Genomic DNA, 133307 nt, shown 5'->3' with positions numbered 1-133307 from the left:
AAGCCGCCGGGGCCAGTGAAACAGCCCTCCCCTGCTTACAGGGTGGGCTCGGGGTCCAGAGAGCTCCCTTTCCCCCATCGGGTGCGGAGACGGCGGCTCTCACCCTCCTTACAGGGTCGCCGCTCTCTCCGGGCAGCCAAAGGAGCACGACGGCAAAAGGCCGACGACAACAGAAGCAAAGACCGAGCCCTGGTTACAGGGAGGTCGCCCAGCGCAAAGCCAGCCGGGGCACCCCAAAGGCGCCCGCGATGCTCTTACGTGACCGCGCCCTGCTGACAGGGAGGTCCCTTTGCCCAGAGCGCCTTTCTCCTGCCCGCTCTTCAGCCCGACGCCGCTCCTCTTCTCGCTCACTCTTGCCTCGCCGTTCCACACCGTGCCTCTTCTTTCTTCTCCGCCAGCCGCTGCCAAGGAAGGAGGACGCAGTTAGGCCCGAGAAGCGCCAACTCCCCCCCACGAAGCAAACAGGGACCCCCGCGCCCCCCGAGGGAGCTCCCCCCAAGGCACCACCCGGCCGCCAGCCGCCCGCCCGCACGCCCGCCCCTCCACCTCCGCAAAACCCCCCTACGTGAGCGAGTCTCACCAAAGCGACGCAGGGCACAGTTCCAGCCGGCGCTGGAGCCGGGCTCGGAGGCGGGCACCCTGGGCAAACGAAGCTGGGCATGCAAAGCAGCGGCCAACGAGGCTCCGCATCCCTGCTTACAGGGGGCTCGAGCCGCTGCCTGGACCGCAAAGCGCCCGGGACTGGCCGGGCCCTGACTTACAGGGCAGCCCTGGTCCCAAAGGCCCACGGAGGCTCCTTCTCTCCGATTCAGGGGCACCCTGACCCGCACCCCGCTAACGGGGCCGGTCACCCCACGCAGGCTGCCAGCTGAGCACAAAGGCTCCCAGACCCGGAACCCTGCTTACAGGCAGGTCGACACCCAGGGAGTCGGGGAGCTCGGCCTTCCCCCGCAGCCACAGGAACGAGACTCGACAGCCAGGCAGCGGAGCTTCACGGCCAAAGGCCGGGGGGGCCGCGGCCCCAGCCCCGAGGACGGGGGGGGCGCACGCCCGGCCCCCACGCATCCTGGCCCCACGCCTATGAAAGGCCGGGGCCAGGAGATACCCGCCTGATTACAGGGGGTCCCCTCCAAGCACCTCCCGCCGAGCGCGGGGGACACGCACGGCCCTGCTTACAGGGGGGGCCCCCCTCGGCTCGGCACTCCCAACAAGCCCCGCGGAGCCCGAGGCTCCCACCTGCGCCCGCGTTACGGGCCGGCCGGCCTGGCTGCAGCACAACACCACGTCTTCAGGAGCCCAGGGAGCGACCTCGACCCCAACCGCTTACGGGGAGGTCACCCCAGCCAAAAGCAGCAGCGCCAAAGGCGGGAACTGCGCCCTCCGGCGCAGCGCTTCCTCAACCTGCGCCCGCTAAAGGGCGAGGGAGGGCTCGTTCCTGCGGGCTGGCTAGAGCAGCCTCCCCAGCCCCGCTTACGGGGAGGTCGGGCTGCTCCTGGGGACAAGAGGGCTCCACGGCTCGTGACACACGCCCCGAGTACAGGGCTGTCACGCTGGCAGCTCGCCAGCAGGACAGGCGGCCACGCAGGCAGAGAGACCCGGGCCCTGACTACAGGCAGGTCGCGTTGCCCGCTCTACCGCTAAGCGGCTTCGCTCCGTCCTTAGAAAGGAGGGGCAAGCCCGGACTCTCCCTCCGCTCGCGGGCTCAGAGGGGACCCCCCTGTTGCTGCACAGAGCTGCCCCCTTTCCCTCCTGGGAAGCCTAAGCTAAGCTGCAGCGCTTTTAAGAGGGGCCTAAAGGACAAGCTCACTCGCTCGCTCGCTCACACCCACAAGGACAAGGACAAGGACACACAAACAAAACTTCCCAGAAGGGCGAGCGAGCCCTGTGCAGCCAATGTCTGGGGCGCCATCCCTACCGCCGAGCAGGAGAGGAGAGCCTCAGACCCGCCCCCCGGGCTGCATGGAGGCCACAGGGGCCTCAACACGCCAAGGGGCTTCACGGGTGGCCAAGGGGCAAAGACTGTGACGCGCCCCGACTCCAGGGGGTCACGCTGGGCAGGCCGCCGGCAGGCAGAAAGCCGCCGGGGCCAGAGGAGGGGGCCGGGGAAACAGCCCTCCCCTGCTTACAGGGTGGGCTCGGGGTCCAGAGAGCTCCCTTTCCCCCATCGGGTGCGGAGACGGCGGCTCTCACCCTCCTTACAGGGTCGCCGCTCTCTCCGGGCAGCCAAAGGAGCACGACGGCAAAAGGCCGACGACAACAGAAGCAAAGACCGAGCCCTGGTTACAGGGAGGTCGCCCAGCGCAAAGCCAGCCGGGGCACCCCAAAGGCGCCCGCGATGCTCTTACGTGACCGCGCCCTGCTGACAGGGAGGTCCCTTTGCCCAGAGCGCCTTTCTCCTGCCCGCTCTTCAGCCCGACGCCGCTCCTCTTCTCGCTCACTCTTGCCTCGCCGTTCCACACCGTGCCTCTTCTTTCTTCTCCGCCAGCCGCTGCCAAGGAAGGAGGACGCAGTTAGGCCCGAGAAGCGCCAACTCCCCCCCACGAAGCAAACAGGGACCCCCGCGCCCCCCGAGGGAGCTCCCCCCAAGGCACCACCCGGCCGCCAGCCGCCCGCCCGCACGCCCGCCCCTCCACCTCCGCAAAACCCCCCTACGTGAGCGAGTCTCACCAAAGCGACGCAGGGCACAGTTCCAGCCGGCGCTGGAGCCGGGCTCGGAGGCGGGCACCCTGGGCAAACGAAGCTGGGCATGCAAAGCAGCGGCCAACGAGGCTCCGCATCCCTGCTTACAGGGGGCTCGAGCCGCTGCCTGGACCGCAAAGCGCCCGGGACTGGCCGGGCCCTGACTTACAGGGCAGCCCTGGTCCCAAAGGCCCACGGAGGCTCCTTCTCTCCGATTCAGGGGCACCCTGACCCGCACCCCGCTAACGGGGCCGGTCACCCCACGCAGGCTGCCAGCTGAGCACAAAGGCTCCCAGACCCGGAACCCTGCTTACAGGCAGGTCGACACCCAGGGAGTCGGGGAGCTCGGCCTTCCCCCGCAGCCACAGGAACGAGACTCGACAGCCAGGCAGCGGAGCTTCACGGCCAAAGGCCGGGGGGGCCGCGGCCCCAGCCCCGAGGACGGGGGGGGCGCACGCCCGGCCCCCACGCATCCTGGCTCCACGCCTATGAAAGGCCGGGGCCAGGAGATACCCGCCTGATTACAGGGGGTCCCCTCCAAGCACCTCCCGCCGAGCGCGGGGGACACGCACGGCCCTGCTTACAGGGGGGCCCCCCTCGGCTCGGCACTCCCAACAAGCCCCGCGGAGCCCGAGGCTCCCACCTGCGCCCGCGTTACGGGCCGGCCGGCCTGGCTGCAGCACAACACCACGTCTTCAGGAGCCCAGGGAGCGACCTCGACCCCAACCGCTTACGGGGAGGTCACCCCAGCCAAAAGCAGCAGCGCCAAAGGCGGGAACTGCGCCCTCCGGCGCAGCGCTTCCTCAACCTGCGCCCGCTAAAGGGCGAGGGAGGGCTCGTTCCTGCGGGCTGGCTAGAGCAGCCTCCCCAGCCCCGCTTACGGGGAGGTCGGGCTGCTCCTGGGGACAAGAGGGCTCCACGGCTCGTGACACACGCCCCGAGTACAGGGCTGTCACGCTGGCAGCTCGCCAGCAGGACAGGCGGCCACGCAGGCAGAGAGACCCGGACCCTGACTACAGGCAGGTCGCGTTGCCCGCTCTACCGCTAAGCGGCTTCGCTCCGTCCTTAGAAAGGAGGGGCAAGCCCGGACTCTCCCTCCGCTCGCGGGCTCAGAGGGGACCCCCCTGTTGCTGCACAGAGCTGCCCCCTTTCCCTCCTGGGAAGCCTAAGCTAAGCTGCAGCGCTTTTAAGAGGGGCCTAAAGGACAAGCTCACTCGCTCGCTCGCTCACACCCACAAGGACAAGGACACACAAACAAAACTTCCCAGAAGGGCGAGCGAGCCCTGTGCAGCCAATGTCTGGGGCGCCATCCCTACCGCCGAGCAGGAGAGGAGAGCCTCAGACCCGCCCCCCGGGCTGCATGGAGGCCACAGGGGCCTCAACACGCCAAGGGGCTTCACGGGTGGCCAAGGGGCAAAGACTGTGACGCGCCCCGACTCCAGGGGGTCACGCTGGGCAGGCCGCCGGCAGGCAGAAAGCCGCCGGGGCCAGAGAAGGGGGCCGGGGAAACAGCCCTCCCCTGCTTACAGGGTGGGCTCGGGGTCCAGAGAGCTCCCTTTCCCCCATCGGGTGCGGAGACGGCGGCTCTCACCCTCCTTACAGGGTCGCCGCTCTCTCCGGGCAGCCAAAGGAGCACGACGGCAAAAGGCCGACGACAACAGAAGCAAAGACCGAGCCCTGGTTACAGGGAGGTCGCCCAGCGCAAAGCCAGCCGGGGCACCCCAAAGGCGCCCGCGATGCTCTTACGTGACTGCGCCCTGCTGACAGGGAGGTCCCTTTGCCCAGAGCGCCTTTCTCCTGCCCGCTCTTCAGCCCGACGCCGCTCCTCTTCTCGCTCACTCTTGCCTCGCCGTTCCACACCGTGCCTCTTCTTTCTTCTCCGCCAGCCGCTGCCAAGGAAGGAGGACGCAGTTAGGCCCGAGAAGCGCCAACTCCCCCCCACGAAGCAAACAGGGACCCCCGCGCCCCCCGAGGGAGCTCCCCCCAAGGCACCACCCGGCCGCCAGCCGCCCGCCCGCACGCCCGCCCCTCCACCTCCGCAAAACCCCCCTACGTGAGCGAGTCTCACCAAAGCGACGCAGGGCACAGTTCCAGCCGGCGCTGGAGCCGGGCTCGGAGGCGGGCACCCTGGGCAAACGAAGCTGGGCATGCAAAGCAGCGGCCAACGAGGCTCCGCATCCCTGCTTACAGGGGGCTCGAGCCGCTGCCTGGACCACAAAGCGCCCGGGACTGGCCGGGCCCTGACTTACAGGGCAGCCCTGGTCCCAAAGGCCCACGGAGGCTCCTTCTCTCCGATTCAGGGGCACCCTGACCCGCACCCCGCTAACGGGGCCGGTCACCCCACGCAGGCTGCCAGCTGAGCACAAAGGCTCCCAGACCCGGAACCCTGCTTACAGGCAGGTCGACACCCAGGGAGTCGGGGAGCTCGGCCTTCCCCCGCAGCCACAGGAACGAGACTCGACAGCCAGGCAGCGGAGCTTCACGGCCAAAGGCCGGGGGGGCCGCGGCCCCAGCCCCGAGGACGGGGGGGGCGCACGCCCGGCCCCCACGCATCCTGGCTCCACGCCTCTGAAAGGCCGGGGCCAGGAGATACCCGCCTGATTACAGGGGGTCCCCTCCAAGCACCTCCCGCCGAGCGCGGGGGACACGCACGGCCCTGCTTACAGGGGGGCCCCCCTCGGCTCGGCACTCCCAACAAGCCCCGCGGAGCCCGAGGCTCCCACCTGCGCCCGCGTTACGGGCCGGCCGGCCTGGCTGCAGCACAACACCACGTCTTCAGGAGCCCAGGGAGCGACCTCGACCCCAACCGCTTACGGGGAGGTCACCCCAGCCAAAAGCAGCAGCGCCAAAGGCGGGAACTGCGCCCTCCGGCGCAGCGCTTCCTCAACCTGCGCCCGCTAAAGGGCGAGGGAGGGCTCGTTCCTGCGGGCTGGCTAGAGCAGCCTCCCCAGCCCCGCTTACGGGGAGGTCGGGCTGCTCCTGGGGACAAGAGGGCTCCACGGCTCGTGACACACGCCCCGAGTACAGGGCTGTCACGCTGGCAGCTCGCCAGCAGGACAGGCGGCCACGCAGGCAGAGAGACCCGGGACCCTGACTACAGGCAGGTCGCGTTGCCCGCTCTACCGCTAAGCGGCTTCGCTCCGTCCTTAGAAAGGAGGGGCAAGCCCGGACTCTCCCTCCGCTCGCGGGCTCAGAGGGGACCCCCCTGTTGCTGCACAGAGCTGCCCCCTTTCCCTCCTGGGAAGCCTAAGCTAAGCTGCAGCGCTTTTAAGAGGGGCCTAAAGGACAAGCTCACTCGCTCGCTCGCTCACACCCACAAGGACAAGGACAAGGACACACAAACAAAACTTCCCAGAAGGGCGAGCGAGCCCTGTGCAGCCAATGTCTGGGGCGCCATCCCTACCGCCGAGCAGGAGAGGAGAGCCTCAGACCCGCCCCCCGGGCTGCATGGAGGCCACAGGGGCCTCAACACGCCAAGGGGCTTCACGGGTGGCCAAGGGGCAAAGACTGTGACGCGCCCCGACTCCAGGGGGTCACGCTGGGCAGGCCGCCGGCAGGCAGAAAGCCGCCGGGGCCAGAGGAGGGGGCCGGGGAAACAGCCCTCCCCTGCTTACAGGGTGGGCTCGGGGTCCAGAGAGCTCCCTTTCCCCCATCGGGTGCGGAGACGGCGGCTCTCACCCTCCTTACAGGGTCGCCGCTCTCTCCGGGCAGCCAAAGGAGCACGACGGCAAAAGGCCGACGACAACAGAAGCAAAGACCGAGCCCTGGTTACAGGGAGGTCGCCCAGCGCAAAGCCAGCCGGGGCACCCCAAAGGCGCCCGCGATGCTCTTACGTGACCGCGCCCTGCTGACAGGGAGGTCCCTTTGCCCAGAGCGCCTTTCTCCTGCCCGCTCTTCAGCCCGACGCCGCTCCTCTTCTCGCTCACTCTTGCCTCGCCGTTCCACACCGTGCCTCTTCTTTCTTCTCCGCCAGCCGCTGCCAAGGAAGGAGGACGCAGCTAGGCCCAAGATCATGAAATGCCAATAATTAGTGTTACAGAGATAGCTGGAGTTGGAACAGTAATCTTGCAGGTAGGCAGCATTATAGCATTATTCTAGTTTAGTCTTTTTTTTTCTTTTTAGATGTGTTTTTTCTTTTTTTTCTTCCCACACTATCTGTGGTTTTTCCATGTTAGTTCTGTACCCTGCCTACTCATTCCTACAGGATGCTTTCTCCCCTGCCCCCACAGCCCCACCTGGAGGGAAAATAAGTCCCTTATACCTCTCCCTCTCCCCCCTAGTCAGCAGGAAGCCTTTTGTCCCTCTTAGTGTTGTTATTGTGGGCCAGGCACTCATATTCGTCTCAGGAGGCTACCTTCTCCTCACCGTATGGAGGTGTAATGCCGTGAGGCGATGAGGCGAAGAACGACCCACCCTCCTCTGCTACTCACCCCTCAGCGTGCGCACGCGCCGCTTGAAATCGGCGCCCGCCGCAGCCCGCTCGCTTGTTAGCCAATGGGGAAGCGGCACGCCCCTGATCACGCTCCCGCCTCGTGCCTATATGTCGCGCGCCCCCTGTCTGGCGGCTGACTGTTAGTGCGGGCGGGTTGGCAGGCACGCCCCCTGTCTCTGTCAGGGCACCTCACCGCCCCTCAGGTCAGCAGCAGCTGCTCTTCCCCTCCTCAGTGCCCACCTCACACCGTTTCGCTTCCGCCTGTGGAAGCAGCCGCTCCGAGTTAGCTGTCCGGGGCTTGCTTGTTAGATTTGGGGTTGGGTTGCTTTTGTTTGCTGAGGTGTTTTCCTTTTTGTTAATCGCTCTTCCCAGTCAAGTGTTTGGAATCGCAGTTGAGATTGTTTCTCTGCTTCAGCTGTGTCTAAGAGAGCAAGTGGACAGCAGCTCTATTTTGCTTGTTTCTTTTTGTAATCTTTCACAGCACCAGATAAAACAGTATGTGAAAGTTTCAGGTTCCCAAATGTTTGTTTCAGTCAATGAAAGCATTACATTGCAGTAGATGTCCTCATAATTAATTGAATTTTTTTAATAATTAATTCCCTGCAGTAATTTATAATGCCTCTGCATGGAAAATCCTTTTTGAACACAGAAACATTACAGGAAAAAAGGGGCAAAAAGACTCAATGTTAGCTAATCTTATGGACTCTGACCTAGCTTGTTCTTAAGACTCAACAGAACGATTTTTATCTTTCAGCAATTTATTCCCAGAGTTTAATCTACATTTTCTGAACACTTGGCAGGGCCCACAGAAGTGCACGAACAGCTCAATCAAGGTAAAAACTACAGCTGAGATTTGACCAGCAGCTGTGTATCTTTAAGTTAGGATGGGGGTAGGTTTTGGTGGGGATTTTTTGTCTGAAAGAAATGTATTAAAACGCACTTAATTTTACAAAAATGTTGTGAAAATGAGATTTTTTTTCACTGTGTTTGTTGTGAGAAATCCAAATAATTTGAAAAGTTTTACAGGAATAATTGGGTGAAAAATGGTGAGTTTCGATAAGAAATAACATTGTGAGGAGAAAGAGACCCAGATCAAAGCATGTGAGTAGTGCAGCCTCACAAATTTTGTGTTATTGCAGCAACCTAATACCTTCTGATGTCCCCTTTTCATTTCCTGCAACTGATTACAATGCGTGGCTTGTGCTGGGGAAGGAGAGGGTCTAAGAGCTTTTTAGAATGTCAGGAAGGATTTTCATAGCTGGTGGTGTTTGGAACAGATACACCCAGACCCCTTCTAAACTAAACACCTACCATGTGGTTTCTGGGAATGCAGGGAGTTAGACAAACTAAGCCTTCAGAAAAAATATCCACATACGTGTTCTGCCAGTGAAGTTCCTTCTTTCTGCATTTTGTTCTGTCAGCTTTTGCCAAAGGTATTGCTCTGACTTTCCTTCTCATCTCTGTCTGGTGTGGGTATGCAGCATCCACAGTGGTCACGTCCACAGAGAGCAGGAGATTTCTAGCTTTGTGTCACCTCCGCAAATCCTGCCTCTCACAGCACCTGTTCAGCCACAGAGGCAGGTCAGGACTGCCTCTGAATGGGCCTTTAGCAGCCTGGCAGTGATGCAGGAAGAGCTCTCAATATTAATGTAAATTACTCTTAATTAGTAGAAGACAGTAAACTTTTGCTATAGGCGACTAAATACCGAGATTGGATGCGACATGAGCTATAAAAACTCAGGGATCCTACCACACACGGTAGAGCCATCTGCTGATAGCATGCCCTGCTCTAAAGGTTTTGATGCCTTGATTATGTAAATAGGGGAGATTATTTCATCCTCAAGACTTCAGCAAGATAATTACCAAACTATAAATCAGTACAACTCAAGCAACTGCAAATGAATTTTGAGCTTTATTGCCATGATTGCAATTGTATCACTGCTATTAACTGAGCAGGATAGAGGACATCAGGCCCCAGAGATACTTCCCTACTGCTTGTGATTTAAGTTAGAATTGTTTGGCATTACTTAGCCTGCTGCGAGGCAGCAAAGAAAGGGCTTTAGTTTTCAGTAATTTGACTCAGCTTCTCTACAAGTATGATTTCCACTTGCCCCGTATTTTGGTTTCTGGCTGATCCAGATGCTCAAAAGGCCTGATACCAAGCATACAGAAGTGAATAGCAGCCTTTCTGCTGGTACCAGTAAACTCAAGATCAAGTGCTAAGCCCCCCGTTTGTTCAAATTACCATAACCAAAGCTGAAGAATTTCAGTCACTCTTGCCTGAACCCGACTTGGTTGTCACCCTCACCTTGCTTTAGTTCTCTAAGGTCCTCAGCATGGCTCTACAGAGCATGTGAGCACATGCTTACTTCACACATAAACATCACCTCACCTTTCTGTAGATCATGCCCCTATGCAAATGCCTGGAAAGCCTCACTCTTCCTCACACTGCCTTTTAAAAGCAGCTCCTTTTCATGACGAGGCACATAACAGAAAGTAAACTCAGATAACATCTTAGGTTTGAGCAGTAGCACAGCCACTACAGGTGCCCAGCAGAGCAGAGAGAAAATCTTGGGGCATGTTTCATCCTAAAGGCCAAAGCACTATAATTTTTGTTTTTTTCAGGCTGCATTTTCTTTGCGACAGCCATGCTGCAAGAAACAAGGGACCGGGGCCTGGAGCTCCCTAAAGCTGTGCTGCAGCAGGAGCCCTTCAGTACACTGTATCACAGGTGCCCATAGTATTTCAACAAATGAGAAGATGTTTCTTCTGAGGTTAATTTATATTGAAACATAATCAATTATAGGGATTTAGGACAGACCTGTGTTGTGGGTGTAGGTGATAAAGGATGAGATCTATTATAAATACATTTATGAAGGAGGAAAATGTCTGATGGTTTGGGAAATTTAGAGATATTGAAAGAAGTATCTGACATCTATATTAACTCAAAGCCCTAAATGGGCTGGGCTTGTTTACATTGCTTCAGTCTTATTACAGGGTGAATTTTACCAGCTGTCTTGCTGAACAGTCATTTAGCCTTAAACTATAGTTAAAACTGTCATGGTTTTAAGCAAATTATATTGCGTAAAGTAATTATTTCCCTAACTGCAAAGAAGATCCCAGGTGGCTTGTGAATCTCATTTCTGAAAAAGAGCTAGCAGAGCGCCCTCTATGTAAAGTACAGGAAAACACAGAGTTAAGGATTCTAGAAGATCTCTGTAATCCAAAAAAGGGCTGAGTATGCTTGATTAGTTAGCTGTGTACATTTGGGTGTGAAGCAGACAGGAAAGGAACAGATTTCTGCTAAACCGGTCCATTAAGTAAACAGGTAGACCATTGATTCCAAAACATCATGGCAAAACTTGTTTCCTTCGCAAGGTGTTCCTGAACCAATAAATTTTAATCCTCCTGATTAATACAAACTTTATACATACTGTGTCTGAGAGGAAATTGCTAAAGAGGCATTCTGGGTAAATAAACTACAGCAATTAGAGGCTAGCCAGGGTAAGGAAGAATTTTATTTCTGTGTGATGTAGTAGCAATATGCAGAGCTCTCAGAGAACCCTTCAAGTACTCTTTGCAGCTGATACTCACTGTGTGCAACAGGAAGCTTCCAGTGTGATTTGCTGAATCTGCTGTGGTGTCTGAAAACCTTAATATACTCAAAGTTTTGATGGGCTTTGTCTTCCAGCCTATTAGAAACAGACTTTGGTCCCCTGTGGATATCTGTCACCAGAGTTTTTACTAATACTGAACAACTGCAGCTTTTCTGCCCCATTGTGAATATGTCTTTTCTAGGGTTCTCAACCTCCTCAGGTCCATAGTTCCTGAACTGCACCCCTATCTTCCACTCCCAGCTAAGCATTTTGCTTCTTTTACATAATAGATGGTGTATGTGCGGCACCAAGATGGGCCCATCTGTTCTCCTTCGTTCTGCTCTTTTCTAATCCACAGTAACATGAAGAATTTGAACCCAGAACTCTGCACAGCACTGCCCTGATTACCCTATACCTGTTACCAGCCAGTTCCACCAACACTTTAATTAAAGCAACAATCACGTTATTTAGAGATGCACGAAGCAATAGCTCCTCAGGACAAATCTACAATTCTTTTTGAGCACAGGCCTGAACCCAGCTTTGGCTTGTGTCTAAACTTCTGGGACACAAACTGTAGGTAAACCCAGTGGTACAGAGAAGGATAAGACTTAATCCTGTGCCTCCCTTTTGGGCTTTCTTGAGCTTGCACTACTCACTGTGCCAGAGCTTTAGTTTGTGCTGCTTGCAGTACCATTACTGCCAGACACAGCCATGGTCAGGCCTGCCTGGCTGACTCTTTGACCATGGGTAGCTACTTTTCTGCAGGTGGCATACCACAGCTGATGGCTGGTAAAGAAGCTTGCTAAGCTCCATGCCACATGGATAAAGATCTCTCAGCTACTCAGGAAAATATGCCTTGTACCATGTATTTACTGGCTATTTTGTTTGGTTCATTGCTGTGTCCTTTATTGATCACTTCTCCTTGCAAATCACTATCTAGCCAGTGACTTTCTTTTGTATATACTCAGATTTACCAACTTCTTCATGACCTGGTACTGGCTGTGTCTCTGTTTTTAATTAGGAAGGAAAAGCTCACTGCAGACGAGTATTTCTTCAGGATGGTCCCCTTGTGAGGCTGAATTTTGGCACTATGTATAGCCTTTCTAGTGGCAATTTAACATTGCCATCAAACATTCATTCTGGTGGCAGAATGGAATTTGCATCACATTTTTGGGCCTCATTTTAAACATGTGCTGCCCAAGAATCCAGCAATTAATTCACCCATCAGCAAGAGCTGATGCACTTGCTGTCAGCAGTGCAAAGCACCAATGAAGCACTGCCTCCCTTTACATTGACTGTATTGCAGTCCACTGAGTAGCCACTACACCAGCCCATAATGATGCTAAAGATATTTTAAGGGCTATTTAGAAATGCCTCTTTTTTCTTTTTTTTTCTTCTTTTTTTTTTTTTTTCACCAGAAACCGAGAGAGGTTATTTAATGCAGATACTTCTGAAATCATGATGTGTTGAAGAGGCACAATGGAGCAAAATTCCCGGTGAGGTCTGGATCAGAAAAAGGGCAGAAGTCAGCTTTGGATTTGGTATATAACTGTGGTATGTGGCAGGATTGTCTTTGATCATATATCAAAGTGTTGTCAGCCTCCTGTGCCTCGGGGAAGAAAACTTGCAGCTGAAGTATCGATTAGTACCAGAGGCTCTACCATAGATCTGTCACAGCCTGCCACGAAAAGTAGGCATGAAAAACCTCGAGAAAACTGAACTCCCCGGGTTCCTAATGCTATCATAGTATACTATAGCTTGGCTTACACAGCCATTATTTTCTTCAATTTTCCTCCAGCACCTTAGCCTTCCACCTTTGTCAGGTGCTGACAACGTGGCCTGACTTGATCATTATGCAGATGGAGATTCCCGGGGGACAAGGGGAGATTGCCCACCTCCCTCTGTGAGCAGACAGAGAAGCAGGAGGCACTCTTTCTGCTCAAAGGCAAACCGTGCCAGTGGCTGGACACTAGATGAGGCTGGCATGGGGCTGTGGTGACTTGGAGAGAAGAATGTTTCTTTAGGCTTGTCACTCTGAAGTGTGCCCACTCCACTCGTGCTCGCAGGCAGCAGCCATACGTGAGCCAGAGACACCCTGTGGCAGTGTCAGTGGGGGGCTGTTGCATCGCTGAGCAATCACCATTAACTTTAATTACATGTCTCCTCCACTGGCTGCCAAGCTTTGGAAAAATAACAAGGTGAAAAAAAAAAGAGAAGGCAGAAAAGAGGCTCTTGCAATCCAGGTGAATTTTTCCAAGCTGATTGCCAACACTCAAGGTTCCCAAGGGCCTTTGTTAGCAGAGAAAAAGCACCAGACAAAGAGACGGAGAGAACAGGAAGACTTTTCTCCTTCTCTTTTTTAAAATAACCTAGTTAGCATTCAAAATTTGGAACATTTATACATGTGCTCTGCAAGTGTCTCCAGCTGCATGGGGGCCACCACAGTTTAATATTTCTCTGCTTCCCTGATGTGAAGCATGTGTGGCACAGCTCTGACAGCACCTGACCAACTCCCTTGACACTGGAATACTGAGGTACTGAATTTTCTTAAGCTTAATCAGCATTCATAAACTGCACCTAGGCAGGTGCTTCTAAATCATCATAGTCTTGTCCTTATCTGCCGTGAAAAATATTGCATTCAGTGAGATGAGTATCCAGCACAAAAGGCACCAACTGGTGGAGAACAATGGCGATGCCATGAAATCTAAGCCCCTTTCAGCAGCACATCTTTTGTAGTTATCCACAAGAAGGAAATTAACTGAGTTTTTAGTTTCCAAAAAGCTACCCTGAGAATTAAGTGTGGGCTCTGAAACCCCAAGAGCGTCAGTATGTATATTTCAATATTTTATTCACTTAAAAATTATTATTGACACTCTGCTTCAACACCGGATTTGCTCTCTAGAGAGCTAAGTCAATGTTTTTTTAACACAGGTACAGCAAATTTTATTTTATTTGAATGTGCACTAATAGCATTTCCCTAGTCGGGCATCCTGTGGGAATTTAACTGACCACTTTAGAGGATAAAAGCAACTGTAAGAAAAAGTAAATGATTAAAACAGAAACAACCAAAGTTGTATAGTGCTTTTCTAGATTCAGAGATATTCTAATAAACCGGAGTTAGGAAAGTCTTCAGAGTACCCTGTGCATTAAAGTGAATGTGTTAGTTTTCTTATTCTCATGCCACAGAAAGTAAATCCATGGCAGAGATATGAATGGCAATGTGTTCACCATACTTGCACTGATACAGTATTTCAAATTTTTCAGAGGCCTCAGCTTAAGACAGCAGGGTCAAATTTGGCCATTTATGGTTGATTGTGTCAGGCTATTCAATAACAGCATGTCGGGCAATTTAAGTCATGTTGTCCAGATCATGTATTTAACAGTAAATTTGTCTGCAAGGAGACAGGCTTTATTCACAGAAACAGGTAGAGAATGCAGATTGGGCTAAAGCTTGGTTGAGCACGTGAGATGCTGATTAATATCTAAACTCCAAGCCCATGGTAATCCAGAAACTTTGTCCTAACTTTAGGCTAAGACAGAGAAAAGGTAAAAACTTGTCCAGTGCCCCATAGTGGCAGAGGCAGGTCAGAGCTCCCTTTTTCCGATCCCCTCTTTAATATTAGAACTTTCTGGTGCATTGCTTTTGGAAAAAATACTTTGAATTCACTATTGACTCCTTATTCACAGAAGAAACTAGCATTCTCCTAGCCCATCTTTGGAAAATATATAAGAAGATGAGAATTCATTTCCTTTCCAGAGAGATATCAATATCCATCTTGGTTTCTGAAGAAATTTCATGCAAAAGACTATTGATTTCTTAAATTTGAAATGAACTGGTTCAGTCATTTCCAGTGTTGCGTGACTAGATTGGATCTCAGCTCAAATGCGCTGAGAACGTAACAGGTATGTAGCAACCACACCACTTTGAAGATCACAGCAATTGGGTGAAACACGACATGCTACACAGCTGCCTAACCCACACAGGCTCCACGCCAACAGACATCAAAGGCGATGCACTATGGGTACCTCTTTCTATTGATTCTCAGGGATCCAAAGATGTCAGTTCTGTCATCTAGAGGGACACAATTCATTGGAATTTGCAGCGATAAAAGAACAAGCCATGCCCATCAGTGAACTGCATTTAATGGGCTGTTAATGTGCTGAGTTGAGTAGGTAAAAAAGTATTACTATTAGTTTGCACCACAGGGAAAAGTGTGTCTTCCAAGTTATGGCTCCTTCATATTCCAGTATGTTCTGTTAGATTACAATAAAAAGGAAACACACAAAGTACTTCAGAAATCAGCAGACAAGACCCTGAGATGATGTCAGGTATAGCCCATCATTTTTATACCTTATTACTAGCTCATTCTATTAAAAGTACAGCATATTTGATAGCAGACTTCCTGTCAGATTATGACTCTGTGTGGCTGGTTTAAACAATATCTACAGCTATGACAAGAGCTTGAATTTCCCAAGGATAGATTTAGTAGCATGCAATTAAAAGCGAGCCTGTAACAAGTAGTGGGTGCTTCCTCTGGCAGGACTAACTAGCTTTCATGCACCAGTGCAAGGCACAGAGCTAGTCATTTCCCAGAAGCTAATTCTGACCCTAATAATTCTATGTGCCTCTTCTGCTGACAAAAGCAAAGACTCCCTCTTCACTGGAAGTGAGTACAAGTAAGAGTCTGGTAATGTTACTTGTTTTGGCAGAATAGATGAAAAAATGCAGAGCATTCAAGTTCACAAGGCTCATTATGACTAATCTGCCTTCCTGAGCTTCAAGTCTTTTATTCAGAAGTCAGATATAGGTCTACCCTGAGAGAGAGCATCTTTTGCAAAAAATGCTAATGTGCTACTCTATATATTTATGATAAAAAAGGTGGCACAACATCCAGCCAAATGACTCTGCAGCAGTATTTTGTGAAGGAAGACTGCACACATGATGAGAAAGAAGTCCTGCCAACTTCCATTCAGATTTGTGCATGGATCACTCTTGACCTTTCTTCAGATAATCTAGCTGCTAGCTGGTGCTGGTAAAGAGATTAAGAAAGAATGGCAGTCTGAACTGTAATTAGGCAGTGCAAGAAGTGGGACTGGCGTTTTGGCCCTTGACTGGGGTTTCAGTTGCTAAATCTGGAGTGTAATGTTGGCCGCAGGGGGCTCTAAGTGCCATAGAGAAAGGAGTTGCTGGGGTTGAACAGCCTGGGCTTGTTATTGCATTTCTCTGACTTTCTTCCTAACTTGCATAGCATTGACCCTCGGAAGAATGGCATTTTTTAGGAGTGTGCGGAACCAGTGTTTTGAACAAGATGTTTAGCAATTCCTATGAGCTAACAAATACTCCACTCCAGCACTGTAACTGGGAGAGTTCTGCACTATTCTGAGTAGTTTTTGTGTGACACACTTTATATGAGATCTGAGCACCATGTGGAAGTGTATGTGATGTATCAAGTAATTCATGTTAGGGAGGTTTGGGGTTTTTTACACATGAGGAGGAACTGTGCACACTGAAGTAGTTTGCTCTGAAAATCTTCCTGATTTTTTTATTAACTGAATGTTGATGCCAGAAAGGCAAAGCCAAAGAGACGAGCTTGACACAGAAGGCAACAAAGTTGTGATAAAGTTGCAGGGAAGCTCATCCTACAGTTCTGGACTGGACCCTAAGAAACCTCTGTCTTGTCCCCAGTGGAGACAGAAACATTTCCTCTTCTGCATTTGTGGCTGACTATTTCTTGCATCAGAGAAATAAAGCTGTCAGTCAAAACCCTGTCTTTTTCTTCAAAGCTTTTCACACCAGCAGCATGTGATAGAACAGTAAAATAATAAGCTGTCTTGTTGTGAGGATCTCAACGACTGATATTTCACTGCCATTTTACTTTTTCAGCAGCATGGTGCAGTGCAGGAGGCATCTTATCTTATTCCTCTTCCAGTGCTGTTCAGATGACTAAGATTTCTGTTAAAGAAGGAAAAAGAGAGAATACATGGTGAGGAAATACTGCAAAACACTCATGATATTTACCACAGGAACTGTAGTCCACTTGTTATATCCCTAAAATCAAAGAGCAGATATGTCCTAGGAATGATTTGTCTACTCCAGATTAACCAGTAACAGCTCTTCAGAACTGTTGACTTGCAGAGAGCTGCTGTTGAACAACTTCTAACCAAAGAGCTAGTCACAGAGCTTCCTCAGTGAACAATCACAAACCAGAAATGCACTGGGGGGGGGGGGGGGGGGTGATAAAGAAAGATTTTGCTTCTCATAAGAAGGTTGTACTTGTGGTTTTGAAGTTTCATTTTATTTTGGCTTCAGGTTCAGGATTGGCGTTTTTTTATATGTCAGTTTTTCTTGTTATTGTGCTTTATTCTCTCCCATGATTCATCTAACTCTAGGGCATTTATTGAAATTCTTGATACAAAATTCAAGGGAAATGAATCTCACTTTAAACTTCATAAGGACAGCTACATAGCCCGATTAAAGTGTCTTGCAGTTTTCATCAGCTGAGGGTGTAGTTCTTCACATTACAGACTAACAGATTAGGTGCATTTCTGGCACGAGTAAGAGATGTGATATGTAAGACCATCTTCCATCAGACTAGCCATTGCTGTAATTTATATTTTTCTGGTGGACAGAATAAAAGTTGTTTTCTTTAGCAGGACTGAAAAGATGCGGTGGCAGCAACACAGAGATATGACTCTTACAACCAGTTAAACACATCTTCACTGTAAATCAAAAGGCCTAGGCAGATGGCAAAGAATCAGTCAGAATCAGAGCTCATCCATTAAATAGCTTACCCAGTTATTAATTACTAAATCACTGTTTTCCTGACTTGGAGTGTAGTTGATTTTCTTATAGATGACTGGATGGAAAGCATGCTTGTGACACAACTGGAAGCCCAAGGAGGCTAGGAGAGGACAAGATTTTTCTTGGCCTCAGAGAAAGCATAAACATCTCAAAGAAGTGTTGTCCATCCATTAAATAAATATATTTATTTGGGGGGCAAGCAAAATGTCATGTGCACTAAAACTCCCATTCTGCTTTCAAGGAGAAATCAGTGTTCTAGATATACCAAAACAATAATGCATGATACTTCCTGTACTGGCACTGAGTAACAGTTTAGCACTTCAGAGGAATACTTCCAGGTTACTGCAATGTTGCAGCAATCCCTGTGACTGTTTCTGGGTTTGGGGCTAAAGGTGTTGGATCTGCTATTCATCTGGCTACCTTGGCACTGCAAAACTCACAGTGGAACATTACTTGGAGAAGAAGGAAACTGTTTCAATAACACTTGGAAAGTTCAAGAGAATTTGGTTTGACTTTAACACTAAAGATGACTCAGAAAGAGAAGTGTATGTGTATTTCACAGCAATTCATGTATGCAATATCCTAAAGGGGTCAGTAGCTCTGCTGTAAAATGTTTAGGGTTCCACAGTCAGAAAAGGTTAAAAGTAGTATTCTAGAGCCACTCCTTTGTAGAAAATCCTCCAGAAACCGAATCTTTTTAAACCTAATCATAGAGATGGGTTTCATTCTATTTTCTCTTTTTCTAGTGTTATCTGGTAACATGAAAAATGCATTCAGTAGAGAGAATCAAGCCATTTCTGGAAAAAAGTAAAGCTTTCTTAGGGAACACCCTTTAAATTATGGACTCCTAATGCTTTGAAAGTTAAGTAGTATTAATGACATTAAACTATAAGAAGATATTAAAATATTGCAACAGCAGCTACACTTTCATCATCCTTTCAGGAAATGGTTTCTCTTGGTATTTGAAGTGCAGAGAGAACTATTTACCATTACAGAGAGTGTTTAAACCAGGAGCACTGTTGAGAATTTTATCCAAGGTGGTTAGCAAAAACAGGGGACCATGCTGGGACTTTTCCACTGGGGAAGAATGCAGGTGAGTGTGAGCGATGTCCCTCTTTGGCATTGACCCATTTCTTTACAAAGAAAGTATACAAGCTGTTTATCGTAGAAATAACAATTACAGTCAGCTTCCTTACTCAGAATTTTCTGCCTGCCTTCCCTATCCTGTCCTGTCCTGTCCTGTCCAGTCCTATCATTCTATCCTATCCTATCCATACTGGAGGGTCATTCCACATTTTCCCTGCCTTCCATGTGAAACCCGACAGAGCTGCACAGACCTGGGCATATGCAGGGGCAGCGAGTAACCTTGCATTCCCAGACCCTGCAGGGCAGTCACCGGCACTCTCCTGGGAGTGCGTGCGGAGGCCGCGGGCTGCCTGCCCCATTTCCACGGGGGGTTGCCCAGCATTGCAGAGTAGCCGACATTCGTGCGCAGGGCAGGGCAGCCGGGCGGGGAAAGGCTCATTTCCACCGGGGGTTTCCTCGGGGTGGCGGCCCCTCCTGCCTCCGGTCTCCGGGGCTGCGGCGGGAGCGGCTGCCTCCGTGCGAGCACCCCCGGGCACCCCGGGGCCGCGCTCCGCCCCACCGCCGCCCGGCTCCCGGCGCCCCGCTCCGGCGCTGTCCGACTCCCGGTGCTGAAGCTACCGTCCGCGTCCGCCGCACACCCGCCGGAGAAGCTCGTCCCGCAGCCCCGGGGCAGAGGAGCCGCCCATCACCCCCGGGGAGCGATTTCTCCCCGGCGTGAGTCGGGGGGATTCGGGGGAGGAAACTTTGCCCCCCCCCCCAGCAGGCGAGGCAGAGAGGGAAGCGCTGCGGGAAATCGCACCCCGCGGCCAGCGAAGGGAGCTGTAGTGGAAACAGGTTGTTGGGATCTCGTCGTGGGAGGAAAGGGCGGCTTTGATTACCAGCTCGCCAAATCTGGGCTCTGGGAAATGGAGACGGAGCTGCTGCTTTTCCACCCAGCGATGTGCTGAAAGAAATGGACAGCGAATTACTGCAGGAGAGCTTTGCTCCGACATCGCCTCTTCCCGGGAAGCTAATACGCTCCCTGAGCTCTTGAAGTTCTAGCAGTTGCTAGCTCAGCTTGGGGTTAAACACAGCAAGTTTCATCTGCATGAGTCGCAGTTTGCAGGGGTCAGGCGGGTGATTTTTTTTCTTTTTGCTCCTCTGCTTGTGCGTGAATAGTGAATACCAAAAAGTCTGCTTGAAAGCCTGGGAGAGCTTGAGAAGAGCCACGGTGGAGAGTTGTGGTATTTTGGATATATTTGACACAAAGTACTGCCACCTCTGCTCTAGAGATTCGTATGGCTTGAAGGTAAGAGATACGTGTTGATGCTTTTCTTGAAGAACTACAAATGTTGCGAATATCCTGGTAAGGGAATGGAGACAGTAGCAGCTGCTGTAATCACCACTGCCTAGCAATGTAAATAAAGACATTAGAAGAAGAAAACATTTCTCATTAGACCAAATGATCCACTAAGCTGTTCTCTTCTGAAACAGCGTAAGTGAAATTGAGTTTTCAAATTTAAAAATGCAGACTGTCTTATTTTTTTCTTCTGAAACACTAACTGCAAATCAATCAACAATTGTTATTAAATGCTAAAGCATTTAGAGTTGCTAAGAAGCTAGGATAATTTTTAGAAGTTTGATGTTTAACATTGCTCTCACATAGACTGAATGGAAACAGAGTGACAGGGAAAACTGTAGGAGGAGAATGTGTAGATAGGATATAATGTAGGTACATTCCATTTCCCCAAAGAATGAGATTGTTCAGTCAAATTGTTTGAGCAAAACCACAATTTTTTCTCTTATGACGCTTATTTTTTTACACACGGCAAAACTTGTGTCCCTTAAAATTTACTTCTCAGCACCAGTCTTGTTCTTGAACAATCTTTCCCAGTGAAGGGCGGGAGATCTGTCACCCTTTCCTGAAGAAACCCTAGAAGGAAATCTTTCAGAAATACTCCTCTGAACGTTGCAAGTAGTTTTTGTGCAAAGTTTACAGCAACTTTTGTGGCATGAAGGAAATCTGAATTGTTCCTGTTTGTATTGCAATATTTTCCCATTGCCCTTCAGTTATAAGTTTCATCTGGCTTTTTGAAACCAGTGAAAACCAGAGATTTAAGGCAGGGAAGCAGACTCTAGAATTGTGTTGGGTCCTATTCAGTGCTGAAGTATTTTTGTTCAAAGTTGTTAACTGTAGGTGGTTTCTACACAGATAACACATCCTCACATGTTAAGTCTCAAGTCTCTCTCAGCCTGACTTTCCCACATGCAGAGCATGGAGCCATAGAGCTGACAGCATGTGGAGCATGAATCACTGTTCTGCAAAGTCAAAAAAGAAAAATAACTTGATATTTCATAAATAACCAGCCACAAGATTATAATATAACTGGTCGAACTGGTTACACATGCAATTCACTGCAAAATAGCGTGGTTTATGTTTCTTACACATTCAGTGTTTCGTGTAATTGTTCTTCTTTAACCACACAATGGTCTTAAGAATTCATAATCCTGTGCTTATGGGTTTTTATTTCTTTTGAAGTAAAAATCCATGAATTGCTTGTAGCAATCTAGAAAAAAGTCTATTGACAATATTGCTAACTCCATCAAAGAAGTGTAAAGAGCACTGTCCCTGTAGTTTCTGTTATTTTTTCCATTTAACTTTTTTTATGTTACATTTTCCATTTAACTTTTTTAATGTTACATTAGAACCTTTATTATTTACTTCCCGTACTTTTGAACAGAGTTTTTATAAAAGTACTTTCCACTGATTTATGTATCATGTGATTATCTTTTGTTTACATAGACAGTGTATGGCATGACAGGCAAATATGATGGAGAGAAAAAGATAGAGAAGGGCAGACTTCAAATCTCCTGATCATTTGAAATGGTAACATCAGGAGGAATAGCTATATGTCAGCAGAATTACAAAGATGTGAGTTTGGGCCCTACCTTTTCCCTTAATATTTCTAAAGACAGCTATAGAGCAGTTACCTGACGTGAGGTAAGCGAATTGCCTTACATGATGTGTCACATATCACAGAATGCCACCCAAACGCATTTCATGCAGTTACACACACATAAATCCATTCTGTAAAATCTGTCATGCTATTACATTTGCATATGACTTCTACAGGCACACATGCATTGAGATTGCATGTGTTTTTAAAAAAGAGCTTCAGCTTGGTGCACTGTAGCATTTATAAAAGCAACAGTGCATGTTTCAGACTTTAGAGAAGCCTGTGAACCCTCAAAAGCCAGGTGAGACTGGGTGAATAGTATAGGTTATATTGTAGCTAACATGGATCATAGCCAGAACCAAACATCTTCCTTTTCCCTTTATGTTTTACTTCTGCGTCACTTTCACACTCTGCATGAAAGGCTAGGTCATGATTTAGATTAGAGAAGTGGTCACATAGCGTCCATCATGCCCATGCTGATACTCCTCCCACAGCCCAATCCCAAATCATCATGAAGCCCACTGAAGTGAGTAGGTTGTATCCACATAAATCTGCAAAGCAGAGGTGATTTATATATGTGCACTCTTCTCATGAGGGAATCACAGCTTGACATCCACTCACTCTGCATGCACTGCTTGTATGCAAGGCAGCAAGCACAAAGATTGCACTTTAATCTTTTCCAGCTTTGCTGAAGTATAAGACACCCGCCTGGGAAAAATACTCAGCTTTTTCTTTAATGGCACTTCATTGTTGGTTCAATGGAGTCTTCCTCATACTCCCTCAGGCTAGCAGACTCAGGCTATTGCTACCTTTAGCAAAGGCTCAAGGCACTGGTCAGTTGATAACATAAGTTACAAACATGCTGGTAAATGCAACCGGAACAGAACAGCAGTACTCTGCAGCTAGGATGAAAGGTCTGAACAGTGGCACAGACCAGTGAGGACCTGTGACTAAGATATGCCCCCTCAATGAAACAGAAAGGCCTAGCACATAAGTACTGTTTCCTGTGTGTTCTTCTTTTAAAATCCATCCTTTGTATTAAATCAGCAAATCTCCACCCTCCTGTCTTTTGTTTACTTAAAATTTGGAATTCAAATTTGAGCTTATAATGCTTAGATTTTGATGAATCTCAAAATGCCACAGAGAATTGCTCTTTCCACGGTACAGCTTACTCTCAGAAAGTATAATTACCTGGTATGCCTCTGTGTTCATCACTGGATTAAAAAAAATTCACAAGCCACTGCCGTATTTTAAAAATCCTTGCTGCTGAATGGGCCATTTTAATCCTACTGGACAGATAAGGGTCTGCAATATGTAACAACCAAATTGCCCTGTGACTGCAAAAACCTTGAGGACCAAGTATGAACTGACTTACCCCTAGACTTTCTGATCCTTGGCACCCAAGGATGATTATATGGAATTATCCCCTGAAGCTACCATTGAAACTGCAGGGAATATCTGGATGGAAACAAAACCCAAGCTTCCTACAGAAGAAAGCAGAATTCCATATTACTTGGAAAACTTGGGACATTGTTATTTCCACTGTGTGAAAGAAGCCGTGGAATGAACTTCTAAGCCCTATGCTCTATTTCTGCAAACCATTTGCTTGCTTGTCTTTAACACCCTTGTCCGAGACATATCCTTTTTCTCACTAGCAATATTCTTTAACAAATATTACATACAAATTCTCTAAAGCAACAAGAAACTTTGAAAAATACTTATCTTCAAATGCACCAGTATTTGTAGCTTTTCAACTATGAGTAAGATGGATTTGGCTCATGAACCTTGCATTACTTTCATAATAACTCTTCTTCAATTTCACCCTCTGTTCACAAATTTCTTCTGAACACTTAGGAAATCTGGAAATGAGTGTTCACTTTCTCACGTGCACATAGCTGATATTTCAATGTCAGGAGATATAAGACAGGGACCATGTTCACATAACATGCAATTTAGCTGTAAAGCTTCTTGCCACAGGATGTCTGGATGCTAAACATTCCTAAATGTTGTTGACTCGTGTTCAAGGGGACACAAGGCAATTTCAATTCCAAGGGAAAGAAGTCCACTGATCATTAATAAATGCATAGAAACCACACGGGCTCAGTAAATACCTGAGATGCAAACAGTAGGATGATGTACTTGCAAAAATATCACATGTACTTGCTCCGTTGTTACACTTTTGCCCAGGCTATAGCTTTTGGCTACCGTTGGAGAAAAGATATTGGGACTTATTTTTTTAAGGCTACAGGAGAAAATACAGTAGGCTAAATGCTAAAACATTTGGAATATAGGGATGAAAGACTTTCAAAGATTATTTGGGTTCTAACTTCACTGTATTTCACAAATAAAAACTTTTAGTAACTGCATTTCCTTTGGCTAACTTTTTAGGAGCATGCGAGACTGATCAATTTGTGCCAGGGTGTTGCTAACTAGATTCTTTGGGAAAGGGGGAGGCAATTGTTTAAGTCCTGTCAAATGCATCATTCCTTGTGCTGTTACAAAACCAACCTATATTCAATCTAAAATGATTGCTAATAAGTATTAACTCCTCTACCAATTGTTCCGCTTCAATCATGTTTTCTCTTGCTGTCCTTCATCTGGATATTTTTAGCTTTATAATTTTTTTTAAGATGTGACTATATGTTCAGTTGCTTCTTCTCTGCACAACCCTCCCAATTATCTCGGTGGGTATTTTTCTCTCAGCCCCCTAGATCGGGTTTATTTCTGGTTTACTCTTCCCTGTTGGTTTCCATGTGGTTATGTGGGAGGCTGCACATTCTTTATCAAAGCAGAGAGCCATGATTAGTCCATTCAGAAAATGTAAATGCAGCCTTATGTGTTATGTAGCACTGGAGAAAAAGAGATAGACTGTAAGGAGCAATAAAAGCAGTCAATAATAGAACACAGTGTTAAGCCCTGTAGGTAGGCCTGGATGATCACAATGACGTCCACACTTCAAATTTCTAATGGAGCTAAATAAACATACTGAACTTGTGTACTGCTGTCTGGGGAAAGCTAATCAGAGTGCAATCCAGTCCTGCTGAAGTAAGTGAAATCCACTGTGATTGTGCAGCCTTTGCAGTTAACATTCGTTTTGATTTGTATCTCCCTTTCTGTATGTGTTCCATTATTTATCCCAAATTTCAGACCCTGTAGCCTCAGCTGTTTCTGTCTGAGATGTCCCAGGAGCTGGAAACACACTTATTAGTTGATAAATACATGTATTTGATTTTGCTCACTGCTTCAGGTTGCCAACTGCTAATGCTGGGGATGTATCAGCAAAATCAACACTATTGAGAATACACTGCACAATTTGCAGCTTTATAGAAAAATGAACGCTTCACCAACATCTCAGTTTTTTTGGAATCATGCTCCCCTGAATGCTGCATCTGAGACAGTATATCAGAAAAGTTAAATCTATTACCTAATATATTACACCTTGCAAATTACTTGTCTAAACGGAATCCTTGCCCCAAACACTATTTAGGTATCATCTCATGCAATTTGGAGTTTTGTGCAATATGTTTTATACTCAAAACAATAGGAGGAACCAATGAGTACTTTGCAGGACAAGGTATCACGACGATTTCGTCATAGTGAGAGCTCAGTTGGCATAGACATCTTTCAAGCAAGATCTGAGGAAACGGGGAAAATTTTACTATCCTTGTTGCAAAAGAAAGTGTGCGTATAAAGCAAATTCAGTGGGAAGAGGCAGCACTCCTTTAAAACATCTTATTCTGACACCCCCCATCACAACATTGGTTCTGGAGACCTGTAAGAACTAGGGATAGCTGAAAACATGGGCAAAACTATTTCCGTTGGAAGTTGAACTAAATTAGTATTTTGCAGAAAGTAATTGCCTTTCTCACACATTTTCTTTTTTTCTCCCCCTGCTCAATACAAATTCAGTAATTTCTTCAGTAACACATTTTGTTTAGCTGCAAAAATTCTGGGTTTGGAGCTTCTGACAGAGGTTAATATTTGTAGACGAGAGTTCATTTCTGTCACTGGTATTTCACCATTCCCTTGTTCCACATCACCAGTAAAGTTCAAATATTTTTTCTAGAGTACAAACATATGCATTTCCTTCGAAAGATATTTTACTAATTAAAGGAGAAATCCATGCAATGACGATGTACAATTATTCATTATGTAGGACGATGTTTGTCTACATATGATGTCTGTTTCTTTGCAATTTCCTTTGTCATCCTTTCCAAGTGTTATTTTTATTTATCTGTACGTTTTTTCCCCTCAGTGTGAAGGAAGAATCAATTAGAAAATTACAGCAGTAAAAGACAATGACAAAAAGGATTATAATAAAGTTAATATCCTTTGCCACTACATTTTGCAAGTCAGTTTACTGTTGAATTTCTGATTCAGAATGCCTCAGAATCATACCCACAAAACACATAAGAGACATTGTTTGTCGAGACAATAAACATACTTTAGAAAAAGAGAGAGAGAGAACATGCAAAGGAAATGTTAAAGCAAAGCAATTACTAAATATCTGCAATTACTTGGACATTTCCACCAGCATTCAGCATCCACCCCAAAGATATGATCCTGAAGACATCCTTAATGTGTCAGGTGTGACAACACCTTGACTGCTTAGAATGTGTCTGAGTTTAAAGTGAGTGAAAAATTAAAGTCATAGGCAAGAACAGTAACCCATGATTACATAGCAAATCACATCACTTACAGACAGGATTTTTTTTTTTTTCCCCCCTGGAGATAACCACAGATTCACAAGGGGACCTGTGTGTGCAGGATGAGCATATAGAAGAGAACATCTCTCCTCTGCACTGTTACAATGGACTTCTTTTAGGCAGACAGGGGCCAGTGCCTGCTGGAGGTTTTTGTTGGCCTTCTATGCTTGTTTCACCTTCAGCAAGTAGGACGTGTGTGTTCAGGTCACGCACATTTTGCTTTTAGTCTTCTGCACCCCCTTAGTGATATTGCTTATGAATTAAACAGCCACTGAAGACAGCATTGGATTTAGTTCTGCCTTACCTTTCACAATAACTTGTACCTAGCACTCCATAATTAAAAACATTAGTGGCTCCCTGTAACATTTCATCTGAAAGAGTATCTGCTCTCTGCCAAACAGGGTGAAAATATTCATGACTTTCTGGAGCTCTGTTAATGACTTTGTGGATTAAAGGAATATGGAAATAATGCAGCATTCATAACTAGAACAGGTCCAGATTACTGGATCTATGAATAGGATTCATTATGGATGTTGTATGCACTTAAAGGCCTCAGATAAAATGAAGTATTCGCTGTATTAGGTGCTAGATGTGCACACTGCAGGAAATGGTTCCTGCCACCCCAAGCTTGTACTTCTTTACAACTTTCACAGCTGAAGGCTTTTTTTCGCTATCCCTGATAACTGAGCCCGGATAAATTCTATTGGGGGAGCTGCCAGTGCAAACAGCACTCACAGATACTCTGCTCACCGCTTCCACTTGTAACCTCCGTCAGTAAATCTGGAGGGTTATCGAGCTGCAGGCCAAGGGTGCTGGGGCTGGATGCTGGGGCTGATCAGCTCTGCAGGCAAGCCAACCCACCGCCTGTGTTGTGGGCTGCTTCCTGCTTGCACAGAGGGAAGCCGGAGCCTTTCCAGGGGGCCTGGGTATTCCTGTGGTAGAAACAGCAACAGTAACACGTTTTCATTTCTTGTCCTTTCCTGTTGCTCTTTTGTGGCTTTAGCTTACAAACTTTTCAGGGCAAAATGGCTCCGTTTTGTATACTAAAACCTTCTGTATACTAATACCTTGCAGCAGGCTGAGAGTTTTGCTGTCAGTGTGGAAGTCGACAGATAAAACTTAGGAGAGCCCAGTGATGCCAGGGCTAAGACAGAGCTAGAGAAACACAGGCAAAAGTCCTGGTTGTCAGCTGGCCTCACCAAAGTGGCTCCACTCCACTGAAAACCATGACACACGAGCAGCGTTTCACTCGTTCCTTGCCTTGAGATTTGCAGCACCCTCCCAGAGCCCCTTCTGTGTTTAAAACTGAATGTAGTGTTCATGCAGCAAAGGCCGTGGCAGAGTTTACACAGGCTACTAGTCCAAACATAACCAGCTAGTGTGCGCTGGCCTCTTCTCATAGGAGGTAGCTAGCATAGTAAAAAGTCCTGTAACCTACTCCCATTTACAACAGTTCTCTCCTCTGACCAAGCAGATTTTTCTGCAATTTTGAAATGGAAATGACACAAATCATTCCAAAAATTGACCATCTTTTGAGCACTGGAGCTTTGAATAACCTTTTCCCCTGGCTAGGGATTTGTCAGTGATGCTAGCAATAAGTCACAGGGGGAAAATACATGTCTTTTCAAGGTTTCTACCAGCTGTTGGATTAACAGGTCCTGCTCCCCCACTGAAGAATCAGCCCAAAGCCATCAACTGAGCAAGGGGTGCTCTAGCAACAGGCTGGAGACCGGGGAGACCAATCTAATCTTAGGCTGTGATCTGCACAGAATGCTAATGAGCCTGCCTGAATTTTAATAAAGGCCTATGGGAGAAGTTCGGTTTAGTGCCTCCTGCCTAGTAAAAGCAGGCAGGACAGACAAAATCTCAAACCACTTTTCTAAGATCTTAGCTCAGGAGGCGGCAAAATAGCCATGCATTCACCTGGGAAAACAAGTTGTACCACACATGATGGAAGCAAAATGCCCGCTTTCCTGTGGGTTGAATCACCCGTACAGATTGTCTGAGGTCTTTGAAGAGACACAACAAGATGGCTGTCTTCTCCTTCCACTGCTGAATTTCACAAAACACTGGAGAACTTAACGTGTAGAGTAAGACTCCTCTGCTCTTAGATACCAGCCAAACAGTTCAAAGGCTGGGCAGAGAAAAACACACACACACACCCTGCAATGCATAGACAACAACCTCTCCCCCCACTCTGCAGTGTAACCAGATGACCATCTTTCTTTAGGAAACCAGGATAAACCCACTGAAATCACTTAGCTGGTGAAGGGTTCAAAAAGTAGCAACCAGAACCGGATGGCCTATATAGAATGTTGAAGAGCTTCAACAAGTAAAAGCAAGTAAGAATGAACACTCGAATGTGTCAGGATGAAGGCCACTTTCTCTTACGCCCCTCTGTCTCCATGGGAGGCACATCAGGGCACAGCTGTGAAGCAAGCTGAGCATGGGGCCCTCAGAGCGCAGGTGCTGGATTGCTGTAGCAGGAGCACAAGGGAGTGCTTGACTCGCAATCCCAGTGAGGGATTTGATGGTGAGTCAGGCGCAGGCAACATCGACATCATAGAGGGTTATCTGATCACACATGACACTTCTTGTCACATTGCATCTTTCATTAGCTCAGCCAAAAGGCTGGGGGGAAAAGATGCCTGCCTCCTTTCTAGCCTGCTTCCCTGCTGTATGTTCAAAGGGAGTGGCTGTCCTTAGGTGCCCCAGGGAAAAGAGGAGTGTGAGCAAGGAGTCACTGCACTATCATCACAGGAGGACATGCCTGTGAATTTCCCCAGCCTCTGCAATGTGAATGACACCAGAAAATGAGTCCTATCAGGGGTTCCAGTGGCAAGTTGATAACTCTCTCTAAGCTCATGCTCTGTAAAATTTACACTCTGCTTTTTCTTTCTTTCTTTTTTTTTTAAAAATTGGTTCCCTGGCATTCTCAGTTGAGTTTTATTTGAAACGTTGCATGTGGCTCTTTCTCTCTCACACATGTGCTTGACATCCAAATACATATGCTACCTCTGCTACACAAGCTGAAGGACAAATCCATCTGAAATCATGGAAAAACTCCCTTTGGGAAGAAAATCATGCCTAGGAGCAATAAGTCTTCCAAGAACATGAGCTTTAGTATCACAGCAAGTAACAGTGAGAAAGATCTGCTGCATCGTGAATTTCTGCCTCCATGGGTAGACGAACAAAGAGGGGACACAATGCAACAGCATTAGGATGGAAAGACAAACTGAAGAAGAAATGTATATTTCACATATAAAAGGTAACAAACCATTTTGCATGTCTGGAAGACATTCAAGAAGTTAAATCAAGAAATTCAGACAAACACTCGTCACGGAATGGGCAAGTTGCAGAGCAGGAATCACATGACTCTCCAAGTCCTTTCCAGCACTATGGCCATGACAACAGATGCTGATTTACAGAAGCTGATGATCCAGTCCAATTCCTCTATGGCTGAAATCCCACTCTGTGGCAGGAAATGCAAAAGGATAGGTCCAGACCCACTTCTACTCACATTTTGCTTGCAAAGATAACAGAGGTGGGTGTTGGAAGTCAGGATTTAAGCTGAACGGTGGAGCTGATTTGGGTCAGGGATTAAATGATTAAAGATCATTAGGATTTGAAATTTGAGGACCACTGGCTGATCTGTATGGAAGGAATACACAGAGCCTCCTCACCTTCCCTCTGCTGATTGTAGCCTGTATTTGTACTCATTCGCCATGAAGGACAGGACAGTCATTCATCTAATGTTTTCTTGAAGTTTCAAATCCAGGGAAGTGGCACTTAGAGCAAGAAGGAATCACATGGACATTGTGCCGATTGACACATCTTCATCATATCTTCTACAAAGAATCTATTAAAAGGGACTTCATGGCAAATATTAGTCATATATGGTTTGGGGCAAATACCCTCAAAATCTAAGGGGAGGGAAGGGGAGGGGAAAAAAGAGCTCTCCTTTTCTCTGGAATTCACTTCTTTTGGCAAACATTTTTGCAAACAAGCTTAGTGATAGGAGTGGCAATGAAAAGAGCAGATGTTAAATGAATGTTAGATGAAATAAGTGGAAGGTAAATATTTGATCTCCTCAATCTGAATTATTATTTACTTTTAATAAAGTATGGCTGAAGGACTCAGAGCTAACATATCCTTGTGCTAGGTGCTGCATAAACACAGGAAGCCTGACTGGAGGGGAAAAAAAGGTTTATTCAACTATGGAATTAACACAATCTATTTCTGCAATCAAATTAAGTTATACACTTCAAATGCCAAGCACCACAATGTACACTGAACATTAAACGGATAAAACCAAATAATTTTTAAAAAATCCTTAAATATTTGCCACATTTTAACCAGTACTTAAAAGTAAATATTTTGTTCAAATTTCTGCCGCCTCTATACATAAATACTGGGAATGGGGAGTGAAGAAATTAAACCTTTTCAATTCCTCAAAAAGAATACAATTAGTTCTGCTACTGATTAAGGTTTATTGCAGACATTGGTGGATGATCTCAAACACATAACAAATTCTAAAAGAAGATCGATCACCAGTATCATAAGGCTGGGAATTTATTAGATTAGTCAGAGGCTCAGATCTAGTCAGAGAGATTTAGCATTAGGATACATATAAAGGAACTAAGAAAAAAAATGGCTTTTGTACAGAACAGGATGTTAGGTCTATAGTAATGCAATACTTAATAAGAACCAATGTCTTTCTAGTCAGAGGACCTGTCTCTGACAGCAGCCATCTCCATGTGAGAATGCAGGAGTGAAGTGATATGCAATACCTACGCTATTAATTCACAATCTTATCGGTAGCTGTTACAGATTTCATTAGAGCCTGCAGTGCAAGATCCAATTGTTTCCACAATTTGTTTTCAAACAAGTCTACCATAAGACTTTGGAATGGGTCTTTGTTTTAAAGAAATAAATTCTTCACCTTTAACTACTGAAAGTCAAGATCTGTGTAATATTTCTGGTTGGGTGTCCAAAATTGAAAGCACATACAGTCAGAAATGATTTTAAAAAATCCTTGTCTGCCCATCCTTTCCACCAAGCTGAGAACTCTTCAAGTGGGCTGCATTTGGAGTAGCTCCAGATTTGCGACATTCTTAATCTGCCAAATGCTCAGAAAATTAAAGCTTGCCCTGTACCCGCATATTCGTAAAGAGTAATAGGAATCAATGGCTCTACTCCAGCAACCTGCCAGGCAGGAGTCACATCTCTCTTCTGAATTACAGGTGGGCAGAGGGAGTGATGGGGTTTTTCTGGAAGGACATTATTTCTGGAGGAAACTATTTATACCTGCCTCCATTCTGGAAGGAAAATTGGTGATTTGCGAGGTAAATTGCCTTTCTATGTTTGAGATGACTGTGCATTTGCCAAGTCTCCTTTGAGGAGGGCTAGCACTGAGACCACGTGCTGTAATGGCTGCTGTGATGGTTTAAGAGCCCATGCTAGAAGTCTTGGAAACCTGATCTGAATTTTCTAAAAATGTTTGCAAAATGTATTCTGAACTTGGGTAACAAAAATGTTTTGAGTTAGATATTTTCAAAGAAAAGGGCACAATTTAACTAAAATTTCAGAGCTGACAGTTATTTTATATTTTTTCTCTCATTTTTATGTGAGATGTTTTAACAGGTTTGAAATCCTGACAGATCCTAAAAAGCTCTTTTACCAAAAAAATAAACCCAAACCAACCCACTACAACCTTTCCTTGCAAAAGTTAGTAGTTTTGACTGTTTAACATACTGGAATGAGAAAATGTTTACATTGGAAATTCCAAGTAATTTCTGATAAAACCCTATGAGAAGCCTTTAATTAAGGGTGAGATTTGAAAAGGATGTGAAATCAGGAGGCAATCAATTCCCAGTGAAATTCAGTCTTAGAACATCCTTCTTCAAACAGTCCAGACCAATATGTACGCTGGTTTTCAATAGGGAGGGCAGTAACACATTCTGTTCCCTTTGTGCCACTTCTGTCTATACTGTAGCAGTCCTGGTAAACATTTTGCTCCATCAGCACTGTACCCAGGGATAATGGACAAGTGCTCTGGGAAAAAGAAAAACTTCTTCCCTCTCCTCCTCCCTGCAATGCAATTTCAAACTCAGGTGAAAATTGATGGCATCGTAGGGAAAGAGGGAGGATTAATGCACTAATACCACAGATGGAGAACTGAGAAATCAAGTGACTTCTTGAAGTCAAAAGCGTCAGAACAGCTACATTAAAACCAGGAATTAGCCTTGCAGTTCTTGAGTTACAAGGCTATTGCAAGAAGATCATCCTGTCACTCACTCCCACAGGAAGGAAACTCTCTTTGCATTCCAGAGAAAGGAGCTCAGGCTGCTGTGGTTCTCTTCACCCTCTGTCCCTGTGCTGCCGTTAGGGAGGTGGTGATTCACATCACAGAATTGGTGCAGAGTGCTCTGAACGATGCAATTATTGAGAAGTAAAGCGCTGTGAATAGAAAATATTGTGGCATCCGCGAGACCAGTTAACGTCAGTGACTCAAAAGCCTATGTGGCTCGAGTGCATTATATACAAACCCCATGCTAATAGCACTTCTGAGCACTTACAGGAGGAAGTGCTTAGATTAGGTGCTTTACAACACACCTCGGGGGGGTGGGGGGGGAATTATGCACGCTTTCTAGTAGGAAGATCCAATTAGATATTATGCAAGACCAAGTGAAACACAGCAATGTTTCTGAATCAGAAGCGAGCAATAACTGTGGTTAAAATGCCTTGCACTTGTATTTCGAATAACAAAGGATCTGAAGAATGGGGAGCAATATAGAAAGGCAGGAGAGGAGGAGGCTTTCCAAGAGGCTTTTGCAAGGAGATGATGGGAAGAAGTGTTGTATTGGATAGATACAAAGGTTGCACAGCGCTGAAGTTGGAATTCATCCCCACCTGAAAACCCCAGCCTTGTCAGAATCTCTGTGTCTAATTTTTGTACCTCTAGGTACAGATGTAGCTAAGCCTACTGCTTGCGTAATCTGCTTATTACTGGAGACTTACTTACCACTAAGAAAATGCAAGGAGTGTAGAAAGTTAAGTTTGCACAGTACTGCCTTCTGAAGAGATACAGTCACTGCTCAAAACTGCTTCAAATGTAATTACTGCCAGGACCTCATCAGTCATGACTGTCAAATCCCTGCTGTATTTGCATGTACTGTCAGTGTCTGGGAGAGTCAGGTTTATTTAAAGCCACTAGGACTTTGCTTGTTGTGTTCAGTGTATCAGCTGATCCTGGAGTGTCAGATGCCAAGGCAGGTGGCCAGGATTTTTCATCAGCATTAGCAGCGGCAGTGGGTATTATGGTTCTTGGGTCAAGGCAGAATTTACAGTATTTTCCTCATTCCTGACCTTTCCTCCTCCTCAATGTTTGCAGACACTGTCCCCTACGTAGAACTGGATGGGAAGAGGTTCTTACTCAGTGCTAGCTGCTACACACCTTCCTTGCTCTCCAGTGAACCATGACCATAATCTATTCACAGCATAGATTATCAATTCTGGGCTTACATGCAAAACTTACTACTGCAGAAGCTGCTTTCCTCTGCACAGTGCTCCTGAACAGAGAAAAAAACCCAGCTCCTCAAACACACTTTCCCCTTCTCTTTCTCTTCCACCACCTCCCTACTCCAAAAGCATATGTTATTTCCCTTGATTGGAATGTCTCAGTTGCATTCTCAGTGGAGCCCAGTAAACAGCATCAAGAAGCATCTTCAGGACAGAAAGGATGTCAGTTTGACAGCTTTCCTGTGGCCCATTGATTCAAAAATTTCAGAGGAAAACGACAATATTCAGGGAGGCATTGTACTGTGCAAATTTCGCTTAGACATTGATTTGTGTGAAACAGAAATGCCTTTGGAGCAAATCTGTCTCTAAACACCTTTCTCACATAGTCCTAGGCTAGACTTTCAGTAACCTGATGGGTGCATCTGGGAAGCAGCAATTAGAAGGAAATAGGCAATCTGGCAAGAACTGCATGCAAGAAATACCTTGGGAAAGGGAGGTAGAGACTGTTCTGAGGCTGCTGTAGAAACATCTGCCATCGGGATATTGTTCCTGGTGGGTTTTGCAGTTGTTTTCCTGTTAGGTCTACACAGAGTTCAGTCACTGAGGCATTCTGGCAATCAGGAATGCCAAGATGTGCAGCGTGACTGCGTCTGGAGTCCACAGGAAGGCTTGGCCCCTGAAAGCATGCTGAACCAGTGACCTCCCCAGATCACAACAGTGCTGCTAGCTGCCTGCAGCCCCCACCACACACTGCCTGCCCAGGGGAGCTGCGGCTCAGATGCTGCTCAGGCATCGCAGCAGGGAGCAGAGTGTAGCTCCCGCAGCCGCATCCCTCAGCTCCTGCTCCTGCCTTTACCAAGCTGCTCCAGGCTGAACTCCAGACTTCATCTTAAATGTATTATGTCTGGGGCAAAACCTTAGGGAATTTAATACTGTTTTATGAAGAAGCAAAGGCTGACTGTGTGTTTGGGCAGCCAGGCCCAGATTAGCTCTGAAGGCCACAAATCTTTACCAAACAGAAACCAGATGCTGCAATGACATGTATCATACTGTCTGCTAGACACTGACACTAGCTCAGGACAAGGCCTGTGAATATTTTCTGCCTGAGGATGTTTGCAAGCAGACTAAAAGCCAAAAAGAGTGTCACACCTTTGCTATTTCTGAGAGAAAAAAAGACATTTGCACTGAATCGGGGCATCTCTGACCTCACATGGAACTAAGAGCAGAGGGCAGACCCACGATGTTGTTCAAACACAGGCGAGCTGTAAGTATGAGTTTCTGCTGGAGCCTTTTGCCCTCTGCTTCCCAGTGAGCTATCTGGTACACCTATCTCTCTATGACAGAGCAAACTCCGCTTCTCTGCTTAATACACATTTCCATGTTTCAGATCTTGCCAGAAAGACAAACAGTTTTGTTGCTGCCAGTTGTGAACGTTACACATTTGCCAGGGAGATGTCATGCTTGTTTGCCACAAATGTAATTAGACGATCAATCATGTGGAGCCAAGGAGAAATACCAGCATTGCAAACAAACGTATTTTTCAGAGTGCTCTCTGAAAAGAACAGGGAGTTAACTACAAAGGAGAGAAAATGCACTGGCTCTGCATTCACAGCCTCTGTCCCGGCACCCTTTCCCCTGTCATTTCCAGCAGGGAGTAGTAGCCAGACAGCAGTTTTCCTCCAGCTGCTGAAAGACATCCGGGGATGTTGGGATGGGAACTTGTTGAGAGAGGCTATTTTCCTCTGGATGGCAAACTGCTTCCCAGTTAGGCCATGCTTGAACAGGGACACTCGACGAAGTTAATGTAGAGGGGACTGGCACAGACCAGGGTGTACACCTGCTCCAACGGAAGGGGAAAACAGCAGAGAGGCTCTCTGCGATGCAGACATGCTGCTGCACTGCTGGCATCAAACACAAGGCTGCAACCTTGCTGCTCTGTCCTGCCCTTGACCTCTCAGTAAATCCATATCGGGATTAGCTCAGCCATACTAAAAATCTGTGTGGACTCTTTGCAGGAATTAAAGTGGCTTTGCTGCAGTTAATTCACAAAGGAATTTGTTCCATTTCAGGACTCTACCCACACCTGCATCCAAAGTCTCAGCTAAAACTGAGACTCTGTTTTGCCTCTGGAAGTAGCATACAGGGATAGTGTAACTCAACAAGGTCTCACAAGGACATTGCATAGCAAGGTGCCATTTGTACTACCTTTTCTCTGTATTTATCTTCCCTCTGCCTCCATACGAAAATGCAGGTGCCTGCACAGACACAGTAAAAACCACTCTCTGTTCTAGTCAGCTTTTTTAAGTGCTTCTTTCTTCTCTACTGAGAAACTGTCAGCAGAAAAATAAACTGTGCTCCTTAAAGCAGTACTGAAAGACTCACAAGACACTCTAATGGCCACCAAAATGCTTCCAAATGATGCCAGTTCTGTGTCTGGAGAAATGATTATTTTTAGGACTGAAAACTCAAACTCTCAAAAGTTAGGAATTAAAGAGTTGTCCATGTAATTGTAGTGTTGTACCATATGGATACATACTAGACATAGCCTTTAATTGCATGATCACAAATTACACTGTGTTTTAGGTTCTCTATTTCATGCAAAATATTTGGAATTTTTTTTTTTGCTTTCATTTTCCCAAATTAAAACTTTATTTTTAAATAGAAACACCAAACTTTTTCATTTGTACAACATTCAAACATTATATTTTAACCTTCCTCATGCTGATCAGCTGCATGAAAAGACAAAAATTCTTGCTGTAAAAACAGTTCTACGGAAAGAAAAAAAAATCTTGCAGAAGCTGGAAATGGAAGAAAATTTTTGCTTACTTTATCCAAGACCTTCTATATCCTCCCTAATCCCCATCATGTAAATGCCAAATAGATGGACATGAGAGATTAGCTGTATATGGTTCCTCCAACTCTGCCACTGAGTGGCCATGTCCTGTAAAATGAGCAGGGCTAGAATTACTGTGGATATACCTCACCCTTGTCTCCGGCCTTTTCTTCATGAAGCACAATTCTGTTTAGTGAACTGCAGTCAGAGGTCAGAAGGAGCCAGAATAAGAGCAAGGGGCTGATCCTGCACATATCAAATCATTCCACTTCTTTTATACTTTCAAGATAATTTTCCATGTTCCTGCTTTTTTTTTTCATCCTGCATTTTATGCATGTTTCTGCCTTCTCTAGATAGTTTTGCATTTCGAAGGGCAACAGGAGAAAAGAAAAACCTGTTGCTGCATTTAGCATTGATTTTTCCCCTTCACTCTGAGTCACATAAGCTAACATTTAATTAATTTTTGACACTTTGACAGTTTCTAAGACGACATTTGTAGAGCTATCAAGTGCCGCTGATAGCACTGTCAGACAGACACTTTTTGAATTATCAGCTATTAAGGACCCATATGCAACAAATTTCCAAGGATTATTATACAAATTGTTCTCTGAATGAGAAAAGCACACAAAAGCTCAGTGAAACATAAAGAAACCATTGTTCCCAGGTAAATTTGATATTTGCAAATGTTTTGCTATTTTGATCACTTACATGGTTTAATAAATCAAATTCACTTTGTCTCTTATTAAGAAAATTAAATGGCCTGATTTGGGATGTCTGAGAACATGACCAGATTTTCAAATCACCTTTATGGAGGTACAGCTTGAGAAATATGGACTCCTTGATTTTAGGAAGTGCGGAGCAGTGCTTCAAGATCTCTCAAACTAGAAACCCCAAAATCAAAGTAGCCAAAATCTCCAGATGCTTTTAAACAGCTCTTGCCTTTACTCTTTGAGCATGCTCTCTGATGTGTCACTATTTCTTGATGTAGTGACTACTTCAGGCCCAGGTACAGATCTCAATACTTCGCTTTCAAACACACAAGCAAACCTGGCAAGGGGTTGTAATGGTCAACGTGGATTAATGCCATTCCTGAGACGCTCTGCAGCTGTGGGTGGCAGTTTGGGTATGACAACTCTACTTTTGGTGGCCTCACTAAGCTAATTTACCAGTTGAAATAGAAGCTCTGTTTCAACAAATGGGAGCAGTATTTCACCTTGCTCAATGGCACAGCTATGACTTGATGTTAGCATTTGTCTGCCTCTGCTGTATGCCAGAGCTGTGTTGTTACGATCAGACTGCTCCGTTTGCTTGTCCTTGGAGCATCTGGCATTATCGGCTCTGGTGAGCTCACGGAACCTATTAGCTCATAGAGTGAAATTCAGCTCAGTGCTCCTCTCCTCATGGCCTTTGTGGTTCTCTGAAAGACAGACTCAGGTGCATGCCAGTCAGATCTGAGCATGTCCAGTTCTGCCTGTACTACCGGCTCAGTTATGCAGAGGACAAGGATGATTTGCAGACTGAGGTAATACTCATATTTTAGCCCATACTGCTTCAGCAAACCCACATCATGCAGAAATCCCTTCTTTTTCTAAGTGTGTAGACACTCCGGCAGAACCTAGACACGATGTGGAAATACTCAGAAGACGGTGCCAATCATCACAAACACCCGTTGCACAGATCCTACCCTGGGGGATCTTTAGTGAGCCCACCTAAATGAGAGCCAAAAGAACCTCACCACACAGCCAGGAAAAAGTCTTTCCAGTATGCCAGAGCCAGGGGCCAAATATACTGCAAGCTCATTGCAAATGTGGAATTTGTTTTTCGTATGCTGGCACCAGACAAAGACCCCCAACACAGACACCTGCTACCAAGGTCTGCATGATGTAGCTTAACTTTTAGCCAGTTTCTTACAATGTGGACATATGTGCAGTTGGATGCCAACAATCTAGGGATATGCAGAGTCCCGATATCACTGCTTGGCATCACCTGCTGGCCTAAAACCCATATAACCTCATGGACATTCATGCACCTTCGCTAGCCTGCACCATTGAGAAATATGACCTAAGAGATATCAGTTCTACTGTAACGTATCATCAGAGCAGAAACCACAACCTTCCCTTCACACACCACATCCCCAACTTCAGCTTTGTTTATACATCTTCCTCAGCAGAGAGTAGCTTTCACTGCCTGCATTTGCAGCTAATAACTCACAAACCTCTATATCCAGACAGCAACATTTCTTTAGAATATTGTTTCCTCATCTATGTTCAGTCCATTTTCTTTCTTCTTTCTCTTCACCCATAAAAAATGCCTGTAAGCCTGGGAGCTGATCCATAGCCAGTGGAAACCAAAGGAAGGCCTCTTGGTGAGAGCCCCCCTTACTGTGTGCCGAAAATGGCCCAGCTAAGGAAGCAGAACACAGAGGCAGTCCTGGGAGACAGAAAAAGTCCAAAAGACTTGCAGTTGTCTTTGATACGCCTGCGTAAAACAAACACAAAAACCTAAATAGGTTCTAGGGAACTCTGCAGCAAAAAACATGATTTATTTATATTTTACTTTTGAAAGAGTGCACAGCACATGGCCATTGGCCAGGAAAGAAATGATGGTTTGCTGTGATGCCACAGATTTCCAAGGAGACCTGTCTTCCCGGTGCCAGGAGCTGCAGAGGCTGGGCTGTGGGATGGCACCCAGTCGCGCCCCCACCATTTTCCCCTTTGCACTGCAATCTCACTGGGGGAATGGCAGAAAGCAGGCACTGTCCAGCCCTGACTTCAAAACTGCTACTGTCAAGTTTCATTATCATCAAAATTTGGTTCATAGTTTTATTTATTTATTTATTTCCCTGCTGGAGGAAAAACATAAGGAAAAGCAATGGAAAAAAAACCCAACACAAACACACAGCCCAAAGACCCATGAAGCACATGAAAAATAAACAAAGAAGTAGGTAATGGCACATCTGCCCTGAACTGTGCACACCTAGCATGATGCAGTTAGTGGTTAGGAATGTTAGGGGAGCGGACACGGAAATCCCAGGCACTCTGCCCGAATTGGCTGTAACACAGAATAACTAATATCCCTGGCCACAGATATCTGGGGGGTGAACCAGAAATAGAAATTAACTTCTTGAATCCCCACCTAGGTATCTGACCCTCAGTTCAGCCTCCCATCGGGGTCTTCATTGCATTTTCAGTCAGTCAATCATTTGCACACAGGAATTCAGGGTAGGGGGAACAGGCTTCGGAGAATCCCAAGAGTGAGGTAGCACATGCATAATTGTTTTATTTTTATTTTACATGTTGGCATTTGACTGTCTTTTCAACATCTTTGTGTCAGGGTGGAGCTGGAACCTGGCACTTTTACCTCCATGGATCCCCTAAACCTCTCTTGGTACAACAGTGACATCGGTGACAGGAATTGGAGCAAGCCACTCAACGAGTCCAGTGCAGACCAGAAGCCTCAGTATAACTACTATGCCATGCTACTCACCCTCCTCATCTTTGTCATTGTTTTTGGCAATGTGCTGGTGTGTATGGCTGTGTCCAGGGAAAAAGCTCTTCAGACTACCACTAATTACCTGATCGTGAGTTTGGCAGTGGCAGATCTCTTGCTAGCAACTCTGGTCATGCCTTGGGTGGTCTATCTGGAGGTAGGTGACCCAGTTTTCTTTTGCAGTTCTGAATGTTTCTGGTGAATGGGGAGAGAGAGAGAAGGTTTAGCAGCCTGGACATCAGCTATTTCAAGACCTCCTGAATTTCCCAAAACAAAAGTGGTTTTAATTTCTTAAGAGTCGGTCAGATTTTTCCAGGAAATGCACATGACAGCAGATGACAGGCTGACTTGAAAACACACTGTTGTTCCGAGGGCTAAATTACAATCCAATTGTATTGAAAATCTGGCCTTTAAATAGAGGGGTCAAGAGCAAAAGGACCCCAATTTTGTTTTCAAAACTACATGGATGAACTGTTCATTCCCAAGCATAAGAATGAGTCTGCAACAACATCATGGGTTGCGTGCAATAAACTGCATCAAATAGTAATCAGACCCCTATTTCTGAAGGACTAGTAGTAAGAAGAGCAGGCAATTGTAGAAGTAGGATGTCAATCTAGAGCTTTTATGTCACAATGTATGACAGAAACGGAGTCACAAGTGAGCTACTTTTCACATTGCTGCCATTAGCATGTCACTTTGGTTCAAAAGAACTCTATGCTTCTGCACACAGAACCATATTTGAGTGGCACTGTGGTTTGTGAAAGTGAAATACTTCCAAGACTGCCACCTGTTTACTTGATGGCAAATGACTTTTGCAACAGTAAATAGCCTGGAAGAATGAAATGCATCTCCAGAGGAAAGAATAAGAGAAGATACACAGCCCCTCCCCCTTAACACCCTTTGCTGGGATGCTTATGTTCTTCAGTCAGCTGGGAGCTGGCATGCTGGTGGCAATCACAACCAAGAGGGAGTGAACAGTGGTGAGAAAGCATAAGACTGAAACTGTATTGAGCTTACAATTAATTTTTAGGTACTTGTTTATGAGAGAAAATGATAAAACAGAGAGGATAGCAGGGGAAGAAGCCATAATCAATTAGCCCATTAAATATTAATGCAAAGCAAAGCAAACCCGCTGACTTGACATAGGCTGTTGAGAAACCACAATACTAATTATCACTCCAGTTAATTATTGTTTTCACGGCACTTTAAAAATGTAAAGCATCATGCATCTGCTAAAGCTTATTAACATGACCACAGGCTCGTTGTGATTGCAGTCAATGCCTCTGGGACTAGTTACACTCTTCTATGATATTCGTCTTTTGCAACAACCCATTTTAAGCAGAGGCTTATGCTGTGAGAAGCTCTTGCTCTCTTAGGCCCAGCTGTAAGAGTCTCTCAGACACTTCTTATTTTAATGTGGAAAAATAAAGCACAAATGATGTAAGATACTTTACCCTTTCTGGGCTCATGTCTACATGGAGTTGGACAGGAACCTCAGCTTCTTTAATCTACCAGCTAGGACAATCAGGCCTCTACATCTCAGCGATACTTTTTTTTTTTTTTTTTTTTAAATTTACTTTCACACTTTCTGCTCTTATCCACACTCTGCTAAACCTACTGCTAGCTTGAAGCAACAAAAACCCATGACAAATACTTGCAGACAGAGAAGAAGCCATTGGACTGATGTGGGTTAGGCACACTGTCATCCCTCTCTGGGTTTGCAATCTGAAATAAAAAGTGGGCAGAACCCTTTGTTCTGTAAATATCTTCTTCAGGGTTTTTTTGGTTGGTTGGTTGGTTGGTTGGTTGGGGTTTTTTTGGCTTTGCGTCACAAGCTCGGACAAAAATGAATGTCAAAAGGAGATCCTTTAAAAAAAACAGCCTTGATGCAAACAAGGCTCCAAACTTCTGAGGTTTCTCCTACATGAGTGAAAGCGCTAAGAGAAAGATGCTGCAGTTTACAGCATCTCTGATAAACTCGAAAGTATGCGTTCAGGAAAATGATTTTGCAGAGGCTTATATCTGGCTGGAAACCTTTGCCGTTGGGCAAATTCCCATCAAAGTTACTGATGTAACTGTCTCTTAAGTGCTTTTCTAATCACTGAGTATTCATCTGTCACTCAGGCTTCAATGCAGTCATTCTTTCTTCCTTCTTTATGCTGCCTATGCTTATGTATATCAGAGCAGAAATAACTGAAGAATAGATATCTTATTCATTCTATTTTCAAATGCAGTAGGACTCTATTTTTATTAGAGGGAAATATACTTTTTTCATCACATGTCAAATCCAGCAGTCCTAATAATTGCTATTAAACTTAATTGGCAAAGTTCGGTTTCAATAGCAAGATAAGTGAAGAGAAAAAGGCTACTGGTAATTGGAAGTGTTATCATTAGTTCTTTGTCTTTATCACAACATGCAGTGTGTCAAAGACTTTTCACTCTGAATTAAATTCATTTCGTTCACAAAAAAAAAATATGCAAGGAATTTCTACTCTGATTTTTTAAACTAAGAAGTGAAGGAAAGCTCCTACTTCTCTATTGTTGATCTTTGTTAGGTATAATTGCAAAAAAGTGTCTAATAAAAAGCTGTAAGTAAAATTAGAGGTGCTCAGAATATAAAATCAATGTATTTCCTTCCTAATACTTCTTTGCAATGCCTCAGAGACCTGTTTAAGCTTCCACATAATTCACTCTGAGGAGACTGGCATTCCCTTATGTCATTGGAATATGACCCCAATTTTATGTTTGCTGTTTGGGCTGCCCAACTCAATACAGAGTACCAGGATGCAATTAGGAAGGACAAAATCACACCAGCCCTCAAGTGAATAGTCTAAAGAATGGTTTGGATGGAGCAGAGTACTTCCTTTGTGCATGTGCCATCATTTGAGACCTTCAGACTAGACAGGACGAGGTCCTGGAAGGCACTCAATGGCAAACAAGCCTACTTGATACAGCATGTGACTGATTGCGTGTGATCTGATTCCAGCTGGAACTTCTGTAGACAAAATTTTGATCCCTCTTGAACCAGCAGAACTCCAGCTACCAGAAAATGTCTATAACGTTGTGCAAAATTCTCACTTTAGACCCTCTCAATAGCATGTCCTCAGTGAATTCTTTTACTGACCTTATTCTCTCTCTTTGCAGGTGGTTGGTGAGTGGAGGTTTAGTCGGATCCACTGTGATATCTTTGTAACCCTTGATGTTATGATGTGTACTGCCAGTATCCTCAACCTCTGTGCCATCAGCATTGACAGGTGAGGGGCTCCATGGCAGCAAGTCATGTCAAATCCACAGTGGCAAGTCACAGCCGTTTTCATATGGTCTAATTTTACCTGTGACTCAGAGACTTGAAAATGGTGAGAGCTAGTGTTGTTGATGTCTTTTGAAGAGCAATTTAGAGGACCTAAATGAGGTCTGAGCAGGGATTCTGTCAGAAGCAGATGTAGAAACACTGGTCTTGAGAATGTAAGTGGAATTGTCTGTATATGTCCCCATTAGTTCAGTCCTTCTGTTTATATACTTGAACGGTGAAGCAGACATCTGTGGGAAAGCAGTAGCTCAGAGAGAGTGAAAGAAAAATGCTATGGTGAGCTGATCCCAGCCTCATGCCTTCCAAAACGGAATGCAGACATCTTGGAGATTCGTGAAACCTGACTTGCCCTATATTCTCTTGCTGGACCAGGCTTTCAGACACAGCAACTAGGTGTAATTTCCCACAAAGTTTGTCAGCACTGCAGAATAACAATAGAGTGGGTTTGTATCTTTACACCGCAGGTACACAGCAGTAGCGATGCCAATGCTGTATAATACCCGCTACAGCTCGAAGCGCAGGGTCACGGTCATGATTGCTGTGGTCTGGGTGCTTTCATTTGCCATCTCCTGCCCACTCCTTTTTGGCCTCAACAACACAGGTGAGTGTTACGCCACCTCCAGCTTACTACTGGCATCTTCCTGGCTTTACTGGGTCCCCAGATAGTGTTCTCTTACAAGTCGGGAATAAACGTTGGGATCAGGTTTTAGGTGTATTGGGATGTATCCATCCCTGCTTCAGGTGTCCTCTCCTGGTGTCATTCCAGATTATTTCTGTCAGCTGCTTCTGGATCTGTTTCAACTCTTGCTGCTTCAGACCAGTGGATTAGACACATAAGAACTGAAGTTATGTAGAAGTTTACACAACACTCATCAATGTTACATTAACATTTGTCCACTACAAAATCAAAATCCCTCTTATATTAAAAAAAGTGAGAAGGAAAAGTCATGGAACAAATAGCTTCACTGAGACAGGAAAGAAAGAACTGGCTGTTCAGCCATCAGTTTCATAGGAAGACTGGATTGCATACAGCGTGAGATCAGCGGGCTTTTAGTTATAAGGCAAGCAATAGCCAGGGACTTTGGGTTGTATGTGACTCCCTACGAACCAAGGGGAGTTTGCTGTTCTGGTACCACTTCCAGCTGACAGGGTGGTCCCCCCTAGACCCCCTCCCTCTCTGGGTATCTCTGTGCCTTCTGAAAGAGGGAGAGAAGAGGAGGCGGCCAGTACGAGCTCCTAGCAGCAGGGACAATGAGCCAGAAACTTTTTGTCTTCCAGATGAGAATGAGTGCATCATTGCCAATCCTGCCTTTGTCGTGTATTCCTCTATCGTCTCCTTCTACGTTCCCTTCATTGTCACCCTGCTAGTGTATGTGCAGATTTACATAGTGCTCCGGAAGCGCAGGAAGCGCGTCAACACCAAGCGCAGCAGCCACGGCCTGGACTCAGACATGCAAGCCCCGCTGCAGGTAAATAAACCTCTGCCTTGCTCTCAGCTATCTCCGTCCTTTCCCCTTCCTTGTCCACTTCATTCCCCAAAGCACTTTCTCCTTTCCCCAAATGACACTGGCCGGACTAGGTGAAATACTGGATCACAAAGGTGAATGCTGTGTCCTGTGCCATTTTGGAGTCCCAGTTGCACACTCTGGATTACCAGGTCCCTGGCGGGTGCTTCACAGGCCTCCCTGGATCTCAGGGGATGTTTCATCAGCATTAGGAGCTGCATTAGGAGCTGCTTCATTAACCAGACTGCATTTTCTTTGGCTCTGCTGAGTTTGGGTTGGCGTACCCAAGACTACAGGCTATACTATTTTCCGAGTCAGTCCTGCTGTTGTGACAAAGAAGTTCAATGGAAATTGTTTGCGTGGCTGGGGTGCAAACTACATTGCTGGTAATGATACCTTTCCAGTGAAAACAGCCTCTCAAAGCATGAGATACGTATATAAGTGGAGTCCAGCTGAGCGTGTTAAGTGTGAGACCGCTTGTCAAAATGCTAGTCTTGCAGCACGTGCAAAAACAACCAGTAGGAATGTGTAGTCCCAGAGGACTACCTCCAAACTGCATTGCCTCAGAGGCCAGTGCCATGTTAAGCAAAGGAGGCAGCAAGACAGGGGTAGACTGAAACCTAAGCACATCTTTGTGGTTTCCTTCCTTTGGTGAAAAGCACAAAGGATACTTGCCTCCAGTACTGCTGCTTCAGACTAGTTTTCCATCATTCTTAGCACCTTAGTCACACTGATTAATTTCTCCTTCATGCCCTGTGTTTGTATTTCCACCTTCCTCCCTTATCAGCTTCCCTTCCCAATTACTATATGCTTGTGTAACCTCTGAGCTGGTGCTTGCCCCTTAGGACAAATGCACTCATCCAGAAGACGTCAAGCTCTGCACAGTTATTGTGAAGTCCAATGGGAGTTTCCAAGTTCATAAGCGCAAAGTGGTGAGTGTTAAAGAGAAGTAGTAGCTTTTCAGAACATTTAGCTTTCCCATTTTCTCCTCTCAGGACACAAAATAAATATATGTAGGGTGGGAGAAAAATAAGCTAAGAACAAAGGTTACCATTCAATCTCAAAATTTAAATATTTTTCCCATTCCTTAGAGTGAAGCAGGGGGTTTAAGATCATTGAGCTCAAAAAGCCAGACTAAGCTCACCTAAAGATCAGCTATGAAAGCCATGACATTTTAACATTTTGTCTTTGATTTTCTTTCCCTCTCTGGTATTTATTTTACTTCTTGGACAGCATTGCCTTTGTTGGGTTTTGCTTGTTGATTTCACTTTTATTTATTAATACTCTGAAAACCTAAATAAAAATTTGTGGGAAGTGGAGACAATGTCTCTTCCCATTTCTTAGCATCTTTGTGCAATAAAGGAGAGTACTTCGCTGCAGTTCTGTCGCTCCCATCTACCCAAAAGTATTCGTATCTGTAAACACTTTACAGCCCTTTCTCCAAGCATGTACCAAAAATGCAGGGAGAGAGAAGAGGGATTGATTGTTCTTCAACATCATCCAGCTTCACTCTGTAAGGAATGTTTGTTGCTCCTCTCTGTGTATTTATCTGTCTTTATGTTGTGGACATTTGATTTTTGTCCAGGAGGCGGAGAGTCACATAGAAGAGATGGAAATGGAGATGGTGTCCAGTACCAGTCCCCCTGAGAAAACCACCATCAAACCAGTGGCACCATGTAACCATCAGTTGGTTGTGCCAGTTGCTTCAAATCAGGGCACCAACTCAACCCTGCAGGCACCCTTGGACAGCCCTGGGAAAATAGAGAAGAATGGACATGCCAAAGAAACACGCCACACAGCTAAGGTCTTTGAGATCCAGTCTATGCCTAATGGCAAGACAAGGACCTCTCTCAAGACTGTGAGCAGGAGGAAACTGTCACAACAGAAGGAAAAGAAAGCCACTCAGATGCTAGCTATTGTACTCGGTGAGAATGCGTATTGGCTTCCTCTTGTGTTTCTGCAGAAAACTGATAGCTACCCAGGATTAGGGTAGCCAGTCTGAATGTCCAGTGCAGACTGTTTGTACAGGCCTCCACAGAAACAATTTCACTTGGTACATTAGAGGATATGTAGGCAAGAGGCTGCCAATAGGAAGGCTACCTCCTTCCTAGCTAGGAACTGTTCACAGTGCGGTACAAAAAAAGGCTCTGAAAGTTGTCCATCTAGGGGGTGCCAAAAGGCAGCTGGGTGCAGGAGCAAGAGAGCTCATGGTCTCTCTAGAACACAAAAGGCAGCATAGCTCAGCAAGAAACTGGCACCTCCAAAGGCCAGATTTTTTGATGTAACTGGTCTAATTACATCAGCTAAGTTGTTCTTTAATACCTGGATACTCTGAATGTAGACTATGAGACTTAACCAACAGAAGGCTTATTCCTCAGGGAAATATTTTTCCTTTATACCCAAACGAATCTTACTGTTCTAATAGTCCCAAAATTTGTCCAGCTTCCAGCAATCAAAATCTGTCTTTTTCCTTTTTCCCCAGGTGTTTTCATCATCTGCTGGCTCCCATTCTTCATCACTCACATCCTGAACATGCACTGCAATTGCAATATCCCCCCAGCAATGTACAGCGCCTTTACATGGCTTGGATATGTCAACAGTGCTGTCAACCCAATTATTTACACCACCTTCAACATTGAATTTCGCAAGGCTTTCATGAAGATTCTCCACTGTTAAAAGTAAAAACAGCAACTACATTTTTAAGAATGAGAAAAAAGAAACCAATGCCATTCACGCACACAAATGGGCAGCCATGGATAGGTCTCGAGCTCTTGTATTGGGCATGAGGCCTACAGTGTTACAACAATGCCATGCCCATGTACCTCTTGGTGGGGATGTAACCAGGCCCTCCATGTGGGAGGTTCTCTCATCCCTTGAGGTGACCTTTGGACTCTGGGACACCAGTCCCAAGGGCACTTTTCAGAGCTACCCTCACACTGTGTTTAAAGCAGAAGCAAAAATCAAGACACACTCACTTGATTCTTGCCTGTGGCCATCTAACCTTGAGTGCATTAAACACAGCCAGTCGCAGAGCCATGTGAAGGTAGCGATAGGTCACTGCCGCTACTGGCTTGCGTGTTACGTCATTGATACAATTCTCACCAAAGACAAGACCATCTTTTCCGCTTTGCAATAGGAGCCAGACAGAGCTTGCGGAAACTCCATGCAATAGCTTTGCCTTCACCTTGAGCTGACTTATCCAGTATTAAACTGCTGAAGCCTTGAGAGAAAAAAAACTTTAAGAGGTCCCCAAGTGGGCTAAGAAGGTTCTGCCGCCTACAGATCCAATTCCTGCCACAATGTGGGCCTGCAAGCAATTGGCAGAAGGAAGAAAAGGAGCGTAAGTCTCATGTGGGACCACTACATCAGTGTAAATATGAATAAATAGGATGAATTGAACAGAAGCCCAAGCCAAAAAATAGATGGAGAGAAACTAAAGAAGTGATACCTTGTATTGCATGGTACACATTCAGATCAAACAGTACACCGACTATCACCTATCATCAGCCAGCCCAGCAGCAATTTCTACCCACCAGCATTTCATCTCCAGTTTCTTACAAGAAGTTACAAAACTAGACGAGGAGTGTTAGTGTGGTGAATGTAGAAACATGAAGACAGTGTGCCAGTTGAGGCATCTGCAGCCATGTCCATCTCAGATGTGAACTTGGACAAGTCAGCTAGGTTAGGCCCAGTTCTTCTCACCTAACTTCAGGGTGCCATGAAGCCAAGGACCACCTCAGATATGATTTGCCTATGTCTCTCAATAGAAAGAGTGCAGAATAACATCGTGCCTAATTTAAATTAACAGTAAATGAGATAAAACTGTGTGTTTTGGAAAAAATCAGAATAAAAGCCTAAGAAAGTCCCTAGTTGGACCTGCTCCCATGTCCAAGTTGGACTCTGGAAAGGTCTGGATGTTTCCAGCATCCCTCACCCTCTGATTATCTATCTTTCATGGATGAAGACAATGGAAAACCCGTAACAGCATAATTTCACCATGCTGTGGCATTGCCAGATTCACACTCACTTACTAATTGTACACAGTTCACAATATATTTTGTAATATCTCTGTAAATAAGATATAGTAAGATGAATAAAATGACATGGAAATAGGTCTGGCTAGAAATTAATGTAGGATTTGGATAACTAGATTATTACAATAGCCATATGCAGAGGCAGGCTCCCAAGTAGCAGTTACCTGCTGTTTCCTAAAAATGTTAAAACACAATCTGGTGAGCAATATAATCCCTTTTCTCTTTATGCATTTTGTGGAATATTCACATAGTTTCTGCTTCAGAATAGATAAAGACCACTGCCAAGGGGAGTTTCTTTTATTCTCTGGTTTTCCTATTTTGCTAACGGAGCATTTTTCTGTGGGATGGACTGTACTGGTAGAATGTGTTCCAGCTGTATATCAAGAAGAGTTTATGTCAAGCAGCTATAATATATGCTCTCAGCTGTTTTCTGAAACTGAAACAAGTCCCACCTTGATCCAAAGGTTTCCATTCTAAACCTTGTATTCCTGGAAGAGGCTGATAACCAGTGTTATTAGTATTTAGCACATGGACTTGTATAACATTTTAACATGGCTCTTCAAGGTCTGTTCATAGCTATAAATTTAAATGAAGAGTGATCCTACCGATGCTTAAATGTATTCCAGCTTAGTGAAGGATTTTAGCCTATACCCTCAGCAGAAATAGGTTCTATGTATTTAACTGAATAAGAGAGTAGAAGCTTATCAGAGCAACATTTTGTTGACCTACATGAACCAGGTGTTACATGATGCTGTCAGAACAAAATATTATAAACATGTAAGATGGAGCCAGTCACTCTTCTGTCTTAGCATTGTAATGCACAGCTAAGGAACCCTTGTACGTTAATAGGATTATAGGCAAGGGAAAAAAAACACTGCTTACAGAAGCACAAGAAACTTTCCAATCCTTTTTTAATCAGAAAATTGGAAACACTTACTCAAGAGATCTCAGGCACGCGTTATCTGTTCATTTTTTTTCAATTTTAACCAAGGAAGTTCACTCAGTGATGGGAATGAACTCAGACTGGTATTACTTAAAAGATTCAAAGAAAAATGTAAAGTCAGTAGGGTTTTCTGGTGCAAAAATACTAACAAGCTACCGCTCAATTTTCTAACATATTTACAATAACAAAGCAGAAAGGTGCCGTTTGACTTATGAATTAACAGGTAGGGAGCTGAATCAAAATAGAAAGTAATATGCATGTATACAAAAAAAGTTTTAAAGCATTTGGAAGTTGCCATAGGTGGTATTTGGCCTGTGCTAAAACCTGGTGTGGGCCCTCAAAATAAGTGGAATGTGAATAATGTCTTAACTTTGTGCCATAATTTTATTTTATGTTCAGTGTCAACCCAGGACAAAGTCATCTTCAATACTGAGTATCTTGTTAAAAAATTTTGTTTCTGAATCTAAATGCAGAACCTTATAGCTCAACTTATCTGAATTACTAGATGAAAAACTCTTCCACAATGTCATGGAGGAAAAGAGCTACTGAAGAAGGGCCTATGTCCTTCATATGTTTGCTAACTTGGACCATAAAACCCAGATGTCATTTCCTTGAGATTAAATATTTGTTGGCAGAAATTTCCTGCAGCCCATCATTCATCCCAATGACATTTTAAGCCACTCGTTCCTAACACTGCAGACTCGAAGGTATCTTGTGGGAATATTTATATACCCACACCCTTGGAAAGGTGGTAATGCCATGTCTGTTCATCTCCTCTGCAGCAGGTTTTCCTTTCCCGCAAAACATCTACACTTTAAGACAAGAAACTAAAGCACTTTCCATCCATGAATCAATCCTTCACAATGCTTTTCAAGAGAGAACCAAACTATGTCATCACCTCTGGCTTTACAAAGAATAGGCTAATGCTAAGAGCAAGGACAGTCTTTGCAATCTGTTTGTACAGCACCTGGCACAATGACAACCAGCCCATAGTTGTGATGGAAGGTGTTTGTAGAAACTTCTGAAAACTATGAGAAATCTGTTGCATCATACAGAACTCTGAGGCCTCTTGCTCACAGATCTGAATCTGGCAAATACAGTCCTCACTGTTACTTCCACTCTGGAAAAAACACTGCTTTCCCGAGGACTTCAGATGGCAGGACATGCTGATGATGGTAAGGGTACTGATACATTTTTTAAAACACATTAGTGAGAAGATTTCGTTTATTCATTCCCGAAGAAGAACTTAAGACCCTTGCTATAGTCCCTGTTTTGTGATTCATTATTTGTTATTGAAGCTTTAGTTCTGCTTATTGAGTCCTCCTGTTACTGCTTTTCCTCCCTGTGATTCACAGCTTGCTGAAGCCTGTGTGGCTCTCTGCACTCCCTGAACAGGTTTTAATTAAGAAGCTAGTGAATTCTGCCTGCACTGTATTTGGCACTTGCCTGCTTGCTCCTGCTACAGTCATGATACTTTTTATCTTCCTGATTGAAGAATAAAGTAATTACAGTAGGTCTAACCAGCTTATTAAATCCACCTGAAATAAAAAGGAAAACAGAAAAAAAAGCCACTACCTCTGTGGTGAAAATCTCCAGTGAAAGCATGACTCCCCACAGAGTCAAGAATGTATAATACCCATCACAAATATATGTGACACCAACAAATGTCATCATGCAGCACTGTAATTAAATAGAGACTTGCACAAGCTACCCTGATGTTCTATGCTTATTTTGTTCTTTTTACCAGAAGCAGCAACAATGGTGTTTAGCTGTAAGGGGTCAGACTCTAGGGACCTACGGTTATGCTATACATCATACAAACACGTAACGGGAAAAGATGGCCTTCAGATGAGATCTTGTGTTTTTTCTGACTTGCTTTTCAGATTAGTTGCCTTTTTTTCTTTTTCTCCCTTATCCCAGTCTATCCTTAAGAATTCTAGCTTTTGTCTAGACTGAAGCTAGGAGAATCAGACGTGGGAAAGAAAGAGTGCAGAAAGACACAGACAGGAAAGAAAATGTTCTTAAATTTCTTCATCTCTCTTCTCTTCTAGACAGAAGCAGACTGGGGAGGATTTGGAGGAGGAAGGGATGAAAAACAGATAAGTACCTAGCCAAGAGCAGTCGTGCTGGTACTTCTGGCATCACAACAGCTGCCTGTATTTACTTTTTGGCACTACTCATTCACATCTGGTCCACAGCAGTACAGGTTCAAGATGGGGACTGAAAGCCACTGTTCTCACTGGGACACTGTTTGTCTATCTGAGCTGTAAAAGCTGAGGGAAAGATATATGTGAGTCAAACCTAAGGACCAACCTGTATGAGTTTGGTTGGCAACAACAGGTTGTGTGGAATCCACAAACTCGCAATCTCTCTGCATGGAGAAAATAAATAGAAGCTGTAAGACCACTATGGCACTGCAGACAATTTGTATAAGTACAATATTTTTTGATGCTGTATTTTATGCAGAAGTTAATATGCCCCCGAAAAGTAATTATGGACTTCACTTGGCTAAGCACAGCTAATGTAAGAATTCACATCAGTGGGAGTATTTCAGCTGTCCACCTCTATCACTTGGTCTTGCACAAAAGGTTTTGGTGAAGACACCACATGGGCCTGGCAGTGCAGACTGTGTAGTAACTTATGCTAAGGTTAAGTACCTAGTCACATGGAGTGTTTTTCCTTCTGCGTTCCATTTGACTTTTGTGCTAGAGAACTTCATTATTTTGTTTAGCAATATTTACATTTATGTTGCACTTACTGTTGCACTGCTTCCTCAAGCTACCCACTGAAAGGTTTGGTATTTGTGCAAGAACTAATCCAATAGATGCATGTGAACTTCAGCCAGGCTTAGTCAGCACAATAGCAGAACCTCAGCTTAGGCTGCCACACAGTCGGGGTTTGTGGATAGTTCGCTCCAAGATTATTTTCTTTATACAGAAAAGAAGAAAAAGAAAAAAGAAAAAAATTTATTCCTACTGCTAGCATAGAAAACTATCTATCTCCAAGAACTAACAAACTGAATTTTCATTTTAAAGGCATTTTGGATCCTTGACATGAGCCAAAGATCTTGCTCTATTCAGTTTTGAACCAACACAGAACAGAAAGATATTCCCTGCCCTGAAGTCTTCAACTTATGCAGTAACCAGAATCTCCAAAGCTACTAAGTTCAACTGACGCTTAATTCTCCTTGCTGTATGATCCACCTCAATGCCACCATGACCAACAGAAAATTAGGTGCTCAAATGACACACACTCACACGCCTAACACAACAGAATAAATATTGCAAGATGAAACATCACGACACACACCAGCTTGTTTTTAGCGTGTGTAGCCCCAGCCTGTCAGGATAAAAGGCCAGCTACTATGAGGTTCTCCCTTACAGCAAAATTTTATATCTGAGCCTATAGACTACAGAACAACCCCAGCAACCACTGGCAGCAAGCACTGTTCACACCATTCAGAAGAAATAAAACAGAACTGATCTGTCCATCTCCTGGGGCATTTGAGTAAGTCCTATAGTTTCAGTTCAGGCCTGACAGGTTAAGGAATATGCTTTCTTCTGCACATCTAGAAAAAAAGAAGGAAAAAAAAAAGAGAGAGAGAGAAAAAACCAGTTACACTTGTTAAATCAACTCACTCTCTTTAATCAAAGCTTCTTTTAATAATTTATACTGCTCCCCCAACTCATGTCTTTCTGACGATACCAGACTGTCTGCTTCGTAAATGGCTTTTGACTCATAAATAACAACTTTCTTCACCAAAGAAAGAGTGATGATGGTGGACTAAATATAATTAAGGTATAATGAATAATTAACAGACCTAGAAATGCATTTGAAGCGACTTAAGAAACAAAGCAAAACCCAGGCCCTTTAAATGAGGAACACTCTGCATTCCCAAGCTGCCATGCTGGGCCCATGAAAAAAAGTGGGATAATGGAAACAAGTAAGCACATTTAACCTACCTTAGCATTGCTTCCCTGCTGCATGCAATCAACTGTATCCATAGCTTTGATGAGACTGTAAAGATCACATCACTTAAATCTCAGCTGCAGGATTTTTGTGCCAGACTTACCGAAGGGAAGCAAGCAAACAGCACAGATTTTGTGCTTGCTCTGCATTAGAAGTCATTGCTCCTGTTTTTAACCAAGCCACTACAGAGATATTGACACACTGCTAAGGGAGTTTGTAACATGTAACAGGAATATGACATGTTGTACATTAGCAGCAAGTTTTATAAAAGTAAAGCAAAACAGAAGCCACAAATACACAGAAAGCTGATTAAAATAGGCTCTACAGGGTGATTGTGGAATTCAGCTGCTATCACTTCACTGGAGAGTCTCCTCAGCATAGAATAGATGAGGTAGATCAGCCTCTCGGCCCACTGGCCTGTCTCAGACATGAGAGGTTCATCAGCTCTAACTGTAAGAAGACCAAGAGGGCAGGGGTCTGCAAGTCTCCTGCCTAACCCAGAAGTCGGTGGTGAGAGGTAACTGTGAAACCATGACTCTTCAGCAACATGCTGGTTTCCTGCTCCAGCAAGGCCTGTGCCCACACCACAAGCCTTCTGCCCCCTCCCTTCCATCACTTCACGCACATCCATTTCAGCAGCGTCTTCCTTGGTTTAACTTCTCCCCAGCACACCCTGGCAGGGCTGCACTACCCGGCCCCGCTGGAATGGCTGCCTGTAGCCCCTTTTGGGCTAGTGTCACATGCCTGGGGCTGGGGACAGAGGCTGCATCACCTTTTCACCTGGAGCCTGTCCCACAGAGAGAGGTCGGACAGGGAATATCTTAAGGTACAACAGGTTCCTGACCAAGCGGCAAGTCACACTGTGTTTCAAAATAAAGATGCCTCAGGCTCTGAGTGAGCAGAGGACAGGGAGCCGTGTAAACCTGTACCTGTGATCTCAGTACCGCCAGAGGATCCAGATCCTTTTTCCTGGGGGACATATTGCATGTAACACAGACAGCAGCAGCAGACTTAATCGAGGTACGGTCAGGGCCTGATTCCTCACCGGCAGACACCACCTTCATGAACCTGGCACACACAGGTATCCTGTTCAACAGGAAATGCTGCCCTGTTTCTTTCTGCTCATAAACAGAGCAGACTTCAGCATCACTGGAACAAAATCAGAAGCTGATATTGTAGGCTTTTAACAGCAACTGCTGCATGTGGGGGAAAAAAAATGAATCAGTAGAAGACAAGTGTCCTCACGGAGACCTCTGCTTCCTACCACTGCATAAACCCCTTTCACTTGCGTGCAGACCAGATATAAAGGGCTACAAATCTGACTTGGGAGAAAATCAGGTCATGACTTCAGGCTTTGTAACTGCATCAAACATTTCATAATAACTATTGTTAATATTTATTTAATAATGCAGTCATGAAGCTGATTTTCTTTTCAGACCATGGGGAAAAAGCAAGAAAACCCCAGATTAACATTAGCAAGAAATCTAATCGTGTCTCCAAATAACAGCAGCAACACAGGAGCAAGAAGCAACAGAGAAAATCTCCGTGTAGATCTCGTGAACATGAGCTCTGTCAAACCATGAGCTGGAAAATGTACAAAGCCACAGAGAAAAACCCAGGAGCTGAAAATATGATGGAATGAGACAGGTTATGAGTTGAGAGCTTGTCTGTGTGAAGAAATGGACAGTCGGTGCTGGTCTAAACAAATATGCCTGTACATCTCTTTCAGAATACCTCCCTCCCTTTGGGACAGCTTAGTCAAAAATAAAAGTGACTTTGATCAGGCATAATTCTTCTAGTTTGCTAGAAAAAACTATCAAGATTGCAAAGCAGCTGCTGTGATTCCTTTAAAGAGACTTGCAGTGTAATGGCATGAGAATGACTTTGGTCACAGCAGAGGACAGCCAATGCCTGGTCTGAAGCTGCCGTAAATATGGTGTCATGTGCTCTGGCTAGTAGATTAAAAACATACTTACGCGCCCATGTCTGGCCTGGATTAAATCCATTGCATGAGATGATTCAGTGACACATGGAGTTGATATTAAAGAGCTGAACTAGCTCTTCTACCTCCCTATGGGCCATGGGCTGGGCTCACCAACAGGGAATAGTACAGATAATGGTACAGAATGAAAGGGTTTGACCCAAATCAAAACTGATGAGTTTGGAAATGGGCTACAGAATCTAAATCTAATGAGTGCTCTGGCTAAAAGCAGAGACATCAGGAAAAAATGTTTATGCCTTTGTAGCACTGTACACCCACTTTGCACTCTGTTTTGCTATAAATGACAGTACAGGTGCAGAACAACAGGGAATCAGCTTCTGCAATATATATGGAGGCTGGAGTCTAGATGCAAAAGTCACACCAAATTAACCTAGGGATGTCGATTTATGACTGAATTATTGTGGCTTGCCAATTTACTGTGCTATAGTAATTGAGTTTCTGCATGTTCTCAGCTGGTGGCAGATGTACAGTAAAATGCTCTAGGTTACATTCCTTCATTATGTTCACATTAACATGCCTGCCTTGCACTTGCTACGAGTTAGGATCATGCAAAACGTGATTTACTGTGGCTCAGTTAATGCATGGTAACCTGTTTAGCCATGGAGATATGCCTGTGTCTGAGCCCACTATCAAAGGAAATATTCAGGTCTATGTGGCAGTTCTCAGGGCATCTTGTAAGAAACAAGGTCTGATTGCCTTTTTGATAAACAAGCTCAGTAAATTACTTCAAAGATGAAACCGAAATCATTCAAGAAAATTACAGAGAGTGAAATACTAGGAACTGGAACGTGATTCAGAGATATCAGTGAAAGGGAAAATGCTAGTAAATTCTACCTTCTTAATTAAAAAAAGCAAAGGGAAGTTTTCCATGAAGCAGACTAATTTTGAGACGCTCTTCTTTGCCCAGCCAGTCTGACAAAGAAAGGCTGTCTGAATAAAGATACTTGGAAATAGATGCTTAAAACCAAAAGCCTGTCACTCTGCAGTAACAATCAACGCACTTCCACAGAAGCGTCCCCCCGCCCCCCTCCCCCTCCCATGTACAGGGGGTTCATCCTGGCACATCCTCATGCTAGAGATGAGAGCAGAGGCTTTAGGAAGTATATTTACTGCCTGCAAGAGGAGGAGCTGACTGTATGTATGTGTGTATGTGCACAAGCATGCTGGACAGGTTAATTCATAAGCGGGAAAGAGATTTTTGCAATAAGTTTTGTCCTCTGTCTTTTCACCCTAACTACTTGTTCCCCAAAAATCTGAAATCCATGCTTATGTTTTAGGCATAGTAAAGTGGATTTGATATTTTCACCTGCCTACAAACACAGTTAGGCCAAACCACGGCCCAGACAGGACACAGCCCTGTGTTTGTACAGGACCCAGGGTAATGGAGTCTGTGCTGCAACATGGCGAGCAACAGTACAAAGGCTTGTCCTTGTTTCTTTCAGGAACCATGTAGAAAACATTTTAGGTTTTCTCCCTTTTTTGTTTAGCTTTTAGAAGACTAATAGTGGAAGAAACTGTCAGCCTTGGTCTAAGCAAAACCATACAAAACCCAGTCCTTCTGGTTATTTAGAGCTTTAGGGGAAATCCCTCCTCTTTTGATCATTCCTCGAAGCAGAAAGTCTTCAAGTAAACTCCGATAGGGAAGTTTTCACCTTCCAAGGAGCTGCCTGTCAGTGCCTGGAAAAGCAGCGTTGCAGAGACAGAGCCTGTCGGAGCCCTGGTCTGTCTGGACTCCAGACCTCTGCAGACAGAAACCTCTGCTCTCTGGCTGGCAGATGAGAAAAGAGAAAAATCACTCAGGAAAAGAAAGGGAGCTGCGAGACCTAAACGAAGGGATGGAGAACTCATCCCCTACTGACAGTGTAGGCACAGTCCCGTCCTAAGAGCTCAGCCCAGAGTATCCCATCAGGAGACCTGAGAGCACAGCCTGAATGCTTACAGAAAGGGTTGGCACATATCAAGAAAAGAAAGGCAGAATGAATGCACGAATGAGCCCCACCTGAGGGACAGGTGGCCAGCACCGTGATGAATTTTAGACGTGACTGATGATTAGTGAACACAAAGCACGCATGACTTCTGCTATCAGAAACAGGAGAATCCATTCTCCTCTTCACAGTGTGCAGAAAACACACAGACAGCCTCCTAGGCAAATAGTCTGAAACTATCTGTAACCTCATCTAATCCACTTGCCTGACCCCCCTACATGCTCCATACTTTCTGCAGGTCACCCAGCACCTTGCAGACACCCCTGTTCCTGACCTCATTCACTAAGTCCCTCCAAAAGCTGCCTTAATGCAGTGTGGCACCCTTTCCCACACACTGTTTTAAACCTTTCCATCTCTGCGGAAAACCAAAGATGTGGATATTTCAACATGAAAAGTGTGAAGGGGAGATGAGCTGAAATACATGCAATAAAACCATGTGAGTGTCAAGGACTCAGTTAATCTTGGCCATCGACAGTTCAAGTCTCACCACTGTGATCATCCTCCAAACATAAGAGAAGGGGTTGGACATCAAGCAAGAGCACAGTTCAAAGGGGCCAGAACCATTTCTCCCTGCTATGTGGTTCATTGGAGTGTTTGACTGTAGAGGTATAAGTGGTGGTGTTAGTTACTGTCTGTCCATATCACAGTCTCACTCCAGACTGTCAGTCTCTCCTCTGGGAGCTGAGACCAGCCTTATCCACATGCGCCAAAGCTCATTGATGTCTTCAAAACCAACAGCTTTTGGAAAGATTTGAGTTGTGACTAAGTCTATTTATCAGTGACTAATTATGCATTATGTATACTGTTACTGCTCTGTTGTGAACATAATCACCGTAATGATTGTCCAGGAACTCGATGGTGACTTGCAAACATTTGTAGAGCTGTTGACACATGTGAAATAAGTGCCTGTAACTTTAGCTGTGATTGGCCTTCCTCCTGCCCCAAACCAGGGCCATTTTAATAAGGAGCTATTCCAGAGGAAAAGGCAACTTAAATTCCTGCTCTTTGCTTTTAATGCACTGTCTTTCCGTGTCAGGGTAGAAATTGTTCAAAAAATAGCATTATATGCTACAAAGGCAGAAAGAAAGGACATGCAGCCATCACCTCAGCTTCCGCAGACCTCAAGGGTGCCTGAAGATAAACTTGACTGTACTACAGGACCTCTTCTGGCCAGAAAGAAATGAGGGATGCAAAAGAGAGGATGCCTGAGAAATTTATCCAACAGACTGCTTGATTTGGGCATCAGTGTCTTTGGAAATGTTTTAAAAGTCTAACTGAAACCTTCGGATTTAATACAGAAAATCTGGGTGGTTTGCTGTTGAATGAGCTGATCTTACAGCCCCATCGAACTTTAAAATCCTGGAAACCAGCACACTCAGCTTCCTCATCCAATTCCCTCTTCCCTTGAATAATCGCATTCTATAGACCAACCTCACTTCAAATTGTTGCTCACATTCATGTTTGCATTCCCATTGCTGTTGAACAGCAAGTCTGTGGTCTTTCTGTAGAACGGATGCTGGTTGAGCCAGCTGAACCACAGAGGATGCAATGCATTTTCCACCTGAATACCATTGTATATCTGGATACTGCACACAAACTAAGGGGTCACATGCAACCTTCATTTGACAAACTGATCTTGCTAGGTAAAAAGGCCAAATAGAGCTGTACTAAGCTGGGGAGGGAATGTCAACTTCTGTTTGCATGCACAGCCATTCACTTCTACATTAATAAAAGCTCCTCTGCTCACATGCAAAGGCTAAAGTGGGTTTCCTCTGTTGCTACTGCATGGATATGTTTATCCAGTTAGGCTTCTGAAATGCCCCTTTGACACAATCCTTCAGCAAAGTCTTGACATCCTGAACACCTTGTTACCATAAAAATGACCTTGAAAGCACCTCTTTTCCAAGAACCTCATCAGATTCTGGATGAGTTCCACCTTTTCTCTATTTTCATCTGCTTGTTTATCTGATGGTGGTTGTTGCCGGATTTCTCCCTGTTACTTTTTACAAAATGTCTAGTGGGTTCACGTCCTGTGACATTTTCCTGCATTCACTGGAGTCTCTAGGGACAAGCCATAAACAGAACACAACCGTGTTCAGTCAAAAGGAGCAACATATTGGCCAGCAAATAGGCCTACTCAGCTCTCCTGGGAGAAATCATGCTGGGCATTAGACAACAAGTATTTCTTCAAAATAAAGGCAGGTTGGTCTCAGCAAAAACTTTTGGCAGACTACAGTCTTTTCCAAAAAGACAATTAATTCCCTGAACTCCTTATAAGGAATTTTTTTTTTCCTGCTTGGATCAGACAGAAGTTTGTCCAAAGAATAGCAATAAAATCTTCATGGTGGTAAGAAAAACACTCCTCTGCTTTACTAAGAAATAAGCTTGTGCTGAAGAACAGTAAGTGTGCCATGGAATGAGTCCAGATATGGCCCAAACCTAAATTCTGTCAAAGCTAAACTCTGTCAGTATCCATGTTTCTCTTTTTCTAAAATAACAGCACTGTACCACAGGATTAACAACAGCAAAAGCTCATTTTATCCTTTATTGCAGCTAATTACTGTACCTTGTTATTGTTGACCCTGGCCTAATCTTCCTCTCTATAACTGCTCCAGATGGAGATGCAATTTTTAATGTGATATTTTCTAACTGGTAAGATTGTACTTCTGAATTAAAAAAAGAAAACCACACTGAAACTAAACAATTACCACGTATCTCTAGGATGGAGAATTAAGTCATGTTCTGTGAGGGCTGGCTGAGTTTTCTGTCCATTGCATGCTTTTGATCTTTTATCTTCTTGATTTTTTGTTTTTCAAACCAGATTTGGTTTTTTTTAAACAGAAATGAAGCACTTACTTACTTATAAAATAAAAGATAGTTCATTATAGCTGCATGTTAGTTATGTGATTCACAAATTGAATTTGTTAACTGAATTATACTCATGCATCTCAGTATATCATAAATGGGTATTTGTATGCTAGAGAGCAAAAAAGCTTGAGGATATTTTTTCCAGGAGTTCACACATGTCCCCCTTAATAAGTGGCATTAGACAGAAGAGAGTTGTAATAAAAATCAGAGTTAAGCTCTTCACTCTGATCCCTTGTAGAAATTGGTTGACTTAAGCTAAGCATAAATACAGATTAATTCATGAAATGGTTGCACATTTGCAGGCTTGGGACCCAAAACTCTGGTCTGGTAACCCATGTCCATAAATTCCAACTCCATTGGGTAAATCTGAGAGAGTCTCTTAAAGAAATGACTGCATGACTGCATCGTGTCCTCACAAAAGCAGAGCAATTTGTTAAACTCAGCAACTATTAGTGACTCATAAAAGCATCAGCAGTCTTTCCTGCTAACCAAACAGAACACAGCTTTTCAACATGGATACAATGAGCAACTGCTTCTCTACATCATTATGTGATTAATTTTATTCTTGTAGGATTTTATTCTATTTGTAAATCACCTATGCAAGAGAGTTTGGCCCATGATCTAGAGCTTGGTAACATAAAAGTGATAATGTTTTCTATACTTCTAGTTGGGACTGACTTATTTTTAGGTGCAATTGTTTACACCCTTCTTTAGACTACAGCAATGAAGATATAGATTAAACTCTAGGTCACTTTTTTTAAAAAAAAAACAAACCAACAAACCCAAACCTATAACAATAGTGCAGTGGAATGAATTGCCCTCTGATTCTGTAACTGGTAGTTTTTAAGGACAAATTAGAGAAGTGTGTTTTGGGAATGGTTTTATGGGGAGAACAGAATACCATCCTCAGGGTTCCTTCCAGCTATATTCAAGACACTGCTTTTATCACCAATCGTTGCCAGAAAAAGAGCTATTTACTTTGAGTAAAGTCATCATCCTTGATTGCATCTGGTTTTGAGTCAGCTAACCTCTTGGGCTAGCAGTATTCTAAAGAGGAGAGAATTATTATGGACTGAGTCCATAGGAAAAGTTTTGTACGGATGGCTAAGTCTGCTTCTTTCATTATTTCATACTGCTTACTCTGAAAGCAGAACAAGACACATGTCCAACCTGAGGAACATGAGTCCTTTTTCTTCAAAATCCTAATACCAAGTCAGATGTGTTTTGTTTGGGGTTTATTTGGGGGTTTTTTGTCTGTTTGGGGTTTTGTTGGTTTTCCCCCTGCCCTTTTCTTTCCCTTTCCTCTGCTTCCACAAGTCTGTTTTATCCAGAATTTGGCATAAAAACAAGCAGGGTTTTCTGGCCCAGGAGGGGCTGCAACACAGACATGAGAGAAAGCATTTGCAAGGTTTTGCTGAACAAAGTGGAAGATCTGCAGTACTCTGCATGGAAGCAGTGCTGCAATTCCATCAGCCTTTTAGATTCAGGTCAAGAGAGGCAATCTCTTTCTCTCGGTTTGATACTCCCAGCTACTCCAGCCATTAAGTCCAGTTCTCTCATCAGTCTTCCCAGCTCTCACCCTGGCCTTCATTTTTACTGAACCAGGTGGCAGCTGCATCCTCTTACCATGCATCCTACGAAGGGGTAACAGTGACCAGTTTGGTGATCACCTCTAACTTCCCACTGATCAGGTTTATTGACAAAAGCAGTAGTCTTACTGTAGAAAGAGCACAGATGCTTCTCTGGCTTCATTCACATGAGGAAACTCTTGTACTAGGTGGGCTTTCTCATGGTATTTCTAATGGGAGCATTTCTCTGACGTTTCAGCATTTGGGAGATTTTTAGCCCAGATCAAGTCAGAAGCATAAAAGAAGTTCTTTCCTTTAGATGAGGCAGGCTAGGCCTGGGGGCTTCTCTTGCACAGGGTTCTTGGCCTGCATACAGCAAATGTCCCCAAGCACAGCTCCATCAGCTACTGGCCACCCCAAACACAAGGCAGTTTCTACTGGGAAGCAGCTTTATGGTTCTGAAACCCTGAGGTAGCATATGTTGCTAATTGTAGTAGGGATATAAATCTCTCTTCCTGGGCTTTGTCCAGGTACAAAACACTGAATTGCCAAAGTGAGAGTCTGAACCATGATATCTCCATGCCAGACTACCCCCATGCTGTTGAACTCAGGCCTCTGTGGGGCTATAAGAATGCAAAGTATTGTCAAGCTTTAAAAACAGGCATTGCTGGGGTGTGGTTTGATTTTTGGTTTGAGTTTGGTTTTGGGGTTTTTTGTGGGTTTTTTTCCACACACACACACCCCCCAAAATAAGAGAAAGAGGGCTTATAACTAGGCCAGTAGCAAATTGCAGAAGAGAAGGGTCTCATGCTGTGCTCCAAGCCAGAATAAAGGAAAGTAGCAGCTGATGAAAGGATCAAAAGATGTTAAACTTGCTGGGGATGAAATGCTTGGTAGGAGAAAACAGCAAGTGCTCCTTGATACCCAGTCGGGCTCTTTTTTTCCATTATTCTAATGGAAGATAGCTCACACCTGCATGCAACGATAGAGCTGGGTGGAGAGCTGCTTTTTGAAATGGTACACAATTTTATTTCAAAGGAAGAGGATGAAAATACTCCCTGAAGCTGGGGAGTAGCACAGCTAAGTGCTGGATAGTCTGGAAAGAGAGCAGCCAGAGCAGGATTAATTATGTCAGGCCATGAAAAGCCTGTGAAGGGAGTAAGGCATGTTTTACACTGATGTCTGATACAGTACAGATCCTACAACCACCTCCTTGTAATAAAAAGAAACACACAGAATTCACTATTTCTTCTTACATTAAAATCACCCCCTCCTACATTCACATTGTTGATGTCAGAAACATCTTGATTCTCCACACCTAAGGGGCCGTGGAAGAAAACCAAGTATTTCTGTTAAAATAGACTTTTTTCCAAGCTGCTTTTATTCAGATCTATTTTCCTCCAAAATGTAGGATTGTTTTAATTTAAATTTAATTGCATATCTACATAATTCCAGTACTGCCAAACAAACTCCAGAGTTCCCACTGCTGAGAGAAGGCCACTTAGAGAAGCAAACACTGGAAACACACCCAGAAGAAAGTAGTGACTTCAAAAGGTTTCTGTACAGAAAATCTACTGCTTTAGAAAACTTTAAGAAAAATGGTAGAACTGCCTAGAGAGTTGAATGCTGTTTAATGTGAAGCCGTCCAGGTAGAAGCACAAGGCATCACCACACACACACACACACACAGAGTCTTTGAAGATCCATTCATGTGATAAAGTATGCCAAGCAATTTAGAGACAGCAGGGAATGAAAAGTTCAAGTTTCAGACAAATTTGGGTCAGCTGAAAAATCTGAGGTCTTACACCAGGGTGGAGACAGGACAAAAATTAAGGAGTCTGAGTTTTAATGAAGGTAATTTTTAAAAACAAGGAGAGAGCAACAGACGCAATAAAGAAGAAAAGCAGTGTGCGTTTTCAAGCAGACATGTGGGATACCAAGCCGGAGGTGCAATTTGAATGATGTGCTATGACCATATGAGCTTATGACCAGATTCATACCAATAGATGTGATCATCCTGCAAGTGAGATGTGACTGGGCATGCAGGTAATGCCAGGGACGGAGTCATGCTGAGAAAGAACTAGAACTCTTTGCTTCCTTACCAGAGCATGACACCCACTTGCCTGCATTGAATTAATGCAGATATCTGTTAAGGAGGGAAAGATTTTTCTTTCCCTCACCCTCTCCCACCATGGACCATCCTCTGACCAGGCTATGCCATAAAATTGAATGATCTGAAGGGCAAGAAACACTGAAATATTTTAATTCTTCTGTCTTTTGTTATGAATGACTTTGCAAATGAAACACCAGATGACGATGGGATGTTGGGAAGGCAGTTTCCCAGGGCTGGAACTGGATTAAAAAGTTGGCAAGCTCTGAATCCTAGAGATTTCATTCTAGCTGTTGCAACTGTGAGGCTTGATTCTGGCTCTGAACTTCCCAGGGCTGCATTGAATACCAAGTTATGAACTTTCAGGCTAAAAGAAAGGAGCAACTGATTGATACAGTAGACACACTTCACTTGGGCTACTGATCCTGTCATCTTTTTGAGGGGAGAAGCCCTAATTCCTGCCTGACCTTCTGTGGTTTCTAACCCATCAATAACCTTTGTGTCATTGCTGTTGCATGGTTCTCCACCTCCTACCTCCACTGAGATGGCAGACTGAAGGACTAACTCGCCAGCCCACAAACATTGGCGTGCCACCCCCAGGCTTATCTCTAGCAAGCCTGCTTTTAAACTAGATTTGAAGGGGGGATGGGGATAAAGCTCTTTCAATGAACTCTGCTAACTCCTGTGCACAAATCCTTTTCCCTCTTTGAGACTGTTTGCTGCAGTGAGATCTATTGGGATTTTTTTTCCCCCCAGAAAGACTGTTTCTCTGTATTCAAGATTGTCCTTTTTCTTTTAATGCTATTTCCCACAGAGCCATTTTGATCAGTGAATTAGGAAGGATAAATTGCAGAACTGCTGGAAAATAATAAATCTTGTACTTGCGAGGGATGGCATTCCTTAGTTTGGAGAACAATCTCTCACACAATTTTTTTCCCAGTTTTCGAGAGGGGACAAGATAATAGCAATGGCTTTCAAATCCTTTTCTCTAATCGTGTTCCTAGGAGGACTTATCTCTTGGTGCATGCCAATCATAAATGAAAATTAACCCTCCTCAAGCCAGGTACAGCTCTCTTGTACAAGAAATTCAAATATTACAAGGATGCAGAACCAGTGAGAGACAAGCCTGTACTTGTGATCCCCCTCATAAATGATATGCCACTTCCTTTTTCCCAGAATAAGCCTTATGACCAATACTGCTGTCCCACAAGATTCATAGCTGCCCTACGGCACTTGTGTCAAAAAGACTTGAGAGGCCAGTTCTGGCCAGCCAGAAGAAATTCCAGTTGTGATATTTACTTTCATTTTAGATCAGAAGAGTGCTAGAGCACTGTCAATTTACACTGAGCATTATTTTGAATTCAGTAGTATTGATATAAAGATATGTTATATTTGTTCAATGCAAAACATAAAAGCAAACAGAAAGATTTAATTTCAAAACATTTTACTGCAAAGAGTTTCCCACAGAAGACCTAAACTTTTACTGAAATGTCCACAAAGCATTTTGATCATGACAAAACCATCTCTCCTGCAAACAAATTTTTCATCAGAAATGTTATTGCTCCATGCTACACATGACAAATCCCCACTTGCTCACTCTGTTAGTTAGGTTGTAAATTTCTCAAGTGAAAAATAGTTTATAGTCAGATAAAGCACTAAGAAAGCAGACAGCACTTAAGAAATCAATAACAGCCCTAGGTTTCACCCCTCTGGTAAGAATGTGAGATGCGGTAAGACCATTTCTTTGTTCTGCTGATGTATTTACTCTTTACTGAATTTATTTGTGTGGCATTTGTCAAGAACCATATGTGTTAAGAGTCACACCCTGGCCATTTCCCCCTTGATCTCTTGGGCAGAAGCAATGGAAATTGAATGCAGACAGCTGGTTTGGTATGTCCAAATTACATGACAGTAAATTTACAAAGCGTGGGGTGACTTCAGAAAGAGCTCACAGGAATCAAATTAGTGGTGCCTTCAACCCAATACAAAGGGCAGTAGTAAAGCAATGTGGAAAAAATCCCAAGTATCATACTGGTTGTGTTTGGTTTTTAAAAAAAAAAACTAGTAGAAGTTGCTGTGATTTAGTCTCCTGATCAGATCCGTATAGAAATATCTTAAGAGCGCCCCACTTCCCATATGTCAGCAGCAAGGATTTCATTAACTAAAGGCATCTGAAATCACCCAGGAAAGTCACCTCTACAACTGATTCTCCATCACCTTCTACCACGCATTGTGCTGAGTAAGTGAAAACTACCATGAAATCAAACCAATAATGAATTACACATGTGTGTCTAACTCTGCAAGAGGCTAGATGACAAAGATTCGGTCTGTCCACCTTTATTTTGGTTTTCAGTTTCAAATAGTACAAATCACAGAAACTGCAGCTTTCAGCTATGTTAAAACCTTTTTTATACCACACACAGAATGAACATAAGCTGAACACTGCTCCTTTACACTGTAAGATGTTTCATTTCCAGAATGATTTGAGCAACACAGAATGAGAAGAATTTGAAAAGAAATTGATTTGAAACTGTCCTTGTGGCTCACACCAGCTGGAACTGCTACATGACACAGAGGTGCTCAGGATAGCACTCCTGAGTCATCCCATCAGGAGGCAGGGAGTAAACACTCTGTAGAATTCCCTGACATGAAATGCCCATTACAGAAGGGAGCTGCTCAGAGTTATGTTCCACAGCCAAATACAAGCGCAGTATTTAGCAAATTCTCTATTCATTTGCCCATGGATTTTGCATACAGGCTTACTGCGTAAGCCAGGGCTGTTCAGCAGTAGACAGAGAGCGTCTCCCTTCCCTTTTCCAGATTTCACCCAAACTGGAGGGTTGTAGCACTACATTGTTCTGCCAGCTAGAGCCATGGATCCAAATGCTTTCAAGTACTAGGCTGCTAGAAATTTGTCCTCCAAATCAACAGTAACTGGTAGGGAAAAGCAACAGCTCAGACATAAAACATTCACCCATCCCATCCACTCCATACCAAAATCAAACTGAAACTCTAATGAACTAGCCTCACGTCTCAGACCAAGAGGCAGATGTTGCTTTTGAGTCAAGTCTGTTATGAAAAATAATGACATGGTGGGGAGCAGTGCCATTTGACATCATTGACAGATGCAAGCACTGTTTGCCAATGGCACTTTTCAGATCTGATCCAAGGTCACAGGTCCAAAGAGAGCCAGGGTAAGTTTAGCCTACACAGGGCTGATGCAAAATAAAACCTGGCACGCACTTGCTACTTTCCATCTACAGATCTCAGTGCCTTTTACAAATATTCATAGACCAGTGACCTGCTCAACCCTATCACAGAAATCACCTTTTTTCCAGATATTGGGAAAGCCTCATATACTTCCCCCTCCTCCCATATGCAGTAGAAGAAATAAGACTGCAGAGAATTGGACACGCAATAAGGAGATTAATGCGAAGTTTTATTTTACTTTTACATGTAAACTTATGAGTGCTGAGAATCCACTGCTGAAGGTGGTGTGCAAATGCCCCAAACATGGGCAAGCAAGGACTCTCAGCATGTACGGCTGCCTTTCATCCCAAGTTTGGGGTACTGTAGGCAATGCTCAGAGGTATCCCTGCAGTTCAAGCCTACAGGCATTCCTTTCAGTCCCCTCAAGACTCAGAGAGACATTGCTAATGCTAATGAGAGAAGAAACTTTTTGTGCTGGAGAAGCACTTACACTTGCCTTCCTGAACAAGGTCAGCGGCAAAGTGAGGAACACTACTCTGTTCACCCAAGCAACTTTGGATACCTTAAAGACATGATTTTCATGAGGCCTAAGGGTCAAGAATTTGATCTTTTGTAGAGGCTAAACAGTGCACTCAAGAAATCAGCTGTTTAGAAGATTTATGTCCTGTTACTACTCCCTTCAAAAGACACTGCTGACATGTGCTGCCTTGGCTGTCAACGTTGGCAGTTCCTAGTTAAGAACATGATATAATCATCAGTATATTTATCGGCAGGGACAAAAGACCAAAATGTATTTGAACAAGGGAAAAAAGGGGAGGATGGAGATCTACAATTTATTTTAGAAATAACAAGCTGCAAGTTGCACAGTCACAAAGCGGAGGCTGGAATGCAGTTTTCCAGAGTTTGTAAAGACTCATTTAATTTCTATAGAAACTGAGCAGCAAACAGGTAATTTTTTTCTGCAAATTGCTTCTATCACCTCTGTAATGCTCTGCAAGAAGAATGTATTTCCCTTGTGTTGTTTTAATCCACTGTTATTTTCCTTATAAATTTAATTAAGCTCTTCTAGAGAATATTCTATGACATAAGAGCTGAGTTTTGGTTTTCTGTCAGAGCAATGACAGAAATGAGCTGTTGAATTATGTGGCAATTGGATTTCTTTTTTCTGTGTAAACATTTCAAATGATATTAAGCAGTGGAGACATTCACTTTCCCCAGCTGAATCAATACAGCTAACCTTAAGAGAAAGAGCTGTACAGAAAAGATCTGCGTGGCTAAGGTATGTCTTCCAGCCAGTCCTTTCCTCCTTTGGACGATGCCCACAGCTGCCATTTTGCAGAACATCTCCAAAGCAGATCATCCCTGTGCAAATCAGGTAATTGCAAGCAGCTCTAGGACCAAAGCTTCAAATGCGGCAATCTGCAGAGCAGAAATGAATCCAGAAGAATATCCTACTCTGTTGTGAAATTGGCATTCAAGGATCCTCCTTAGATGAGAGCACAGCTGAACACCACGTCCTTGTGATAGCTGTTGCTTTCTCTTCTGGCCTTATTGCAAGACATTATTATTCTAGGGAGGACTTGGAGTGTCCTCTTTGTTTTACTTGGGACTGGTTACCAAGCAACATATGCCGTATTATCAATGTTCCAATAGAGCATAACTAGAATGGGACACTTCTTTTTTTGGTTTTCTCTTTGCAAACGTTAAAGAGAAGATTTATTCTAGGCTAATTCCCTGTTTCTAACATCCTGCTCATTTCGTACAATTAGCTGACACTATTGGATAAAAATTATCAAATCACAAAATTACCACTGTCCCAAGTTACACAACTTATGTCTCAAGACAGATATTGTTATAATTACCATTTATATGACTATGCAGAAGTCCTCAAAACAGGATCTAGGCTGTCTTATGTGACAAACAAATCCATGGTCCCCCCACTCCCCAATTTTCCGTTTTAACCAAGTGACAGTCAAGAACATCTGCCTTTGTTCCTGTCTGACAAGCAGCTGGTGGAGTCACTGATACAGTAAAGCCAGAAGTCTTGCAAATCTCAGTACTTGCAGCTGAGTCCAGATTTCTGAATACCCATACCACCTGCTTTCTAAACTTCACCTGCAGGATTTTCAGATCTGGACATAAACATCAAGAATAAAATCCAAACCATCATTACTGAATAATTAAACCTTTAACACCTGTCATTGCTCAGCATTTATGAGGAATTCTGGTGCCCTAAATCATAGAATCATAGAATGGTTTGGGTTGGAAGGGACCTTAAAGATCATCTAGCTTCAACCCCCCTGCTGCGGGCAGGGACACCCTCCACTAGACCACCTTGCCCAAAGCCTCATCCAACCTGGTCTTAAAACACTTCCAGGGATGGGGCATCCACAACCTCTCTGGGCAACCTGTTCCAGTACCTCACCACTCTAACAGTAAGGAATTTCTTTCTAACATCTAATCTAAATCGACCCTCCTTCAGCTTAAGGCCATTGCCCCTTGTCCTGTCACTACACTCCCTGATAAACAGTCCCTCACCATCTTGCCTGTAGGCCCCTTCAGGTACTGGAAGGCCGCAATTAGATCTCCCCAGAGCTTGCTTTTCTCCAGGCTGAACAACCCCAACTCTCTCAGCCTGTCCTCATAGGAGAGGTGCTCCAGCCCTCCGATCAGCTTCGTGGCCTCCTCTGGACTCGCTCCAACAGCTCAATGCCTCTCCTGTGCTGGGGCCCCCAGAGCTGGATGCAGTACTGCAGGTGGGGTCTCACAAGAGCTTTTAGCTTTGCTTCCTGAGAATAGGGGGAAGCAAGAAAAGATCATATGACATTAGCTGACGTCAAGGTTGAATATGTAAAAAACGTACTGATATTTAAAAAAAAAAAAGAAATAAAGAGTCCTTCATTTTCCATATCACATTAGCATGTTCCCCAACTACTTTTCTATTATTCTGCTCATCTATTGCAAATGCCATTACAGGAATACACAGAGATCAGCAAATAAGGGCATACATATGGATAAGGCATGGGGAAGTGAACCATGCTGCTTTTAATTCTCATGTCTCTGCAACTTGGTGAAAGGAACAATTGTGATCAACACAGACAAGCTAGGAAACATGCACTGTGCACAGCAAGCAGAAGTCAGTCCTTCATGACTCACTTCCCCTTGTGCCCCCCCCCCCCCCCCCCCCCCAGCTACTACCTGGAGATTAAAGGGAGTAAAAAGAACACCAGAGATTCCTGTCACAAATTTGAGCCCTTGAGAGCACACATTAAAAAAACCAAACCAAACCAACCATACCCTCCTCCCCCCCCCCCCAAAAAAAACCAAACCCCCAAACAAACACCCCATACCAAACAAGACAAAACCAACCCAAAAAATCCCTCAAAACACAAAACTCCTCCCTGGACTTACTGCAGTTATTGCTGAGGTTTTGGGTTATTTGGGCTGTTGGATTTTTTTTTTTTTTAAAGACGTTACTAGTACAGGGAGATTGGTATTTCTGCTGCCAGTCACATCCATCATCTTGCAGAATTTCAAGCATCACCGCTAAGGAAAACATCTTCAAAGTGATATTGGAGTAAAAACATCACACCAAGGGAGAGCTATCTGTCTATGCCTCATACTTCTTTAATGTTATGCCTTTGACAGCTTAACAACGGCTAAACAGCTTAGGTCTCAGCAAGAGATTTCCAGGCTGTTAGAGTATGAGAAGCATGACATTTTAATTAGCGACAAAGCTTCCAATTTGCTACAAACATCCCTCTGTTTGAGGCTAACCATGAAGAGTGCTCTTTCTGCAGCACTGCACATGGCATCAGTAGTGGGTACATGGGTTTTAGTCCTACTCTTCCCACCGGATCCCTAGGCACCACTGTGATGAGTGCTACTGGTGCAAATGGGACATTTCCATGGAGAAACTGTCTGTCCTCTCCACCCCACGCAGGAGCCACCACCAGTAGCAGGTCAAAGTTTATGATCATCTTAATCTTTAACACAAAGGCAAAGCAAAGCAGACCTTACATGCTAATTTTTCAGCAGCTTCTTCTTTCTCTTTCTCCCCCTTGAACCCAGGCCTGTGATTTCTCCTATCTGCCACATCTTGTGAGCCTCCCAGCAGATACCTGATAGCTATGAGGCTGGCTGGGCCACCAATTTCCCAGGCTCTCTGTTGCTCTGAATTTAAGAGAAAGAATGCTCATTGTGCAGCCCTGAGGACTCTCTGGAAAGCTTGGAGACAGCTCACTGCTTCCAGTTTGCACTTCAGCAAAGAAAAAATGTACTTGCTTCAAAATACTCCTGTTAAATCATGAAATAGAAGATATTAGCCACAGTCCTGCTATCTGCATGGTACAAATAATAAATCCATCTTGAATGTCAAGCTTATATCAAGGCACTGAGAAGCACAGAGAGCAGACAGAACCAGAACTGTATAATTTCACAGAGCTCAACAATGGTGACTAGTTTCAGTGCATTAAATTGCAAGCTTTCCCCAATTAATGAGAAATGGATAACCCCACACAGGCATCTCTGTGTGTGAAAGGTCCATTGGAGGAGGGTGGCATTCTGAGAGTCACTTGGGACCTTGGCATTTAGTCTTCAATTAGCTGCCTTCTCTCAATTCCTTGGGCACTGACTTAATGCAAAAGATATCATTATCCTTCCTCTCTTCCACTTCAACTGATAAGTAAGAAAAAGCACTAGCAGAACAGCCTCTTTCAAAACACTGCCTGTGTCCATGCTCTGGACTGAAGACAGGGCACATTTAGCAGCCAACACTGGGAAACAGCTCTGGATTTCAGAGCTAGGCTTCAAAGCTAAACAGATGGCTTTAGCTCTTTGGCAGGGAAATACTATAATGGCTAAAAAAAGAACAGGGACTGTATTGAGCAAGTGATGCTCCCCCATCATCTGAAGAGCAATTCTGCAGATGCTCACTCTGTGCATAGTGCTCCATTCTTACAAAACTGAACATCATCCATGAACAAGAACTAAACTGGGAGTTATCTGAAATAATCCAGTTTATGTGTATGCAATCTTTACATTATGCAAGGTGTCTCTTGGAGAGATACAAGTGGGGAAAGAAAGGAAGAAAACTAAGGTGATATTAGCACAGGTGATGGAAAGTTCACTCCGTATTGTATGATGGGTACAAGTTACACAGTTCCTTCATCGCAATTATGGCAGCCTCTAGTCCCACTCTGTATGTCCCCTTTCCTTCTCCATCCCTTTGGAAACTTGCATCATAAGCTGACTCTGGAAGGTAGACAGCATGAGGTGGTAGGCAAATACTATTGCCATTCTTGAGGAATTTCTGAATACCTCAAGCTTGGTTTTATTAAAAAAAAATTACATTTTTAACCTCTCTGCAAAATAAAACCTCACCAGCATTTCAATTCATAACCTGCACAGCTCCTTGCTTCACCAATGGCGATGCTAAAGAATGAATTGCTTTGATATAACCCATAAAAATAATATCTAATGGTTTTGCTTTGGTGTCAAAGCATTATGAAAACCAGAGTTCAAATATATTATACATTAATATTTTAAGTTAATGTAAAAATGAAATTAGTAGAGGTTGGGCTTTTTAACCTTCTCAAGATTTGGACGTTATCAGGCAACACTTAATGAATCACTTTAACTTTTTCCATAAGTAAAATTATCCATTTCCCCAGAGAAAACGGTTCAGTTGAAAACATCAACTATATCTCTTCATAATGTAATAAAGTTAGTGTCTTGTACACAACCAGAAGAAAACCTTTTTGGCATACAAAAAATTTGGAATGTTTCCTTCAAGATTTGAAGGCAGCTAATTGCAAGGTCATGTTGCACATATACTAGTTGTATTCCCACTGTGCAAGGCAGGGTACCAGACGCCCATTCAAGCAGGAGGCAAGCCTGGAAGCCAAAGACTTCTATGCCCTGCAATAGGAGGGGAGATAAAATGGGAAACTTCCTGCCTTTGTGGTTCAGGAAAGCACTTTGCTCCCACATCTGCTCTTCTCCACAGTTGTGGCTGATCCAGTCTCTCCCACAGAAAAGCAGCCCATGGCCTGCCCTTGGGGATGCAGGCTTCCCCTGTCGCTACGCAGCTGTCGTGATTCAGCCCCAGCCAGCAGCTGAGCACCGTGCAGCCGCTCGCTCATCCCCCCACCGTGGCAGGATGGGGAGGAGAATGGGAAGACAAAGGCAAAGCCTCATGGGTTGGGATAAAGACAGTTTACTGGGACAGCAAAGGGAGAGGGAAATAACAACAACAGTACTGATAACGGAATATACACAATGGGTGATAACACAAGGCAATTTGCTGACCTGATGACTGACCAGACGCTCAGCCCACATTCCAACCGTCCCAGAGCCGTGCCACCCCTCCCTCACTAGCCCCCTTTTATGGTGAGCATGATGTCATATGGTATGGAATACCCCCTTGGCCAGCTTGGCTCACCTGTCCTGGCTCCCTGTGAAAATTAAGTCTGTCCTAGCCAGAACCAGGACATCAGTTTTTAATAACATCCTCATGACACGTTCAACTGGTCAAATGTCAAAAGGAAAATAAATGCATGAGAAGTGACTAAGAGATTTTTAAAAGCAGGCACTGTCATTACAATCATCCCTCCTGATCTTTTATTTAACATACTCCAGAGAGCTTCAGTGGGTTAAAGCTAATCTAAGGAAAAATGCTGCATTAAACAATGAAATACAGTTATGACTCACACCACAATATAGCTTAGTTCTCAGAGAGCATTTCAAACATGTTGTTCTGCTCTGTACTGATCAAACAACTACCAGCTTTTCCTGGACAATAAGCATTTCTCAGACACACCAAGCCTAGAGAAAACCACTGAACAGACCTTCCCTCCCTGTACTAAAGCAACTCTAGCTCTTGGCCAGAGCTGAAAATGACCTCGCTTTCATATGCCATTCACCCTTGTTCACATGAAGTAAAGTACCAGTACAGCATATCCGAATGGCTAAAGCGCTAAAAATGACACTGGAATACCAGCAGAGCAAACTGGAACAATTACTGATGTTCAGCTAGAGGAGACAATCTCCAGCACAATTATATTTCTTTGTAGCCCAAGCACAGCTACTGGAGCTTTAACAGCTGTCTGTTCAGACCTAGTAGGCCTATTTGTCTGGAGCCCACCACTCTCTCGCTGTAGGAGGCAAATTACATGTTTGCATTATTGCTTTGGCTTGCTTGCTGGGACCTGAAGTACACTGCATGCACAAACAGACTTTTCTATTTCTCCATCCATAAAGGACAAAAAGTAATGCTTGCTAAAGTAATGACTCCCAACTAATAGCGTCCATCAGGAAAGATGCATCTTCTCCCCCACAGAGCTGTGGATTATTTGTTTACAGTGTAGCATCTTTCCAGCTAAGATGATGAAAGTCATCATCCCAGACACATTTTGGAAGTGCTTAGCAAATCATGGTAGGATTGTCACAAGCTAAACAGAAGTGCTACTTACTGTGACAAAAGAATCAAACCCATGAAGACCATACGTTCTCCAGAGAAGTAATCAAGCTCTAGAACATCTTCCTGATAGAGCTCAAGAACTATTTCCCCAGCAGGGACATGACTTAGACCTTGAACTGAAAATAACGAGTTCACTTGTGCATCAAGTTAAGTGATGACTTCTTCTTTGGGGCTAGAAAGTCTCCTTTGCTCTCCAGCCAGCATACTCAGTGACCTATGCTGCTACTTAACTTACTGTTGAGCAATTTCCCTGATTCTTCATCTCTCAAAACAACCCCCACAAGTAGGACCAGACATAAAAATAGGATGCTTTTATCATAAAGCCTATTCTACTCTTGCACAGAAACATACACAAAAGCATGATTTCAGCAGAAAAGACTGAATCTAGGCAGTTGAATTCAACATCTTGAGCACTGCTTTCCAGAAGACCTCATCTCCTCAAAGACTAAATGAAGGCTCTTGGACACTAGCCTTTTAAGCTAATACCTACTGCTAACTGTTATAAGACCCACTTGTCCATTTCCACAGAGTAAAGTACCTGATAACTTTCCCAGCAGCTCAGTGCTCTTAAAAAAAAAAAAAAAAAAAAAAAAAAAAAAAAAAAAAAAAAAAGCTATGAGACTTTGGAGTAACCCAAATTAGATACTGCTTTTCTAAGTAGGAACTCTTTCAACCAGTCTATGAAAGTCCCACAGCAGCATTTTGTAGTTAAGACTGGAGGTTATTGGTAACCCTGATGGGAGGGAACAGGATTCAGAACTGCACCCACTTTTTTGGCTTATCCTTAGAGCCATCTTTCTAATGACAGCTTCAGTGTGTAAAGTCTGAAGTGTGGAGGCAGTCAATAAGTAATTTGAATGCTTAGGAAAAAAAACCTCTTGGCTCTTTTTTTTCCTGAAGGGATGGAGTGAAATTATTCTGGAATTTCTTTTGTCTGTGCTGCATCCATTTAAATACTTTCCACTAGTGATTTTTCTTCCTTCCTTGTTTTATTTTATTCTTGCTACAAAAATGAAATGTCAGAAAATCTGACACATTGCTGTACCGTATGTTTCGTGTCTATTTCCAGCAGCAGATGAGAATCTCCTGATTCAATTCCCACCTGTGTCAAGGCCATTTTACACCAATTTGCTCTGGAGGAAAACATGGAATAAAAGCAATAAAATCTGTGGAAGACATGTATATATGGGTTGCTGTGCACAGCTTCAGCATTTCCCATATGAAAAGGGAGTACACATATCCATTTCCATCCCTGCACAGTAAGTATTATAACAGGCGAGCATTGCCTAAAGCCAGCATCACCAAGCCAAAATGATCTACAAGCTTGGTGAAACTCTGGAAAATAACTTGTTGGCTTCCTTCTGCAGCTCTATTTTCTTTTATTCTTTTAGTGTTCATGTTTAGAAATGTCCATCTAAAAAAAAAAAAAAAGGTATTTTCCTGTAATCACCAGGTGACAGGTTATGGTGGTTTAAGGCATAGCACCTGATATTGGAAAACTCAAGTAATAAATGCGAGGCTTGATGAATCTACAAATCTGTCCTTCCTGGAAGAAATTTGGGTATTGAAGTCTTAGCACCATTCACCAGAGTCCTATTCCCCGATTTATTCATCAATGAGTCCTTGCCTTGAAGCAGTGTAATGATGTTTTCTCTCTGATGTCTAATTGCCAACTGAAGGGCTGTACAGCCAGTGATATCTTCCACGTCAAGCAGAGCACCAGCCTTAATCAAGATCTTTATAATGGCCATATTGCCCTTGAGGACAGCAAGGTGCAAGGGTGTCCAACCCACTTTGTTCTTAGCATTGACATCTGCCTTGCACTCCAAAAGATTGATGACAGTCAAAAAGGAGCCTCGCTGGACTGCAAAATGGAGGGGGGCCCAATCTGACTTCTCAGCAATATTGGGATCTGCCCCACATCTCAATAGCTCACAGACTACCGGCTCATCACTGTAGCGAGTAGCCAAGTGAAGTGGTGTCCAGTCCATGCTTCCTTTGGCATTCAGTTTGGCGTGGCTATCTTTTAGCAGGTGGATGATTTCAGTGTGTCCTTTGAAAGAAGCCAGGTGCAGGGGAGTCCAGCCTTTATCTGTCCTCAGCTCCACATTAGCTCCGTATTTGATGAGTTTCTCACAGATGAGATACTTCCCCCTCACCACAGCCAGGTGCAGGGCACTGTAATGATTTTGATCCAGACTGTTGACAGAGGTCCCGTTCTTCAGCAAATAATGGACTACCCTGAACTTCCCCCTCTCCACAGCAACATGAAGTGGAGTTCTATGGTTCTTCTGCTTTTTCTCCAGATCTGCTCCTTGACTGGCAAGCAGTTTCACCAAGCTAACATGTCCAAAGCAAGCTGCCACATGGAGGGCAGTTTTCCCATCAGTCTCCTGGGTGTTGGAGTCAGCCTGGCGAGATAGCAGTACTCGAGCCACATTCTCGAAGTTGTTCTGTGATGCCAAGTGCAGAGGGGTCCACCCGTCATGCTCTTGAGCATTTACCTGTGCCTGGTGGTCCAGCAAGAGGCGTACAATTCTGTCATCCCCATTCTGAGCAGCAAAGTGAAGAGGTGTCCAACCATCATCATCAGGCATATTGATGTCTGCATCATGCTCTATCAGAACTGAGCAGATCTCTGGTGACCTCTTCTGAACTGCCATAATGAGTGGGGTGTAGCCACAGAGTACCTGGCTGTTCACATTGGCTTTACAGCTCAGGAGAAACTTCACTTTTTCCACATTTCCCTGGATCACCATGAGGTGAAGTAATGTGAGGCCATTTTCATAGACTCTGCAGACTTCCTCAGACAGAATGTCCTCTGGACTTTCAACCTCACTGTAAGAAGGTGGGATACGAACGTCCTGATTATCAGTTTCTAAAGGCAGGGGACACAAAACAGGAAAAAGAGAGTAAGACCAAGTGAAATAGCTTGGTGTGCACAAGATGGGAGGGAGAACATGTGAATCTTCATAGTATGAAATTAAATGAAAATAACTTTAGAGACAGGGAATATGAAATGAGGCAAGACCACTATATGTGGTCTCTTAGAAAGGAGTGAGACATTTGGCCTCTCTCTCACGGGAACTATATCTGCTGTTTCCTGTATAGTTCATTTTCCTTAACTTAAAAAGAAAAGTCATCCAGCTGGAAAACTTTCTTGAGCCACATCCTTATCACTGGATAATGAGGTAATAGGTTATTTTTTGTAGGCTTCCCTTTCTTTATTTTTGAATTATAAAGTAAGTCCCCTACTTACCTACGCTTCGAGTGTCTTGGGGGAAGGTGAACTCGTCTTTGTCACTCTCATTTTCAGGAAAGGGAAAAGAAAAAGCCGTAAGACAAAGTTGTTTATTTGCATTCTATAATGTTTGCACAGAGTTCTTTTCTACTGCTCTAGAATTTTGTATTATCATTCGAGTGTTTTTATCCAATCCTGTTATTGCATCCAAAGCTCAGCAGAGCAAATCATGATGCTAATAGGAATGCGGGAGCCTGAAAATGATCTCTGGATATCAGTGAGATTTTTCTCCTCTTACTCGTTTGCTCCTGAACATACATATATTCTGCTTCCTTATTGCAGCACATGCCCATGCCAGCAACCCAGCTGGTAATTTTCTTTGTTTTATAGGGAACCCAAACAGCCCGTTCTTCTCAATCCTCTATACTCAGGCATCTTGTTCCTTGCTGACTGCACAACTAGGCAAAATCTCAAAGTAGCAATAGTTCTCAACTGCTACTTCTCCCTGGATGAAGCTGACTTCTAGGCACAATTACATTCCAGTAGCTGGGCTAAAATTGTGACTGTCCTGAAAACCCAATTATTTTTTTTTTTTAGTCAGAGAAACACAGGGATTTTAAACTTTCTTTTCTTCTATGAGAGATGTTTAAACTGGAATGTCCTCAGTTCCATGGAGCTGGAAATTGTCATCTGAGCACATATACAAGTGCCATGAGCAGAACCCCCATGATTCTGTGTCTGCTGGAGCTTCTTTTAATGACTAATGCCTACATGATAAACCCACTTCATTTGAGCAGGTAGAAAAAAAGGGTCTTACACTCAGACTGTCTATCACTTAGCACACTGGCCAGCTTGCTAAACTTATTTGCAAGTTTCCTGTCATCATAAATGAATTACAGATGTACAACCTATGCAAACGCACTGTGCAAAGGTTGCTGAGGTGCCCTTGTCTGACTGATAAACAATAAGGAGAGAGGAAACACATTCTCGAGAACTGGTAAGAATGGAGAAAGGACTCAGGAGAATTTCCTGATTGGTACTGGGAAGCCTTCCTCACCTGCTGGTTCCCAGAGATGGCAGGCTTGTGGGACATCTTCCTAACAAGGCGCTCATTCTCTGGGTCTACTACAGGGCTTTGTATCAGTGACAGCAGCATGTCTGTTTCTACAGGGATATCTACCAGAGCAAAAAGACTGTTAGCTGTGCAGATATTCAGAACCCAGTCAGTACCCAAGGCTGTGGAAGTCTTCCACGTATCCTCCACATTGAGAGGAAGGAAAGAGGGAGAAAGTGGATGTGTTGACAGCAAATAGGTACCAAGCATTTCCAAGGCAACAGGCGATTTAACTGGCAAAGAGTTATAAACAAGTTTATCCCTCGTTTATTAATCCATGCAGCTGACCTTTGGCTGATCCATATCACAATCAGCTACTACACCTGTAAAACTTGGCCGTTGCTTAGGATCTTGGTCCCAACACCTCTTCATCAAGTCAACCAACTGCTGGCATTCCCCTGGCCAGTCATCGCTGATGAGTTCTAGGCAGGGCCTCTTTCCTGCTGCAACTTTGACTATAATGGCCATCATGTTGGCTCCTGAAAAAGAGCGATGTGCACTGGGCTTTTTCTCTGTGAAGATGGCTGTAATAAACACTTAATAAGTGCAGAGCATGTAAGAAGTGTTCGTATTTACCTGCATAAGGTTTCTTCTGCATAAGTACCTCCCAAATGACAATTCCAAAGCTGCAGGCAATAAGAGATCGTGAGCAATCGCTCCCATATGTACACAAGCATAAAATTCACTTATTGCTTTCATCTTCTTGAGAAATGGGAAAATTAGGAAAGAAATTCTTCAGGATGAAAGGATTTCATCCCCCACATGAAAAGGACAAGATCTTACGAGTCATCATGCATCCCTGATGCCTCAGTGAAAGGGTGGATGTAGTGAATGAGTTAGATAACTTCCTGTGAAAATCAGCCTCTCAGTGACTTCCCCCCCCACACACACACACTTTGTTCACATTGGGGTTTAGAGCCCTTGACTATTGCAAGTTCATATGGCCATGCAAATCCTCCTTTGCTTCTCATCTTGGGTTACTGTGTAGTATAGTGGCTAAGAAGCTGTTGAATTTCCAGAACTTATGTATGTAGGTTGTGTAAGCAGGCTGCAAAGCACTTTGGCCAAAAGGAAAAAAGTAAAGTTGAAATCTTTTCTTCACCTGTTACTGACCAAAATGAAGCTGAATACTGAAGTAGACAAGCAATATCACACCTTTTTTGAAATCAAAATAAATCTAAACCGTGACTGCTATGAAAGAGCAGACACTGTCTGTTCAGTGTTCTAATCTTACTCCTTTTGTATAATAACTTCCAGCAACCTAACAGGGTATGATGGAATCTAAGGCAATATGGTCTGCAGCTCACATGGGATTGGTGCTGCACAGAGGTGCATCTGGTAAGAGACAGTTGATTATCCACAGATAATCCCTCTCCCCCTTGCTCTCCATCACTGAGGTTAGAGTACCCCATGTTACTCTCAGTGTGTTCCCCACCAAGTACATTATGCAAGGCAGAAAAACAGAATATAAACAAAGTGAGGCAATGTGTCAGTCTCTCTTGCTCTGTGTAAGAGCTGTGTGGCAAGCCAGTGTGACCTCTGAACAGAAAGGCAACCCTTACCTGTACACATCATATTTGATTCCTGGGGGCTTGCTGTTCTGGAGAAACATTTCTGGGGGGATGTAGCTCAATGTGCCTCTCAAAGCAGAGCTTTCAATATATTGTATTCGACTAGACTGCTCCATCCATTTTGATAGCCCAAAGTCTGAGATCTGCAAGCAGAAAAAATGAGAGCCTCCCCCATAATGCTCACAATCTCACCCATCCTTATATTAGCTGGGAGATACCTCCATCCTTCATGATGAGGGATATGAGGAGGTGCCTAGCAGCTGAAACTTGATAAAACCCTGGTAAAATTGTAGTCAGTGCTTTTCACTGAGTCTAGCAGATCAGCATTTCCTCCTAAGTTGGAGTTTTAAGCTCCCAGTTCTGGCATAGATTGCCTGTATGATCTTGAGAATTCCATGTAATTTGTTTAGCAGCTGCTTCTTATAAGCCCCACTGGTCAATCTTTCATCGAGTGTTCCCGAAGAACCTAACTCACTAGGATTCTGGACTCCTTTGGCAAAAATAACCTTTCTCTTATTTGAGAAATAACCTGTCCCTACAAATGCAGCATTAAGGTCATACCTTGACATGCATATTCCCATCTAGGAGAATGTTCCCTGGTTTTAGATCTAAGTGCAGCAAAGGAGGTGTCATGCTATGCAGGAAATTCATAGCCAAGCTCATTTCGTGGACAACCCGGAATTTGAGCTGCCATGACATTTTGTGAGTGGGAAGAATTTTCTCCAAGGATCCTCTTGCCATATATTCCATCACTATCCCTAAAGGGCTGTTGCAGACCCCATAGATAGTGACAATGTGCTGGAACTTGATTTTCTCCATCTTGGTTGCCTCTTCCATTAAACAGTTCATACTGGTCCTGGGGAGGGGGGAAAAAAAAGGGGAGGGGGGAACCAAGAAATAGTATCAGTTGATTCACAGGCTAAGTTACTGCATAGTAGCTTAGTGATATCCAGCCTTTCCAAGCAGCCCTGCCTACCCCAGAAAGATTCATTCTGATTTGCCCCTTGAAGTGGTGGTAATGCAACCATGTTATGATCTTTTGCAGATTACAATCTAACATACAAGGTGTTATGACTTTTCACAATGAACCAAGGACAGTTTGGGCAATTTCAACCACTAGGCTCCTAGAGAAAGAGATCAAAACTTTCATCTTAGTCCAGCTCTTAGAAGACCTTCAGCAATCACAGAAGACCTTGTCCATGTGCTTGTTTTCAGACTATGGTGAAATTCCCAAGTGATGCTTCCCTGAAAGCATGATGTCGGAAGCAGGCACAGCATGGTGAACCATGCCTTTTTCATATGCCATGTTTCTGCAGAGTAGCCTCAGGGGTAGTCTGAACACTGCTTGCAGGCAGCCAGGATCCGATGATACACTAACCTGCTGAGCTTGAGTATACGGAGGCTTGCATGGCCTGCTGCTGCCTCTGCCTGCAGCTTTCTGTCCACGAGTATGGTGAATCTGGTCCCAAAGGGAGTCTAGACATGTCTGTCCATTGTTGCCAGTTTTGGCAGATCTGTTTCACTAAATCCTTAAATTTCCCAACCTGCTGAACGAGTTGGGGTGCCCAGACGATGCTGAGAGCAGCCAAGCAATGAAGTGCCAAAACTGCATTTAAAAAGCACACCCTGGGAATGAATCTGAGCTTGCAACAACATTATGCCAGGCCACTAATAACTCTAAACATAGTTCAGCTAAGCAAATGCTTCTGCCAGACTTCCTCTAGCAGGCTCCCCACAGTAAAATGTACCTCTGTATTGAGGAATCTCAAGTATTGTCTTCCCACTCTGGAAGAAAGGCTTAACATAGGAAGACAGTTGCAGCCTGCAGCATAAGACGGTTTCAGATTGATTCTTCCCCCTTCCAGGAAAATGATGGGCACAGAGAAAGAAGTGACTTCTGTGATTTCTGGTTCCCTTCCTGGGACAGAATCATTGGGCATAGCCCCTGTCTGCCTCCCTCCCAGGCACCCCAGGGGCTGGTGAGAGCTGATGAGCTGACCTGCACAGAAGGTTAGGCTGGATCCTGTGGCAGACCAGCATTGTGGGGAGTAACAGAGGGAGCGGGGTTGGCCCAGGAGGAGACATTTGTACCATTAGCACAGATATGTGAGAAAGTACAGCAAGAAGGTGGATGTTGGACAAGCAGAGGGAGCCCCAGGAAATAAGGCTTGTAAGGGAGAAAAGTAAAAGCCTCAAAGTGATTCTCATATAAGAATCTGAGTGTTTCAGCCCTCTGGGAAATACTGTGACTGCAACTGTGGCTGTATTTTCTTTTTCTGTGGGTTCCCTGTGATCTTTTTTTCCTCTCCGCAGCCTCAACAGACCTGTGAAATATGAGCCTTTTCAGCTGACAGAAGTTAAGGCAAGAGCCATCTTCCAGGTATTCTCTTTCCTTCTCTCAGGTGATACATAGATCCAGTGGTGTACACTGAGCTCCTGCCCTCCTTGCTTTCATATGCCCACAGGGATGGCCTGAATCATCCCACAAAATCCAGATCCTGTTTTCTCCTGACAAGCAAAACCATCCAAGGTTAATAAACTTGCTGTCAGTTTGCCCCATGATTTTGAATGAACAGTGAGAAGCAATTGGTTATGCATCAAGAATGTGAGCAGACGGAAGACACCATGCCATTGTCTTCATTCATAGCTCCTGATGAGACACATGGTTTTTATAAGCTCACAGACAGGAGTGCTAAGGAATGCTTTTAAAAGCTCCTCTGAAACTTTTGCCTCCTTTGCACCCCCTTGCCAGACAACTGTGCTGCTCTGCTTTTTTCAAACCACAGAGTGGCCTGGAAGCTTTTGGTTTTGCATTTGGGGCTTGTACTTAGTGCTGACAGATAAACCAGAACTATTTTAGAATACATATAAGAAAGATCATGACATCATGTGCCATGCACTCAAAGATGTTTTCCGTGTGTATGCATGCATTTGCCAAACTACACACTGAAGGTCTGCCTCTCACAAATGTGGAAAACTTCTGAAGCAAATAGAAACAGCCATTGAACAATAACCCCCAGATGCACAGGACTACAGGACCAATGCTGGTTCTTCTTACAACTCCCACAGAAAGAAAGGATTTTTGGCACAGCCATAGTGCAGAACAGCATGGTCTTGCCTTGTAATCCAGAACTCACAGGGGTTACTGAAAAGTATAAGTCAGAGCAGCCTCAAGGCTGTTTGGACATATGTAAGGGGTAGGAAAACCTTTTATAACACTACATTGGAATGCAAAGTTGTTTTAGTGACAAAGTAGTATAGCTTCAGTCCCTAGGAGACCAGTACAGTAACTATTAAAGGCACACATACATTCCCAAACTCAGATTTTTTAGTTTTTCAAATCCTGATGATTTCAGAAATAGTTTTTAAAAAAAAATAATAATCAATGAACATTTCTGTTCACATTCAACCATTCTTCTGGAGTATACACTAGGAGTTGAAATAATCCATATTCTGCATATATCAATCCATAGAACTGATATATGCAGAAGTAAAACTGATTAACTTGACTCTTCCCCCCCCCCCAAAAAAAAAAAAAAAAAAAAAAAAGAGAAGGAAATGCAAATGTAACATCTGAAGAGCATAAGCAGTGCAAACTAAAGAGGACAGTCACTGCTCAAATTGAACCATCTCAATTGTCAGTAACATGACAGAAAAAGTCATACGAGCATGTGATTTTTAACCAGGCAGGTTCCTTCCAACTTGAACGGAATAAAATTTTAGAATAAATAATTTCATTGATTCAGCTGGTTTTTTCATCAAGACCACCTATGTTGTATGTGGTATTGACAGTAGTTGCAATTACCTGGCTTTGTTCTATCTCCAGACCCAAGGTAGTCAGCAGAAGAGTCTCTGCGGATGAGAGACAGAGCAAAAAGTAAACTGAAGGTGCAGGTGCACCATCAAGAGAAAAGAGCATGTCTGGAGGGTAAGGGAAGTGAGGGAGCAGATTGCTATGCGACCCCAGCAAAAACAGTTGGAAATTCTCTGTCCCTCAGCTTTAAACCTGGTGATATTAATGACTAACTTAGTTTAATAGGTACCCATTAGTCCCAATGTCCAGTGAAAGCTGCAAATAAGCATTCAGGCTGCTTTTATCCACATGCCCATGTTTAGTTTAAGATGCCTAGCTCAGTCTCCAGATTTCAACACTAATTGTTCTCATTAAGTGTTCCTTTCCCACTTGCACATGCACATACACACATAAGAAAGAGAGAGAGACAGAACTCCACATCACTAGTGTCTTTTCCACTCCCTTTCGGTACCAAAAACTTGACTTCCTGGGGAGAAGCAGCCATGTGAACATCTCCTTCAGAGTTTTAGCACCAAATCACCATAGATGGCTCAAATAATAGACAATGCGAACTGCTGAGCTAGAAGAGACCACACAGTTACCTTTCCATGCTGGAGTCCTGCAGCAAGTAAGGAGAGCATTTCACTGCATAAACTGTTCTCCACCTCTTGTGCTTGACTTGGTACACATGCCCAAAGCCTCCATTGGCCACTTTAATCCAGTCTTCCTCAAAATCCTCCTTATTAAAGACAGTTAAGGTGCCCAGTTGCCAGTCTCTCTCTGAAGTCATGATAGAAAAGGCAGCCTGGCTGCCTGCCTCCTGCTCAGGTCGTGTCAGAGGAGAATAAAGGAGCTCTTCCTAGTTCTGACTCGCAAAGGAAGGTAGGGAGTTACCTGAGATGAGCCATGTTACTTACTGCTGAGAGGTGGATCCTAAGTGCCACTCTCATTTGGTATGCAGAGGAGCTGCATTACTTAATTCCAGGCACTCATGCCAGGCTACTGCACAGAGCTTGGCCAGGGTGGGTATATATCTACATTTCTATAAGGCTGCCCTTCTCTCTCTCATATCGAGCACTGGGTGGGCAAACACTGAAAGAACACAAGATGAAAAATGGTGCAAAGCAGCAATCCTTCAGCAGTTGCACTGTGCTGAAGACGGGGTTCCTCACCTGAGGCATCAGTATATACTGGGTGAAAGTGAGGCAGACTGATAGTTGAGGGGAAGGAAGGCCTTACAGACGGAGAAATCCACAAAGCTCCTGTGTAGCATTGCATATGTGAGCTGGATGAAGACAAAAAGTGGAGAACACTCCAGAAAGCTAAAGAACAGAGAAGACCCCAGAACTAGCATGTGGCAAACATGAATGTCCGAACCTCAGAAAATACTTCAGCAGAAATACACAAACATGGTGAGACAGAGTGGTTACCTCAGGGATAAGGTATGCTGTCAAATGCCTGCAAGGGGCATTTGAAGAAACAGGAGAATACTGAAGAGCTGGTTTGAGCAGTTTAACCATTACCATGTGAGCACTAATAACAACATGCATGGTTTTAGTTGCTTTATGCCTTGATTCCCCAGCTGTAAAAAGGGTTCATTGACACTCATGTGGGTCTTCTGCATGTAGGTCTTTAACGACTTAGCACAGGGACTGTCTCTGTAGGTAAGTCAATGGCATATACCATATGGTGCTGGTTTCCTTAGTGCTACTGCAATACAAAATAATAATTAGTATTTCTGAAGGGTAATTGCCATTGACCTGGAATTTTTAGCTACGTATCAGATCTGAAGAAATTCTTGGAGCAAGACAGATCCAGGTGGAAGTGCAAGCTACTTCTCCATTGCATTTAACACAAGGTGCTCTGGCAATGGCCCATCACTTACCAGTGCAAGGCTTTAGGGAAAGAAGGAAGAGGAAATAAGCCAGCCAAGCTCTGCAGCCTTTTAGGGGAAAAAAAAAAAAAACCAAACAACAACCAAACATCTGAGTCTGACAAGTGATTGTTGCTGATTTCCTGCCACTCCTGAAGACTTGCCCACCAAATGTGATGCTTCTGGCCCAGGTACCACCCCCAACCACCTCCACTCCCACTTGCTGGCACTCACCTGCCAACACAAATTCAGAGCCAAGGACAAGGACAAAGGGGCTCCATTCCCTCGTGTCAGGCACAGGCAGGACAAACCCTTACTGAACTGCTCAGGTTTTATTACAGAAAGTTCAGGAAAAGATGAGAGAGTGGAGGAAAACACTCCATGGTTGCAGAGTGGCAGCTGCTGCTGTTTCACTTCCTCCACAGAGCTTAGAGGTGTGCTGCATTTCTTGGCAATTAGCTCAGGTACATTCCAGGGTCTGTCTCAACTTTAATGGCATTGAAATAAAAGGGTAAGAAGTGAAGCAGTTGTGAAAACCATTTACACCTTTGTTGACAACAGCAACTTGTATTTCTGGAAAAGTACCTTTCCTGCTTTTACCCCAGACTAAGGAGCAATTTTACCCCAGTCCACTCTGAAGAATACCGTAACTGTGGAAGCGGCGCTCCAACTCACTAGTTCGCAATTGTGACGCTTTCTTTGAAATTTCCTAAGGCACAAGCTTGCCGTGCTTCTCTGAAGTGAATGGGAACGCTGCAGTTATCGATGGCCCTCCTCAGCCTCATCCATGCAGGAGGATGGAGACCAAGATAGTCAGGAAGGGGTGGGGCCTTGCCCTCTCTCAAAAACCCACCCCCAATTCGCTTTGCAACCAGCCAGTCCCATGGCACAACACATGCAACCGCAACTCTGCCCCTAACATCCACCCCCTCGCCCTGAACTAGTGCCCTGCCAGCTACAGCTCAGTCCAAAGATGAACCAGCATAAATCACCCCTACAGCAACACCGCCCTACCACCAAACTTGTCTCTGGAAACCACCACCTCATCTCCCTGAGAGTCCCCTTGCAACCAGCCAGGACCAACACACAGAGCAAAAATTCCAAAGGTTGCTGAAGGCTAAAATTGCATGTGTAGTGCAATTTTGCAGGCATCAGTTAAAGCAGACCTGGGTGGGAAAGTAGCTAAATGGGGAACACGCAGTGGGAGAAAGCATTTTATTGAGTATCCCCAGCACTGAACAGCTGGGGAAAGGGCAGCAACAGAAGCTGTTTCAGGACAGAGAGGAGAAACATGTTCTTCCAGAGGCTGAGGCCCACTGGCTTCCTCCCCTGTGCAAGTGCTGAAAGAGAAACGTTCAGAAGAGGAGCTTTGAAAAGTCTTGGGAACTGCGATGAGCCAAGTAGCTGCTCCAGAGGCACAGAAAACATCCCCAAGGGGCACAGACGCCTTAGACCACAGCTCCGAAGACGGGGAGATCCCCTTCCCAGGAGGGCCTGTCTCTTGCCCCTTCTTCAGCCCGCTGCCGCTCGTCCTCTCGCTCACTCTTGTCCACACACGATGGATGCCTCTTCTTCCTTCTCCACCAGCAGCTGCTGCAAAGGCAGGAGGACGCGGTCCGGACCGAGAAGCCCCCTCTCCTCCTCCGCCTGGAGGACAGACGGACGCCGGGCGGGCCCCCGGAGGGAGCTCTCCACAGCATCACCCGACTCCCGGCCGTCTTCCCAGACGTAGCCCCTCCCACACCTACCTCTACACACCCCACACCCCCCCACACCCCACACCCCCCCCCGGAAAAACCTCGCAGATCGGCTTTTCCTCACCGAATTGGTGCTCCGGTGCTCCCTCGGGCGCCTCCGCTGCCGCCTGCGGAGTTCCAGCCGGTGCTGGAGCCGGGCTCGGAGGCGGGCACCCTGGGCAAACGAAGCTGGGCATGCAAAGCAGCGGCCAACGAGGCTCCGCATCCCTGCTTACAGGGGGCTCGAGCCGCTGCCTGGACCGCAAAGCGCCCGGGACTGGCCGGGCCCTGACTTACAGGGCAGCCCTGGTCCCAAAGGCCCACGGAGGCTCCTTCTCTCCGATTCAGGGGCACCCTAACCTGTACCCCGCTAACAGGGTAGTCACCCCACACATGCTGCCAGCTGAGCACTATCAAGAGTGCTGAGCACTTTCTGACCTGGAGGTAGGTGAGTCGGCAGCGGTGGCAGGTGACTTTGGCAAGGGCTTTTCCCAGGGGGTTTTGGGGGCTTGGGCAGAAGAACTTCCTGAGGTGGGTTCCCCATCACTTGGGAGAAGCTGCCGCTTCAATGCGGAGCAGCTGGTTGGGAAGTGGCTGTTATCTGGGGCCTGCAAGTGCTGTTTGCCACTTTAAATCTCCTGCCCTGCCCTGCCCTGGTCCTATTTCCCTCTGGGAAATGCGGGAGGCTGGGAGGAAGGGGCCCATTCCGGGCATTGAGGACATGCCAGGATGTGCAAGCGGGGCCCAGGTCCTGCCTGGGCAGCCCTGGCACTGGGAAGCCCTTTTATTGCCTTGACCTAGGCCACGGCCCTGGAAGCAGAGCTGGGGCCTCTGCTCTTTAAGCCTCCAGGCTGCTGAGCACCATGGCAGTGAGAAAAAGTGAGTCTAAGATGTCTGAGCCTGGGAGGGTAGGGGGCGGAGGGGGGAAGGATAGCCGAGGACCAGGGTGCGCTGTGGGGAGGTCCCTCCAGGGGCCGGCACCCCTTTCTCCTCCAAGCGGAGGCGTTGGTGCTTGACCACGCCCTCCTTCCTTGGCAGCAGCTCCTGGAGAAGAAAGCAAGCAAGCAAGAAGAGGCATCTGTCATGTGTGGAACTGAGAGGCAGGAGCAAGCGAGAGCAGGAGTGGCAGGCTGAGGAAGGAGAAAGAGAAAGGCTCTCTGGGCAAAGGGACCTCCCTGTCACCAGGTCTGTAGTCACAGAAGAGCATCCTTGGGGCTTTTTGGATGGTTTTTATGTCTCTAGGGGAGGTACTTGGCTCAGTGCTGTTCCCTAGATTCTTAGAAGCCATTCCAATTCTGTTTTAAGAAGACACAACTTCCAAATTTTTGCCCCTGAAAGGCCGGGGCCAGGAGATACCCGCCTGATTACAGGGGGTCCCCTCCAAGCACCTCCCGCCGAGCGCGGGGGACACGCACCGCCCTGCTTACAGGGGGGCCCCCTCGGCTCGGCACTCCCAACAAGCCCCGCGGAGCCCGAGGCTCCCACCTGCGCCCGCGTTACGGGCCGGCCGGCCTGGCTGCAGCACAACACCACGTCTTCAGGAGCCCAGGGAGCGACCTCGACCCCAACCGCTTACGGGGAGGTCACCCCAGCCAAAAGCAGCAGCGCCAAAGGCGGGAACTGCGCCCTCCGGCACAGCGCTTCCTCAACCTGCGCCCGCTAAAGGGCGAGGGAGGGCTCGTTCCTGCGGGCTGGCTAGAGCAGCCGCCCCAGCCCCGCTTACGGGGAGGTCGGGCTGCTCCTGGGGACAAGAGGGCTCCACGGCTCGTGACACACGCCCCGAGTACAGGGCTGTCACGCTGGCAGCTCGCCAGCAGGACAGGCGGCCACGCAGGCAGGGAGACCCGGGCCCTGACTACAGGCAGGTCGCGTTGCCCGCTCTACCGCTAAGCGGCTTCGCTCCGTCCTTAGAAAGGAGGGGCAAGCCCGGACTCTCCCTCCGCTCGCGGGCTCAGAGGGGACCCCCCTGTTGCTGCACAGAGCCCCTCTTTCCCTCCTGGGAAGCTCAAGCTAAGTACGCTGCAGCAATATTAACAGGGGCCTAAACAAGAAGCTCATTCGCTCGCTCGCTCGCTCACATGGACGCAGACACAGACACACAGACACACACAAACAGGGAAAAACAGAACTTCCCAGAAGGGCGAGCGAGCCCTGTGCAGCCAATGTCTGGGGTGCCATCCCTACCGCCGAGCAGGAGAGGAGAGCCTCAGACCCGCCCCCCGGGCTGCATGGAGGCCACAGGGGCCTCAACACGCCAAGGGGCTTCACGGGTGGCCAAGGGACAAAGACTGTGACGCGCCCCGACTCCAGGGGGTCACGCTGGGCAGGCCGCCGGCAGGCAGAAAGCCGCCGGGGCCAGAGGAGGGGGCCGGGGAAACAGCCCTCCCCTGCTTACAGGGTGGGCTCGGGGTCCAGAGAGCTCCCTTTCCCCCATCGGGTGCGGAGACGGCGGCTCTCACCCTCCTTACAGGGTCGCCGCTCTCTCGAGCCCTGGTTACAGGGAGGTCACCCAGCGCAATGCTGGCAATGCTGTTGTGTGACAACAGCCTCAGTGACAGGGATGCCCCTTTGCCCAGAACACCTCCCTCTCCTCAGCCTGCCACTCCTCCTCTCGCTCGCTCCTGCCTCGCAGTTCCATACGATGCCTTGTATTTCTTCTCCAGGAGCTGCTGCCAAGGAAGGAAGGCGCAGTCAGGCAGAGGCAGGGATGCCAGCCCCTGGAGGGAGGTCCCCACAGCGCTCCCTGACCCCTGGCTACCCTTCCCCCCTCCTACCCTCTACCCCCCCGGGCTCAGCTCGCCACTGAGATGGTGCTCAGCGACCCGGAGGGAGGCAAAAAAGCGGAGGCCCCAGCCCTGCTTCCAGGGCAGAGGCCCAGGTCAAGGACTTTTAATAAAGGGCTTCCCAATGCCAGGGCTGCCCAGGCAGGACCTGGGCCCCGCTTGCAGGCATGACCCAATACCCGGAGAGGGCCCCTTCTTCCCAGCCTCCCACCTTCCCCCGCAGTTCTCTTTCTGGCTGGGACCAGTGACACCCACTTGCTTACAAGGGGTCCATCCCAGCGCCTCCCACTGAGTGCAGGGGACGCGCACTGCCCTACTTACAGGGCAGCCCCCCTCGGCTCAGCACTCCCAACAAGCCCCACGGAGCCTGAGGCTCTGTCCTACGCCCGATTTATGGGCTGGCCGGCCTGGCTAGCGGCTCTCACCCTCCTTACAAGGTTGTCCCTCTCTCTGGGCAGCCTAACCATGGGGCAACATGGCAAAAGACCAGCAAAAGCAAAGACCCGAGCCCTGGTTACAGGGAGGTCGCCCAGGGCAAAGCCAGCCAGGGCACCAAAGGTGCTGGTGACGCCCTTGTGTGAGCCCAACCCAGTGACATGGAGGTCCCTTTGCCCAGAGTGCCTTTCTCTTTCCTCCACTTCAGTCTCCCGGGCTTCCTCCGCTCCTCTTCTCGCTCACTCTTGCCTCGCGGTGCCACACGATGGATGCCTCTTCTGCCTGCTCCACCAGCTGCTGCAAAGGCAGGAGGACGCGGTCGGGACTGAGAGGGACGCCGGCTCCCGGAAGGAGCTCTCCACAGCACCACCCGACCCCCGGAGGGAGCTCTCCACAGCACCACCCGACGCCCCTACCCCCTATGCCCTACCCCCTACCCCCCGGAAATAAAAATTGGAAATAGGCTTTTCTCACCGACTTGATGCTCCGGTGCTCCCTGCAGGGACGAGTGCGTAGGTCCCTCTGCCGCTCCGGGCTCCTGGTCGCTCCCGGCGAGGGCTGGACCCTCCGCACCCCCTGCGGCGACGGCTGACCGCGCCTCTCCGGGACGGCGCCTGAGCCCCAGCCCTCCCCACGGCGCTCGCAGACCCCTCCCCGAAGGCGATCGCGGACCCTCCCCACGAAGGCGATGGCCGACCCCCGCCCGCCCCGAAGGCGATCGCGGACCCTCCCCACGAAGGCGATGGCCGACCCCCGCCCGCCCCGAAGGCGATCGCGGACCCTCCCCACGAAGGCGATGGCCGACCCCCGCCCGCCCCGAGGCGATCGCGGACCCTCCCCAGGCGGCGCCGACCCCCGCCCGCCCAGCCGCCCCTTCCCCAGGCGGGTCCCGCTCCCCTTCCCCTCAGGCGGTCGCTCTCCCCCTCACACACGCGCACGACCGTTGGTCGCCCCAGCGCGCGACGGCTGCTCCCGCCCGCCCCCCGCCCGCGCCCCGGGCCCCGCGCGCCGCCCGCGCGCCGCCCGGGGGAGGGAGCACGCGCCCCGCGCCCGCCGCAGCCCCCGCGCCTCGTTGCCCGCCCCGCAGCGGGGACCGTCTGCACGGCGCCGGCCCGCGGCGGAGCTCCGGCGGCTCCCGCCGGCGTCGGACCCGCTCCCCGCGATGCGGCGGCGCCCACCCGGCTCCGCGGGGACGCAGCGCTCGGTGGCAGAGGCGACAGAGTCTGTCGGCAACTCACGGCACGGGTCCGTATCTGACAGACCCTCCTTCGGCTCCACCGGACTCTTGCACCTACTGCTAGGAGGTTTTCATTTCATTCCCGAAGATTCGGGGGGGTGGGGGGTCCATTGGGAGAATTCAGGAGCAGATTTTCCAGCTGCAGAATTACTTCCTGGTAGAAGAGTCTAACAGAACTATCTGGTGGTACTCCTTAGTGTCCGCGGCAGCCGTGAATTACCTAGGGCAATCTGGGAGTGCAGCCGCGAATTACCTAGGGCAATCTGGGAGTCGCTACAGCATCAGCAATGACCTCAGGTCTGGGAGTCTTTAACATTTGTTAAAAGAAAGACCTATTACTATCCACCATGCTATTGATGCCTTTCCAGAGCATAATCGTACAAATTCCAGCAACTCGGTCTGTTTCCGGAGTTCTCCATCAGCAGTTACATCTGCTGAAGCTATTAATGCACTACCGGAGGCACAGCTGTCTTTTAGGACCAGTTAGTGGCCTTTGGAATCTAGTAACAGAAGTACCACTTGTGATTACTGTCGGTATTAGCTACTCAGGAAAGAGTCTGCTGGCACACACGGCCGGGGCCCCACCGAGTGCACCCCTGGCACTGGCAGCTCGACACACACCACCCTCCCATAGCGACTGAGCACCTGCGCAGAGGGTTTTCAGTGCTCAAACTGTCCACGACCCTTGGGAAATAGTTCGGTTCCTCCCTCTTCCAGTGTACTTGATACAGTCGCCACCAGTACCAGGTGCTGGGCAAAGACAAGCAAGAGTAGGAAAATTGAATCGGCATCAGTAAGGAGATCAAGCCCAGTCTCACAGGACCCTAGCAAAGAGAGGCTCCAGTTTTTAAAATGAGGTTTCATTACCCAGATGCAGAACAGGAAGGCGCTTGGTCTTCATTAACAGGGATTTCTGCATTTAGAATGTGTGCAGGCACTTGAAGTCCACACCACGTTTGTAAGAGGCACTGCGGTAACACACAGTGTTAGGTCCAACGAGAGGTAGGCCACATTTTCCAGATTGGCAACAAGTGCAGACGCTGCTCGAGCACCTCAAAACAACAATTGCTGAATACCCCTTCCCCGAGATGCTTGATTACTGTAGCCAAAAGGGCTGTGACCATCCCCTTGAACACACATCACCTTGCCTGTCTCAAAGACCCTGTTCACAAACTTATTTCAGGAAAGAGAACAGTCCTTTGGTTAAAGAGCAGGGTCAGGGCACAGGAGAGCTGAACTTCTTCACGGCTCTATCAGAGTATTGATGTGCACATGCTTTCAGTTGCTTTATGCCTTGATTCCCCAGCTGTAAAAAGGGTTCAGTGACACTCATGTGGGTCTTCTGCATGTAGGTCTTTAACGACTTAGCACAGGGACTGTCTCTGTAGGTAAGTCAATGGCATATACCATATGGTGCTGGTTTCCTTAGTGCTACTGCAATACAAAATAATAATTAGTATTTCTGAAGGGTAATTGCCATTGACCTGGAATTTTTAGCTACGTATCAGATCTGAAGAAATTCTTGGAGCAAGACAGATCCAGGTGGAAGTGCAAGCTACTTCTCCATTGCACTTAACACAAGGTGCTCTGGCAATGGCCCCTTTCCTGCCTGCATTCTGGCAACAACAGTAAAGAAACTGGACCTAGAATTTGAGCATGGTGAGTTCTTTTTATGTGCTCCCAAATTCAGCCTTATGGATAAAGCTTTTGCATTCTTAACTTTCTCATACTATGTGGATTTTACCAACAGGCAGTTAGTAGAAACTTGCTTCCACTGAAAGTGAGAAAACAGTAACATGAGTAAAGCAAAAGAATAAAGGCACTCCGCTCTCTAGACATGAGGAAATCTGTAAAGCTGAGTGGCTAGATCTCTGGAGCTCTTGGGTCCTGTCTGCATTCCCAATCACTAGACTTGGGTTTTGTCATTTTTCCTAACAATCCATTCTCCTTGATGGCACGGCTCTAGTCTACAGTGCTTTATTTTATGTGGATCTTCTGCACCCTGATTTCCTGTCTGCTCTCCCATTCCTGTGAACAGACTGTGTGCTGGTGCTTGCACATACTGCATTTTAAGCTCTGCTCTCCCTTATAGCAGGACCACTACTACAATTTTTTTTCTACTCTGCAGTTTGTGGGCTTACTCATGCAGAAGGAAATAAAGGAACGACAGATATGCTTAAAGCAGAGATTGGATATCTTGCTCCCTGGGTCAGCAGAAGCTCTACAAAAGCAGTACAGTGTGCAATGCAAAATCAATTGCTTTTCTGATCATTGTAGCAGTGGCGTGGGATCTGTTGGACCAGTCAGCTGCTTGTAGCTCACAGGCCATAAATTTCTCCAAGTTGTGGATAGCGTGTGTTTTTTGTTTTCTGTCTATTATACAGCCAAAGGCTTATGAAAGCACTGCCCAAGACAGCAAAGCCAGTAAGGGATCCCAGCAGAATGGGTACCAACATTGCAGAATCAGGACCTGGAAATAAAGAAAGAAATAATCAAGCAGTGAACAGCATTAAGAGAGGGAGGGGTAAGAGAGAGAAAGTTAAACTCCCATTCATCTTTATATCATGCCGGGCAGGTATGGTTAAATTTCTTTCCATAGAGTATTCTGAATGGGTTGTGCCTTTTCAAACATGCTACTTTCTTTGCCATAAGATCCAAGCAGTAAATATTCTTTGTATAAACAAGTAAAGACATAAGAAGTTAGATGACTCTCAGGGATGGTGCCAGTGGATTTAAGAAGTCTCTCATGCTCATGATGTGCCAGGTTCAGTGTCACTCCTTTCTAATAACAGGACAATATCTAATTAACATTAACCAGCTGCTGTATTTCACCTATGAAGAGAAAGAAAAAAGAAAATGCTCCTGACTCATGGGCAACCTCATTCTGCACCTAACGTTCCTAAGTTAGATTTTTGTTCAGTTACCTGTGGATGGTGTTTTCTTGCTGTATGAGATAACTACCTCTAAATATGGAGACTCTTCCCTAAGCTTAGTACAGAAAATGACTGCGTTGCTCTTTCATTGTAAAAGCTGCAAAGCTAACAGAAAAAATAAAAATTAAAGGTCCCTGTACCCTGATTCCTCCCATCTCATCTCACCTAAAACCCAGAAACTTGAAGGAAATAGTTAGTGGATATCTCTCACAATTATTTTAACTACATTCCTCATCCTCAGTCAACATGTTTCCCAAAATACTGTAACATACAGGAAAATTCTTTTCAGCTAGAGGACATTCTGCCTTATTTTTCTCCCCTCTCCTCCTTCTAAAGCTTCAGTTCCTGCAGAGGATACATTTGGCTGTGTCTCCTGTCTGAAAGTCTTATCAGATCTGATACTGATCATGTTTGGGATTTAGGATGACCAAAACAAAGATGAGGAGTTGTTGGGATATAATCTAGTCATACCAGATGGCTGTCAAGAAAGTTTTATAAGTGTACTGCTTTTCTTACAGCAGGAAAAGTTGAACAGAAGCTTCTGCAAGTGAGACACACAGAGAGAGAAGAAAAAAAACCAGGAGACTCACCTTCCACAGGTTTATACAGAAACCTGTTCTTCATCCTCAAAACCGGACCAAATGAGATGAGGTTGTGCAGGTTTCCATAGCTGTTCCTGTCACTTCGCTGGAGAAGTGGCTCCACACTTTCAAAGCAGTCCTGCAAAAGACATACAAAGAATATTTGAAAGCGTACAGGCAGCACCTGAACAGAATCTCCTGCACTGTGCAGTCCACAGCAATCACAACGCAGGTCTCCTCAGACTCAGTCTTTGTCCAGCTTTGCTGACATTCCAAAAAGGGAGTTGCTTGGACTAGTCCATATGTAAATCTCTATTCCCCGATTCCTTTTCCCTAGGAATTAGCACCTAGTGCTACCATTTCATATCATTAACTGATCTTCCAGACTTTTAACAAAAGGATTGACGAGATATGGGATGATCCTGATGTGGTGACTGGTAAAGAGATGGCTGAGTTCTTTCCCAGAGAGTCCAACTCTCTTTTTAGGCCCAACAGATGTGTCTGCAGACCAGGAAGTACTGTTAGAGCAAGCGGGACATATGCAAGATGCAGACATTCATCCTCCACGTGCTCATGCAACTGATTTTCTAATTCCTGCCAAAGCTTCTTAAAAGCAAGCTCAGCCTGACTGGCTGAATTTTTGGAGCTTTTCTAGCTCTACTGTGCAGTTCAACCACTCAAACTTTCAAGAATCTCTCTTCTACATCCCTCTCAATCACTTCTTTGCACTACTGCTGTAGTGCTGTGCCTTTTAAATCCACAGCATATCCTATGGCTACGTATGAGACACTGTGCCAAGTGTTTCACAGAAGCCTTATCCCTGAGCCCTCCAAGCTTGTGGAAGCCTTAAAACTTCCATATCGCAGACCCAGGACAATCCAATATAGAGATAGATTTGAGCCCTTTCGTGTAATTCTACAACGCAAATTTATATAGCTCTGCTGAGCCTTTTCCTTGTGATTCTCCTAGAAGGTTGCTACTTGCTTATTTGTTGATATGCTTCTTATGCAGATTACACAAAGCAACAGTAAATTGTTTGTGGTCATAAAGTGAAGATAAAGTACTGTGAGCTCAGTTAGGTTATTCGAGAATAGAAATTCAGCTGGGCTTCAGGAGACACAGAGTATGCAGGAGATTAAGAAAGAACTGTATGAGCTGGAAGAAAGTGGTGCTCTATAATCTGCAATCAAGATTCTTTACTGAATCAACTGTACTTGCTGGAAGCACCAAATCTTTCCAAAAGTTCCTTAGAGCAGTGAGAGTGGACTCGTCTCACGTACCTGTTCACATCCTGTTTTGCCACGCAGACAGACCTTAAGCTCACAGTGCAAATAGGCCACCGAGTGATTTAGCATCTGGAACAGCTGGATGGTGAAGCTAGCAGCTCTGGACTTACTGCTCTGCAGTAACTGGATATGTCTGCATTCAAATGGCAACCTGGCAAGGACAAATGGCAAACAGTTTTGAATTCCAGCTCTTCCTGACTAAAGGCAGGGAAGAGGGGAATCTGCTGACACAGGTCTGCACAAGTTCTAAGCCAGGTACCTGCATCTACAGCATCAAACAAAAATCCACAAATGTCAGCATCTCAGGCTGTACCTGTCCCTGCTGTGGAAGCCACAGTCCTAGAGCAGCACAATTGTTTCTTAGAAGTTGGTTTTGCTATAACCATTAAAATGGCTGCTGTAGTGCAATAATCATTCCTTAACCTGGACAAATTCAGAAGCACTGCAGAGGTGATCTCCTGCTATAGCCGATATGGGCGAATCCGAAAGGTCTTTTAATGATGACAATAACGTGTAGCACTTCTAACACACATTTCATGCCCCTGTGGTTTTACAAACATCAGCTAATGAATCTTTCAGTTTCCCTGTGCTCAACCCTGACAGGTTAGGCAAGACATGCTGATGGGGAAATGGAGGCCTGTGGAGAAGCCTGGCTCCCATCCTTGGACTGCTCTGCTCCTAGGCTGTGCCATCCCCTAGCAGGAAGGGCAGGAGGATGCTGTAAACCTGATATCTGCGACAGCACGGCGTGGAGAAGCAGGACCGTTTATTTACATAAATCAAAGGGTGAAGGGAGATTTTTTTCCAAGGGTTGTCTTATCAAGGCATTAGTATCAATTACAAGACAGCTAAGGGAGCAGAGCTCATTCTCGCTGCTTTGAGCTTACTCTAAACTCCAAAGAGATCAAACTGCAGCCACAGGACACAAGAGAGAGGGTCCTTTAAGGATCACAGCCCCAAGAGCTGCGTGTGAAGACACATCCATCCCTGCAGCTCTATGTCTGACCTGTGGAACAGGCAGCACACCGCGCCCGGTCCCCCTGGGCTGGCGGAAGGCGTCACACAGCACGACTGGATCTGGATCACAGGCTGGCTGCTGTTACTCTGCACAGCGATTAAAGCCAGGAAAGTCTCTTGGGAAGGCACCTCAGGGTGCACTTCAACCTCAGGGCTTGCTTCTGCAGCAGGGCGCAGGCTCATCTGCACGGTGTAGTTACCGGAGCCACAGACATCATCAGTCACAACTGCAAGGCTTTAGGGAAAGAAGGAAAAAAAGCTGAGGGCCAGCCAGGCTCTATAGCCTGTTAGGAACAAAACAGCATTAGATTGTTTCCTCAGTGAGACCAAACAGTAAGTTGAAACAAATGAACAACATGTAGACCCTGGCATGACAGAGCCTTCCATGATCAGAACCATCTCCTGCCTCTCTGCACAGTCAAATCATTTGAACTGAGGGGAACTTGGAACTGCTTTACTGTGTGAGAATATCTACCTTCTTTGCTAGCGCATTTGGTCACTTGAGCAATATCAAATGTTCCCACTTGAAAAATTGCAAGTCAATTGTTTTTGGGAAGAGAGGTAGAGAGTCAAAGGCTATTGTGAAAAGTTTTGAAGGACAGTATTAATATCAGAAATGTGAAAAGACTCCCTTTGTTTTTAAACCCATAATACCGCATATCCGTATTACTGAGCCCATGGAGCAATTGGGATATTAACCCCCGTTCTTAAATCACACAGCATAAATATGCAACAGCAACTACACTGACATAATTACCCATTCAGAATGGTGGCATCTGACTGCAAAACCCTCCTCTGATGTGATTCACTCAGCAGTGCACTGGGTTCTGAATCCAGCAGCGTTAGAACAGTTACTAAGCCTTCAGCTGTTTCTTCTGTTACTTCATTTGTTCTAAGCATCTTCTCTGCTTCTGTGTTCAAGAACAGACTCTCAGATTGTCCAGTGTTTGCAACACCCAGCAAGGAATTCCCCTGTGATGTAAGCACTACCAGACTCTGAGAAGAATATGAGGGGCTTTCTAGAGTTGGAAGGAACTGGATTAGATCTTTGGCTAGCAGCATCTCAGCATCGTTGATAGCTACTTTATTGAAGACAGCTGACTGATTGGTGACCTTATTTACAAGCCTATTAGCAGAGACAGAAAATGCTTTTGTTGTAAATGGCCCAGTAGCATGCATAACTGTGTCAGGGCTGGAATGACCTGTCTCAAGTTCAATGTTATCTTCCAGTGATAACTTCTCCAAAGAGTGTCTTGCTGATGCCTGATGTGACGAAGACATGGGTGCCTGAGTGGGCAGCTGGCTAGTGGCGGCTGCATCTCCTTTCACTAACATATCCTCACTCTTCCCCACTGATGTAGAGACCACAGTTGATTTGTTCTCTCTGGCAATTGTAGGCAGCACTATGCTTGGATTGGATTGGATAGTTGATGTTGGCAGAACAAACACTTTTTTCTTTTTAAGTGAAGTAGCAATATAACCATTCATAGCTGCAGAGAGAGAAGTCACTGCTAATGGAGACTGTGATGCGGTCTGTGGCAATTTAGGCTGTCTCTCAAGAGCAGTAATAGATCCTGCAGACACAGATGGTTGTACTGCAGTTAAAACAACCTTACTCCCAAGAACTGCTGTCAGGGGTTGCTGTGTCCTTGTGTTAAACATGGCTGACAGAGACACACTTGTTCCCAAGAATTTACCAGTTCCTATTTTTCTTGCACTTGTGCTGATTTCACTTGGCTTTGTATTTTCTCCCATGTTGGCCTGTGAGAACAGTTTAGTAGGGGCTGGATGGATTTCATCATGTTTCATGGCTGATAGTAGGGGAATGCATGTAGATACAGGTGAAGATGGGCTTGCAGGAGATTTGGTATACATCCTTGGATGGGTAATCGTAGCCAGAATTTTCCCAGAAACTGTTGTTTTCATTTGGACCTTTGTTGAAAACAGAGTATGTGCTGGTGTCTCTGTCATTATAAAAGGCTTCGGTACAATGGGAGTAAATTCCAAATGTTTAGTAATATCAGCTTCTATAGAAATGGTGCGGGTTTGTGCTGTTTTAGCACACACTGTGACTCCTTCTGAACAGGCTGTGCTGTCTGCTGCTGAATCTTTGTGATCATTTCTAGCTGGAAGCGCTGAGAAAGCTGATGATGTGCTAGCTACAGACTGAACTTGTAATGGCAGCCTTTGAAGTGACTCAGTACTTAAGAGACTTTGCGATGTGGACTGCAAAGGCACGATGCTTGTGAACATCTTTGATGGGTATTTTATGGGTCTAGCTGAGCGCAATGTCAAACACTCTGTGCGCTGTGCAGGGACAGAGGAGAGTGTGGTCGCTAAGCCTTGGTGATGGCTGGTAGTTTGCAGCATTAGTTTCTTACTGTGCTGAACCTGAACCACAGTCCCTGTGATAGTAAACGGAGGTTGGGCAGGTGTTTGAAAATCAGTGAGTCTCTTTTCTGATAGTAAAGGAATTACAGAAGAAGAACGTGGCTTTTTAGTGGTGAAAAACACTTTGGGGGAAATACGGGGACTATGCTTTGTAGACACCACTAATGGTGGCACAGTGGAGGTGAAAGGCTGTGCTAACATAGTGCTAAGTAAAAGCAAATCAGTCCCCTTGGCCTCTTGGGAATTGGGAGCAGGTACCTGCATCCTTTCAGGCAGCCTGTGCAGATGCATGGCCTGCACCGTAGTGCTAATCCTCATCTGTGGGTCCAGCAAATGATTTGACGCTGAGGTAATAGCTTGAAACAAACTAGTGGTGGCCGTATAATTAGGATTAGTTAGCACTGGCTGAGAAGTTACTTCTGGTTTCTCTGCTTGTTGGTTAGACGTAGTGGAGAGAGTAGTTTCAGGCCTCAGAGACTTACTAGTGGGATAAGAGGAACTAGTTTTCATTGGGATATCATGGCTGCTTTCAGGGGTACCCAAATTCATATCTTGCTTGTTTGTGAACAAGAGGGTAGTTTTGTGGTCATCTTCACCCCCAGGAAAGGGTACCGACTGTAAATCTGGTCTGTCAGTGGGCAAAAGGATAAAAATAGGCTTAACCAGAATTAAGGTAGAAGGACTCAGATTTTGTGAGTTTGTAAGGTCCAGCGCTGAAGAATTTGATGCTGCCAGGATTTGCTGAATGGAAACCAGACCCGCAACACTGGTATTTGAGAATTTTGTAGGTAGAGGGGAACCTTGCACAGGCTGCAGGCATATCATGCCATTAGTACTTTTGAGCAGAAAGGACAAGTATGGGGATGATGGTAGCATTGTAAGTCGATCACCTCTAAAAGCACTGAGGTTTTCAGTAGCTGCATCATGTGACATACCGAGCTGCTGCACTAGTGCTCGTGCCAGATATGCTGGGATCTCATCAGAAACACTGGGCACCGCTGTTTCAGGATGTGCTGTTGTTGAGCTGGACTGGCTTCCCTGTGCATGGAATGAGGGCGGTTTTGAAGCAAAAGCTGCCAGGCTGCCAGTTTGCTGGATCTGGGAGGCTGAAGAGGCAAAGCTGTGAAGTGGAACTTGCTGTTTCCCATTGTCATGTGGTCCAGAGGGGCTGGCGACTGGGCTGGCTTGTGGAGTCAGTGCGGGAGAACCAGTTTTACCTATCTCTTGTGGGAGACTTTTCTTTCTCTTGGAGTCTTCCACTGTGCTCATCTGCAGCATCATAGGGAAGGCTTCCTGAGATACAGGATGGGCAGAAATGCCTTGAAGCTGAGACCCAGAACCAGTAGACATGGACGAAGTTGGTATGTGAAGTCCTTTCTCAGCAGAGGTGGGGATGCCCGTTAGCTGCAATCCAACATAAGTAGGAAAAGATGTACCTGGTGGCTGAAGGCCTGCATGAACAGAATCAAAAGTGCTTACAGGTTGAAGGGCTGCGTTCTTAAAGGTAAATGTACCTGGAAAGAGTGCAGATGTTTCTCCTTTTAGCTCTTTAGTAGTTTGGGAAAGTTTTAATGTGGAAATCCATGACTGGCGTAATGAGGATGAATTAGCAGAAGCTTGTGGGCTCTCAGGGAATCTGGATTTTTCAGGTTTACTTGTCATCATCCAATGGTCAGTATCTCTTTGCAAAACTGGAACTGTGATTTCTTGAGAGCTCTTGATGGTTTCTTGGGAAACATGTTGTTCAGTACAGTTGAGAGTCCGGGACAAAGAGAGGGGCTGTTGTCTACCAGTTGTGCTAAAGGGCCCTTGAAATGGTGATGGATGTAAGTCATCATGAACTAGAGCTTCCAGATGCATCAATAAAGAAGAATGTACGTTGCCTAGTAGGATTGTCTGAAGAGCAGGCATCTGGGTTGGGTGTCCAGAACCATTTATTACAGCTGTTGTTGAGTTTCTGGCTTTCCTGCCTGTTGTTTCTTGCGTCAGAGATAAAGTAGGAGAAAACCGAATAGCACTTTGTGTCATTCTTGAATAGACTGTATCAGGGTCCCCTGAAGTTGGCTTTTGCAGAAATGCAGAAGTTGTAATTTTAGTATCCGTATTCTGAGTCTTCTTCAGGTATGCAGGTGTTGCACCCACTTTGCTGTCAGGCTGGACTTGTGGATATGTGTCTTTTGGCCTTTTGCTAGTGGGAGGCGTTCCTGTTGGTAACCAATCCACCCTTGCACTTTCAAGAGCAATCTTTACTCTGATGGGAAACAGAGATGCTGCTATTTCTTTTCTTGGAGGATGAAAATTTACCGTTGAACTCAGAAGAGATGTTTTAGGACTTGGCACCTCCATCTGCTTGATAACAGGAATGGAAAAGACTGCTGTAAACTTGGGGGAGTCTTGATGTGTCCCTCCACTGAGAATGGGCTGGGGCAGCCCAGTGCTAGAGCTGGTAGGACTGAAACCAGCCTCAGTGATATTTTCCGATTTTACTCGCAGTGACCTGTCTGGCTGTTCCAGATGTGTGGTAGCCTGTGATCCTTGTGTGGAGACAGGAATGCTTATTCTACTCAAGAGCTTGCTAGGAAATGCATGTCCATCCTGGAGTTTTAAAGCTGCTGCTTCTGTGTGCACCTCCAAGTTTCTAACAAACTCCTTAGGCAGCAGAGCTGTTCTTTTTGCAGCTGTCTCTGTATGGACAGGAATGAAGTTATCTGTTATTTCATTGGTGGGAGCAACTGCTGGACTCTGAAAATTAAAGATCACCTCATCTGAATTATCTTCCTTAATGGAAAAGACTTCACTGGGCATTGGGCTGCTTTCAGCTCTTGGCTGGGCTTCTCCAGGAAAGATGAGGCCTAATACTTCACTGACATGATGTTTGTTCCTGGAGGCACCTAATGAACAGAAAACAAGCCCTTTGCCTATTCAGTTGTACACGACCTTTTAACAGCTTGCAGCAGCACTTTGGTACTTTGAGGGAAGTGGAAAGTTAAGTGGCCACTTGCCCCATTCAGAACCATACAGGAGGGAGGATGGGCAGCTCTGGCACTGCCATTCTTACAGCCAGCTGCTATATATCTGATCCTCTGTTGTTTATATTCAGTGTCATATGAAGGATGACACTTCGTACTCCTGCCATACTGATGCAAAGCATTAACCAGCCAGAGAGGATTGTACAAGGATATAAATGACAGCTGAAGATGCAGGGAGAATGAAACCCTTAGGCTGCCTGAGGAAAGGCTGGTAGCTCTATAATAGCAAAGTAAGATTAATACATACACGAATGAGCTCACTCACCTGGCTCTCTTTAACCACTTCCTCCCCCAATATCCCAGTCCTATGATGAGTTTTCTGATTCATACTGGGTGTCCAGGCAGGGCAAAGGTGGTTTGTTTTGCGGAAGTGACACAGAGCAGACAGAACATAGTCACTTCTCTACTTCTCAAATGAAAAGCAGACACTTTGTCATTTAAACAGACAGACCTACAGTTTAAAAGGCTATTGTTTTATCCACACATTTTACTTTTTTCTGTCTTCACATTCAGAAGGTTGACATTCCCAAATATACTTTCCAAACCATCAACTAAAATATTAATGTGCTTTCCTCTCCAAAAACTATAAGAAGTTTCCCTTAGGCACCTGCCAGCAAATACATCTATCTAAAAGCTAAAAAGCGATTATGCATTTAAGTGTTATACATTTAAATTGTGTTTTTTGACAAAGGCAAAGAAGAGGTTTAGTAGTTTCACTTCAAATGAAATTCCTGGGGTTGGCATCCAAGTGTAGTGCCTTAAGAGGAGATTACAACAACTCCGCGGTCATTTGGAAAACCAGTACTACTTTCAGTCAACAGTGAGCAGGGTAAGCTGATATAAGGGAACCCAAACAGCTGATATATTGCTACAAAAGAAATGGAAGTTAATGGATGATGGAGACTGGAATGTTAAAATATTTTGAACTGTCATTTTGTACAAAAAAATGGAACTCCCATGGTTTAGCCCCAACCCAGCTAACCAACACAACTGATCTGTCTATAATGACGTGCACTTACTGAATCAAGGTCTTGTATAAAGAAAGTGGTGTAAGTATCCACAAGTACACCTTGCAGGGGCATAAGGTAATTTAAAAAACATAACAAACAAAACCCACAAAAAGAACAGAATTACTAATTAGGTGGAAAATTCTTTGACACTACCACCCCTCAATTTTATCTCTACTGAAGAGAATAGTCTGCCTGAAGACACAAGACTGCTTTCATTAGCCAACTAAATTTAATGTACACCTGCAGGCTATGCTCACAGGCACACAATAAGAGGTAGAAAACAGACTGACTGATTCCCTGCAATGAGTGACAGCAGCCCTAGGAACTCGTTGGAGGCATGACAGCATTATAAACTCATCATTGATTTTATGCTGTCAGAAATACTTGGCAGGACAGCTGTTCCTAAAGAAAGTGCAGAATAATGTCTTACTGCACGGTGAAGAGAGGAGTCCATGCTTAATGTCATAAACAGTGGTTCCTGGAAAAGTATGTTCTGAACAAGGCTTCAGCAGACACGAGTTTGATCCTCAGTTCTGCTATGGACCTACTCTGTGAAAAGTGACTGTTTTTCCTTTGCTTCCCCCCATCAGAAGGAGACAATATATTATTTGGGGAATGAACTGTCTCTTTGCTTGGGTAAGTAGCACAGCTGTGTCCTGATCTGGGGCCACTAATACTCCCACCACAGAAACCATTTAAACCAAATCTCAAGCCTTACAGCTCAAGATGAAGGAGCACAGAGAGAAGTTGCTCCTTCATCTCATTGTTGTCACACACCTGAGACTGATGGCACAATATTTAGCATAGTCTTTCTGCTCACTGATAATAGAGGAAAAGAAGGCAGAAAGAGTGCAATTAAGATTAGAACAAAACACATCACTCACCAGATAAATCCATTAGTCCAGCTGCAACCAGAATAAAGATGGGGAATTTTTCCTGCATCTTGTGAAGCAGCTCTTGAGTCACCCCAGTAACAGTATATTCAGACAGGAAGCAGCTTGCTAAGGAGTCACTGCTGCCTCTTAGCAATGGGTATTTGCTGTGTTTGTTCCAGAAGGTCAGAGTATTGGGTTACTTTATAAGAGCTTAGGCCAGACAGCAACCAATAATCTGTTCCAAGGAAGAAAAAAAAAAAAAAAAAAAAAAGTATGCACCAATTGGAATCAATTGATCTTTAAGAAAAGAAGAGAGTATGTTCACATGCATGACAATGATGGAAAACGTGATTGTAACATGAGAGGTTGCCTATGCAAGGCAGTTCTTTATCTCTGAACAAAAAGTTAAAATGCTACCTTGAGTATTGTGTGCAGTTCTGGGCCCCATCATTTTTAAAGGATGTTAAGGTCCTTGAATGCACCTAGGGGAGGGCAACAAAGCTGACGAAAGGGATGAAAGGCATGGCCTATGTGGAGCGGCCGAGGACTTTGGGTTTGTCTAGCTTGCAGAAAAGGAGGCTGAGGGGTGACCTCATGGCTCTCTACAGCTTCCTGAAGGGGGGAAGTGAAAAGGGAGGTGCTGATCTCTTCTCTCTGGGATCGAGTGATAGGACACATGGGAATGGCTCAAAGCTGAGTCAGGGGAGGTTCAGACTTGACATTAGGAAATATTTCTTTATCAAGAAGGTGGTCAAACACTGGAACAGGCTTCCTAGAGAGGTGGTTGATACCCCAAGCCTGTCAGTGTTTAAAAGGCATTTGGAAAATGCTCTTAATAACATGCTTTAACTTTTGGTCAGTCCTGAAGTGGTCAGGCAGTTGGACTAGGTGATTGTTGGAGGTCCCTTCCAACTGAACTATACTGTAATTCTATAATTCTAACTCTACCCAATAAGGGTCAGAAGGTTTTGTTTGTTTATGCTGAGATAAACATACACAGGGATCAGTCCGGACGTCAGATGGAGACACTTCACTAAAGCAATCCATTTATGTAGGTGTTTGGCTCTGTGAGCCCAAATAAGAAGGACATTCTGTCCCCGTGACCCTCCAGGTGGGGTTAGGCCATGGATGAAGGCTGCTGGTGGTGCTGCTTCTATCATTCTATCAAGCCTGCTGGATCCTTTCTTCCCCACGACCACAAGCATTGGCAAAGTGCATTCTTAATTCAAGAGACGTGGGGAAAAGCCAATACACACTTAATAGAAGCAGATTACAGTACAGCAGCTAACCCCATCCAGCTCAGAGCAGCCTGACCATTTGATGAGACAGGAATGAAAACCACAGCGGAAGAACAAGCATGACAAATGCTTAACAAGCACACAATTTAAACTTTCATAATAACAAAAAAAGAGACCAGAGGCTTCTTAGGCAAAGTTGCAGTTACACCTCCTTTCACCTTTAACCATAAGGCCCTAGTGTCCTTGCAAATATTCACCTGAAGACAGTAAGTAGCATACATCAGGAATCTTTTTAGCACCAAGCACCTGCACACACACAAATAAGAGAAACTCACAGAGACAGAAAATTTAGAGCAAAGCAGCTTAAGGAGATAAGACAGAACATTATTACATAGCCATAACTGTTGTGAGTACAGTGGAAATCATACATTAAAAAATAAGCAAGAGTCAGATAAATAGCATAACAGCTCAGAAACGCACTGCAACAGACACCGAGGACGAGGTGATTGCTCTTGAGGGAAATAACAATAAGCCATTATCCATCCTTCAGCAAATTGATAAAGTGTAGTCTAGTAGATAATACAACAGATAAGGTGCTGACAGATATAATTTCCAGTCCTAGCCATGTCGCTCACCTGAATGGAGTAACTAAGGTCAGGTCACTTCATCTTTTTCCCCACTCTGTAAATTGTCTGCAAAGGAAAGTTATCCTGACTTGCACTTGTACAGCACCTAACACACAAGACCCTAATTTTAATCAGTGCCTCTGCCCAAAGACAGCACACACTAATTTGTCACATTAGCTAACACATTAAACACTTTCAAAAAAGGCTCCATTTCCAGAAGTTCCACATCTCCAAGTTGTGTTCTGTTTCCTCTACTGGTTGACAGTCTAACCATTGCCTGGTCTTGTCTTTGCACAGCTAATAGTGAGGCTAAGTCTGTGTTACTGTGTCACCCAGATTAGAACAGATATGCTATTTTGCATCCTAGGTACTGTGATCAGTTTGTGATCTGCAATTCAACCCATATCACATTGTTTGACAGACAGAAAGTAGCATGATACATCAGCATAGATATCAGATCTGGTACTCTTACGACTGAACAGCACGAAACTTTACAATTTTAAATAAAGGAATAATTCTACTAGAAACTGTAGTAGTACACTCATAGTACTTGAGGCATGGGTCTCTCCCCACAGACTGTCACGAGTTTTACTACCCAAGTATTGGTCAAGACAAATTCCTGAACCATAAAATCTGCTGCAACTGTTTAAAGTATAAAGATGCTACAAAAGTGATCCATAAACCCATGGTGACTCCCAGCTAGCATCTACTGGTAGGTTCTTTGTTCTTCAAATAGGACTATGGCTTGCATAAGGTCAATACCCCTTTTGTAACTGCTTGATTGCTCAGGTCCACTTCCCATCCCCAAATGGCAACAGTTCCTGCTGGTAACCTGGTGTGCTCATAAAAATTCTGCAATAGTAATTCTTTTTGAGGAAGACAAATGAATTCTCACACACTTTTTGCAGAAGGAAGTTAGAAGGAATTCTCTTACTGATCACCATTTTCTTCTGGGGATAATAGCAACTGGTATGTGAAAAGTCCCATTAAGCAAAACCCAGTTTGTTAGTAAAAACCAAGGAAGATCTTTAGCTTGTAGGCTTTTAACATCATTTTGACTCTCCTGTAATTTTTTGGTGACACATTACACCTGCTGTTCCCCTCTGATATCCTGCCTCTGTAAACATAAGATTCAATAAAGCTTTTTCTTTAAGACAATGCTTGGTGATTGTCAGGTTGAGAGTGTAGATCTTATTTGGACTTGAACACTACACATAGTATTTATTACATATTTGTGTAGGCAGTGTGTAACTTAATGGTAAGAGCTTAAAGAAAGACAGTGAGATTATCAGTTGTATACTTTTCACCGTGAGGGGAGAAAAACCAAGTGCAAGACAATTTCCTGCTTCTGAAGTAGGAAGATGATTCAGCTGCTATTTTGAAAAGGATGATATATAATTTGTCAACCACTGTTCTGAAGAGACAAGGTTACATACAGAATAAACACCCACAGGTGTCAAGGAGGCAAATTGAAGAGCCATTTTAAAGTCAAAGATGACTGGCCTGTGCTTCTTCATATAAATTTAATATATTCTTTTTCTTGCCTTGGTTTTGAACACAGGAAACAAAGTATGGTATTTATGGCAAAAGTCCTTGTCTAGCCCAAGTTATACAAGCATTTGGTACAGATTTGTGTCTACATGCACCTGTTTATTTGTGAAGAGGCTATTCATTAAATTTGACAGTCTTCTGCCAGCACTACTATAGCTGCTGTTCTGTTAGCACCACACCAGAGTCCTCAATAGATATGCTTTCCAGAAGCATCGTACACACCAACTAAAGCTGTGGATTTTTATTCACAGATGATTAATCTGCATTCCTAGTGCTCTGCCTTGATTCTAAGGCTTTGTTTTACAGCTGACAATGAACTTCGGCAACAAAGCTGCTATGCTTTAATGCAGAAAGCAGGCTCTTTGGAACAACTTCTCATTCATGTGTCTTAAGCTGCCTTTTGGAAGAACACATAAAAGGTAAGAGCAATGCATTACTGCCTTCTTTTCAAATTATTTTTGTCAGTAGTAGTAATTAATTTTTGACCTCTCCAGCAGGCACAGATGCTAGAAGGATGTGCCATTTGTGTTCTTGTTTAAAAAACAAATAATTGTGGAGGAGATTAGAGATGAACACAAGGGGCCATGAGAAAGTACTTAAGATCAGTAAGGTCAACTACTGTTCTTAGTCCACACAAAAGTAAAGGGCAAAGGGATCCCATTAAATTTACAAAGACAGCAAGTGTAATGCTACAAAAATAGTCCATAATTCATACACAAACCTCATTGTCATGAGTTATTGCTAAGATCGAGCACTTAGTGAAATTAAGACCAATATATTTAAGCAATTAAGTATGAGGTTTAACGCTTAAGCAAAGTGTGAAGTGATATCAGACATGCGATACTGAATTATAACCTAGCAACCAGAGGACAGCATGGGGGCGAGGATTCTTCAAAGTGACAACTGACAATTTACTTCTATTTTCTTCTAATACAGTGGTTACTGGACCCAAACAAGAAAGCAGACTAGATGAGCCATTGGTCAATGATTAACCAGCAAGGAACTAGCCAGTAAGAAAGGCAACATCATTTATTAAAGCAAACACAAACAAGCTTAAACACTTTGAAAAGGGACCGAAAAGTTGATGTGCTTTGAGTTAGTTTTATTGAAGAAAAGAAGAAAATCCTCAACAGCAAGTGATACTAACTGCACATTTCGAAGCTCTCTTGAAGACTTCAGATGCTATGCACATATTTCATAGAGGAGTTCAGGATGGCCAGTCCATTGAGTTTCCGCAGTTGAAAAATATGCCTGAAGAGACAACAGAAAGATTGCCAGGGGAATATAGAAGTTTTAAGCTTCTACTGCTCTGCTATACCTCATGCCCAAACCATCAAGAATGTTTAATGCTACATGCAATAAATTCCTCCTAAAGTAGAATGAGAAACAGAGTTTCTAGGTTACTATTCCCCACAAAAAGGAAAATGAAAGTTCTAAATAACACTTGACAACTGACAATTCAAATAGGTGACATTTCAAATTAAAAAATAAACAAGAAAAAGTGTTTCCCCATATATATCTCTGGAGCGTTTTGCAAATATCAGAGCAGATAATTTCTCTATTGCTCATTTGGGATCTCCAGCAGAAGCAAGGTACTTAACCTTTTGGAACCCAAGCATTATCCCTCGCTTTCTGCAGTGGTTCAGGATGTATATTGAGAAATTGAACTCAGTTCCTCTGTCTGGAATGCAGTTCAAGATCTAATTGATAGTTTGCAGCTAGACAGAGCTTGGCATACTCTTGGCAGGCAGCCGCAGACATTATTTGCTGACATTCATACTTTTGTTTTGCTCTCATTATTGCTCTGACCTCTACAAACTTACACATCACTCCTCCTTCCATTCTTCCAGCACAGGTAACATCAGAAGGCAATGCAAAACGAGCTCCTTGAAACATGTTAAGACAGACAACAACACTGGAACCCTAAAGCAGAACTGTGAGGACAGTTCCACAAGTGGGAATTCTAGCTGGAAGAAGGGTGATAGATTTCATGAGGTATTTATATAAACTAATCATCTGCCCTGTACTTGCTTGCCCTACAAATAGAATCAATTTACACTGGTCAGTTTTTCAAGAATTATCACCTAATAACAACCAGATGGCACAGGAGAACAATAGTCTTTTTGCAATACCTTGGTTCAGCAATGCAAAGCTTCCCCAGAGCAATTGCTGCATTCTCCTGCACTGAAGTTCTTGTAGCATCACCACCAGCATGTTTCAACAAAATCATCACAACATTGGAATTCAGTAAGGATGTCGCCGCTCCAGGAACTACAAGGCACTGGCCAAGGCAGAAAGCAGCATTTCCCACAATCATTTCATTCTCCGAGTCCAAAAGCTGCAGCAGCACACGGAACCCTGAGAGAGAGATTAATTGTACTGAATGCACACAGATTTGTTCTAAAAGCACTGATATTTTCTCCTGTCTTTAACTAAACTCCTAGAGAGTGAGCTCCATGTAGGGCATTTTTCTAGAAAACCTGGAGGAAGAAGGGAATTTCATAGCAAGGTTCAGGATCCAGGATGGTGTCTCAGCTTCACCTGCCTAGATGTCTTTCTCACAGAATTGAATCTACACTCTAAGAGGTTCTCTAGCACGGAGCTTGTGTTTCTGCATTTGTTTAATATTGCTCTGAAACTGAACACGCCACCTTTGCTGCTTGCAGCATTTTGCACTGGCCTCTCACCCCACCATACTAGCAGGGCAAGCACAGAGTAGAACAGTTACACTGCCAAGCTAAATGTGTTAAGACAGAAATGCTGTTGTGGAAAGAAAAGCAGAAAAAAGGAACATAAAAAAGTTTTCCATATATCCTTAGTGAACATAAAGCAGCTCAGCTCACCTACTTCTGTAACCTATACTAATGTACAGCAGCACAGTATTTTGCCTGTACTCTTGACAGAGTTGTATAGCTCTTGCTAGCATCTGCTGGCAAACAGAGATGACAAAAATAAGAAACAGTGACTTTTCACAAGATTAATACCCAGAGTTTTGGTGGAAAGAATGAGAGTGAAGTGTTATTGCTAATTTGAGGAAATGAAAGCTTCATCTACAGATGACAGTGAGACTAATATGGGGTGTACAAAGGAAAGATGATGCTCTGAGAGGCTTTCAATGAGTGGAAATCCTTAGGGTTCAAGTTGAACTACATGAGCTGACAGTTTCTTGACAGGTTCAACCATTTAGATAAAATGTAAAGTATTCTCTGTTGTAGTTACATTAGCATTAATCGAACCTGGATTTTAAAGCAATCAAAGTAGTGTTATACCACATGACTAGAGCAAATATACGCAAAAATACCCTAAGACACCTGGGTCTGAGGGAGCTGGCAGAAGCACCAAGCCACTTTCCATCAGCACTCCTGGCTAACTGGGGACACCCCAGTTGACTGGAGGTTAGCCAATGTGACACCCATCTAAAAGGGGGGCCAGAAGGAGGATCTGGGGAAGAGGCTGCCCAGGGAAGTGGTGGAGTCACCATCCCTGGAGGTATTTAAAAGATGTGTAGATTAGGTGCTTAGGGAAATAGTTTAGTGGTGGACTTGAAAGTGTTAGGTTAACGGTTGGACTCGATGATCTTAAAGGTCCTTTCCAACCTAAATGACTCTATGATATAGTCACTCTTTCTCCATACCCATTTCCTTTTAATACCAGGCCAAATAACCATATGTAAATTGAAGGAAATTATAAACAACCTCAGTCTCTGGAAATCAGATGTCTCAAAAAAGTTTCTTATTTTAGCCACTAACTTCAGGAAATACAACCCAATTCAGTTACAGTTAACACGCACTTTTTTTCAAAATACACATATTTCTGGCCCTGAAAAAGCGTATCAAGCCATCTTACTAAAGTGCAGTTTCTCTATCTCAGGCTCATTATCTGATGTGCCTATTTCCATCCACACACAGAGCTAAGGCTCATTAAGCACTATTTCAGGAGGTAAAAGGGCACATTACTCGGAAAACACGGCTAAAGTCTTGCAAGAGTAAAACCCAATGTTCGGTTCCATTCTAGAGGGGAAGAAAGTATTTGGATACTGAGATTACATCTCTGCCTTCAGTCTCTAATTAGTGAGGCTGTCACTCACCTTTATCTGACTTCACTAGATCTTCTTGAGCTTGTCTATTACTTCTGGTGCAGATGGAAAGGGTCTTTATACCATAATTGGATGTGATCTCTCCTCCAACCTGGATTTGATTAGAGTAAAGCACACACTAACAAACAAGCAGTTCGTACCCCAACTTACTCAAGGTTACAGAATAGCTCAGGTACCATGGAGATAGTTAGGTATTTCTTATGCCAAAGACCAAATACCAAATTTTTATACCAGCATATATCAAGATGAACACAGGTTGAAAATGACACAAGAATAATCTCTTTCCTGCCAGCAACAAACATACAAGATTCCCTGAATCTCTGGAGCCCAATTCCTTTCAAACTATTAACTCCTCTGCTTCCTAGTTACAAGAGCCAAGCTGAGTGCTGCAATATTTTTCTAAACTAATTTTATCTGCATCATAGCAAATCTCTAGAATCCATATCAGGCAGGTGGATACGCATTCTGTTAGATACAGTTATACAGCAAAACAGTGTCTACAGATTAACATAATGCATTATTTAGGGAAAAACTGGTCCCAAGCTTGATTCCGGACTCACTGATAATCAGTGGAAAGGACTCCAACTGCTTTTCAGTGGTCCGAATTAGATTACATATATGCTACACCAATTTCAAGCTTTAATTCTCCAAGTGGGCCTGTGGTAGTGGATTCTTGGATCTGCAGGTCTCTGCAAGTAGAGCTGTGTACAGGCATTTGGCTCATACGGAAACAACTGAAAAATCTGGGTTACAGACCAGACTACAGAAGGCAGTCTAGTCTCCAAACTGGCTACCTAGCTTAAAATTAAACTTGAGAGCACTGTTACAATGGACAACACAGATGCAGACACATGCAGGCACAGTGACTGCACAAGTCTTTCTCCCAGGGAAAGGAGGCTAAACACAGGGGCAACTACAGTTTTCTGAAGGGACAATACAAGCAGAAATAAAGTGATTTTGTTAAAATTAACTTACTTTCAAGAATTTGATCATTTTCTTCACCACCCCTCCTTTCACTACTTCTTCTACTGCCGAGGAGGATGCTGGCAGGATGCGACTTAGCACTCCAATGGCTCTCTGAATTAGGTAACAGTGTGAGAGAAGGAAAAAAAAAAGTTTATTTGCCCAGACAACTTTAGGGAGTTTTCCAATTATTTTGTTTTTGCAGATGGCAGAATAAACCCAAAGTAATTAAAGCGATAAAAGGAGAAATTTACAGAAATATAATGAAGAACAGCTTTAGGACATGGCTTTTTTATTGCTTACTGGAAACTGAACTCAGCACAGCTTCTAAAGACAGCATAGAGAGAGATGAGACCAAACTGAGATCAGGACAACTCCATGTATGTTTCTTTCTCGAAACAAATTACTAGTAGAAACCAGCCTAGTACTGCCGGTATTGAGTGACTGTCGTGGTTTCACTCCAGCTAGTAACACAGCTGCTCACTTACCTTACCCCCTCCAGTGGGATGGATAGAAGAATGGAAAAAAACCTCATAGGTTGAGATAAAGACAGTTTAATAGGATAACAAAGGAAGATAATAATAACAATAACAATAATAAAAAATATAAATATAAAACATGTGATGCACAAATGCAATTGCTCACCACCTGTGAAAAAACCCTGATGCCAGTCTGTTTCTGAGCATGACGTTATATGGCAGGGAATATCCCTTTGTCCAGTCTGGGTCAGCTGTCCTGGGTGTGCTCTCCCAGCTTCTCATGCACCCGGCAGGGCACAGGAAGCTGAAAAGTCCTTAACTTTAGTGTTTACACTAGAACTACCTCACAACAACTAAAAATGTCAGTGTGTTATCAATGTTATTTTCATACTGAACCCAAAACACAGCACTATACCAGCTACCAGAAAGAAAATTGACTTTATCCCAACTGAAACCAAGACAGCCAAGTAAAACAGATCAGAATAATTCATGTGAGTTTGGAGAGGTGAACAGACAGAGTCCACATCTGCTCCTACCCATTTGCCTTGAATAACTGCTATCTGTGGGAGTTACACACCATTAATAGGAGTACAATCTCCTAGGTATGATTCACATACAAGTACTGTAAAAAGAAACAGCTGCTAAACACCCAAATTGTTCTTGCTCCTTTGCTTCTAGATTGATTTTTTTTTTTTTTAAAGAGTTTTATATTGAAAACCATCCTAAGGATTAAACTATTTGTAAGATCTTCTATTAAGTAGATTTCAGGAGAATGTTGAGAACCTCTTGCATCAAATAATATACAAACCTGAATAACATAAGTGGTATATTATTTCTTTACTACTAATAATTATGAACGTTTTAGACTTCAAAGCCCAATGTACAGACTTGGACAGGGCTGCAGTTTGCCCTGAAGGGTTGAGGTCAGGTCAGCTAATACAATCTTTTGTTAGTCCATAGATATCCCGCTTACTGTCACAATCCTTCCATCCTTATCCCTGAGGAGAGACATGCAGCTGCCACTTATCTCCACAGCAAAGTCCTGAAACAACAGTGTGAAAAACTCAGGTCCAGCTGATTGCTTGGAAGTGTTAGAGCAGAAATGAGTTAATAGACAAAGTACTCAACAACAAAGAATCCAATTGAGATCAGGGCACCCACGGCAGTATGTTACTAACACTTCAGCACCCAGATGTAACTTAAGAAATCCTTCCTTCTTAATGGAATCCTTAGTTTTAAATAATTTTGGAATGTTCCAAGCACCTAAGAATACCCCATAATTGGAGACTGATGCCAAACGCCACATTTTACATGCTTTACACTGTATTTTTCTTGTGTGTGTGTGCGTATATATGGGGGGGAGGTGAAGGAGAAAATTTTGTAAATTTTTTCATTTTTTAGCTTATTTAAATTGTTGACTACCCTTAATGATGACCTTAAACACCAATAAAAAATAAAAAAATAACTGAACACCAGCAAAATCCAAGGTTGCCAGCCCTTAAGTGCTTCAGCATGCTTGATGTGAAAGAGGGCTCTAAATCCATCTAATGCAGTCAAGCTTTTCCCCTGTACAGACTGCAAGGTGCCCAATATTCCACAGTCATTCCCTCACCTATTCTATTTGAATGTTCTGGTATGACTTCGGTGACTTGCATCAGGCCCATTTACAATTACAAGGGAGGAGGAAGCTCTAAATGCTCAAGCAATTCTAAATCTTGAAGAAATTGATTATTAGAAGAACACTACCAAAGAACATTCACAGATCTTGTATACCTGGATGATCACATTTGCTTCAAGCAGTAAGTTCATCATTAGGCCCAGCACCGCAAACAAGCAATCCCGGTATTTGGGTGTACTGACATCAAAGCATTCATCCTGCATTCAAAGGACAGAAGACAGCAGTCAACTCAGAGGTTCAGAATATGCACTTCCTCAGCCTTCTGTGTGCTTACTTACATGGTGCATCGGGGGACACTGATGCACCATGAACTCAGAAGGCAGAAAAAGTCCTGTGAGCACCAGAACTAACGATACCTTTTTTGATACAGAGTTGTTCTTGTTCTTGCGTTTGTTTCACTTTGGATTCTAAGGCTGCACACTCCAAACTTTGTTTAGGCAGTTAAGAAGATCCTTTCCCACCCTCTGAATTCTTTAGTTTCTGAGGACAGAATTCATACCACATCCTTACCCTGAAAAGGGCTGCTTACAATAAGGGACCACTCACTCTCCTCCACCCATCTATTGATCCACAATTTATGTGAACAATGGACTGCTTTGAGACCTTTATCACACTATGAGATTTGGAAGATCTCAATCAAGGGTTCTGAGCTATTAGGGGAGGCAGATAAACATTATCACATAAGTGCTATTTCCACAGGAGATAAGGCTGAAAACACTATTCTAGGGAGCTGTCAAGTTTCCTTACCACAAGCTTTAAGCATGCTTGCCAGCACTCTCTGCACTCGGCCATCTGCATTCGAATGACTACATCTGCACAGAGATCCCCCATGATGCCAATGCAATGGGCAAGGGCTGCCTGGTTCACCAGCTTGGCAGAGGTCTAAAAACAGAAGAGCAGAATAACAAATTAAGAACAAATGACAAAGAAACAAAAAAATAGTTGTTCCTATCCCTCTGGCAATGGAAAATGGGATTCTGGGATCTCTCTGCCTATGTTAAATCCCAATTGTGCAAAGTTTGCCAATTAACCTCATTTTCACAATGATGTTTTAAGAGTCTTGGGGAAAAAGTGACTGGATTCTGTGGTCCCTAACCTCACACTGTGAATATTTCCTATTATCACTTACTTAGGTCACAGAACAGAACAGCCTCTGCTGCAGCTGTAATTCCAGTAAGGTATGTTCCAAAAAGAGAGAGCAAGAAGCATGTAAAAATGTTGGAATTATTGCATTGTCTTGGTGCTCGTTTGGAGAATTGGAAGTATTTTACTTTCCAGCTATATCTGCCATTCTGCAACAGAACCAATCTTCCCTACCATCTTCCTTCTTCCTGAGGACAGGATTCTGTGCCAACAGTACTGTAAGCTTGCAGTTTAAATAAACAGTAACTAGGAAAGGAATGTGAAACACTAAACATCTTTACCTTGTGACCTAATGTCATCTCTTCACCCTGATCTCTCAGATTAGAAAGAAACAGAAACAGTCACTCTCCAAGACATAACCCGTCACCGACAATGGATTTAAGTCACATTCAGAAGGGCATAACACAAAGCTGAGGGTGAAATCCTAGCCTGATATGACCAGTGGGAATCTCCAACCAAGTCCACAGTTTTCACTGAACATAAAACTAGTAACATTTTCCTGAGAAAAGTGTATGACAAAACCGGATTTCTTACACCTACAGAACTAGAGACATGGTAACTACTATAGTTTTACCACAGAGGGGTTCTGTCTAGGAACAACTGGCTGTAAAACTGGAAAGAGCGGTCATAAGACATGTTACATGTTTTCTGTAAACCAGAAACACAGAAAACAGATCTTTCATACCAGCAACTGGGTGAATAAAGGTAAAACATCTGTGGAAAGCCTGACACGACACTGGTTTTTGAACCTGTTAGGGGATAAAGAAAGCCATATTTGGACACTTAAAGCTTTAGACAAAAATCACAGATAAAGGCAACACAACAGCAACATAAAGACAAGGTGAACATCAGTCAGCAATGTACCTTCACAGCAAAGAAGGTCAACAGCCTCTATCACTAGCTCATTTAGTATGTTTCAAAGTATAACTTTATACAAACGAATGAAGAAATGCAAGTTACCTTTCCTCTTTAGTTAAATCAGATAGTACGTTCATGGCACTGCTAGCCCTGGCATCAGTGCTGTTGACAAACGTCATCAAAATATGCAGCCATCTGTTATTAAAAAAAACAAAAAAATTATGTCAGCTTTGGTTTAATGACTAAGATCAAAATCGTATTTTAAATGCACCAACACAATTTATGATCATAAACTACTTTGCGTTCAGTAGTGTTTCGACCAAGCTGGATATACTAGGCCCTCCAAACATAGTCAGTCACCTAAATGCCATTGGAACAATATTTTGGCACAAGATTCTCCCGCAATATTGTCCCTCTTTGCAGAAGTACAATTACTTTAACACATGTACCAATTTCTGTCAGCATTAGAACATTTCATCAGCATGTAAGCTCCACAGACATTTGAAACTAAGCTGCTTTGCTGCTGGCAAACATCTTCAGGACAGACAAGTAGAATGCCATCAAGAACACCATCAGCACAGCCCAGTAGCTAACAGCTTCATCAGAAGCTGTAAAGGCCTGAAGGGAAAGCCAGTGTTGATGCTTGCATGGCTTAAAAGGACGTGCTGAGCAAACCCAACAGCCTTTGGAAGGGTTTAACTAAAAAGCTTTACAGTAGCAAAGAAAAATTAATCTCCTGACTCCATAAAAAGAGCATCATTCCATTCACCTTTTGAGCTTTTGGAATAGTGCGTGCTTGTGGCTGTGGGATTTGAACTGCATGCAATTCACAGGACTTCAGACTGTGAACTCATAAGCTCTGCTGAACAGTAAGTACATCTGCAGACATGTTTTGGGGTTTCCACATGCTTCTCTAACGAGCTGAAATTCTCTGCCACTCTTCTTTAACTTTGTAGCACAGTAAGAGAACCTATAGTCTTGTCTCTTTTTGATGACGAGCCCAACTGCTGAGAAGCTCGATATCTGCAACTTTACCTTCTGAACATCCTAATTCTTTTCAAGCAATCAGGCCCAGGATCTCTTTCAGAAGTTGACAGAAGATTTTTCAGGCTCCTGATATTTCAAGCCACAGTAATATTATCTGCCTTTTTTAAGTATCCTGCCTGATGTGGCTCATTTCTCTAACCTTTCCTCCAGAGCAAATGTCTCTGGATTAATGTTGTATATAATACAGTGAAGTGTGTACAACTGTTATGAGAATCTTTTCCATTCATCTGTTACCTCAAAATGGTAAACTTTCTCCTCTGCTTAAGTATCGAAGGAAATAGCAGGACAACCGGATATAATATTATATTAATAATAGACTGTTGTTTTTTCTCCACTCAGTGAATCACAGCAACACAGAATAATAATAAATACCAATTACCAAATGAGGAGAGAGTCGCAGTTTGAAACCATGAGCTATTAAGAGACAACAGTGTAAGCTCCTTATTGATTGCTAGACAAACACACACTTATTGATTTAAAAAACAGTAACTATGCCTCCGCTCTTGTGAGACCCCACCTGCAGTACTGCATCCAGCTCTGGGGGCCCCAGCACAGGAAAGGCATTGAGCTATTGGAGAGAGTCCAGAGGACGCCACGAAGCTGATCGGAGGGCTGGAGCACCTCTCCTATGAGGACAGGCTGAGAGAGTTGGGGTTGTTCAGCCTGGAGAAAAGCAGGCTCTGGGGAGATCTAATTGCGGCCTTCCAGTACCTGAAGGGGCCTACAGGCACGATGGTGAGGGAGTGTTTATCAGGGAGTGTAGTGACAGGACAAGGGGCAATGGCCTTAAGCTGAAGGAGGGTCGGTTTAGGTTAGATGTTAGAAAGAAATTCTTTACTGTGAGGGTGGTGAGGCACTGGCACAGGTTGCCCAGAGAGGTTGTGGAGGCCCCATCCCTGGAAGTGTTTTAAGACCAGGTTGGATGAGGCTTTGGGCAAGGTGGTCTAGTGGAGGGTGTCCCAGCCCGCAGCAGGGGGGTTGGAACTCGATGATCTTTAAGGTCCCTTCCAACCCAAACCATTCTATGATTCTATGAAAATTACATGAACATCCTCAGGAATAAGCCCTTTCTACTTGGTTTCACCAACATCTTCAGATACAAAGTTTACTGAAGTTTTCCCCATACACCTAACTGTTACTTTTGCTTAACTAGGCCTATCCCACAAGGACAAAACTCTCAATGTCATAATGCTCCTTTCAGAAAGCCTGTCACTTTGGTGATAGTGGAATGAGTTTTGAATATCTGTGAACCTAGGCATTACGGAAATTTTTCTGAGGTAGTAGTGTTTATTACTTAGTTAGGTCCTGGTGCCTGACCAGCAGTCTCCTCCCATTCTCATTCTCTGAGTAAAGAGAGATTAGTGCCAATGTCTCCTTTTGGATCTCTGATATCCCACAAGAAAGCAGTTTTGGCAGCTGTGCATTGACATCAGGGTGAGTCAATAGAAGACGCTGATTTTCTTCTGAAAAAAAAAGAAAAGAAAAGAGCTAAGAGCAATGTCACCCACAACAGCAACTGCATTACTCTTTTTTTTTTTCCCCCCTAGATGCTGATTTAACAGGTTCAATGTCTTTATTTCATCCACTAATGTGCTCATTCGCTCTGATTGTTCATCTTGCATAACACTCCAGCAGAACAATGGTAAGGCAGAACACCCACTAATCTTCTCTCAGCTCCATTACTTCAACGCATACACTAGTGTTTGAATTTCTACTCTCACTAGCAAGACGCTAGGCACCAAGCGTTTCTTCAAACAAAGAGACACCAGAATCGTGAGCACAAAGTGCTTCTCACTTCATCAGCTGCCGGCAATCTGCTAGGGTCCAAGCTGTTCAGGCGCAATAGTACACTGCCCTGCCAGGCACAAACACAAGCCTGCACATTAGACTGTATTTACTGCTACCTACCTACAGGCAGAACATAAACCAAGCTGTTCCCTTATGTTGCAGCATGAATATGCTCTTGGGCATCAGCTTAGATATCCAAGTCAACACAAACGCTGACACCAAGCATTCTGTACTTTCCTTGTGTGGTACTCTGCACCACTTTACCACCCACCAGCACCGCAGCCCATTCCTCATCTATGTAGATACTCCCTAGAAACAGAGGCAAGGGCTACCTGCCCAATGACTACTGACTGTGAATGCCCAAGGAATTCAGCCTTCTTTAATGGCACTTCTATAAAACCCTGCTTTTTGCTGGTATAACTGCTTAAAAAAGACAAAATGATACAAGTGATATTATCTTAACAGCAGCAATAATGACAGGGAATTTACTTTCCACTCCTTCAGTAGATTTAAAATGCTCACAGAAATAGACTGAAATGTCATCTCACGATGCACAGAGCCGCCAAAATTGTGGTTGCTGCTAGAAGTATACCTCCAACACTTGCATTTGACCTGTAAAACCTTGTTTACAATAAGGTCTAAACCCAAGTGCTCTGGGAAAGTGATGTTCGTGCCAAACAACAATTTTAGACACAGTAAGTGCCATATTAACAGTACATTAACAATGATTAACGTTGTTCACATAGTTTTACCATTCCCAGCGCAGACAGCTTGCCAAAGGAAGAGAAGAGTAACAGACAGATCCACTTCAGCGGTGTTCTTTCTCTCTGCACAGAAGCCCCTAGATTAGAAACGTCAGCTTGTAAAAAGAGCGAAGGACAGACGAAACAGATGAAACAATGTGGGGCTATGGAAATCAGCAAAGCCCCACCGGGATGAGGATCTGCCCCATCCTAACTCTTAAACTCATAAGCTCTAAACCCAGCTCATTGGTTAAACTTTCTAGGACTATCAGACTTGTTTTCCAGAGGACCTCTCCTGGGACCAGATTTGTGATCTACTAATTCTACTCTACCCTCACCACACACAGACTCTACACGAGCATTACACAGCACAACATAGGTGATAAATTCAGTTCTACACTGAGACAGTTGTGAATAGCCAGGGCGTAGCAACTTTGTGCAAATTTGGAACTGCTTCATCTCTTAAGTCTATTTACAGCCAACATCCAAAATACTGATGAAGCCTGAAGAAGTCTCAGTGCTGCAGTCCCACTAACAACCTTAAAGAATAGCTCTCCTGCCCTGTTCAACCAGATCATGCGGTTCTGAACCAACTTAATTGTGCAAAATTTTCAAATTGCATCTTTTTGCATCTTGTTGCCATTATCTATTTGAACTCGACTCACATATACATTCAGACAAGAGATCCCTCTGAAGACAAAGTTTATGAAGCAATACAGATAAATATGTCAGATTAGTTTCTTGATTACTGAAACACAATATAATGGCAGCCCAGAAAATACAGGTCCCCAGAGATAATCCTCTTCCTTGATTACAGGATTAGAGAGTTTCATTAGAGCGCTATATGACCAAATATTTACCGGTGGCAATTAATAGCACCAGGGAGTCCAGTGAGGCATACTTAAAGCAACTAAGTGCTTTCAGATGTTCTTTTATATTCAGGTTTCTTTACAAACCTGCTCTCACCATGAGAGATAAGATAACTGTACAGAAATAGAAGACAGAAGCAGAAATTCATTAATTCTGTTCACTGCATCTAAGAGAGCACTGTTTGTACAAGAGTCAGACATAAGTCAGTCCATTCAGGCATTAAAATCTGTTATTACATTATCTTTTGAGCATTTCATCTGCATTTCAAGAGGCGACTGTCTTTCTTGAAAACAATATTTTCATCTCCTCATGCTGTAACACCCTACTGTTTCCCTTTGGAGAGCTCTTACCGTCTTACAACCTCGTTGACTTTGAGGATACTGAATCCATTGTTTGTTCTAAATAAAGTTTGCTCAGTGCCTGAAAAATTCAGAGATAATCAAATCAGCTCTATGATCCATCTGGCTGATGTATCACTGTGAAGACAGACTCCTGCTCTCTTATAACACAGTGTTAAAAGAAAAGGTCACTGTATCAACAGGTTTGGGGAAAGAACATCGTTCAAAGAAGGGAAAAACTCCAAGAATGCTACTTGAAGTAGAAACAGCTTTGAAGCTGAAGGTGGCTCTAATTCATGCCTGGTACTGTAAAGAACAATTGACTTCAAGTTAAAGGCTTTTTTGGAAGACCGAAACATGAGACTGGCTTTGCAAATTAATATACTTTAACAGAGAATTAGAAATATTTCAAAATTAAATTAAACACCTTTTAAGAGATTAAACTCTTAAGAGACCCAAATCCATCTAAAATTAGTCCCAAATTAGTCGTAATCAGTCTAGTTCTAAAAAAAAGTAAATATATGTAAATAGCTACCAGCTATTTTGAAATATCGAAACTGATTTTATGTTTTAAATACAGTACAAGTTTTTCTGTTCCTTTAAAAACTACTCCACTTGTATTCATGTACTTGGATTACAAGTCCCATCATCAACAACCTTTGCATCAAGTACTTACAGTCTTTCACGGCTCCTGTCAAAAGTTTGATCCCTCCTGTATAGTAGAGGATATTCTGGTCAGGCCTATCAAGTTTCTGCAGCAGTTCTTTTATGGACAGAGCAGCCAGCTTTCCAGACTGAACTTCATTCATTGCTCTCTCTTCATCTTTCTTTTTTTTTTCCTCCAAGTTTACTTCATTCATACAGTCTTGGAAATCAAAAGAAAACAAAGCATGTCAGTTAAATGTTTTGATATGGTCAAGTTTCAAGTAAAAATGAAGTAGACTCCATGACAGAGAGAGCACTACCTGCTACACACAGATGTACACATGACCCACGGCTCTGGTGAGTGAAACACAGCTTAAAGAAGAAACAACAAGCAGAAACAAAAGCTACATTAAAAGACCCCATCAAAAGTTCTGAAGAGTAGAACAGTGGTTGCTATTATGTTCCATCTTCATCAAAACACAAGGGACAACAGTGTAAAAATTCCAATTTCTTACCTTTAAATAGGCTTTCCTTTTGGAGATCAATTTGTAAGATCTTCTCATAACACTGCCTGGACTTAACAGAGAAGAGAAATTGGCTCTCAACTTAAGATAAAAATGGGAAAATGATAAAAATTATATTGCAGTCAGAGTCATCCTGTTTAACCTCAAAAGCTCTTGGGTGACAGTACTTAAGTGTGAAAAATAAAATTTATGGAGACACACAAGTCTAAACTTTCACAATTAAAAGTGTAAGTTGAATATTACTCTCAGTTCCTACGTCCACCTGCTATTTCAAATTAAAAGGAAAATTTCAAGTACAAACCTAGGAACATACTAGTATGAACAAAAAAGCAAATTTACAGTGAGAAAACAGAAAACAAGGCATAGCATTAAAACCACAGGAACTGTAACTATCACCAGGACTCACACTTGTGCAACTTGTAACTTTATCTGCTGTTTGTGCTTTTTGTGTATCTTGAGCACATGCTCGGAATTAAACTGATCACCAAGCCTGCAAAAGGGAAGAACTTTCTTCACAGATCAAGCTGCCAAGAACCCCTCAAGGTAGACTTCATATAGACTTGTATTGTCCATACTCTACATCTACTGTTATTTCTACTGAAGTAATTTCTGACAGAATCAGAAATACTTTTGAGCTTGCCTGCTCTCCTCTTCAGGCTCTTAACGATTTTTGAAGATGAAGGGTCAGGGTTATAGTAAAATATCTGGTAGCTTAAGTATTTGTTATATAGGATGTTCCATTATTTTAACAGTATTTATGCTTCCATTATGTTTTCACACATGAAATGCAGAATTAAATCTTTTGCTTGACATTCACTTCACTGGGATCTTGACAAAAAAAAAAGATATCACTCTCACTAACATCTTTCATCTTAGCAGTTCACTGAACTTGAATTATGCAGAGATTTTTCTCATACACAGTTGACATGTAATAATTTCTTAGTTATATGCAGCAACAGTGTACTAACACCCACTGCTCAGAGCAATTTAGGATAAAAAAATTACACTCTACTCAATTGTCTCTTTGGGAGAAATGTAGTCACTGCTAGTAGACTGCAATCAGCAGAGCCTGCAGTACCTGACAAGGCCACTGTTCCTTCATTCTGATCCTTACCTGAGCTGAAATAAGGCACTTCCAGCGCTACCACTTCCCTGAGCACATATTGCTAATATCAGTCTTGAAGCACTTCAACAGAAGTGACCAAACACAGGATTCTCTGCAGCATATACACAGTCCTTGCAGACTCCCCAAACACTCACTCAGTCTAGACTGAGGCCTCACAGCACCAGAGTAAAGCTTGCTGTCTTGGTGTCTGACAGCCAAGTGGTGACAAATTCCCACAAGATAAATCACGTACACTAAATAGAAAGCTCCCTCATTCTTTTGAGGTTAATGAGAGTACAATTTGACATGGCTACACAAAAGTGTCCTTCTACATTTTGTGTGTACCAAAGTAAAGGATACAGGGTATTTTACTAAGATGCGGAAAGAAGACTTAATTTTAGAATTATTAGACTTTGCAAAGCAAGCAAATTTTCTCTCAAGTCTAAAGGCTCAACATACTTTTCTTTGTCCAATTCTTAAGATCACAACTTTCTCCCTCTAACCCACAACATCACATCAAAAGCAGAACAAAACATGGTCCCATGGCCACAAGATTTAGTCAACTTACCTCACTGTAGTGTTTAAGTGCCAGGTGAGCTTTCCCCATTAGAAAATAGGCTTTAATACATTTTTCATTGCACTGTGTGATAAAAGGAATTAGTAATTATGTGTTTAGAAATTTTAACCTTTAAATATTTTTCCAGCCTTCTGATTAATAGTTATAGGTGCCCAAAGTAACTGGAAGCACAGAAGACAGTATTCATACTATCTACTAGAGGCACCTAAAGTTTATATGCTGAATTATTACCTCCAGGTACCAACTTTCCCTCCCTATGCGAGGAACGTAGATAGGTTTTGGTCTGGGTAAAGGTGGAAAGCAGCTGGTGCTAATATCCTTCCCAGAAAATGGCACTTCAGGCAACACAAGCAGACTCTCATAGAATTAGGTAATGTTAAGGCCTGCATCAACAAGTCTACATTCACAGACCTTCTGTAACAACAGAATTTCCATACGTCTTTGATTAGTTCTGTCAGAATGACACAAGTACTAATTTCATTAGCTGTGCACAAAAAAAAAAGAGGAAACATCTAGCTCAATGGCAACAGATTAGGTGATCTTTTCCAGTTTAATTATGTGTCAAAAATATTGATTTCTTGAAATGATGCTGACAATATTATTAATAATCTGTTAATTCTGTTGTAGTCATAGGCATCATTGATATAACACAACTGAATTTGGATTCAACTCTTTGGCATTTTATATAATTTTGCCTTTCCCACCAGATCTGATCTTTGTGAGCTTAAGAGTCCCTTCCCCCTTTTTAGAAGGACAGGCAAGATATTGTGTGCTAACATGTGCAGTTAATAGCTTATTATCACTTATAACAAACTTTTTAATTAAAAGCTCTTAAGAGCTAGAAAACCTTATGCACACAGGCAGCACTGAAATATGAACTGCTTTATACAGTTCAAGTTAACTCAGGATGCATGAATCTGTGCACCACCACCACATTCTTTCATTTCCATTAGAAAATTGTTTCCATATCATCAGTTAGTTACACATAAATCTGACTTCCAGGAGCACTTGACCTGATCATAAAAGATAGAATCCTGAAGTTACCTTTAATGCCCATTCACAATCACCAATGGCTTTTTCATACTCATGCATCTTCAGATAGGCCTGAAATAAACCCAAGAGAGTCCGGGCCGAAGAATTAGAATACTTCAAACAACTTTAACTATTGTACAGACATTAACTAATTTTAAAAACTGAAACATTAGACTGTTGATTTGCTTAGCCATTGATTTCGCAGGATAATTACCAGCTGTTTCTTAATTTATTTTCCATCTCCGTGGAGTTATATGGATTATACAAGGCAAATAGAGAATGTTATTCTACAGCTATAAAAGTGATATCCCCCCCTCCCCAAAATTTAGAAAAAAATATAAAAATCAGTGTATTTAAATAAAACTATGAACTAGAATGATTTTTTTCCACTTATTCTCGAGGAGCAGGGGTTCACCTGTGCCACATCCAAGAAGGAGGAGATGTGAACACTCAGGAAGGAATAGCCACAAAACTAATGCCTTGAGGGATTTGGACACATTGATCAAGAGGGAAGAATTTGCACTTCCAATGATTTTCTTTGTGCAACTCTCATGAAATTTGTAAAAAGATTAAAACCTCAGCCTGCACTGTCTTGCTGTTAACTTCTAGCCACAGTAAAAATTTACTGTTGATAATATGGCAGCAAAGTAGAACTCATTAATTCCTGGTAGTAGAAGACAGCCAGGCAAAATTGGTTGCTCCCTTTTTTAAGCCTCTCTGTAATGGAACATATATTACCTTTTATGAAATTCACTTAGATAACAGAACAATCCTTTTTTGGGTTCTATCCTGACAAAGTAACACCAAAAGTAGTACAGTGGTAGCTCATTTCCACATGCTGACCTGTGCTCTGTTTGTGTAAAGTTCCTGCTTATCTTTCAGTTTTTCCAGACCTTCAGTGTACCTCTGAATGGCTATGACGTAGTGTCCTTTCCTGAAGGCATCATTTCCCTTCTCTTTCAGAGCTGCAAAACAACACACATGCATACAAAATAACATTTGTTTCTTACTTCTCCAAATGATGACTGAGGAAACAGAGGCCATATTCTCCTGTTGGAATAATCATCAAAATTCCAGTCCAGCTCCATTACAGCTGTCTTCATTAGCCATTATTTGCAAGGGGCTTCTGAGATATTCAGTGCACATGATCCCCATTCCTCTTTCTGAGGGAAAACTGAGCATTTCTCTTTGCCCAGCCCAGCTCGCAAATACTCAAACTTACTCCCTCCATCCCAAACCCTTATCATAAAGAAGACAGTACGGAGAAGAACAGGTTGCAAGAACTCTGTGAGGTATATAACCCTGTTATATCTAGCTAATCAATCAATGCTGTGTCTCAGATAACCAAAGCGCTCTCAGTGTACATTAGAATGGCAATAACAGAGTAGCGCCGTAGCCTCTTAAATCAGCCCCATTCCTCCTAAGTTGTTTTTGAAGGCACTAGATAGAAAAGCCTTTAGCAATTACCATTTGCTATGTGTTCATTTCTCTTCCTTCGTTCAGCTCGTTCTTTTGCATCCTTTTCCAAAATTGCCAGAAAGGCATCTTTGAGCCAGGAGAGTTGGTGGTATTTTAGTTTTAAATGACAAAACAACAAAAAACCAAGTTTCATTAAAATTAATATACAGATGAGGAAAAAAAAGTAATTTCTAAGGTATTGCTGAGTCATTTCTCCAGAAAGTACATATTAAGGGGATATTTCAACAATTAAACTGAAACATGAATGACAAGCTATGATGCATAAAGACCACGTTACCACTGAGGATTTGCAGGCTTGCCTCAAAGTAATGTCATGTCTAGAAATAAACTTGTTTCCTTTTAAATTCAGAATACTAACTTTTTAGATGAGGGGCCAGAAAATCATGTCCTCCAAGCTCAGAAGCTATGCATCCCAACAAAGAGGAGGTCAGGCAAAAACGCCAGGAGACCTGCATGGATGAACCAGGAGCTCTTAGACAAACTCAAACACAAAAAGGAAGCCTACAGAGGGTGGAAGCAAAGGCAGGTAGCCTGGGAGGAATACAGAGAAACTGTCCGAGCAGCCAGGGATCTGGTTAGGAAAGCTAAAGCCCCGATAAACTAAATCTGGCCAAGGATGTCAAGGGCAATAAGAAAAGCTTCTGCAGGCACATCAGTAATAAAAGGAAGACTGGGGAAAATGTGGGCCCTCTCTGGAAGGAAAGGCCTGGTTACCTGGGATATGGAGAAGGCTGAAGTACTCAACAACTTTTTTGCCTCAGTCTTCACTGACAAGTGCTTCACCTACCTATCCTATTTGCTCTCTACAACTACCTGAAAGGAGGTTGTGGTGAGGAGGGTGTTGGTCTCTTCTCCCAAGCAACAAGTGATAGGACAAGAAGAAATGGCCTCAAATTGCTCCAGGGGAGGTTTAGGTTGGATATTAGGAAAAATTTCTTCACTGACAGGGTGGTCAGACATTGGAACAGGCTCCCCAGAAAGGTGGTGGAGTCACCGTCCCTGGAGGTGTTCAAAAAGCGTGTAGACACAGCACTTTAGGACATGGTCTAGCAGATGTGGTGTTGGCTTGATGGTTGGACTTGATGATCCTAGAGGTCTTTTCCAACCTTAAAGATTCTATGTTTCTATCAACAAGTACAGCCATTCTAGTAAGATCCTTGAGTGCGTTCCTAGATGTGACTGAATTTTGATTAAAGTTATTAGAAAAGTTAGCTTTGACTTTGTCAGGAATGGAATTAGGTCTTGCATGAAGTAACAGCAATCCTTACTCCATCTCTACTACAACAGACTGAAGAGATGCTAAATATTAGAGAGCACTGTCCTACCTGCATTCACTGCCTCTGCATTTGCCACGTCCTAAAAAAAGAGAAACACAGCATACACATGTACACATACAGACATTTTGTATGTAAAACCCATAGCAGCAAAGGAACACTTGGTTAAGTTGTTCAAAGCCACAGGGCCTCTGAAATATCCAGCTTGATGCATATTGGTTGAAGAGTCAATTTGATATTAACCAAGGATGGTAAGGACTTAATTATTTTTTACATTACCAGAAAGCTTCCATTTGCATCTCTAATGAGACAAGTCACTAAAATCCAAACCCTACTGCAGGAATCAAAGCCTAATGAAGAGACTCTTGTGTCTTCAATTAGCAAAGTTAGCTTTGCTCAAGTTCCTGAAGCACAGGTAAAAGCTACAAGTTATAACACCTCAATGCTTGCATACAACTTGGATAAATCCAACAGAAGTATTCTGTGTTATTAGCAGTCTTTAAGACAAAGCCAGTATGACATCAAGTACCCCTCAATAAGATAACCAGTGAAAAAAATAAAGTCACGTTTAGAACATACTTGTAAGTATTGTTCAACTTTTTTTTCTCCTGGGCAAGGAATGTGAATTAGCACTATTTAAAAGAACAAAACTGCATACAGCTTTAACTTCAAAGGGGAAAAAAACCCTTACAGAAGCTTGTGTGTTGATGACTGTTCTGTTCACCATAGTCTTGTTTTCTTCTTCCTTGCTAACTTCTTGATCACGGAGCCTTTTCTCTGTTTCAACAATGGTTTTTTCCTTGACAGTTGGGTCTGTAGAGTTCAAGCCTTGCACTAAATTGGCTAAAAAGGGGATTTTAAAAAAAAGAAGTATATATATATACACACACACACACGAGACTGAGTGATCCTAGAAGGATCAGGAGCTCAGTTGTGCCTCTGAGGACATACGCTTTTGAAGGCACTGGTGACCAGGGTAGCTGTTATAAATGGAAACATTTACAACTACAATCCCATCTCCCTTCCAAGAGCCACTTAGAGTTTCTGCATTACAAAAAATCCCAGGTTTAGAAAGCAACTCTTGGCGGCCCCAAAGACCCATGACACCTGAGCTCGTAAGGAGACCACCCAAAACTAACTCGGAAAGGCAAGGGGGGAATTTTCCTCTTTTCCATTCCTTTCCTGCCTTCCTTTTACCCACCCACTTTTTCTTTCGGTTCCTGGTTCCCCATCTGAAGCAAACGGGGATGCGCGGCCGCCTCCCTGCGGGCGGCAACGCCCCAACGCCCGGCCGGGGGCAGCTATCTCCGCCCCGGCCCCGCGGCACGCTTACTGATGTCGTCCACACGGCGGAGGAACCGCTGGAACTCCTCCTCCTGCTCCTCGTCGGCCAGCATGGCCAGTCCGAGGAAACCGACCGAAGAGACCCGCCGGAGGGACCGGCCGGGCCAGAAGACACGCAGCAGCGTCCGCACGGTTACCGTGGGGACCACGCGCGCCAGCCAAGCTCTTGCCGCAGCGTCAGCAGGAGGGGCACTTGGGGGCGTGGTTACGCAAACGACGGAGCTGACCGCCATTTCGCGGAGAGCCGGCAGGCACCGCCCTTCGGAGCCGGGGCCCGCGTTCGCCCCGGCCCCAGATCCGGCGCGGAGCGCGGCCGGTCCCAGCCGCGGTCACCGCTCGGTGTCTGCGGTACCTCCTCCCCGTCCGCCCCGCGTCTGGGCTTCCTCTCCTTCAAGCACAACCAGGGCATTGCGAGGAGCAGGAACGACGCTGCTGGGAGCTGACCCCGCCCGCGACCCGCGCTGGGCCGTCCGTGCCTTCCGAGCTCCCGCCGTCTCGCAGGGCGCGGCAAGAGGTCCCTCTCCTGGCCCAGCGCAGCCGACGACGTGCAAAATCCCGCTCGCATTGCGCAGCACCGGCCCCTCACTGCAGCCCGAAGAGGGTCGGTCCCCGCGCAGGAGTGGTGGCCCCAGCGAGGAGCCGGGCTGTGTAGCAGGACGTGTTGGGACGTGCACGTCCGGGCTTACCCACAGACGCCCAGACCTCACTTGCCCTTGCACGCTAACTTGCTGCGCTGCCTAAGCGCCAGTGTAGAAGTGAAGCATCTGAATGCGTAACTTAACGTAATGCTTTACAGAGGTGAATGTCTGAGGTACAGACCTACAGAAAGGGCGTTCCTACCTCCTCCTCTTACAGATTTCTTTTGAATGCTCTCTTAGAGCTATGCTACTATGGGAAAAAAGCATGCTTTTATGTTTGCAACGTATGTCAGAGCATTAAGCAGGTGGCTTAGAACCATAGAATCGTTCTGGTTGGAAAAGACCTTTAAGATCATCAAATCCAACCGTTAACCTAGCACTGCCAAGTCCAACCACTAACCCATGTCCCCAAGCACCACATCTACACGTCTTTTAAATACCTCCAGGGATGGTGACTCAACCACTTCCCTGGGCAGCCTATTCCAATGCTTGACGACCCTTTCGGTGAAGAATTTTTTCCCAATATCCAATCTAAACCTCCCCTGGCACAACTTGAGGCTATTTCCTCTTGTCCTATTGCTTGTTACTTGGGAGAAGAGACCAACACTCACCTCAGTACAACCTCCTTTCAGGTAGTTGTAGAGAGCAATAAGCCTCAGCCTCCTTTTCTCCAGACTAAACACCCCAGTTCCCTCAGCTGGTCCTCATAAGACGTGTTCTCTAGACCATTCACCAGCTTCGTTGCCCTTCTCTGGACATGTTCCAGCACCTCAATGTCCTTCTTGTAGGGAGGGGCCCAAAACCGAACACAGAACTCAAGGTGCGGCCTCAACCAGTGCCGACTACAGGGGGAAGATCACTGCCCTAGTCCTGCTGGCCACACCATTTTGGATACAAGCCAGGATGCTGGTGGCCTTCTTGGCCACCTGGGCACACCTCTGGCTTATATTCAGCCGGCTGTTGACCAACACTCCAGGTCCTTTTCTGCTGGGCAGCTTTCCAGCCACTCATCCCCCCAGCCTGTAGCGCTGCATGGGATTGTTGTGACCAGAGGGCAGGACCCAGCTCTTAGCCTTGTTGAATCTCATACCGTTGGCCTCAGCCCATTGATCTGGCCTGTCCAGATCCCTCTCTAGAGCCTTCCTACCCTCAAGCAGATCAACCCTCCCGCCCAGTTTGGTGTCATCTGCAAACTTACTGAGGGTGCACTCAATCCCTTCATCCAGATCACTGATAAAGATATTAAAGAGAACTGGCCCCAGTACTGAGCCCTGGGGAACACCACTTGTGACCGTCCACCAA

At 44.6% G+C, this 133307-nt stretch overlaps 3 protein-coding genes across 4 annotated transcripts; 1 reads left to right on the top strand and 2 right to left on the bottom strand.

Annotated features, from left to right (window-relative positions):
• Positions 1-19766: 19766 nt before the first annotated feature.
• DRD2 (dopamine receptor D2) lies at positions 19767-47574 on the top strand. The gene is made up of 8 exons (XM_010309627.2): positions 19767-19883; positions 39925-40237; positions 43225-43334; positions 43855-43991; positions 44669-44859; positions 45741-45827; positions 46481-46820; positions 47378-47574. The coding sequence occupies exons 2-8, from the start codon at positions 39956-39958 to the stop codon at positions 47569-47571; spliced, it is 1341 nt and encodes a 446-aa protein (XP_010307929.1). The 5' UTR covers positions 19767-19883; positions 39925-39955; the 3' UTR covers positions 47572-47574.
• A 28218-nt stretch (positions 47575-75792) lies between these two features.
• On the bottom strand, positions 75793-85573 carry ANKK1 (ankyrin repeat and kinase domain containing 1). The gene is made up of 8 exons (XM_075774640.1): positions 85386-85573; positions 81552-81846; positions 80982-81133; positions 79996-80045; positions 79743-79898; positions 79363-79481; positions 78324-78369; positions 75793-77942 (listed from the first exon to the last, which is right to left on the bottom strand). The coding sequence occupies exons 1-8, from the start codon at positions 85571-85573 to the stop codon at positions 76594-76596; spliced, it is 2355 nt and encodes a 784-aa protein (XP_075630755.1). The 3' UTR covers positions 75793-76593.
• An 8923-nt stretch (positions 85574-94496) lies between these two features.
• TTC12 (tetratricopeptide repeat domain 12) lies at positions 94497-131720 on the bottom strand. Of its 2 annotated transcripts, XM_075774473.1 has the most exons (24): positions 131357-131720; positions 130715-130866; positions 130075-130105; positions 128738-128815; positions 128114-128235; positions 127283-127342; positions 126230-126301; positions 124548-124608; positions 124064-124252; positions 123400-123469; positions 122189-122277; positions 120943-121111; positions 118704-118796; positions 118429-118492; positions 117348-117482; positions 116696-116797; positions 115896-115964; positions 114456-114557; positions 113472-113571; positions 111517-111742; positions 98654-98899; positions 97642-97798; positions 96371-96500; positions 94497-95317 (listed from the first exon to the last, which is right to left on the bottom strand). In XM_075774473.1, exons 1-24 carry the CDS (start codon positions 131598-131600, stop codon positions 95166-95168), a joined length of 2913 nt encoding a protein of 970 aa, XP_075630588.1. In that variant the 5' UTR covers positions 131601-131720; the 3' UTR covers positions 94497-95165. The 2 variants fall into 2 exon arrangements, with proteins under 2 accessions (XP_075630588.1, XP_075630589.1); XM_075774474.1 differs by lacking the exons at positions 94497-95317; positions 96371-96500; positions 97642-97798; positions 98654-98899 and adding an exon at positions 110473-110635.
• Between the last annotated feature and the right edge of the window lie 1587 nt (positions 131721-133307).

The sequence above is a fragment of the Balearica regulorum genome, chromosome 23, assembly GCF_011004875.1.
Source record: "Balearica regulorum gibbericeps isolate bBalReg1 chromosome 23, bBalReg1.pri, whole genome shotgun sequence".
Taxonomy (NCBI): Eukaryota; Metazoa; Chordata; class Aves; order Gruiformes; family Gruidae; genus Balearica; species Balearica regulorum.
Note: the sequence above shows the minus strand (reverse complement) of the source record. Positions and strands in the feature narration are given on the sequence as shown.

Excerpts from the sequence above, each read along its gene's own strand:
- TTC12 (XM_075774473.1), bottom strand. The coding sequence starts at position 131,600 with ATGGCGGTCAGCTCCGTCGTTTGCGTAACCACGCCCCCAAGTGCCCCT. Across the intron at positions 118,797-120,942 it reads AGGCACCAGGACCTAACTAA|ATGGCTGCATATTTTGATGA; the intron begins GTAATAAACACT and ends TTTTAATAACAG. Across the intron at positions 114,558-115,895 it reads AGGATGGAAGGATTGTGACA|AGAGCCATTGGAGTGCTAAG; the intron begins GTAAGCGGGATA and ends TACCTAATTCAG.
- ANKK1 (XM_075774640.1), bottom strand. The coding sequence starts at position 85,573 with ATGACTTCAGAGAGAGACTGGCAACTGGGCACCTTAACTGTCTTTAAT. Across the intron at positions 79,482-79,742 it reads GCAACGGCCAAGTTTTACAG|ATATCCCTGTAGAAACAGAC; the intron begins GTGTAGTAGCTG and ends TTGCTCTGGTAG. Across the intron at positions 77,943-78,323 it reads CCAAGACACTCGAAGCGTAG|AAACTGATAATCAGGACGTT; the intron begins GTAAGTAGGGGA and ends CCCTGCCTTTAG.
- DRD2 (XM_010309627.2), top strand. The coding sequence starts at position 39,956 with ATGGATCCCCTAAACCTCTCTTGGTACAACAGTGACATCGGTGACAGG. Across the intron at positions 40,238-43,224 it reads CTTGGGTGGTCTATCTGGAG|GTGGTTGGTGAGTGGAGGTT; the intron begins GTAGGTGACCCA and ends CTCTCTTTGCAG. Across the intron at positions 44,860-45,740 it reads ACATGCAAGCCCCGCTGCAG|GACAAATGCACTCATCCAGA; the intron begins GTAAATAAACCT and ends CTTGCCCCTTAG.